Source organism: Balaenoptera borealis (assembly GCF_965194805.1).
Source record: "Balaenoptera borealis genome assembly, chromosome: 7".
NCBI classification, from domain to species: Eukaryota; Metazoa; Chordata; class Mammalia; order Artiodactyla; family Balaenopteridae; genus Balaenoptera; species Balaenoptera borealis.
Genome location: NC_138864.1, coordinates 100,925,306 through 101,069,484, shown reverse-complemented (window position 1 = coordinate 101,069,484; position 144,179 = coordinate 100,925,306). Strand labels below are relative to the sequence as shown.

At 37.4% G+C, this 144,179-nt stretch overlaps 1 long non-coding RNA gene and 1 pseudogene across 2 annotated transcripts; both read left to right on the top strand.

The window, feature by feature from the left end:
• The first annotated feature begins 45,168 nt into the window (after positions 1–45,168).
• LOC309632538 lies at positions 45,169–140,215 on the top strand. Its single transcript, XR_014246963.1, has 2 exons — positions 45,169–50,152; positions 136,390–140,215. It is a non-coding gene; the product is annotated as an uncharacterized lncRNA (long non-coding RNA).
• LOC309632506 (small ribosomal subunit protein eS26 pseudogene) lies at positions 50,144–58,490 on the top strand (annotated as a pseudogene). The gene has a single exon. The product of its transcript is annotated as a small ribosomal subunit protein eS26 pseudogene (transcript).
• Positions 140,216–144,179: the final 3,964 nt, after the last annotated feature.

Here is a 144,179-nt window from a genome sequence, read left to right as displayed (position 1 = left end):
TAGCATAAAGTGATGGTACTGTTGTCTTCTTACTCACAGGGTTGTTAGGAAGCTAAAGTTAAATATGCATGAAAGAATTTGATAAATGAGAAAACACTGTACAAATACAAGGAGTATTCTGGTGGGCTGGTTCCTAGATGTCCTTCGATTCCTTCTGCTCAAAGAGGCAGTTCTACACACAAAAAAAACAATGTCTATGGATCCATTATTCTGTTACTAGGATGTGCAATAAAAACTTAAAGTGAAGCCTGTATAAAAATTTCTGGTTATTATATTTTAGCAGATTTTAGCCATTTCCATTCTAGAAAAAATTTCTCCTTTCAAACAAGGAACTATTTTTGTTGGTGGAGTCATGAGCAATGAGAAAAAGAATGGAATTTGTTAAAAAAGGGGAAAGCTGAGAATGAGGATGTGGACATGGTGATACTATGATTCTGTTCCGTTGCCTCTTTAACTGAGTCCTGTCCCTGGAAGGTGATAGGCTGCCTGGGGTTCACACTTGATGGGAATCATTATGTCAGGGATCACAGTCTCATGCAAGTGTATGTAATTTTCCCCTCCCACTTCTCTCCCAGGGCTTAAATATTAAATTTTGCTGAAACTACTACTGTACTTCAGGACTGGATTAAGCCACTATTTCTTCATTCCTGTTTCCTTGCTGAAAAATCTGGGACACAATTCATGCTTCCATTATTGCCTGATGGAAGAGTTGAAGCTCCCTGGGTCTTCTCTGAAAAATGCTGTGGCTAATGTTCGACAAATGTTTGCCTTGAGTCAAACATAGAACTTATGTAGAATTACATGTGGGCTAGTGGTGAGCATTGCTTTTACGAGATAAGGAATCACTTAATATAATTCTCATTTTACTTTAATGCTTGGGATTATTTTATCCCAGCAATAACACTTGACTCTGAAGGAGCAGTGGTAGAAATGCAAATAAATGGCCCCAAAATGTAATGTTTTGACCTCTAGGAAATTCATGCAATAGTAGGAAATTATATTCAGAATCAAACATTTCCTTAAGCAGCTATATTATTATAATGTTTTAAAAAATTTTAAACTTACTTTTACTTTGAAATGGACTATGCAGCAGTATTCCTTAAATACACATTCAGTGCAGCTTATGATTTAGAAGTTTTTATTTTTAAAAGAGCAAGAATCCATTGAACACATTGGCAATGGAAATCGATGGTAGGTTTCTCATCACAGTAGGTTTCTTAGTTACTTTAATAAATTCAGTGGAAAAAAATCAATAAAATATGACATGATTTTTCTACATTATATGTTATTCCTTCTTTTACTCAGACCCTTGCATTGACTCTTACTATCTTTAGGACATTAAGAAAATTATTAATTTCTCCACATCTTAGTTTCCTTATCTGTTGAATGAGGTGGTTTTGAAGATCAAATAATTTACTGTACATAGTAAATATTTCATAAATGTCAGCCATTATGATTATTGAAGACAAGTAACTTTTACATAAAATCTCATGTCTTGGATAGGATAATTCTGTGTTTTTAAGACATCATAAATGTCAGTGCAAATAATTCTATTTTTATAATCATTATTAGAATGTTTTACTTTTGCCAAATATGATATACTTTTCAATTTGAAACTATATTTCCTATTGTCTTTAGTTGTAAATCACTTGGTGTTAAAAGTAGAAGTAATCAATGTATTTTGAATGCCTTCTATGAATCACGTACTTTCTAAGTCTTTTTGGGAGATTTAAACATAAAAAACACCATCACTTCCCTTAAACCACTTAGAATTTATTGGCAGAGATAGGTATATTAACAAGCAATTTTAGTATAAAGCAGAGTGGGGAAAATGCTTTAAGAGAAACATAGATCAAAATGTTCAAGAAAATAAATGAGATATAGATTATACTGTTAGAATATGTAAAAACGTCAGATATTAGTAGAATTTTGGTTCAGGAAGAACATTTCAGGCAGAGGAAAAGATGAAAGCAAAGTCATTGACACATAAATCTGCATAGCACCTGCAGGAAATAAACATTACGCATTTGACCCTGAATCATGAGGTAGGAATGTGATAAACTTCCAAAGATTGGGACATATCTCGAGACTGGTCGGTCAAGTCCAGATGTGAAAGGATGAGGGCAGGAATAATATGCTCATGGCAGCAGTGGGAATGTAGAGGCGGGGGCAGGTAAGGGGAACTTTGTAGAGGGAGAAGTAGTAGGGCTTCATAACTAATTGGATGTGAAGATAAAAGAGAAGGAGATAAAGATCACCCTGATTTTCTAGCCTTATATGCCTGAAATAACGATGCCGTTACTAAGAAAGGGACAAAGGAGGTTTGGCATATCTGGTGATACCATGTCAGCTTTAGCCATGTTAAGCTTAAAAAATACTCATGGGATTTTTTGGTGAAGACATCTGAGAGTAGAAAACCTGGGTGTGGTGTTCAGGAGAGTGTTCAGTCTTCAGTGATTTGGGGGTAATCAACATAGTAATGATAGTGATGATTTAAGAAAAAATGAATTAAAGTCCATCAATAATTCCAGCAACCTATGCTGTAGATAAACTAATTTTGAAAATTGTCTCCTTCTGTCTCTCATCCCTCTCCCTTCATTCCGTCACGCTAAATTTCTTTGTTCTTTGTGATTCCTTTTGACTTTCATCTTCTAATGTAATAAGAAATGAATTTCTCATTCTTGGACTGTTAGTCCCTGACATTCTGTATGACTCACTAAAATGTTTTGAGCGATTATGAAAATATGGAAATATTTTCCATATTTTTGAATGATGCCTCCAGAAACGTACAATCTACTATCCCAGCCAAATTTAGACTGAGGAGATTTTTCTGTTTCTGGGTAAGGAGAACCTAGCTTTTCTCCTTAGAGATAACAGATATTCAACATTCATTGTGTACTATGTTTCAGGTACTAAGGATTTAAGCTGAATAGCACACAGTCACCTTCTGTAAGCAGCTCACAGTGTAATGGGCTTCCATGACAGAATTTGCTTAAAACTTTTTTCTTCCCCAGAGCCCTCATTTCAGACATTGGTGTTTGCTAATCCATTGTATACAAATGCATTTAATTCCATAATTAAAATTGTTTTTAATTTATCACCTGTGGCTTGTTGCTTGTTTGGTCAGATTATTCTTGAAAAGGATGACCATACTTTATGTTTTAAATGACCCAGCAAGTATAACCTTATACAACTCAAAGATCATGAAAATGACCAACATATAGAAATGTAAAATTCTTTTTTTTTTTTTTAAATTTATTTATTTTTGTTTATTTATGGCTGTGTTGGGTCTTCATTTCTGTGCGAGGGCTTTCTCTAGTTGTGGCAAGTGGGGGCCACTCTTCATCGCGGTGCGTGGGCCTCTCACTATCGCGGCCTCTCTTGTTGCGGAGCACAGACTCCAGACGCGCAGGCTCAGTAACTGTGGCTCACGGGCCCAGTTGCTCCGCGGCATGTGGGATCTTCCCAGACCAAGGCTCGAGCCCGTGTCCCCTGCATTGGCAGGCAGATTCTCAACCACTGCGCCACCAGGGAAGCCCCTGAAATGTAAAATTCTTGAAAATTTTATTCTTATATCTTTTTGTCTTAGCCACAGTATTTCTGGAGTTTCTTCTTTGTACCTGATAGTAAATATTTAGTGGCTTCATGTTTGATAATCTAAACCATCATTTAAAATCATTGTACTGGAATTTGAGAAAGCGAAAGAAAATCCTGGCTTCTCTGCACTTTTGAAATCTTTACCAGAAATACAGTAGGTGTGCAGAAAAACAGCTTTTACTTTATTCAAAAAATCAATGTGAAATATGCAGACTTAGAGCTTTTTGTTTTACTTCTGCTCTTGTGGGTCCTGGAGGCAAAGATACAGTGGTGCTTTTTGTGATAGACAGAAAGTGGTATCTGGGAACACAGATTCCCTCCAGGGTGAAGTGCTCAGGCCCTCACATTTGAACTTGGCCATGTGCACCCTAAGATTCTTTTCTCACTTAGAGTCTCTCCCTTGCAGTTCCCAGTGGTAGGGAGTAGTGAGTCAGGCATTACCCCCTCACCTGATTTTTAAAAGTGTAAGGATTTAAAATATTGCATTTAATTTATAACTGTTATATTAAAAATCTTGGTTTGTTTGCTTTCTTTGATTTCCCTTTTAAATCCTTTGGATTTGAGGATAGCCACAAAGAAAATGAGCAGAATGAAAAATTATGAGAAACTATAATAGTTTGTAACTTTCATTAAAATACATAAAACTTGAGAATTGCAAACTATGCTATGAAATGATACTTGGGAAGAAAATCACTTTTCACATCGGGGTACTAACCCCTGCTGCTAGAACACTTTGTTATTAGTAGTTGGTTTTAGCAAAGTTGCTGTGTTGTTTCTCTACCCATCTTACAAAGACCTCAGCCTTTTTCTGGTCCTCTCCAAGACAACAAGCTTTTGCTTGGCTATAAAATTTGAGAATGGATTTGTGGATGCTGGCTAGATTATAACTGGTTTTTCATTTTTTTCCTAGCTTGCTACATGTTCCTCTCCATTACTAATTGATAAAATATTATTCCCTGTCATTTTGAACTTGAATTCGATTGTACTTTGATGGGATGTATACTAAATAATTTTAATTAGAACATCAAGGTGTTATATTTGAGAGAGAACAGGATTTAAAGCCAGGAGACCTAGTTTCCAGTTCCATCGACTCCATTTGCTGTCTGTTATGACCTTGAACACATATTTTAAACTTTCTGAATATCAATTATCTTTTTAAAAATATGAATTATAATGATTATTTTCCTACTTCCCTCATAGAATTATTGAGTGGATCAAAAGAAAATGTATGTGAATGTGTTAGTAACCATATGGAAATTCTTCTTAATAGTGAATTTAAAAGAATACTTTCGACTATATTCAGTTGGGGATCTGAACTGGAGCTCACATTTAATTGTACATTATTCATAAGAAAAATGGTAAGAAGAAAAGAAATTAACTAGTGTAATGATAAAAGTACAGAGGAAAGTTTTCAGCTCAAAATAGGATTTTTAAGGACTTTACCACATTAATTTCTACTTATTTATGCATAATAAATTTCTAAATCAAAATAATGCTGCATATATTTTCATACATCTGTTTTTAGCATAAGAAACCTAAACAAGAGCAGAAGAAAGCTTAATTTAGGACATTAAAAACCTGGTCCTTTGTTTGCCTGTTTGTGGTTTGTTAATTTTGTTTGTTGGCCATTTGGTTCATTGTTCTCTGACTTACCACCAAAAAGATTCGAGAGAGAAAAAGAAGTTAATTTTTGAAATGTTTCCATTTGGGATGAAAATAACAGTGAATTAAAGATAAATGTAAAAGAATTCTAAAGATCTCCATTTCCTTATCTGTAAAAATGATTAGTCCTTCCAGAAATTCCATTAACTTAGCGTTTCATGACTGTGGTCCCTGGAACACTGATGAAAATGGTTTAGAATATTTGTTTAAATTGTACTTTGCTCAGACTTATTGAATCACAATCTTTGGAGGTGGTGGCAAGAAGAATACCAGCATCCTTCATTAAAGGCAAGCTTTCCTTCTTTTTAAAGGTTGAATAATACCTCATTGTATGTACATACCACATTTTCTTTGTCCATGCATGTCGACGGACACATATAGTGCTGCTGTACTAACATAGTGCCTCTAGTTAACAATATTGTGTTGTGCATTTAAAATTTCTCAGAAGGGTAGATCTCACGTTAAACACTCTTACCACAAAACATAAAAAACAAAAACATACAAGTAAACTTTTTTATTGTAGTATAATTGCTTTACAATGTTGTGTTAGTTTCTGCTGTACGACGAAGTGAATCAGCTATATGTATACATATATCCCCTTCCTCTTGGACCTCCCTCCTCCACCCCACCCCCCAGTCCCACCCATCTAGGTCATCAGAGAGCACCAGAGCTGAGCTCCCTGTGCTATATAGCAGGTTCCCACTAGCTATCTATTTTACACATGGTAGTGTATTTATGTCAAACCTAATCTCCCAATTCATCCCACCCTCCCCTTCCCTCCCTGTGTCCACACGTCCATTCGAAAGGACACAAGTAAACTTTTGAAAGTGATGGATATCTATTAATCAATTGCAGTGATGGTTTCACTGGTGTATGCCTATGTCCCAAACACATCACATTACATATATTAGATATGTATGGGGTTTTGTAGGTCAATTATACCCCAATAAAACTTTAAAAAAAACCAGCATCTGCAATATAAACAAGTATGGTGAATGAGTCTTCAGCACATTAAAATTTTCAGATCACTACATTGGTCTATAAATCTGTGCAAGCAAGTATGTGTGTATGTGCCCCATTTTTATTCCCATGCTCATGCAACCTGGAAGAGTGCTAATGGATGGTTGTGGGCACGACATATTATTAATTTAATGCTTCTAGGACATGAATTATATTTAAGGTTTCATAATTTTAACTGATGAATTTAAAATTAAGTCAGTTAATGCTAACAAAGAAGGTATGTTATGAATTAATCTTTGTTTTAATATGTTAACTATTTGCATTTGAGCACACGATAATTGGGCAAGCTCCACATAGATTGCAACTTTGTGAAATGATCACCACAATCAAGCTAACATACTCATTATCTCACATAGTTACCATTTTCTTTCTTTCTTTCTTTTTTTTCTTTCTTTCTTTCTTTCTTTCTTTCTTTCTTTCTTTCTTTCTTTCTTTCTTTCTTTTTTAACTTAAAGACTTACTTTTTAAAGAGCAGTTTTAGGTTTCACAGCAAAATTTAGAGGAAGGTATAGGGTTTTCCTATATATCCCCTGCTTCCACACATGTGTAACCTCCCCCATTATCAACATTCCCCCACCAGAGTGGTACATTTGTTACAATTGATGAGTCTACATTGACTCATCATAATTACTCAAAGTCTGTAATTTACTTTAGCGTTCACTCTTGGTGTTGTACACGCTATGGGTTTGAACAGATGTATAGTGACATGTATCCATTATTATAGTATCATGCAGAGTATTTTCCCTGCCCTAAAAATCTTCAATGCTCTGCCTACTCATCAACCCCCCCACCCCATCCCCAAACCCCTGGCAACTACTGATCTTTTTACTGTCTTCATAGTTCTTCCTTTTCCAGAATGCCATATAGTTGGAATCATACAGTATGTAGACTTTTCAGATTGGCTTCTTTTACTTACTAACAGGCATTTAAGATTCTTCTATGTCTTTTCCCAAGTTGATAGCTCATGATATATACATTGATACATGCATACATTGTGAAATGATCACGACAATCAAGGTAATTAACATATCCATCACTTCAAATAGTTACTATCCTCCCTCTCTTCTTTCTTCCCTCCCTCCTGCCCTCCCTCCTTTCTTTCTTTCTTTCTTTCTTTCTTTCTTTCTTTCTTTGGTGAGAACAGTTTGGATCTACTTTCTTAACAAATTTCAAGTATACAATACAGTATCATTAACTATGGTCACTGCGTTGCACGTTAGATCTCCAGCATGTATTTATTTGGCATAACTGAAAGATCCAACTTCAGTCTTTTGCATGTGGCTATCTAATTTCCTCAGTACTGTTTATTGAAGGGATTATTCGTTCCCAGTTGAATGATCTTGGCACCCTTCTCAAAATCAATTGACCATAGATGTATGGGTTTGTCATGTGGAGAGGCATGGGCTGACTCTTGTTTCTTGGAGTTAAAGATCATAGAAGAAGGGCATCACATTTGGCTGGCCCAGGCACTGTTGGACACTTTACAGCCAAATGGAGTCCAAGGTGTGGGACTCTTCTACAAAGTCGCAGTGTCCCTCCTCAGTCAATTCCTGAAGCAGGACTGAGGCCACGTGTGAGCCCCATTCTGTACGCCAACTGGCATTTTCTCAAAGCTATCTCAGAAACTGAGATTTGACAGATGGTATTCTTCGAAGCTGCTGGGGTCATCCAACAAAAGGAGAAATGTTGTCAAGTGAAACTGTAGATTTTGCTGGAATTTTTTGATTATTGATTCAATCTTTTTACTTTTTATAGGTCTTTTCAGATTTTCTATTTCTTTTTATGTCAATTTTGGCAATTTGTATGTTTCTAGGAATTTTTCCATTTCATCTAGGTTATCTATTTTTTTAATGAGCAGTTGTTCATACAATTCTCTTACAAACCGTTCTATTTCCGTAGGGCTGTGGTAAAGTCTTCACTTTCACTTCTGATTTCAGTTATTTGCATGCTTGCTTTTTTTCCTAGTCTAGCTAAAGACGTGTCAATTTTGTTGATCTTTTCAGAGAACCAAACTTTGGTTTTGTCAATTTCGTCTATTGATTTTCTTTTTGATATTTCATTTATCTCTGCTCTAATCTGTATTATTTCCTTTCTTCTGCTACTTTTGGGTTTAGTTAACTCTTTCTAGTCCCTTACAGTTTAAAGTTAGGTTGTTGATTTGAGATCTTTCTTCTCTTTTAATTTTCAGGTATTACTTTCATTCTGAGCACTGCTTCCACTGCATCCATAAGTTTCTGTAGGTTGCATTTTCCTTTGTGGAGGAAGGCAGGAAGAAAGAGTATGAATTCATCTTGGAATATGTTGAGTTGAGGTACCTGTGAGACAGGTACTGATTAAAGAAATGTATTTGTATCTGGAATTCAGGAAAAAGGTGGACTTCAAATACAGATTTGGGAATAGTTCACATATAGTTAGAAGTCATATAGGTGGAGAATAATTAAACCTGTGTCAGTGGCGGAGAGGTGGAAAGTATACACAAAAAGGGAAAAGTCTCTCAGGAATGCCAATATTTGAAAATTGGTTAGGAAGATGCCAGCAGAAGAGGCTGAGAAGCAGATGGTAAAGAACTGGGAGTGGGGATGGGAGCAAAAAAATAGTGTTTCACGAAAGAAGTGGAACATTGTAATAAAAGATGCAAAGATGCTGAAATGTTGAGAGATAGGAAGAGTGAAAAGTACCCTCAGGATCTGATGACCTGGGATCAATGGCAGTCTTAGAGGGTACAGTGCAGGGATGTGACCAGATTGGATGGTTAGAGATACGGGGGTAGACACTGGTTTCAGAGGTTTAAAGGACAGAAGAGGCATAAGGTGGCAGCTGAATAGTAACATAAGGTTGAAGGAAAGGTTTTTTTTCATGGAGTGACTTCAAAAAGTTTAAACGTTGATAGGAAGAAGCAATATAAAGGGAGATGAGGAGGTTTAAGGGGAAAAGGGATAATCAATATCCTGTCATTCCTAAAAAACGATAAATTATTTATTGCCTTGAAGGGTGGTTGTTTTTTTTTAAATTTATTTTTATTTGTTTATTTATTTTTTTTGGCTGCGTTGGGTCTTCGTTGCTGTGCGCAGGCTTTCTCTAGTTGTGGTGAGCAGGGGCTACTCTTCATTGTGGTGCATGGGCTTCTCATTGTGGTGGCTTCTCTTGTTGTGGAGCGTGGGCTCTAGGCGCATGGGCTTCAGTAGTTGGGGCACGAGGGCTCAGTAATTGTGGTGCATGGGCTTAGTTGCTCCGTGGCATGTGGGATCTTCCAGGACCAGGGCTTGAACCCGTGTCCCTTGCATTGGCAGGCGGATTCTCAACCACTGCACCACCAGGGAAGTCCCTGGGTGGTTTGTTTTTTTAAGCATACACGTCATTTCTTCAGCTAAGTATTAGTTCTTTGGTGATAGGTCATTCTCCTATTTGAATTTCCATGTTCTCAATCCCCAAATTCACCCCCTGCCACACACACACATACACACACATTACAGACACACACACATTCCCTAGTGGTGATGGTACATAATTGATACTTGATAAATATTTGCTTGTCACTGATAGTTCAAAATATTTAAAGGTTAGTGACCTAGAAAAGGCATTTCTCAGCAACTCTGCCAATAGCTTTCTTCTCTATTGTAACAAAACGATAAACCATGTCCTCATTCTCTCATTAGCATTCAGCAGCAATAGATGAATACTAAATCCTCACTGAATCATTTAGCTTCAAATATTTACCCTTTGATGTACAAGTAAGGCATGGCTGGAAAACACCATGTACTGAATCTGTTCTTAGAAGGTATCCTTTTAGTGTATTTAACACTTTAAATGCCAGAAGAAACCCTGAGAAACAGAACAGAAAGCTTCAAAGAAAGTTTCAAATTCCTGTGATGAATTTACACCTATCCTCCCTAGCCCTCCCCTAGCTCCATCTCCATTTTACACTTGCGATTGAAAACCTAACTGAGGAGTCCTGGGCCACTATATTTGTTCTTCATCCTGGGCTCAGATATTAATGGTCAAGAGGTTTGTATTATATATTTTTTTAACTCCCAACTATATTTTTAAGACCCTACAATTTCCTGGGCACTAGGGATTCACCAAGGAGGCATCGATAGAGGCGTTGAATTGGTAGGAAGAACGTTGAACCAAAACAGATCCAGGTTCAAGTCCTGCCTCTGCCATTTAAAAATTCCCACTTGCACAAGAGACTTAACTGAGCCTCCAGGTCCTTGTTTTTAAAGCAAGGTTGGGTTTACTTACCAAGCTCCTTAACTATTGTCAGGATTAAAGATAAATGGCCTGGCGCCCTGTGAGCCCACAATGAATGGTTGCATTTTACTGGAGTAATGAGCACAGTTTCTTTCGTCTTGTTCCTACCTTCACCTTCAGCAGGAAAATTTTGTGATTTCAGTTCCTTCTCTCTCCTAGATTTCTTGTTTGGGCCAATTTATGCTCAAACCTGTGATGTGTGGAGGGGGAGGTCCTGGACCATTTTTCTTGTTCCTACGTCTGGTGATAAATGGAACACATGATTGAGATTCACTGACTATAATTATGGCAACTGTACTTGGCAGCTGAGCTTCTTCTGCTCTTTTATGTCTTAGAAAGTGACATTTATTAATATTTAACTTTTGTTTATGTGCCTATCTAGTGGTGTGTGCTGTACAGATAATGCAAAAATGTCCACTCTTTGGGCTTCAGGAGCTAAAACGATGGACAGCTCTATTCACGCCCTTGTAGGGTAAAAAGTAGAGAGCAGTTGTGTGCAGGCAGGGGTGCCACTCTCTGACCCAGTGTGCTTTCTATCCCAGGTCTATATATACTCTCAGTCTGTTTCATGTGCGCATTCAAGATTCCAAGAGCTCTGCAGGAGAGCATTTGGTCAGCACACAGTGCAGCGTGATGGCCTGCAGGGTCTCTTCCAGGCTGCAAACATAAGGGGCAGATGTCAGGTTAAGTCTTCTCCCACCTATGACTCCTAAGGGACATAGCTCTACTGGGCTGTGGGTGAGGGATTCTGCCAGGATCCCAGAATCAGGCAGTCTCCACAAAGCAACTGAACAGAAGGTAGAGAAGACAGGAGTCAGAGTTGAGGACTCTGGGGGACTTAGAGACAAGCCTGACTCCTTACAGCCTGGCTGTGGAAACGGGCCAAGAGCTATTGAGAGCTCGTCGCTTAGCAACAGGACACCAGATAATAAAGGGGAGTTGGAGGCTTTTTAGTTTCCCGGACTGCAGGTAATTTTTCTAGGGGGAGTCTGGAAAGCATGTTCTTATATCTTTTTCTTTTCTGGAGTCTAGCATTTGTTTGGCCTGTCCATTAGGCAACAGAATGTAGTTAGTGAGCCCTCCCCGTATGCAGTGAGATCTGGGGGTTCTGTCCCTTCAGCAGTGTGAGCACAGATAGTATATTTAAAATCGAAAGCTAAGGGGTAAGTGGGTGAGTGCCACTTAGCGCAAAGTAGCAGCAGCCGCGGCATATATTTCTGAATAAGAAGGCAGATGGAAAGTAGCAGCTGTGATAAGAGAGTGGTAAATAAAACGTCAGCTGAAGTTCTTAAAAGAAATATCAAAGAGTGATGGCGTCTTCTACTTAGGAAATATTTGTAATTCCTAGGTTTCCTTGTCCTGTAAATAACAAGCTGTCGAAAACCAGGTTATGAGAACTGCAGTGAAAAATAGGAGTTAGCCATGCTCTTCTAGCCTAAGGAGGCAAATAGGTACCAGTCTGTGATCGGCAAGAAAATTGAGAGCAAGCACTTAAACGTTTTTAGCAATTCGACAGAGTAACTGTATGTCTGTTGAATCTAATATTTTAAAAACTCAAGCCTTATATTTTTATGTCTTTTTGCTTTATTTTATAGTAATTCATTTTTATTGTATTAAAAGAATTAGTCCTCTATGGATTAAAAATTAAAATCAAACAAACATGGAAAAAATCTGGCCCTTAGACACAGATAGTTTGAGAAGCACTGCTCTAGACCAGGGGTCAACATGCTTTTTAACTAAAGGTCCGGGTACTAAATATTTTAGGATTTGTGGACTGTACAGTTTCAATTGCCACTAGTATCTCAGCTGATAAAGGGCAAAAGCAGCCATAGACAATACATAAATGAATGGATATGATCACGGTCCCATAAAACTTTATTTATATAGACAAAGAATAGAAGATTTTGATTAAGCACTTATGGGGTAAACCCTGAGATGCTACATTTCTGGCAGTCTCTCAGATGATGCTATGCTTCTGGTTCATGGTCCCATTCTGGGAGGCAAGCCTTGATAAAAGGATTCGGAAGGTGAACGTCAAAAGACACGGGGAAACCCCTCTGCCACTTACGAGTGGAGTAACTGTGCGGGAAGTTATTTATCTTCCAAACCTTAGTTTTCTCATCTGAAAAAGGGAGGTGATAATTTTACCTTATTTAATTTCCATGAAGTTTAAATAAAATTAAGTATGTTAAAAAGTTTTATAAAAATATGCAAAAAATAATGCTAAAAGTTGTAATGTAGATGTACAGTGTTCCATTGCCCTTACTTTTCTTTAAACTACTTTAGTTTAAACTATGTGAAGATATGTATGCAAGTTAACGTTTATCTACATAGAGAAGTTCGTTTTTACTTGAAGTACCTCAATCACAAATACACACTATGACTGTGGGTAGTTAGCAGCTGTAGGACCTTGATTATGAGTCCACATCACAGAGGTGGCTATGAGAGGCATCTCAAAAAATCCTGTGTAAGTATGCATTAGACACTTTGTTAACACTGGTGTTAAAAACCCAGTATTTATTGTGAAAATGAGTGCAGTTCAATAAATGGCTAAAAAGACCGCAGGTATGAACAAAGTACATGTAATGAATCAGCCAGTCCAGCAATCTAGCACCTTAGAGTTGACCTTTAAGCACAGAAGACCTTCCAGTCTTATCCTTTATGCTACAGAACTCAGTTCAGTCCAACAAGAAATTTCAATAAGAATGCAGTCAGAACAGTGTTGGCATTTTTTCACTGAAAGGATTTTCCTTGCCAGGATTTGTCAGAGTCCCTGAAAGGACAAGAACTGGGACTTCACCGTGCCTACACAACAGGATCTATGACACTTTTTTTTTTTATGACACTTTTTGTGTCTACTGGCTAGTAAATATTTGTGTAAGAGGCAAGAGGCAGTATAAGACATACTTTCCATTGCCTAGTAGTGAGGTTGTAGGAGGGGAGACACATAGCTCCATCCACTTCTAATTTCTCAAACCTAGTGGTGTGAATGGCCAGATTGGCTTCAGACAGTTTGCCACATCTGATGTCATCATCGTTTTTACAGCACATGACCCTGCTAAAGATTATTATTTTCCTTTTTCCTCACCTTCTGAAGGAAGGTGCAAGGAAGACATCTTGGATTTACTGAGAGAAGCTGTCCCCACGTGGAGGAGAAGGGCATCTTGAGTCACTGAAGACAGCCGTGTTCAAAAGGTGGCAACTGGTCCTTTTGTCTACAACATGGACTTGTAATGGGACCCTTGGTATGCAGAAACGGTGACAGAAAACAACTTTATCTAGAATGGAATGGGGTATGGTTTTCCAGGCTTTAAAACAGAAAAACTGGCAGATCTGAGAAAGAGAGAACCCTTGGGGAAATAGAAATGAGATTCAGGGTCCGAAAGTGGAAAGCAGCTAAGTTGATTCTGATATAGTGTTCTCAGGGCCAGGAGTCACCTCTGGATATGGCTATAAGAAAACCTTCCTTATATTTGTAGTAGGAAGCAAGTCCAAGCAACCTTAACCTTGGAGACAAGGTGACCTTTAAAGACTAAACGAGGCATATGGTGTGTTTTAAAACTCTTCTGGGCACTTGAAAGCCCTTAGTAGGAATCTCCATTCAGGGAAGGGGAGGTAAGGGTTCTGGGTGGATGCATTGTTGGGTTCAACACCTTTCTTGAGTTAGATGGTAACCTGAGAGTGACTGTGTAGGACCTGAAAATGAGGGCTAAGAGCTGCAAACTTGGGAGCTCAACTGGGGAGTCCTCTAAGCTAACTTGGACTAGGAGAATGAGATCCTCCATCAGAAAGATCTGCAGTGTCCTGGGACAGATCAGCACCACCAGAGCAGCACCAGTTCTCAAGAGTGACACCATGTGGCAGTGAGAAGAAAAGTAGCCTTGACTGAAGTCTCCAGTATTCTCCTGGCTTGGATGTTAAAGTTGGATTGACTCCTTCCTTTCAACTACATCAGCTGCATGACACTTGATAATTCATGGAGAAGACATAGCCATGAAAAGTGAGATGCCTGATAATAAGGGAATGGGATCTTATGTCGTTGACTAGAAAATAAGAGATGTTTTCATACAGGTCTCTCTCATTTGTGAAAGAGTTCATGGATTTGTTGTAGGAATGAAATAAAATGACCAGTGTATAGATTTCTTGAAAAGAACAAAATAAAATAATATTATTAATCATAAAGGTATCATAGGTAGTACATATTACAATTATTATCATAGTCTGGCAATTTGATGTCAGATAAAGTAAATGTCCTAGGCAACTGTTGTCCTTCTTGCTTTACTTTGTGCTTTTTAAATTTTCATATCTAGAGGACCATCATTGGTTGAGTTGTGTCCCCCAAAAGATATGTTCAAGTCCTAACCCCCAGTACTTGCAAATGTGACTTTATTTGGAAAAAGGATTCCAGCAGATGTAATCAAGTTAAGATGAGGTCAAGTTAAGTGGGCCCTAATCCAATATGACTGATGTCCTTATGAGAAAGGAGAGACACAGAGAGAAGCACACACAGGGGAATTCTGTGTGATGCTGGAGGCAAAGATTGGAGTTATGCTGCCATGAGTCAAGGGATGCTGGTGCTCCCAGGAGACAGAAGAAGCAAAAAAGCACCTTCCTTTAGAGGAGTCTGAGGAAGCATGGCCCTGCCAACAATTCCAGAACTGTGAGAGAATACATTTCTGTTACTTTAAACCACCAAGTTTGTGGTGCTTTGTTATAGCAGCCCTAGAAAATTAATACAAAGCCTAATAAATTGAAAAATGGAGAATTTTCTTATCACTTAGAATCGTGTCAAAAAACCCAGACAAGGTACTGATAAGTGTAAAAATATAAAGACCTTCACCTGTAGCTTGAGGTTGACAAATGAGCTTAATCAAGGCTGGAATCTCTTTGTAGAAGGTGCATTTGGCAGCTTACAGGACAGTTGAAGGAGCCCAACAGATGGGACTTTTTTCAGGCCTTTGAGGGGAATGGAAATGGAACATTGTTCAATTTCCACCTTCCTCAAGACTTCTTGCTCTTCCCCTTCTCCTGCCTTTTCCCCATCTTTCCTCTTCTCTTTCTCTTCCCCCTTGACCCAGTAACCTCTGCAAAGGTTTCTCCACTTTAAAATATCTTTAGTAGAGTACTGAAATAAGAAAGCTAGTTTAAAAACCTTGCTAGCTAAAAGGTGACCAACAATTTCCTAGAAAGCTGTCCTGAAACCCTTCTCACCTTGGGAACTGAAGTGTAAGCAAAGAAATTCCCCAAGACCCAAGTGATAACCTAGGACTTCAGCCAATAGGCTAAATCCCCTGTTGTTTCTCAAAGTTAGTTGGCGAATATACTAGACAGTTGGTTTCTTTCCCTGAGGAAGCACCTAGTTCTGAGCCTGGATGCATTTAAAAGGAAGGGAGTAGAATAACAGGTGTTATCAGGGACCAACTTGTTCATCCCGAGAATTGGGACATGTCAAGGAAGGGAACATGGAGTCTTCTGGAAAGAAACATAAACTCCCCACCCCCGCTTCACCCCCATGCACACACCCCTCACAGAGCTGCTCAGGAGTGACAGGGGACTCTCCAAGGGAGAGGAAAACTGATATACAAGCTCTGAGGCTTGAGATGGAAACACCAGCAGCAGGGGAATCTTCTGAGTTAGTTTCCGAGAAACACAAAGCCAGTGAAATTTTGGCATTTTATTTTCTTTCCTTGAGAATAATGACTCCTGAGAAGAGTCTGAGCAATAAAAAAATGAGAGAAGGAAGAACTTACTGATGGCTAACCTGTCATTGGACTCCTGTATCTTAACAACAAAAGAAAGTTATTATAATGCCTGGATTGTCATTAATCCATGTCTGTTCAGTGATTAATTAGAACAGATTCTAGCTCTGTGATGTAAAACCGTAAAGTGGGCATATTCTTATTTGGGGCCTTGGAGTTATGAACTGCCCTAAGCCAATGTGGCCATTCACAACTGTGAGATATCAGAAGAACCTAAGCTTAGAGGTAGAGAAGTCTCTAGGTGTCCTCTTCCACACCTTCACAATCAGGAGCAATGCCAAATCAAAGCAAGTGTCAGAACAAGTCTATCTGCCACAGGGGAAACATTTGTGAGCAAGCCGGCCCCCAAACATGAGCTACACTGTTCTTTCCACTCCAGGGAAGTTCCAGTTCTCTGTCCTTTTATGCACACTCAAGTATTTTTCATGAAACGTTGATTCAATACAGAATGTGATACTATTCTAGAAGCAGTATTCAGCTAGACTTTTAGTCAGAAGTCAGGTCCTGGATACTTGAGTGAGATTTGTAGTATCCTTTAAGTGATGAGATCCAGCACTAAATTGAAATCCTTTATCCCAGGGATTTATATAATCTGCACAAGGGAGGTGCTTGTACAATATTTCTAGACAGTTCTCAGATCTTAGACATCATTTATTTTACCAATTAAAGCTTACTCCTGACATCCTTTATGCAATTAAGAACCCCTTTAGTAAAGACTTGGATATGGAATACTGAAACTTTTAGAAGCTGCCTCTGGAATCTGATCAGAGCTTTTCAGTTATTAACAAACCATCCTTAAAGTAAGTATATCTGATTAGAGTACTAAAAATATTTGCTAACTTATCCTACCTCCCATCCCCAAGGGTTACATAAGTTAACTTACATACATCACATTATTCAAAATACATTTAGAGAATTTAACATCTAGCCTTCTTGTTCCACCAGATGTTCATTTTCCTTTGAGTTATTAAAACCTGCTCTGCAATTTTTATTCACACAAAAGAATAAATAATAATAGCTTTGAATATGTGCATGGGGGAGGAGATAGAAATGGAAACCTTGTGTTTTTTAATTTTTTTTAAGGATATTTATTTATTTATTTATTTACTGCTGCGTTGGGTCTTCGTTGCTGTGTGCGGGGCTCTCTCAGTTGTGTCAAGCGGGGGCTACTCTTCCTTGCAGTGCTTGGCCTTCTCATTGACGTGGCTTCTCTTGTTGCAGACCACGGGCTTTAGGCACGTGGGCTTCAGTAGTTGTGACACGTGGGCTCAGTAGTTGTGGCTCGTGGGCTCTAGAGCACAGGGTCAGTAGTTGTGGTGCACGGGCTTAGCTGCTCCCTGGCATGTGGGATCTTCCCGGACCAGAGCTCAAACCCGTGTCCTCTGCATTGGCAGGTGGATTCTTAACTACTGTGCTGCCAGGGAAGTCCCTGGAAACCTTTTTTATTTTAAAATATTATTTTAAAAATAGAACTGATCCTACAAAATCAGTTCCTTTATGTCACTTAGCACCCTCCCCTGCCACCCTCAGTCAGTTAATCAGCTGTCTGAACCAGGATACTGATAGCCAAAGGGGGAAGAGAAACATATATCATCTTAAGACACCTCTCTTTAAGTTTGGTGCTGATGTTTAATAATTAAGTGATTAATTAATGAGACTGAGTGATGAGACTGAGCCATCACAAGCAGTGACCACTGCTATATCTCACCAGGTAATATTTACCTTGTTGAACTTATTGAAGACCAGAGACTGGTTATTAGCCTAAGAAGTTCAGAATTTGAGTTTGCCAGTGTTTTAGAACTGATTGGATTTGGGGACGCCCACTCATGCTAATTAAGCAACCAAGTGACATATACAGACTGGAAATGTTTAATTCACAATGAAAACAACAACTGCCAAGTGGACCTAATACTAATATTCATTTGACCAATATGTTTTCTCCCTGTGTGCAAGCCACTGGGGAAATCAAATGATCAAGCTTGCAACTGAGCAAGGAATCAAAAGAGAAGGGCTTGGTTATATGATAGGAATATTTTATACCATTGAGCTCTGCCAAGGTTTCCATTATAGGTACAGACCTGCCAAGGGTACTATTTCCTCATGTTGATTCAACAGGTAGCCTTATGCCCCATTCCCAGCTTGGATGGGAAATGAATTTTGTCTCTGAAAATCTCCTTTTTTTATGCTTTCATGGCTAGAACGCTTCCTTCGACAAAACACATCCCCTCTATAAAGATGAAAGCATCTTCAGTCCGGTTAAAATAAAGACTGGTGGTTCTTGGAGCCTAGGGACTTTGCATATCTGTTTTGAGCTATTAGTCAATTTTATGGTTCAACTCACACGGCAACTTTATTTCTAGCAGAATGAATTATTGTAGGCACATCTTGTTCCTCCATTCACCACATATAGCTAACGATTATTCTTCTAATCAACACAAAAGTAAAGCACAGAAGTCTTGTGTTATTAGAAGTGAAATTTTAGGACACTAGCATTTTAGAATAGTGATTTGTATAGGCATTGGTAAATATCTGTTGAGTTAATAAGTTAGTAAATGCCACTCATATTAGCTCTGGAAAGAACTTTAAAAAGTGGTGAAATAAAGGCAGGGGCGTCTTCTGATAACCAAGATAACTTGGCACTGCCATCAAAAGCTTGGAGCCTAGGCGTTCAGTCCACACTTGCTGTTCTGAGTGAGTTTCCTTGCTGTCAGAGGGAAGGAATCACATCCAACAACTGGATATGAATCAGCCAGTAAGTCATGGGGAACCTAAAACCATGTGGAATGTTTCCAACAGCCTCAGTCCTGTTCTGCAGGAAGAAATGCTTTGCCTCACCCCTCTCCCCCTGTACCCCAGCACTGAGATTCCACACGTTTGTTCTCTCTCAACAGGAATAAATAAAACAGCAATCCAGGGTTAATGAGGGGGAGGCATCATGACAAGAGATAAAAGGGGGAGAAAATGTACTGGAAAGAGCTTTGAAAATTAATTAGCAAAGAAAGGTAAATCGTTTTGTTAAATTCCAGAGCTGTAAGTAACCTACTTTTGAAATCATGTGTGCATTCGGAAAACTTCTGTTAAATCACTTTTATTCGACTGTGCTCTGATTATTTGCTTTTCCTTTGAAATATGATCTCCTCTTTAGAGGTTTTAGCCTACTTAAAAACTTTACATTTTCAAGATGCATTATGATACCACGTTCTGCTTTGCTTTACTTTGTTTCAAGAAAGAACCATGGTAAAAAAGGAACAAATCATTTTTTATTGTTTTGTTTCTGTACTCCGTTTTGTTTTTGTATGTGCTTTCTTCTTTATCAAGATCATGCTTGCGCAAGATAAAAGTTTTTCTATTTCTTTTTTTTTTTTTTGGTAATAAAGAGTCAGTTATTTTGAGGCTAGCTGGGGTTACCTGGAGTTATACATTAATAACAAAATTTTAAATATTATAAAAATTAACAGCTCTCTAGAGAAAGTAAAAGGGATAGCTTTCTCAATTTCAAAGTAAGCCAGTGGGATATTTATAAAGGTGTATCTTATCATTGGTCTCTCTAGCTTTAATCGTTTCAGTGCCTACCCAGGTGGTTCCAAATCAAAATCACTTTCCTGCTTGCCTTTCCAGCCTCACCTGTCACCGTTCCTCACCCCTGCTCCCTTTGTGTGCTCAAGCTATACTGAAAACTTGCAACTTCAAGAACGTGCCACCCTTTCTCTCCCCTTCTAGCCCATGTACCTGTTGTTCCTGTCACCTGTGATGCTAATTCCTCATCACACTACCTCCCATGCACCTGGTTAAACACTACTCTCTTTTCAACACTTACCTTACAGGACTCTATCAACCATGGTGCCATCACTTAGGACTGAAATGGCCTGTACATTCTATCCTCCAGAAACATTTGTTGAATGAAATCGTAAAATGAATGAATAAATGAGTACTTCATTAATCCTATTTTTTAATGGATAGGACTAGAAGTTTCTTCTCAGCCCTTCTGCTTCACAAATTTTACTCTTGCTGTCCATGTTGTTGGCACCAGTAATTTCCTTATAAATTTTTAGAATGTTGCTGCTCTGTAAATATCATTTACATAGAGTTATGGTCTTAAATTCAGGGATCCTTAAATTCCTTCTTTGTAAACATGACTTTTAAGCATTCGTTCATTCACTTATTCATCAACTGTTTAATAAAGCTCTTACATAGCCCAGTGATTCAATGGTGATTTTTCAGAGCAATATTTAGGGAATGTCTTGTCCCCACAGTCCCTTTCTTTTCTTTCCTCTTATTTTTTATTTTGAGTTACTCCATACTGGGACTCATCCAGTACATTAAAAAATATCAGAAAGAGAAAAAATTGTATGTATCAATTTCACTACTTATTTTCTCTGGTGACACGTGTTCTAAGGAGAATGCACTATATTGCCTTTGGGAGAGGTGTGGGGGATAGAGAGAATATGAGAAAGAGATTATTTATAGTTGGTATATGGCCACCACCAGAAAATTTAAATAGTATTGAATGAACTCCCCTTTTGGCTAGTTACCCTACATTTTGAAATTTGAATCTTGATCTACAATGTTAAAAAATATTATCAGGTTTGTTTGGCTTTTAAAACAAAAATTCCTGTTGCAAACCATTTTCTTTTGATTATAACTTAAAATAATGCTTTAGATATATATATGTTCATAAAGCATACTTTCATTACATAAAGCATATGTGTGTGTGTGTATATATATATATATATATATATATATATTATATATAGTAATCTGTGCCATCTAAAAACTGATTCAAAAGTGAGAGAGTGCATGGACTTATATATACTACCAAATGTAAAATAGATAGCTAGTGCAAAGCAACCACATGGCACAGGGAGATCAGCTCGATGCTTTGTGTCCACCTAGAGGGGTGGGATAGGTAGGGTGGGAGGGAGATGCAAGAGGGAAGAGCTATGGGGATATATGTATATGTATGGCTGATTCATTTTGTTACACAGCAGAAACTAACACACCATTGTAAAGCAATTATACTCCAATAAAGATGTTAAAAAAAAAAGTGAGTTCCCATATTTCTTCAATTCTGAGGTCCCATTTTGAATAGAGAGGGAAAAATACTACCTTGTTTAATAAATACACTGATTGTAAGACATACTGTGAAAGGAAAATCGAAATGGAGTCAGTATTGGTAGGAGCTAAAATGGATCTAGGAGGCCATTGAGGAAATATGACTTATGCACGTCTCAGCCGGGATGGAACCCACAAAGTTCCAGAATCAGCCTATCTATTTATCAGACCCTTACCTTAAAATAACTCACAACAGCCTATCCCTTAAGGACAAATATTTACTTTCTTGAGTCAGGATCAATCATAATTCTTGCCAGACAATTTTAACAACCTTGTGGCTTTTGCCTTTATAAGGTCCTGGCTCATTCTCTTCCCCAGAACGCTCTTTTGGTTTTATCCAAATCTGTGTCTCCTGAATTACAGTTCCTAAGACTCCAAATAAACTCTTTTCTTATTTGCAGCCTTCTGCATTTTCTTGGTCGACAGTATACCAGTTTTAGAACAGTAAAAGCATAAAAATGAGGATTTTGAAATCAAAGATAGAGTATGTATTTTTTTATTCTGCCAGAAACCAAGCTTGATTATGTAGTCCTTGTTATACAAGTATATTCCACATTTTTCCATTTAAATGTGTAGAATGGACACAGAATTTCAGCTGGTTTCTAAATATGACTAAATGAAAATCTTGATTTCTCTACAATGAAGAAACAGCAGTATTTCAGATGTCTCTTGTCAAAGTTGTAATGGTTTTCTGTCTGCATGTATGTGTACAGGTTGCACTGCCTCTTGGCTAAGCATTTCAGTATTGGTATTTTGCTGTCACTCCATCATTTGACTATGCGATATTTTCTTTTATCTTTAGTTTCATCCAGAGATGTGCCAAAGCCCAAGCATAATTCCAGAATGGAACAAAAGTATTATTGGGGGCTGAGTGTTATTATTTAAAGCATCATGTTGATCTAAAGTATGGCTTATTCTCATTTCTGCCATTCATTTTATGTAATCAACAGTTAATCAAATTAGGGTTTTGTCATTACCATAGTCCAGTGTTTTTCAAAGTGTGGGCTAAGGATCACCTGCACCAGAGGGTCCTGGGTTCTGGCAGACATAGTAATTCCTGGACCCCACCTTTGACCTCCTGTGCTTGAATATCAGAGGCTGGGCTCTGGAATTTGTATTTTTAACAAGTTCTCCAAGAGACTTTTATGCACACTAAAGTTTGAGAATTCTGCATAGTGCAGCATGCACTCAGGAGCTAGACTGTCTGGGTTTGAATCCCTGTTAAAAGCAGAGTGACCTCAGACAAATGATCTACACTGGGCCTCAGCTTACTCCTCTGAAAAATAAGACAATGTTAGTGCCTTCCTCATAACGATCTTTTGAGGATTAAATGAGTGAATATTTGTTCAGCACCTAAAACAGTGTTTAGCATGTAATAAACACCATATAAGTGTCTTCCTAAATCTGTAGAAAGCAGGGAAAAATAACAGATGTTTATTTAACAGATATTTAGCAAACGCCCACTATGCATTGGGCGCTGGTCCCAGTCTGCAAAGTGCTTGCATTCTACTGGAGGGATTTCGTGCCAGCACTCACGCACTCTGCATGTGTATGTGCTAAGACCTTCAATAGAGATCACATGATTAATCCTTATGTTCCTAAGAGGTAGGTAATGTTTTCTCCTCTTATTGCAGATGACTAAACTGAATCACAAAGAGGTTAAGTAATTTGGCAAAGTTTGGATAACTACTAAGTGATGGCGTTGGTAATGAACTTGGGCAGCTGGACTCCAGTACATGTTCTTTTAACTTCGATATCCTGACAGGGATGTACTCTATTAAAAGGAATGCTCAAGTGACCAAGCCTGAGTTGGCTCTTGGATGAATGATGATATATCTGGAGGAGAGAAAAGAACTGGGATACAAAGGTTTCACTTCCCAGTAGGTATGGGTGGGGTTGGCTCTTGCCCCTTCCTTGGGGATTTGGCTCAGATGCTATTGTATTCACAGAAAGTGAAGAGTGTCAAAAATTATATTTTTAATAGACACAAGTTTAATTCAGAGTTCAATCTTGTTTAAACTCTATTCGCTGGATAATCAAACAACCTAATTGTTCCAAATAGCTATGTTAACCTATTTTAGTCTATAATCGGTGTCGCCTGGTGGTCAAGTTGATCAGCAGGCTTTTTGGGGTTGGGCTCTATATTGTTTTCTTTCTATTGAAAGGAGAAAGTTATTTAAGGTGTGGTATCCATGAATAGTACCTTATATTTACATGAAACCTCTCTCTAGGTGTGGAAAGGCTTTCATGCCTACTCCCTTTCAGTTTTTGGATGTGTGGTTAGAGGTCATGATTATGGATCAAGACTGGGGATTATTCAAGTTCTAGTGTGCCATTTGTTTACATGGGCATGAGTTTCATGATTATAGACAAGAAGAGATTTTGTGAAGTAATTCACCCTTTTGTTTCCAAACAGAACCCTTTCCTTCCTAACTACATTGGAAATGATTAGGTAACAAAGGAGGAGTGAATCTTTAGCAAAACTTTTGGAGTATGGAAGTTGGAGAGGAAGGTGCTTAAAAACCAAACTGGGCCAAGTAGACAAGAAGACTAGAATTTCTATTTGCTGTTTGATATAGGGATTAAAGTATACATTCAGCAATTTTCAAATTTCTTTTAGTATGAATTGTACTAAGTTTAAAAATTCATAAAATAAACATGAGTTTTTTGGCCCTACTGCCCACAATCTTTACTGCTCCACTTTATTGCTTCCTCAAGAGTGTTTGTTGCCTTGTGGACATGTAGACAAAGCACCATCAGATTTGCAGATTTTTAAAGGGGTTTCAGAAATCTGGATTTCTGAACTGTGAAATCCTCTGAATTTTAAATTTGCCCATTTTATTTTAAACATTGGGTGGGTGGGACAAAACACATTTGCATGCTAGATACAGCCCACTGATCAACAGTGTATTGCCTCTGCTTTAGTCTTCCTATAATTTATTCAAGAGGAACACTTTTTAAAAAGCAAATATCGTTTTTACTGCTAAATATGTTCTCCCTCTATGCTCTCTATTTTATTTTTCAAATAAATGAAAATTCACTAAACTCGTCAATGACTCTGCAATGCCCACAGTCAAATCAAAATTCCTTTAATGAAATTCGAGATCTATTTCCTGCTCCATGTTCCACTGCTACCTGTGTGTGTGATGGTCTTTTCACCAGGTTGCTCTTTCCCTCTCTGTCCTACTGATGAACTCCTACCCATTATCAACATCAGCTGGAATGTTGCCTGCTGGGCGGAAACGTCTAAGTGAATGATATGGTGGTTATACAATTAACCAGAATGATGTGCAGGAGAAAAAACCTGAATATAAACTATTTTTATAATTTATATCTACTAACCTGGTTTGACTCATTTTCGATATTTTAAAAATCAGTTCAGTAAATACGTACTGAGTCCTTCCTGTATGCCAGTCACTGGAATCATGAGGATTGAAAAAATGGTCTGTCTCTGTATTCACCTTGCTCACAGCCTAGAACTGACATGCCATCAAACAGTTGGAATGCAGCATTAAAAATGCTTTATTGGATTTTGTTAGAAGATGCCAAAGGAGAATAGAAAGAATAAGGGCCCTAGGAGCACTCTCCAGAGGAGATACATGAGATGAAATGGAAGGAAGAGAAGAAACTTTACATGGGGCAGGAAGAGGGAAACCATTTCAGGCAGAAGGGAGAGGAATTTCAGGCAGAGGGATTAATATGTTTATATAAGAAGGCCTGGTAAATTCAGAGAATGGCATGTTGCTTCTTAGAATTATAAATTCCTAACAGTGTTTAGGTGACTACTAGCATTGGGTTATCACTGTTACCCCGTGCTATAGTTTATATGGAACTTGGCTATGAAATCATTTTCCTGAAGCTTCCTGGGATGAGCTATGAGACTTCTAGTGGAAGCCTTTTATGACTCAATAGATAAATAATGCTTTTCAGGTCCCCGGGCCACAACCAAATTAAGGAACCATCTCCACGTACCCAGTCTTACGTTAGAACGAGAATATATCTTTGTTTACAAGTTCTCTCTTGACCAACTCCTTGGCTCAAACTATGAAAATTTCCACACCAGCCTCCCTGAATCCTGCTGGATCAAACTTCAATATTTCCTTCAGAAATTTTAAATAAATTCAATGAAATTTCATTACAGATAATTTGTGGAACTGAGATCCTTGTTTGATGTTTGCTCCTTTTGCAATATTTCAACTTAAAATCATTAAATTAATAATGATCCCTGGTCACTTCATCTCTAAGAATCTCGTTATAATATTATATGGCTTGTGATTAGATATGTGAAATACCCCAGACGTTAAAAACAACCCCTATGAATGAGTTTTTTCACCTTATAAAAAAATAAGCATCTTCCCTCCTGTTCTCCTTAAACAATAGAATGTCTGAGTATATTGCTGTAAAGTACAAAACTTTTGAATAATAAGATTGTGGGATTATATATGATTAAAAAAATGAAAACTAGGACTGGCTTTTAGTAACCAAGATTACAAGCAGCAAAAGCCTTGAATTTGCTTAGTTCTCAAAAGATGTGGTTTTACCAGGAAAGCAAATCTCCTTGGGGCACATTGAGTCAGCACATGAAAAGGCAGTGAGCCATACTGTTGTAATTCATAGTTTCGTCCCCATTAAACTCCCTTTAGAAATTAGGTCAAGCATGAGCATAGGCAGTGTAAGGTATGAGATGTCCTTGAATGATATTTGGGATAATAGTTGATGACGTGTTACCACGTCTACCTTTGCTTCTCTTCACCTTCCTTCTTTTCATATAGTTTTTTCTCCACCGAGGTACCTTAGGCTTTCCAGTAGAGCCAGAGGCATTAATTCACTCTAATGGTCAACTTGAATTAATCCTCCCCTGCTACACAATCTTATAAACCATTGAAGTCAGGGACCATGTTACAGTGCCTGCCTATCTATGTTTCTAGTATCTAGCAGAGGGCCTGCCTTACAATTAATAACTCAACAAATATACGTTAAACATGAGTGAGATAGGTTGTATACCTTAAACTTATGCAATGTTGTATGTTAATTATATCTCAATAGAACTGGAAAAATGTGAATAAAAATGCTTTTATTATACACTTAACAAATATTTGAAATATTGAAATACTGGGCTCTGCTTGTGCTTTTTTTTTTAAGTAATTATAGTTGAAAATTTATACATTTAACTCAGACAGTATCAAAATGTATATATATATATATCTTAAAATGTTCTATAACTGATTTCAAGTTTCTCATGGGCCACAATCTGTAGTAGGGATGAGGTGGGGGAATAGAGACAACTTACTAAATAAAAGAAATGCAGTCTTTTCCAGGATACACCATCCCTTTTTGTGGAAGGTATAAGTACTCTGTATTTCATAGTTCCTTCCATCTCTTCCTTTTCAAGGGGGGGCCTCCGGATAAAGAAGCAAGTTAGGTTTTAAGTGTCTTCTTGAAGTAGAGACAGGACTTCACATTGGTGAGCTTTCAGGTATCACAGGCTCTGATGTTGAAGTCCACGGCAATAAAATATTGGCAAGGCTCCCAGGTTGTTTAGCCATCTCCTCTGCTGCCTCAGCCTTACCTCTGCTTTCACTGCGCCATGGACCACTCTACAGCTTGGATGAAATTCTCATTCAGTGCATTTATTTCAGGCATCTCATCATCTAGCCACCATTTTTATTTTAAGACTGCCTCATTTTGGTTTCCTATGAGAAGTCTTCTAGCCTGAACAAGGAAGTTGGATTGAAACTTTCCTGTAATTGCCCTTTTTTTGGAAATTAATCATCGCTTTTCCATTCACAGTTGAGGATTGAATCTTGGGAGTGCACATGAGGGGAGTAGTTTGGAATTTAGTGTCTGACCTCTTGTCTCACAATCTGTTCACTTTCCCTCTTCTTCCTCTAGGACCAGAAAAACTTTCTTTTCTTTCTCATTATTGTATGTCAGGGACGTCCACCAATGTCGTATCCTGTTTCTTATGGAGGTGGCATCAAGGGAACGTGATCTATAGAAAGGAATATAAGCACATTGATTTAATAGTTTCCAAGTATTATCTTCATTTTATCCAAGAGAAAGCTAAAGCTCAAAGAGGTTAAAGTAACTTGATTGCAAATGAGCAGAGCCTAGATTCAAAGCCCCTCTGTAAACCCTAATGGTGGCATGATGCAATTTGAAGTTTTCTAGTGTTTTAATTCAAAGTTAGCAGCTTCTTATTTCTCTTGGAAAGTTTTATCACCAGATATTGCTTCTTATCAAATTAAAAACATAATTTGTTAGCACTTCTCCAACCTCATATAATGTTCAGCACATGAGACCAGAAGCAATTGCCCTAATTAATTAATTGGACAAAACAGTTTATGTGTGAAAATGAATTAATGATCAGGTGAAATTAAAATCTAAATTAGGGAAGCACATCTTTCACTTTTCATTCATGGTGTGAAGACTTTCTTCAGTTGAGTATTATCCCTGATATAAAAAATAATTGCATAACTATAATTAGCAAAATTCCTTCCATTTGATTCTAAAGAAAAGCAAAGAAACACTTTTCCATTTAAAACCATGGATCCAGAAGAATAATGAACTAGGATCCATATTGTTTAAAAAAACAATGACTTTAGGTTTTTAAAATAGAAAAATATAATATATAAAATTCATTTTTAAAAACAAATTTTAGAACATGACTTTTCAATACATACTATAGATATGCAACAGTTAGATTTTCCCTCCATATATTGCTCCAGCCTGGTGTTACAAATAAGGTTCCCAAGAAAGAATGTCTCTGGCTCTATCACAACCATGTCCAAGGACATACCAATTTTGTCTTTAAATTAATTCTACATATCCAATTTCACATGTCCTCCACCAACCAGTCATCTGGATGACTCCATTGCACTTGCTACTTTCTTGGTGGTAGTCCCTGTCAAGGCTACCCATGTCTACCAAGCTCTGCTCTCCCTGTTGGTCTTTGTAAAGATACCCCTCTGCTGGGAATGCCCATGGATATGTGAGCCAAGACCGACCAGTGCCTGATATTTCAGAGATTTATGCTTGGTCTCATGAAGCTTGCCACGTCTCATGAAGCTTGCCATTTGTCAGACAGCCTATTCAACTGGCATCAATGATGCTGACACCCTGATCTCAAGACACCCTGAGCTTTTATTAAAACCACGCTTTTTAGCTATTACATTTTTAATACAAACTTTTTAATGTAAAGCTTATGAGAGCTTAGCCAAGGGATGGGTTGAAAACAGACAACGTACTAGGCAAAGAACTATCCCTTTCCTACAATACTTAACTCATTGTCCCCTACCCAAATGTACCTCATCTCTTTCTTTTCTGGGTCGAGTACTTTCCTAGCAACTTTTTCATTTCTTTTTGCAAAAATAGCTGGAGTGAGAATATCTTAGGCTTAAATAAGATCTCTGCAGCCTTTCTTCCTGACCTTCTACTTATGTTTACAACTGCTTACTGGGTATTACTTTTAGATGTCTCACATCTTTCTTGTATTCCAACTTTCTGAATTGAATTCATCACCTCCCCTGATCTCCCATCTGGGTTTCCAGTCTCACGAAATAGAACTACCTTTCATCCTGTTACCTGTATCAGAAGCCTGGGCATTTCCTGCATATTCTCCCTCAATCTTACCACCACCATGTCCACTTCTTCACAAATCTTATTCTTCCCCTAAATATCTCTTAAATCCATCCACTTGTTTTCATTTCCAGCATCTTATGTCAGGGCATCACCTCTTGTCTGGGTTCCTGCAATAGCCTCCTAGTGTCCTCCTCACACTTTTTCTTCCCCTCCCCTCCACTGTGCTCTCTACATGTGAGGCCAAAATAATCTATCTGAAAATGCAGCATGATCATCAGTTCCTTGCTTAAAGCCTTTAAATTTCCTCTTATTGTTCTTAGTCCCAACCTGGTCCGACCATAATGACCTCTTTTCCCTCTTGAAACTGCCATGTTCTCTCTCATCTCCAGGCCTTTCCAATACTGCTCCCCCTGCATGGAATGACATTATTAAATATTTGTTGAATGAATGACCAAATGTTTCCCCAAGGCAGAATACATTAAAGATGCATCAATAAGCAGATTCCTTGAATCTATTTATCTTCAACTGAACAATTTTACTACATTTTAAAATGTTTACTGTTTTACAAACTGAAAGTAGCACTTAAATTGACTTTTCAACAGGCATATTGCAGACATGTTTTGAGATTCTAGCAGAATCATTCTACAAATTCTTTTTTTTAATATTTTATTTATTTTTTTATACAGCAGGTTATTAGTTATCCATTTTATATGTATTAGTATATATATGTCAATCCCAATCTCCCAATTCATCCCACCACCACCACCCCTGCCACTTTCCCCCCTTGGTGTCCATACGTTTGTTCTCTACATCTGTGTCTCTATTTCTGCCCAGCAAACTGGTTCATCTGTACCATTTTTCTAGGTTCCACATATATGTGTTAATATACGATATTTGTTTTTCTCTTTCTGACTTACTACACTCTGTATGACAGTCTCTAGATCCATCCATGTCTCTACAAATGACCCAATTTCGTTCCTTTTTATGGCTGAGTAATATTCCATTGTGTATATATATATACATCTTCTTTATCCATTCGTCTGTCGATGGGCATTTAGGTTGCTTCCATGACCTGGCTATTGTAAATAGTGCTGCAATGAACATTGGGGTGCATGTGTCTTTTTGAATTATGGTTTTCTCTGGGTATACGCCCAGTAGTGGGATTGCTGGGTCATATGGTAATTCTATTTTTAGTTTTTTAAGGAACCTCCATACTGTTCTCCATAGTGGCTGTATCAGTTTACATTCCCACCAACAGTGCAGGAGGGTTCCCTTTTCTCCACACCGTCTCCAGCATTTTTTGTTTGTAGATTTTCTGATGATGCCCATTCTAACTGGTGTGAGGGGATACCTCACTGTAGTTTTGATTTGCATTTCTCTAATAATTAGTATTGTTGAGCAGCTTTTCATGTGCTTCTTGGCCATCTGTATGTCTTCTTTGGAGAAATGTCTATTTAGGTCTTCTGCCCATTTTTTGATTGGGTTGTTTGTTTTTTTAATATTGAGCTGCATGAGTTGTTTATATATTTGGGAGATTAATCCTTTGTCCATTGATTCGTTTGCAAATATTTTCTCCCATTCTGAGGGTTGTCTTTTTGTCTTGTTTATAGTTTCCTTTGCTTTGCAAAAGCTTTTAAGTTTCATTAGGTCCCATTTGTTTATTTTTGTTTTTATTTCCATTACTCTAGAGGGTGGGTCAAAAAAGATCTTGCTGTGATTTATGTCAAAGCATGTTCTTCCTATGTTTTCCTCTAAGAGATTTATAGTGTCTGGTCTTACATTTAGGTCTCTAATCCACTTTGAGTTTGTTTTTGTGTATGGTGTTAGGGAGTATTCTAATTTCATTCTTTTACATGTAGCTGTCCAGTTTCCCCAGCACCACTTATTGAAGAGACTATCTTTTCTCCATTGTATATCCTTGCCTCCTTTGTCATAGATTAGTTGACCATAGGTGCATGGGTTTATCTCTGGGCTTTCTGTACTGCTCCATTGGTCTATATTTCTGTGCCAGTACCATACTGTCTTGATTACTATAGCTTTGTAGTATAGCCTGAAGTCAGGGAGTCAGATTCCTCCAGCTCCATTTTTTTTCCCTCAATACTGCTTTGGCTATTCGGGGTCTTTCTGTCTCCATACAAATTTTAAGATTTTTTGTTCTAGTTCTGTAAAAAATGCGATTGGTAATTTGATAGAGATTGCATTGAATCTGTAGATTGCTTTGGGTAGTAGAGTCATTTTCACAGTATTGATTCTTCCAATTCAAGAACATGGTATATCTCTCTATCTGTTTGTATCATCTTTAATTTCTTTCATCAGTGTCTTATAGTTTTCTTCATACAGGTCTTTTTTCTCCCTAGGCAGGATTATTTCTAGGTATTTTATTCTTTTTGTTACAGTGGTAAATGGGAGTGTTTCCTTAATTTCTCTTTCAGATTTTTCATGATTAGTGTATAGGAATGCAAGAGATTTCTGTACATTAATTTTGTATCCTGCAACTCTACCAAATTCATTGATTAGCTCTAGTAGTTTTCTGGTGGCATCTTTAGGATTCTCTATGTATAGTATCATGTCATCTGCAAATAGTGACAGCTTTACTTCTTCTTTTCCAATTTGTATTCCTTTTATTTCTTTTTCTTGTCTGATTGCCATGGCTAGGACTTCCAAAACTATGTTGAATAATAGTGGTGAGAGTGGACATCCTTGTCTTTTTCCTGATCTTACAGGAAATGCTTTCAGTTTTTCACCACTGAGAATGATGTTTGTTGTGGGTTTGTCATATATGACCTTTATTATGTTGAGGTAGGTTCCCTCTATGCCCACTTTCTGGAGAGTTTTTATCATAAATGGGTGTTGAATTTTGTCAAAAGCTTTTTCTGCATCTATTGAGATGATCATATGGTTTTTATTCTTCAGTTTGTTAATATGGTGTATCACATTGATTGATTTGCATATATTGAAGAATCCTTGCATCCCTGGGATAAATCCCACTTGATCATGATGTATGATCCTTTTAATGTTGTTGGATTCTGTTTGCTAGTATTTTGTTGAGGATCTTTGCTTCTATATTCATGAGTGATATTGGTCTGTAATTTTCTTTTTTTGTAGTATCTTTGTCTGGTTTTGGTATCAGGGTGATTGTGGCCTCATAGAATGAGTTTGGGAGTGTTCCTTCCTCTGCAATGTTTTGGAAGAGTTTGAGAAGAATGGGTGATAGCTCTTCTCTAAATATTTGATAGAATTCACCTGTGAAGCTATCTGGTCCTGGATTTTGTTTGTTGGAAGATTTTTAATCACAGTTGCATTTTCAGTGCTTGTGATTGATCTGTTTATATTTTCTATTTCTTCCTGGTTCTGTCTTGGAAGGTTGTGCTTTTCTAAGAATTTGTCCATTTCTTCCAGGTTGTCCATTTTATTGGCATATAGTTGCTTGTAGTAATCTCTCATGATCCTTTGTATTTCTGCAATGTCAGTTGTTACTTCTTCTTTTTCATATTTAATTCTATTGATTTGAGTCTTTTTTTCTTGATGAGTCTGGCTAATGGTTTATCAATTTTGTTTATCTTCTCAAAGAACCAGCTTTCAGTTTTATTGGTCCTTGTTTTGTTTCTATTTGTTTCTATTTCATTTATTTCTGCTCTGATCTTTGTGATTTCTTTCCTTCTACTAACTTTGGGTTTTGTTTGTTCTTCTTTCTCTAGTTCCTTTAGGTGTAAGGTTAGATTGTTTATTTGAGATTTTTCTTGTTTCTTGAGGTAGGCTTGTATTGCTATAAACTTCCCTCTTAGAACTGCTTTTGCTTCATCCCATAGGTTTTGGATCATCGTGTTTTCGTTGTAGTGTGTCTCTGGGTATTTTTTAATTTCCTCTTTAACTTCTTTAGTGATCTCTTGGTTATTTAGTAACGTATTTCTTAGCTTCCATGTGCTTGTGTTTTTTACATTTTTTTCCCTGTAATTGATTTCTAATCTCATAGCATTGTGGTCAGAAAAGAGGCTTGGTATGATTTCAATTTTCTTAAATTTACTGAGGCTTGATTTGTGACCCAAGATGTGATCTATCCTTTATAATGTTCCGTGTGCATTTGAGAAGAAAATGTAATCTGCTGTTTTTGGATGGAATGTCCTATAAATATCAATTAAATCTATCTGGTCTATTGTGTTATTTGAAGCTTGTGTTTCCTTATTAATTTTCTGTTTGGATGATCTGTCCATTGGTGTAAGTGAGGTGTTAAAGTCCCCACTATTATTGTGGTACTGTCGATTTCCTCTTTTATAGCTGTTAGCAGTTGCCTTATGTATTGAGGTGCTCCTATGTTGGGTGCATATATATTTATAATTGTTATATCTTCTTCTTGGATTGATCCCTTGATCATTATGCAGTGTCCTCCCTTGTCTCTTGTAACATTCTTTATTTTAAAGTCTATTTTATCTGATATGAGTATTGCTACTCCAGCTTTCTTTTGATTTCCATTTGCATGGAATATCTTTTTCCATCCCCTCACTTTCAGTCTGTATGTGACCCTAGGTCTGAAGTGGGTCTCTTGTAGACAGCATATATATGGGTCTTGTTTTTGTATCCTTTCAGCGAGCCTGTGTCTTTTGGTTGGCGCATTTAATCCATTCACGTTTAAGGTAATTATTGATATGTGTGTTCCTATTACTATTTTCTTAATTGTTATGGTTTTGTTTTTGTAGGTCCTTTTCTTCTCTTGTGTTTCCCAATTAGAGAAGTTCCTTTAGTATTTGTTGTAGAGCTGGTTTGGTGGTGCTGAATTCTCTTAGCTTTTGCTTATCTGTAAAGCTTTTGATTTCTCCATCGAATCTGAATGAGATTCTTGCAGGGTAGAGTAATCTTGGTTGTAGGTTCTTCCCTTTCATCACTTTAAATGTATCATGCCACTCCCTTCTGGCTTGTAGAGTTTCTGCTGAGAAATCAGCTGTTAACCTTATGGGAGTTCCCTTGTATGTTATTTGTCGTTTTCCCTTGTTGCTTTCAATAAGTTTTCTTTGCCTTTAATTTTTGTTAATTTGATTACTATGTGTCTCGGGGTGTTTCTCCTTGGGTTTATCGTGCCTGGGACTCTCTGCGTTTCCTGGACTTGGGTGGCTATTTCCTTTCCCATGTTAGGGAAGTTTTTGACTATAATCTCTTCAAATATTTTCTCAGGTCCTTTCTCTCTCTCTTCTTCTGGGACCCTATAAAGCGAGTGTTGTTGCATTTAATGTGTCCCAGAGATCTCTTAGGCTGTCTTCATTTCTTTTCAATCTTTTTTCTTTATTCTGTTCTGTGGCAGTGAATTCCACCATTCTGTCTTCCAGGTCACTTATCCGTTCTTCTGCCTCAGTTATTCTGCTATTGATTCCTTCTAGTGTATTTTTCATTTCAGTTACTGTATTGTTCATCTCTGTTTGTTTGTTCTTTAATTCTTCTAGGTGTTTGTTAAACATTTCTTGCATCTTCTCGATCTTTGCCTCCATTCTTTTTCCGAGGTCCTGGAGCATCTTCGCCATCATTATTCTGAATTCTTTTTGTGGAGGGTTGCCTATCTCCACTTCATTTAGTTGTTTTTCTGGGGTTTTATCTTGTTCCTTCATCTGGTACAAAGTCCTCTGCCTTTTCATTCTGTCTATCTTTCTGTGAATGTGGTTTTCCTTTCGCAGGCTGCCAAATTGTAGTTCTTCTTGCTTCTGCTGTCTGTCCTCTGGTGGATGAGGGTGTCCCGTTCAACAAATTCTATTGCTTGGATAACAGTATGGTCCTCCTCTATCTGGGATTATCATCCTCTTTGACTTGGGTGACATCATGAAGATATAGCCAGTGCCTATGGCAGGATGAGAAGTATAGAACAGTGAGGGAATCACTTGACATCTTTCAGCTGTCCAAGTCCTTCAATTCAAACCTGGCATACAATGGAGTGACAGATGTCACTGTCAGATTGCTGTAACATCCCTGATATGACCTACAGCTAGATGCCCCTATTTTGTTTCAAAAAGGCTAAGTTATCTTTACAAGTTTGGACAATGAATAAGAGAAAATAATTTTATGACTCGGCAAGGCCAGTGCATGCAATCCACCTAGAAACAGACCCAGCAACCTCATCATTCATGAGAGCATCTGGCTGCCATCTACAGGATGCTGGGTACATGCCAACTTTGATAATTACATTCAGCTTACCCACCTTTCCTCATTACTTCTGTTGGATGACACACATTCAATTCTGTTCAAAAGGTGCTATGCATGATTGCTAGTAAATTCTACAAGGCAACTGTCTCACTCTAGAAACTGTAGCATTTTATGGGAAAATGAAGTAAAATAATTGCACAATAAATCCAGAACTGTGGCTTAAAAATGGCAAATTGTGAGATAATAAAATTGTTAATTATATTGCTCAGGAAAATTTAAATATGCTAACTGGCATTGCCTTCCTAGTTTATTAAAGAAGAAAATATTTGTTTTTACCTAATCTGACATTTCAATTTGGTTTTATGGTAATTAGATATAAGATCACTGTGATACTAGACACACAGGCACACACACATAGAAGAGGTTTTGTTTGGTGTGAGTTGGATCTCATAAAGTTTATAAGTTAAAAAGCAGACAAGTATTACTTGTACTAGTGTATAACAATAATTATGAAACAGCAGAAGCCCTTTTTGTCTGCATTTCCCTAAGTTTTCTATATTTACAGGTCTTGCATAGTTCTTTTTGGGAGGGGTGCTTTAGTATTTTAATTAAAATGTTGATAAATTTATACATGTTGACATTCAAAGTGTTTCTCTCATACACTGCTTCTAGGAGTACAAATTGGTAGGGAATAAAATGAAAAGATGCCTTTTCTTGCATAGTTTTGTTAAGTCTGACATTTTTTTGGAAATAATTTCTTTGTCCATAGTTCAGATATTTTTAAAAAGTAGTAAAATTTTCCATGCTATTCTGAACATTTTTGAAAGTGGAAGAATATTCTATAGTCAGCTGCTGTTTCAAAAGTATCTACTATTCAAGGAAGGGGAAACTTAGGAAAGTATGCTGAAGATTAATAATAGCCAACACTTCCATACACTTCACCATGTGCAGGGAAATGATCTATGTGATTTGACTATATACAGCAATTCAATCTTCATATTAACTCAGTTAGGTGGGTACTTATAATATTCCTATTTTACAAATGAAGGAGTTGAATCACAAGTAAGTAAGTTTCCCAAGGTTGTGGACTAGTGAATGGGAGAGCCAGGATTCAAACCCAGAGAGTCTGGCTCTAGAGTTCATGCTTTTAACCACCATGCCCGACTGCCTGCCACTGAAAACACCACAAGAAGCAATTCTTCTTTACAAAACGAGTTAAACATCTCCAGTGAGCTGAATTTGATATTAGGACATTGAGAATGTTCCTTGAGAAGCATCATTAACTCCAGAAATGAGATGGGGGTAGAGTTGACCCACTAAAGTCTCTCTCTTCCAATAAACTTTATCTCTAATAAATTAGAGGAGCACTAACGGATCAGTACAACCTGCCCACTTGAACTAATTATAAAATAATATGATTTGCATATATAACCATATAATCCACTTATAGAAAAATCTTGGGTTAGTTGGCAGCTCAGTTGAACAGGCACTCATTTGGAGCTTACTATGAGCAAGGTAATATGCTAAGTGCTAGAAAAAATGGATCAAGTCTAATCCCACTCTTTCAGGGCCTCATAAGCTACTGAAGACACAAGGAATGTACCTGATTATCTCTAATGAAAGTTATTCTGTGATAAGTATTAAAAGAGGAGTAAAATAAACATGCAAAGGGAGAACCAAGAGGAAACTTAGGTGGGAGGTGGTGAGTTGGCCATCAGGGAAGTGGTAGCAGGCAGTAGACTTTTGGGCTAAGGTTATCAGAATGAAACTTACAATATGAAATTATCAAAGTCATGAAGCATAGGGGTGGTGTGAGGGATTGGAGGTGAAATTAGAGAGGTATGATGGTGCTGGATTATGAAAAACATCACGTGTGTGTATTTTACACAGAAAACACATATGTGTATACCCAGTGTATGTGTGTATTATCTCATTATGTGTATTATATATTCACATAGTCTTCATTGAAGATAAATATTTGTGTCTGTGTGTTTAGAATACTGTGCTTAATGTACTTAGGTTCTCACTCCAGAATAGTGTGTTAAAAAGGTTGAAATCCCTGTGCAGACAGGAAATAGCTCTGTGACCTCAGTTTCCTGATCTAGAATATGGAAATAATAATATCTCATTAGGATCCCTGTAAGGCTTAATAAAATAATGCATATAAATGTAGCATCCCTTAGAGGGATCCTAATGAGACAGATACTTTTATTCCACGTTCTAAGTCAGGAAATTGAAGTCACAGAGCTGCAGCATGCATGTAATCCAAGCAGCGCAAAGGGTGGACCGTGCTTGTTTCCCTAGATGCTGAGAACACTGCTGACAAACAGCCTTCAGCGGTCTGTCCCTTCAGGGGTCACCTCAGCTGCAGAGAGCCACCTTTCCCAAGGTCAGAACCCTTCCCAGTGTAGCGCCTATCCAATGACTGTTTGATACAGGGGTACAAAAATCTTACCATGTTGGCCTACCTAGGTATATCCTTTAGCTCCAAAGGCTGCTGTGGAGTCAGCTGAGGTCTACTTTGGGCCTACATCATAGCTTGACTTCTGCCTTGGCCAGTCCTACTTCTTTCTCCTGTCTTGCACAGGTGTTTGTCTCAAGGACACTTTTTTAATAGTCTGCACGTTAAACTCTATCTTAGAGGAAACACAGCTTGGGACATCCCTTGGTGGTGGTGCTTGTGGTGGTGATGGTGGTAGTGGTGGTGACTTCCCAGTGTTTGCGAGGTCAATTTTCTTGTGCAGAAATTGCTTTGGTGGGCAGCAGCATCCGCAGCAGTTCCATGTGGTATTCTGTGGACCAGCACTATTCGTGGCAGTTTTGTCATTAAGCCAATTCTTTGGCATAGTCTTGGCCATTCTGCCTAGAAGCTTAACCTCGTCTTATTCTCTAGCTCTTTCAACAATTCTGTGTGCTATCCAATATCCTTTAAATAACCTTCTGTTTAATCAGCCTAAACCAGCTTCTGTTGTATGGTAATGTATCTTAAACGAGTTAATATTAAACAAATTCCCATACATTAGACCCCTAATACCTGATTGCTACATTCCCCTGGATAGAACAATGATATGCGTATTATGGATGTAAATTAGATAATGCTCCCCTGGAGAGGTATTTTGGGCTACACTGGCATATTGAATATGATTCCCTGTGCTATACAGTAGGTCCTTGTTGTTTATTTTATGTATAGTAATGTGTATCTGTTAATCCCAAACTCTTAATTTATTCCTCCCTCCCTCCTTTCCCCTTTGGTTACCATAAGTTTGTTTTCTATGTCTGTGAGTCTATTTCTGTTTCATAAATAAATTCATTTGCATCATTTTAAAAAAATTAGATTCCACATATGAGTGATATCATATGATATTTGTCTTTCTCTGTCTAACTTACTTCACTTAGTATGATAATCTCCAGGTCCATCCATGTTGCTGCAAATGCCATTATTTCATTCTTTTTTATGGCTCAGTAATATTCCAGTGTTTGTGTGTGCGCGCGCGCGCGCGCGTGTGTGTGTGTGTGTGTGTGTGTGTGTGTATACCACATCTTCCTTAACCATTCATCTGTTGATGGACACTGAGGTTGCTTCCATGTCTTGGCTATTGCAAATAGTGCTGCTGTGAGCACCGGGGTGCATGTATCTTTTCAAATTAGAGTTTTTGTCTTTTCCAGATATATGCCCAAGAGTGGGATTGCTGGATCATATAGTAACTCTATTTTTAGTTTTTTAAGGAACCTCCAGACTGTACTCCATAGTGGCTGCACCAATTTACATTCCCACCAACAGTGTAAGAAGGTTCTCTTTTCTCCAAACCCTCTCCAGCATTTATTATTTAAACAACATAATTTTTATCAACATAGAACCAGTTAAATAAATTTTATTGTATCCATAATGGAAACTCTCATGTATTGACATGGAAAGGTCTTCAAGAAGCACTTAAAGGAGACCAAAAACAAGTCCAAAACATTATGGTATATTACCATGTTGTAGAAGTGTGTATGTTTTCCTTATTAAAAAAAAAAAAAAAAGATAAAGAAGAAACTAGTAAGAGTGGTTACCCATAGGAAAAGATGGCAACAGTGCAAATGGTGGACAGGGAAGAGAAGACGACTTTTCACTGCTTACTTTTTTATACTTTTTTGATGCTTGTTCCATGCTTATTAAACAATAGAAGTATATTAAATAAACAGTTTTTAAAACTGAGGTAAATTTTCACAGTCTGCCTCAGTATTGCAACAGTGGATTTTTAAAGTGAAATTTAGTTTTGTTACACATTCATAAACTGAAGTGGCACAGCAAGCACGCCCTTATAGCTTCATGTTCATTCCTTGGCCCTCTGCAATCGAGGTTCCAGTGAAATTGTTCTATCAAAGCTCACTAACAACCTGGCCTCCTAATTCCCAAATCCAATAATCCTCCTCTCACTTAAATTCCCTGCAGTGGTCAATGCCACTGTCCACCCCCTTCATTATTGAAACACAGCGTCTTTGTTTGCACTTTACCAACCACTAGAGTCTTGGTTCTCAGCGTCCCCCGAATGCTCAGGCTCTCCTTCACGGAATTCTCTCCCCCGTGGGTCCTGGGAACAGTGGGATAAGAAATTTTTTATTAGCTACCTTTCTTAGCTGAATGTTCTACCACCCCTGGCAATGGCCAGAGCCTGTAATGTCAATTGTCTCAAGATTTTAATTATCAAAAGACCTTTTACCAAAAACTAAAGATCATCGCTGAAGAGGCAGAAAATGATTGGTAGTTCTATTGTTTCATTTCCTGATAGTTGCTAGTCTCAGTTTTAAAGGAGACACATATAGTGCTTGGAAAGAGTAGAATTGGAGCTAAGACTTGAGAGGCAACAGGGGTACAGTCTCTGGAACCAGACACCTGGCTTCAAGTTCCAGCTTCATTCCTCACTAGTAGGTGACCTGAAGTGAGTTATTCAAACTATATCTAGCTGAGTTACTCCAACTGTATGTGTTTCATTTACTCTTCCCTAAAAGGGAGGTGTCATAATAGTATCTAATTCATTGGACCCTTGGTCAGTCTTTATGAAGTAATAGATGTAAAATCACTTTGAACTATTCCTGGTATCCACGTTCTTGCATCTATTGCTAACAATGTTCCATGTAGAAGATTCTAGAATATTGAATCCAGAGTCAGAAATCTGAATCCCAGTCCCATTTCTGCTACTAATTGGCTTTGTGTTTTGAATAAATTTTGATTTACTGTTTATAAAATGGGAGTTTGAAATATGGTCTCTAAAATTCTTTGTGGGTCTATCAACACCCAACTGCTTTGAGAAACAATGTCTTAAGCATGTTTACTTTAAAGCCCAATAGCCAAAGGGCTGCTTTGTGTATAAACTGGCAAGCTTTTCTAAAGGTTAGAATTAATAGCTTCACAATATGAGCAACAAACTTGCTTATTCTATGAAGACATGTAGTGTTTTACTTATTTTGGATACAATAGCCACTTCTGTTAGGACAGGAAAAGAATCCTATTCTTAAGAGATAAAATGGTCCTATAGTTGAATATGTACCTAATAAACACAGTCTCTAAGAAATTTCTAATACTGGGGAATAAAATAAAAATTGTATAGCTTAGAAATAGGCCAATCAATAGAAAAGCACTTATATTAGAAATAAGGTATTTATTCTGACATCATAAATTGTAATTTGACAGCTAGACTTTATCTCAACATTATTTTTGAAAAGAAGTTATCCCTTAAATTCCATATTCTTCCAGGTCCCTTGGTTAAAACCTTAGGGCTTTATGTTTAACAATTTATTCTCATTTACTCTTTATGTCCAATAGAGCCCTGAGCCCTGGCCTCTCTTCTGCTTCACACTCCATTGCCACCGGGTCCAAATCCTCTTCGCATCTTGATCTGGCAGCAACAGACTGGCTGAATTCAGCCTTTCTATTTTCAAGCTATCACACAGTCCATGGCCAAGTATCTTCTTTAAAGCACTTTCTGCTAATACTTCTATCTCAAGAAATCACATTGGTTCACCACCACCATGTAGTAAGTTTACATTTCTCTGCCAGACTTAGAAGCTCTTCAGACTTAGGCCTCAGATAACTGCTCTAGCTAGCTTCCTTTCTTATTACTCTCTTCCCCTTTGCCTTCTCCTAGCATAGATTTTAGTTTGCTCACAGTGTCTGTGCATAGCCCTCTCATTCCTGATTTTATGCAGGAACTTGTTTCCTCTTCCTGAATAGCTTTTTCTTATCTTTACCCATCCAACCATCTTCTCCATGCTGATGACATGTTACTCAGAGTTCTGAATGAAGCTTTACGTATTTACTGGTATCTTTCTATGCACTTACTATCAGCAATGCAAAATTTTATGACTCAAATTATTTCAGCTTCATGCATTGTAATAAAATTAAAATGGGCATCATAATGTAGTAGAAAATCCACTGACTTGAATTTAAAAATCAGTTCCGCTTTTGACCAGCTGTTTCCTTTGGCAAGTCATTCTCTGAGTCTCACAAAGTTGTTATAAATATTAAATGAGTATGATGGAAACCTATTTGTAAGCCCTAAATGCGATGCCAGTATTATTGTTGTTGATATGCTATTTCTATGAAGAACAACACATCCTTCACAGTGTTAGATAAGTAAGAGGCCTGTTTTAGAGGTGTTTAACAAATATATGGACTATGCTTAAAGAAACCACTAAGCAAAGTGTACATTAAAAAAAGGAAAATTGGAGTTAAATGTGAAGCCATAGGGACTAATATTGTTCAGTCCTAAATATGGAATTTGGTGGCAACTCTCATGAGAAGGAATTCTCACATAAAAATGATGAGACATCTTTTATTCAAGTGCTTCCCAAAGAAATATTAGTAGCAGCTGACTGCACCCATGGCAAGTTACAAGAGACCTCCCCTAATTGCACTGTATTGTCACTGATGAAAGATCTATTTCTATGAATGGGGAAAACCTAATTAGGCCCTCTTTGCAGAATGATTCCCGATTCTATGTATCTTTCCCTGTGACCATTCTATGTGATATCCACAAGCAACTATTGAAAGCATTGGAGACTTGACCTACTGGGGAAGTTTAATGGGAAATGCTTTAAAATCAGAAAATGTTAAAGAGTTGAGAACATATATTCTGACAAAGATGAAAATTATATGAGAATTATTAACATTGTAAATCACAGTTTGGTTGCTAAACTATTATACAAAAATCCAAGAATATAGGACTGAAAAGTAGAAATCTGTTACCTTCAAAGACTGTTTACTTGTTGAAGTGTCTTTTGTAAGAAATGAATAAACTCTAAGGATTCTTTAATATTTTCTTCTAAATTTTCCACAGCACTATAACATATACTTCTGCTCAACCCAAAAGTTAGAACTGAAAAGTATTAACCAAAGTGATATTCAGGTTTATCTATAGAAAGCTAAGACTTTTGGCAAATATGACAGAAACAGCCAACCGTCCATCAAAATTTGTGCTTCCCAGAGTTTAGGGTTGTCGTGGCAAACAGTTGCCCAGACAATAATTACATTTCCAAGCTCCCCTTGCATCTAAGTAGGACTCTGCGACCAGTTCTTCTCAATGGAACGAGAACTGAGTTGATCAATTTCTGGCCAAGATAGTCATGCAGTGGGTATGTCTTCTCTTCTCCCACCTGCTTAGAGACTAAGGGCATGGTATGACTGCTGGAAGGAATTATCCATGTTCCTGAACCTCGGGATTTAACAAAACCATCGACTTGCCAACTAGGAACACTGAAATTGGCCTGGAATAAATTTGTCTTGTGTTGAATCTATGAAATTTGAGGTTAACAGATTAAACATAACATAGACTAACAAATTAAATATAACCATGAGGTGAATAGCCTAAAGAATAGGTAAACAGTAATATACTGGGAATTGATCTAGCGAGATTTCTGAATATATCTCAACCATTGGTGAAAGGTTAATACATTTACAGAAATTCCCCCAAACATAAATACTCTGAAATTGAAGTATAGACAACAATTCATTGCCATCTTTACTATATCTGTTCCCCTTCCTGAAAACTGTTTCTTATCTTCTCCTCGACCCATCATCCAAATTCTAAGCGCTCTTTCCTCATATCAAGTCTTACCTTGCGGAGTAAGGCCCTGCACATCCATAATATTCCAGACTCTATGTGGTTACTATGCATTTACAAAGTGTTTCATGCCTTTCTCATTATTTCGTGCTCATGCAGGGGAGAGATTTTAGTGAAATTCAGCATTTTCCTAACATGAATTAAGAGAGAATGTGTTACCACTGAAAGGCTATGTACACAAAGGACAGAGAAAAAAGCACAGTGCCTTTTAATTTTTCACGGAATCTCATTATCAGACCATTAGCTTTTAAATAAAGTAAGGGAAAAATCCCTTCTTCTGAGCCATTTGGGAAGATTTACTTGGAACCATTTTTGGTTCATGGCTAATTATTTAGAGAAAATATCTGTTTCCCTTCATTAATGTTGTTTAGAAAGTCACATACCAAAATATGAGAGACAGGGGAGGGGGGGAGAGAGAGAGAGAGAACAGTGAGGCAAGGAGGGAAAAAGGGATGAAGGAAGGAAAGAAAAAGAAAGAGAAGGAAGAGAGAAAGGGAAGGAGGAAGGAAAAGAAGGAAAAAAAGCAATTAGTGATTTAAAAAATCTAAATGGAGAGTTGCTTGATTTTTTCAGCACTATAAATATAGATTACTTAACTGAGTTGTTTAATTCAGTAAAAACTAGCTTAAAGAAATGCTAAGACATGTCTTAAGGGCATTTCTTTTTTCTTTTTTAAACATCTTTATTGAAGTATAATTGCTTTACAATGGTGTGTTAGTTTCTGCTTTATAACAAAGTGAATCAGTTATACATATACATATGTTCCCATATCTCTTCCCTCTTGCATCTCCCTCCCTCCCACCCTCCCTATCCCACCCCTCTAGGTGGTCACAAAGCACCGAGCTGATCTCCCTGTGCTATGCGGCTGCTTCCCACTAGCTATCTATTTTACATTTGGTAGTGTATATATGTCCATGACACTCTCTCAGATGGGAATAAAGACACAGACCTACTAGAGAATGGACTTGAGGATATGGGGAGGGGGAGGGGTGAGATGTGACAGGTTAAGGGCATTTCTTAATCATAACCCTCTGGTATCCTGGCCATTAAAGATAAACCATGATTAGTCCTAGATTTCTTTACTAGGGAGAAAACATCACCGTTCAGCCACATGAAGACATTGGAGAGCAAGGAACTGAGTTTTGCAAAATAAAGGATCCAAACATTTGAGCAGGTGTCAATGCGGTTGAAACTCTGACCAAAACCAATAGTGTTTGGTGTGTATAATGTCCATGGGAGGACTGGGATTGGTGGTGGCTCTGGTTGTTAAAGAGGAAGCAGAGAGTTGGAAACTCAGAAATGTTCTGCTTAAACCTGAGTCCCAGGGAAGGCTAAGAATGAGCTGATGACTCAAAGAATCTTTAGATCAGAAAAGACGCAAGCAGCCTCTGACAAGAAGGAGGGCTGTGCATAGCTAGGTCAGAATTGTACCCTTTAAAATTCTGGCCCTTAGGGAACAGTTCATTGAGTGTTAGAGTGGATCCTGAGGATAAATGCGAAATTTACCAGGAAATAAATTTTTTTAGTGACCACTATTAGTTTCAAAGTTATGGGTTATAATAGATACATATTTTGTATACTTTCTCAACCCAGATAATTCATTTAGTTAACACGAATATTTCATATTGCTTTAATGTAACTCAATATGATTATAATATTACTAGGTATGGCCAAAAATGCTTCATTAACTCAGGTACAGGAAATGGAATCAGAATTTTTAAGTGATTTTGCACAAACTTCTAGGCTCCAAATGTATATTTTCAAAATGTAAAGTGTTGATATTAACAGTATAATGCAGAAATCTTTTCCAAGTTGATATAATGCAATTTACATTTACTCCTGATGTAAAAGGTAAAGCCTTTTGAGAAAAACAGGTTTACCTCACCCAGGAAAAAGTCTCTTACAATACTGGATCTTTAAATAAATCTCATACCCATTTGCCCAAGTCTCCAACTAAAAGTTTCCCAAGTGTGCCAGATAATGGTTACCCTCTTTTAATCAATATTTCTAACCACAATATTTCAGTGCAGTTGAAAACATAAAACAATTCCTTGAAATTAGAAATATGACTAATATTCAAATACAGATTTACTGTGGATTTGAAAAGATTTACATTTGACTATTTTTTCTTTCAATATATAAGAATGATAATAAAGCCTTTATAGGCTTTAAGGTTTACAAAATATATTCTCATATTGTGACCTTCTCTAAGTGACTATGGGAATTGTGTTCCTACTCCATTTGATCTCTACTCAGTCATGCCTCATACTTTGACCAGTGGCCCTTTTCAGAATTAACATTTTAACTCTGAATACCACCCAGGAGATCTGTTCCTCTTCTAATCTTTCTTAGCAGTTTACAAATAATCTACATCATTTACCATTGTCTCTCAGTATGTCCTTGCAGTGTTACTTTTCAAATTTTTGTTATAGCATCTGCTTTGACAGACCGCACAGCCGTTGTTTGGGATCCTAGCATCCATCACTTACTCCTCATATCAACTGGACAATGTATAGGAAGCCTTGCTTTGAAGAATTTAAGCTTGTCGTGGTTCAGTACCCAGTTGGTCATGATAGCCTCTGGCTTCTGAGTTAGCTTTAACTTTGGCTGAGCAACAGTGAAATTACTATGGCAATGTCATATGCAACAGGAGGACATAAATTTGGTGGGAAATTATTCTGCTTAAAATACCAAACATTTCAGAAAATTTTTTAAAGTTGTGCTTGGAAGGATCACTAGGGAAAAAAAAATCTAGATTTAAGACAAATACAGAAAACAGGCTATAAAATATTTAGAGCCAGTGATTAGCTAAGAATTGATCCAAGGTAAATTAACAAAAAATCCTTGAAGGGGGGAGTTATAAATGATGTGTTTGCTCAGGCAGCAAGGGTAACATTTTCACTAAGACTGGATAATCATGTGTTGAACACAAGCATGTGAGTTTATTTTCCTTTGTGATATGGATTGGAGATGTCAAGGCTGTATGAACAACTTAAAAGAATCTGTGTTTCTTAGGTATATAATTAGGACCAGAGAGTGGAAAGTTAATATATTCTAACTAATTAGTCTAAATTGGAGCAGGCAGAAGTGATAAATTAAAACCTGGCCAGGAAGCTCTGCAGCTTCTAAATCAAACTCTAGAAGCATTAAACACACCAGAGGAGCTTGCAAAATGACAGATTCCTAGGCTCCACCCCAGATTCTGATGCAGGTTTGGAGTGGAAACCTAGAATCTGAATATTTGATTTGGAGACAGATGTTCCATGGAACACGCTTTTAAAAAACACTGCTAAATTGTATGACAAATTTACATTTCCTGTTAAAACAAGAAAGGGAACTGGTTTGGAGAGTAAAATGAATGAAAATAATTGTGAAATATAAAATTGCCTTATTTGCCAGAATTGCCAAAGTTCTGCAAGCAAAGCAGCTGTGCCTCAAGAATTTATAAGCAGATATCTGCACATGTTGTATAGTGTATACACTCTGTTTCTTTAATCATTAACTTTTTTTTTTTAATCATTAACTTTTGGTTAGAACCATTGAGACAAGGTTTATATGTACATATATGACATGTACATGCCTATAGCGTTGAGTGTGGACGCTGATGACAGACTTCCTGGGTTCAAGTCCTGGCTCCGTTGCATAAAGGCTGTGGAGACTTAGGCAAGTTCCTTAACTTTATTGTACCTCAGATTTCTTACCTGTAAAATGGGAATGATTATAACATTTACATCATGGAGATTATTAAAGAGTAAATTAGTTAACACATATAAAACACTTGGAAAATTTCCTGGAAGCCTTAAATTATTTCCTTATAATAGTTATCGCCTAATAGAAATCTGCTGAAATAAATTAAATTGATGGACTACGATGACAAACTTCGGATGAATTGAAGGCAGTTATTGCTCAACCTGAAATGTGAACCCATAAGGAGAGTAAAGTAAATAGAATAAACTCAAGATTAGAGTGAAGCCTGCAATCTGATCTTAAGTTTTATCTGTCTCCCAAGTTCTTTATTGGTGCATTTTTTCTTAGAGGTTAGTTTTAAAATTTTTCTTAATTATTTATTTTTAAGGCATGAAAGAATTTACTGGAAATCATTTAGGGATACTAGAACAAACTTCTTTTCTTTGGAATCCATGCTTGTCTTATTCTCTGTTCTTCTCCCCAGTGTTGATTTTTCTGAAGCCATGGCAAGACCAGATATTTTTCAGCTTCTCTCCTGTATCCCAAACACTCAGTATCAATACAATTTTTAAATAATTCTACACATAGTAAAGGAGGAAACTATAAAGTTTGCAAAATAATGTCTTCTTGTTTAATCCCATGGCCCCAAAGTAGGCAATTCGAGAACAAAAAAGCTAAAAAATATCCATCTGTGTCTGAGGAAATTAGCCTGGCAATCATCACCTCAATTTGGTGGTAGAGTATCCAGTTAGGAACGAATACTGAACTCACAAGAGAGATGTTGTTCACAAGGAAATCCACTTCACAGCAGCAAAACTCCAGTTCTGGAGCTGGGATCTGGGACAAAATTCCATATGATGGAGATTCTGGGGCAGAGGAGCCCTTACACCTGATGCCAAAATTCAGAGTGAGGTAGTAGGTTGAAACTAGGAAGAGACACCAGGCTCTCCTTTAACAACATAAAGCAGCAGGGAGACCAATAACAAAGACCTACAGAAATCATCTGTAGATAATGGGATTCCAGATCTAGCAGAGGAACTTAATTGTAAGTCGCATTGTATAGGGCATCGGCAGCTGTTGATAACTTCCTGCCCAAATTTGAGTTGGCTCAGTAACTAGAGCTGGACTGAGCCTTCAGTGGACCTTTAAACAATAGATGAGTCTAACGAATCTTGTTGAGTAAAATAGAATCAAAGATCATTTCTGCAGTGCTGCACTGCTATGCCACTTTGTGCTTCAGGGGATGATAAATGGGTCATACTGAGTAGAACAGCAAATGGACTCTGGAGAGGATATTGCCAGCAAAGAGCAACAGCCATAGAGAAGATGCCTCACAAATGAAAGGACTTCCTGCACCTTGACAACATGTGCTTTACGCTATGTGACTTCAAATGATTTTAAGAACTGCTTTGTTCTGCTCAATAGAATAATGTCTAATTGTTTTAATTAACTAGAAAAATGAATTGCTGAGTGAGGTTAAAAAGAAAAGAAAATGCATTGTAAACATTATTTATGAGGAAAGAGATAAAAATCAGAATGATGGTCAAAAGACTTCTTATTATAAAACTTGTGTTTTATTCAATAGTTGGCCAGTTTCATCTTAATTTTATGTCAATTAAGCATTGATATTTATCCTTTCCCTATGGTATAACAGTTCTGGCATACAAAGAAAATGTACATTATATTAACAATGGAGAATAACTCTCAAATGATACCTTAGATGAAGAACTTTTTCCTTGCTTTCTTGTTTTCTTCCTCAAGCTTTAATATTTGTCTAAAAACTTTTATTTTGCACTAGCTCAGTACCTAGAAAAGATTTTTGACTATAGCAATTCAAGGAGAGCACCAAACTTTATAATATATTACTTCAGGGCTTGTCTCTAGGCAAGAAGCAGGAATGGTTGGTACTAATGGGAGCATAACGGTTCTGAAAGAAAACCAGTTCATGGCATTATGAATCATAGGGCTCTAAAACATTTATAAATGAGTGAAAATGCTTGGGGCTGACATGAATTATGAGTCTCATTATGGCACTATAATATCTCCAGCAATGCTTCAGAGGGCATGACACCTCCCAAGAAAAGTGGTAAGACTTCCATTACATTACTTTTCTACTCGTAATTGGCTATGGTCAAGGTGGGCTATATGATCTGTATCCCTGGAGTACACATGACAACATATCTTTGCATATAAATGTTGGTCAAGATCCTGCAAGACTCCTTTCTTCTAAGTGCCAAGCATTACTCTTGACCTTCAAGAAATATTAACAGGCCCTAGAGTGAGGACAGCATTTCCAATCTTTCCATTTCTTTAAATAGCACTTTGGTAGGCTACAATGCTCCTATTATTTTCCACATGCCGATAGACACTCAGCAATATTGAAAAAAGATATTTCCCAGAAAAAAAAAAAAAAGATCAGTTACTTACAGTAGTTGTGAAAAGAAAAAAATGTGGTGAGCTCCTTATTAGTGCAAATATAAAGGCTCTTAGAATTAGCACATTCTTGATTTTTATCATCTCAATTCAGCCTAGGCTAACATAACTTCACTAATTATGAAGTGGGTGAATTGAGAGAAAAGACTGTCTGAAGTAATTAAAAGACTGCATTATCAATCCTTTCCAAGAAAAATTTGTATTATTTTCAAGTAAATAGGCTTATCAAAGCATGGCTTTAAGCAATGGCATGTGTTTTTGCTTTCAGTTTTTCCATTACATTTTTGTATGCACACAAATACTTCTAAAATAGCTGCAAAAAGTGTGTTAGCTTAAGGAGGCAAACGTTCTGCTTGGAAATTCACTTATGCTGTTCCTGTGTTAAGAATCTCTACACACACACATACTTCTAGTGTGTGTATATTTATCTATCTATCTATCTATCTCCTACCAATTGTGATGATGACCAATTAGAATTATTGTGATTTCAGTGTGTGGCAGGGATACTGCTATATGGTTGCAAAACTTCTTTTTCCTCTTAGGACAAAACGTAGACTTTGAGAGTCCAGCCTCCTTTCAGTGACGTAGGGTCATGTTACCGAGTTCTGGTCTTTAAATGTGAGTGGGGGTGATATTTGCCACTTCTAGCCTGCCCTATAGGAACATCCTGACTGATACTTTTTGCTCCCTTTTTTTGTCTCACCAGCTGAACGGAATATGGTAGAGGACTCCAAGGCCTTAGGAAACTGGGAAGCTACCAGGTCAAAAGGATCCTAGGTGCCTGAATAATGCCACAACCCCTTGCTGACCCACATCTGATATAAGGTAAGTGACAAACATTTATTATGTTAAGTCACTGAGATTTGGGGGTTATTTGCTATACGTAGTTGTTAGCTTACCCTAGTGAATTAATAATGAATATAGTTTTTAATTTAAAATGTGTGAAAATATGAACTCAAAATATTCCTGTTTAAGACACACAGCAAAATTGAAGATGTATTTTCCTCCTTTTGTCATGTGTTACAGGAATGTCTTCTCAGAGATCGGTAGACTTTCATTTATTAGAAAATTGTGCTATTAGAGAGAGATTATTGGACAAAATTAAGCAATTCTTAGAAGAAAGCACGTCCAGGAACGTGGTTTGGCACCTACTCAGGGGCACAAGTCCTATCACTATTTGGATCCCATCCTCCATCACTTTATTTATCCCTGGATCCTTGTTTTCTACAGCTCTCTCAGCCTCTCAGCCCCATTGCTGTTCCTAGGTGTCAGTATTCAATATCTGACCACACACCATCAGAAAATCTCTGTCCTCCACTTTCCTTTCCTTTTCTATTACAACTAGAAAAGGACTTTGGTTAGTTTGTGGAATGACAGCTACAATTAGTATGTGGGCTTTAGCATGCTCATTGGGATTTGCTACACTAATCAGACCAACTTATAGCTTGTAGACTGTGAAAGGCTTTTTTTGTAGTGATTAGTATCTACATGTTTTCTGTGTGACTTATCAGTACAGAAGACCTGAATCACTGTAATAACTACAAAAGACATTACAGAGAAGAGGAAAATAACATTTTTACTTTGAAAACTGCCATAGAATATAAAGCTCATTTTTGTATATTTAAATCCTAAGATATGAATACATAAAGCACATACATACATATACAATTAAGAACTTTATCTAGCTCTCTCGCCTCCTGGCTTCCAAGATGACCAAGAAAAGAAGGAATAATGGTCATGCCAAAAAGGGCCGTGGCCACCTGCAGCCTATTCGCTGCACCAACTGTGCCCGATGCGTGCCCAAGGATAAGGCCATTAAGAAGCTCGTCATTCGGAACATCATAGAGGCCGCAGCCATCAGGGACATTTCTGAAGCGAGCGTTTTCTATGCCTATGTGCTTCCCAATCTGTATGTGAAACTGCATTACTGCATGAGTTATGCCATTCACAGCCAGGTAGTCAGGAATTGTACTCGGGAAGCCTGGAAGGACCGAACACCTCCACCCCGATTTAGACCTTCAGGTGCTGCCCCACGACCTCCACCAAAGCCCATGTAAAGAGCTAAGTCCTTAAAGACTAAAGAAATACTGTCCCCTGGAAAGACAATAAAGTGGAAATTATACTTTAAAAAAAAAAAAAGAAATTCGTCTGTAATATTTCTAATGATTTCATAAAAGTAAAGTAGGGTTATTTTCTTAAATTATGAGTCCTTATGCTTTCCTTCAGGAAGAGCTCTACTTGTTTCCCAGAAAGCTTTACATCTCCCTAAAATTCATATGTTGAAGTCTTAACCCCCCAGAACTTCAGAATGTGACCTTATTTGTAAATAGGGTCATTGCAGATGTAAGTGGTTAAGGTGGGGTCATACTGGAATAGGATGGGTCCCCTATTCCAATATGACTGGTGTCCTGATTAAAAGGGGAAATCTGAAGACAGACACACACACAGGGAGACCAGCCATATGAAGACAGAGATCAGCCAAGGAACAGTTTGCCAGCAAACCACCAGAAGCTAGGACAGAGGCATGGGACAGATTCTCCCTCCCAGCCCTCAGAAGGAACCAACCTCAGAGTGATATCAACGAGATGGTGGAATAGGAGGTCTCCTGCTTATCTCCCCCCAACTCAGCAACAATAAATCGGCAACCATCCATAGGCAAAAGTGCCTTTGTGGGAGCTTTGGGATCCAAGTAGGAGACTGCGAAACCCTTGTAGAGCCCAAGACCAAAGAGGGCTGTTTTGAAAAGGCAGCCCATGCGCAGATAGCACACTTTCCAATTGTGGTCCCAGCTACAGACTTGAAAGTAGCCCTGTCTCCCCGTGGACTCCTCTACAGCCCCGTTTGGCATTGTCCTGCCACAACACCATCTGCCAAAGGACTGCGCAGGAATCACGCCTGCCTATGCCCCAGGTGTCTGGCCAGCCGACCTCAGTCCTGGCTGTGGACCCTGAAGTGGTGTGTGATCCAGCTGCAACCCCTCTCAGGATGGTAGTCCTGACTATCCAGGCAACACCCCCTCCACCGCCCGGGGAGACATGTCTATCTGTGCCCTGAGGCAGGACCTCCAACCTAGGTCCAGCTGCAAACCCTGAGCTAGCCCTGTAATTTGGCTCTAGCCTCTCTCAGCCATGAACCAGGAATACTCCTGCCCTTCCAGGGACCCACCAGGAGACACACCCTTGTAAGCACCTGGAGGTAGGCCTGCTGACCTCGGTCCAACTGCAAATGTTAAAGGGGCCCTGACACCTGCCTCCAGGCCCTCAACAGCCATAGTCCAGGAGCAGTCATGTCTGCCCAGGGACTTCTTCCAGCTTCTGGTGGCTCTTCATATTCCTTGGCTTGTGGCAGCATAATTCCAATCTCTACCTTCATCTTCACATAGTCTTCCTCCCTGTGTCTCAAGTCCCCCGTGTCCTTTTCTCTTTTAAGGATACGAATCACTGGATTTAGGTAGGGCCCATCTTAAATCCTGGATGACCTCATCTTGAGATTCTTAAATAATCACATCTACAAAGATCCTACAAAGGTCACACTCACAGGAAGTGGGGATTAGGACTTTCCATATCTTTTGGGGGGCCATTATTCAACCCCCCAACTACAACATCTTAAAACAGATGATAACTGTTGATAAGGTAAACTGACGATAAGGTAATCAATAAACCTTGGGTATTTAGAGAGTGCTGAAAATATGCAGTGTAACTGCTAAACAAGGACTTTTGAAATAGAAGATAATTTTTGTAATACTGCAAGGGAAATTCTAATAATAGTCTAGAACTAAAAATACTAGTCTATCTCAGCAAAACTTGGGAGTAGAGGAGAATGGGAAAGTTTAGGGAAATGAAAGTGTTTCAAAACTGCTAACTTGTTGGAGGGAGGATGAAAGCAGTGGGAAAGTAGAACAGCTTGATGGGGAAATAGTTGAAGGCTTGTTTTCTAATATCAGAGAACTAAGTGCTATATTATGAGATTCAGAAAAGAAAAGGGAATTTTCTGCCTTTTAACAAGGGAGAAGAAGAAATGAGTGACAACTCCTCCCCACTAAAAAAAGAAAGAAGGAAAGCAACATTGCAAACAGGTAATAGCATAATAAAAATGGAAGAAATAAAGTATATTAAGTGAATCATTAAAAAGACAGTTGTACCAAAATTATGACATAAGTCTAATATAATTACAATTAGGTTTTCAACAGGGATTTAAAAAAATATTGAGTTTCAATCATCTTAGAGTTCATATGGAAGAATAAATATCCCAGAAAATCTAGACAAACGCAGAAATTGAGGAAGGGAGGGAGGAGGGGAAGGAGGAGGGGAGGCATTCAACTACTCAGCTGAGCTGAGTTGACAGGAAAAAGTGAAGACCTTACACTGAAATTAAATAAATGTAAAGCTACTGTTGGAAAAACTATCAGAGAAGCAATATAGAAAATCCAGATATAAATCCCAGAATATACGAGAAGTTAATATGCATGCAACAAAGTTGGTACTTCAACTTACTGGAGGATGAGTTAAAAAGAATATTCTCATGTATTCTAGTGTATAGGTGGCATAAATGTGAACTGTTACAACATCTATGGGTATCAGTCTGGTACTATTTACTAGATAATTCCACATAGCCATTGCACCCTTGGAAATCTACCCCATTAAATAAAAGCCTTGATGTAAGCTCTATGGACTGGATTACATCCCATCCCAGGATTCATATTTTGAATTCCAAACCCCCAACGTGATGGTATTTGGAGACTGGGCCTTTGGGAGGTAGAGTTAAAAGAGGTCATGAGGTTGGTGCTCTCATGATGGGGTTACTGTCCTTATGAGAAGGGATACTAGAGATATCTATGCACGGCGAAGATCAGATCAGGGTGAAGATTCAAGGTCTATAGATGCTTTGACCCAACCTACCTTTCTGTGTTCAGTTCTTTGTTGTTTAATATTTATTGTTGTCTTCTCAACCAGATTATACATTTCATTCATTCATTCCACAAGCCTATCTAGAACATCCACCATGTGCCAAGCACTATACTAGATACTGAATATAAAAGTATATCTTTAAAAAAGTATATCTAAAACATAGTCCCTGACTTTTAGAAAATTTCCGTCTGGAAGAGGGAAAATTCAAATCTATAATTATTTCAAGGTACAGTACTGTGATGTGTGCTGTAATTTTACCATCAGAGTTCATATATCTTTGACAAAAGTATATCATTCTACATATAACCTGATAGGCACATAGTACTTCTTGATAAATAACTTTGTCTGAATACATAAATAATTCTTAAATTGTTACTCTATTGAAAGGTTTAATGAAGATATTTATAGATATGTAAAGGTAGCCTATTACCTAAATACAACCACACACTTCACTTGATTTTACATGGTGGCATAAAAGTCACTGAATTGAGAAAGCAAGGCAATCTTTTTGTAAAATAATTTTTTAATTGACGGGTAGTTTATTTACAATGTTGTGTTAGTTTCAGATGTACAGCAAAGTGAATAAGTTATACATATATATATATATATATATATATATACATATATATATTCTTTTTTCAGATTCTTTTCCATTATACATTACAAGATTTTGAATGTAGTTCCCTGTGCTATATAGTAGGTCCTTGCTGTTTATCTATTTTATATATAATAGTGTGTACCTGTTAATCCCAAACTCCTAATTTATCTCTCCTCCCTGCCCCTTTCACCTTTGGTAACCATAAAATTGTTTTTTATGTCTGTGAGTCTGTTTCTGTTTTGTAAATAAGTTCATTTGTATCATTTTTTTAGATTCCACAAGTAAGTGATATCATATTATATTTGTCTTTCTCTGTCTGGCTTACGTCACTTAGTATGACAATCTTTAAGTTCATCCACGTTGTTGCAAATGGCATTATTTCATTCTTTTTTATGGCTGAGTAATATTCCATTGTATATATACCACATCTTCTTTTCCATTCATCTGTCAACGGACACTTAGGTTGCTTCCATGTTTTGACTATTGTAAGTAGTGCTGCTAGGAACATTGGGGTGCATGTATCTTTTTGAATTCATTTTCATCTTTTCTGGGTATATGCTCAGGAGTGGGATTGCTGGATCATATGATAACTCTATTTTTAGTTTTTTAAGGACCCTCCATACTGTTCTCCACAGTGGCGACACCAGTTTTCATTCCCACCAACAGTGTAGGAGGATTCCCTTTTCTTCACACCCTCTCCAGCATTTATTATTTGTAGACTTTCTGGTGATGGCCATTCTGACCCATGGAAGATGGTACCTCTTTGCCGTTTTGCTTTGCATTTCTCTAATAATTAGCGATGTTGAACATCTTTTCATGTGCCTTTTGGCCATCTGTATGTCTTCTTTGGGAAATGTCTATTTAGGTCTTCTGCCCATTTTTTTGATTGGGTTGTTTGTTTTTTGTTATTGAGTTTTATGAGCTGTTTGTATATTTTTAAAATGAAGCCCTTGCCAGTTTGCGAATATTTTCTCCCAGTCCATAGGTTGTCTTTTCATTTTGTTTATGGTTTCTTTTGCTGTGCAAAAGCTTATAAGGTTGACTAGGTCCCATTTGTTTATTTTTGCTTTTATTTCTTTTGCCTTGCGAGAGTGACTTTAGAAAACAGTGGTATGATTTATGTCAGAGAATGTTTTGCCTATGTTCTCTTCTAGGAGTTTTATGGTGTCATGTTTTATATTTAAGTCTTTAAGCCATTTTGAGTTTATTTTTGTGTATGGTGTGAGGGAGTGTTCTAACTTCATTGATTTACATGTAAGCAAACGCAATGTTAATGACAGAGTAACAAAAGTTATGTGAGTAGCTTTGAAAAATAGTCTTGAATAAAACTGTTATGGGATTAATAGATATTGTAAGAAGGTCTTAACTTTCCCTATTGACTAAACTTTCTGTTGAATTATAGCCATTTTCACAATAGAATAATACTAAAAAGTAGGTAAATAACCTGTTGAATTTTTTTGCCCACTGTATACATACATAGTGGGTGTAACAATAAATATTTTGGTTAAGGATGACAGTGGATTTGGGGCCTACAGATTGCTAGCAGTGATTCAGAACAGATTTGGAATTTGCACAAAGATTCTAAGGTAACACCTTTCAATTTTAAGAATGATGTTGGGCCCTTGAGTGATACACACTTTTAAAAATATTAAAAAAAAAAATTTATTGTCTTTTGAAGATATTTACTATCAGCTCTGTATTGTGGGAGAGGCTGTATTACTCATTTCAGAGCAGCTAAATCATGGATTTAATTTTATTGAAGTCACGGCAAATAATCTGAACATGAAGTGATGTGGACACACCACTCCTTGATTCACATCAGGAATTAGGTCTCATTTCTTCCTTATGTGAAGGTATGTGTGTATACACTCCCCTCTGCTGGAAGCTAGGGATTATAGAGACACAATTCCATCACTGCTTGTGGCAAATGCTAGAGAATGGGAAAAATTAGAATAAGTAAACTTCCAACTACCCTGATTTTACTCATTGTAATCTCTAGTCCATGAAGAATGGGCTTCAGATTATAGAAAAAATGGTTGAGAAGCCAGCAAGAGAAGATGTGTTTTGAACTATAAGTTTTGGATCATATCACATAAATATTCTAATATATTATAATAAACATAAATTTAGTAATTAAGTATTCTCATTTATAATTTTTTTTTCAAGATGAAATAATTTCCTGGAAACCCACAACTCCTGTATAAATTGAAAAAACTATATTCTTGAACAACAAAGTTAAGGTGTATTAACTTTGGCCATGGAGACCTTCATCATGCCCAGATAAAGTACTAAGTGATCTCCAACCACTCCTAGAATATCAACCTTTAAAACAAGTGAGAAAGGAAGAGAAACATGAAATAATTTCCTTATATGCCTCTATCAAAAACTTCTTTAATGTTTCGTATTATTTTGTTTGTTTTGGAGCTCAGGTGCAGAGAGTTGGAGTAATCATACTCCTTATTCCACAGTGCACTATCATCCTTGGTCCTTGCAGAGTCTTTCAAAACTTCTCTCAGTTTAACCACCCACCAGCAGTGCAAGAGTTCCCTTCTACCCACACCCTCACCATCACTTGATGTTATCTACCTCTCTACATTTGTAAAATGGGAGGAGAGCAATTTTTACCTGAAATTAAGATTATCTGCCTTGACCCTGAACAGATTTTATGACACATGGAATTTGAGAGTGATCAATTAATATGAGGAAGTTTTTTTCATATAATATTAAAAAGATTTTCATGTAATATTCTCTCATTATATACAGAGAAGATACATAGAGAAAATAGAATTTGAATATTTCCTAGAAAATATGTTCCAACATATCTAAAATGTCCAGTTTTCAACACAAAATTATGAGACATGCAAAAAATGGGAAAATGTGACCTATATACAGGCAATAGAAACTGCCTTTAAAGGAGCCCAGATAGTGGATTTAGCAAACAGTAACTTCAAATCAACTATTAAAATATATTCAAAGAACCAAAAGAAACCATGCTTAAAGAATTGAGGGAAGACTTCAATGTATCATCAAATAGAGAACATCAATAAAGAGACAGGAATTATTTAAAAGAACTAACTAGAAATTCTGGAGTTGAACAACAACCAAAATGAAAAATTCAGTAAAGGGGCTCAGTAGTAGACTTGAGCTGGCAGAAAAAAGAATCAGTGAACTTAAAGAAACTATATGGGAATTGTGCAATCTAAAGAATAGAGAGAGAGAAGAATGAAGAAAAATAAACAGAACTTCAGGGAAATGGAAGAAAACTTTAAGTGCATAATGGGAGTACCAAGGGAAGAAAAGGACAGAAATATTTTTTTAAAAAATTGAAAACTTCCCAAATTATACGAAATACATTAATCTATACATTCAAAATGTGGAAAAAACTCTAAGTATATTAAATGCACAGAGGTCCACATCAAGACCCATCATAGTCGAAATGTTAGAAGACAAAGACAAAGAACAAATCTTGAAAGCACACACAAGGGAACCAATAAGATTAATGGCTGACTTTCCATCAGAAGCATGAAAGACTGAAGGCAGTGGATAATATACTCAAAGTGCTGAAAGTAAAATAATTGTCAGCTGAGAAACTTATATTCAGCAAAACTATCTTTTATAAAAAAGGCAAATAAATCCATTGCCAGATTAAAATAAAAAACCTAAGAGAATTTGTTAATATTAGATCTGTCTTACAATAAATACTTAAAGAATTTCTTCAGACTTAAAGCAAGTGACACCAGGCAGTAAGTCAAATCCACATTAAAAAAAACAAGAGTGCCAATAGAAAAGTAAGGAAATGAAAAACATCAGTCCTAGCCCTGAGACATGGTAAGCAGGTTCTAAAAAGACATATATTTTTTGATCCAGAAATTCACAACCAGGAATTTATTTTACAGAATTAATGAAGGCTTCAGAACTTTGGCTACAAGAATGTACATCATCATGTTTAAAACAGTGAAAAACTTCCTACCATGAGAAATTGGTTTAATCAAATGTACAACATCTATACAATGGAGTGCTATGTAGCTATGAAAAAGATGATACAGAACTAGAAACAAACAGAATCTTGATAATATTGCCCTTGAGTTTTATTTTTCCTGGTTGAAAACTGTAGTCTTCTTAGTCTGCCTTTGTTGGAGGAAGCTGTTCCATTCTCATAGTCATTTGTGATCCTCTTCATGGTCCTACTAAATCGGTCTCAATTCTGTGAACAAATTAAATGAGTGAATTTTAACCCTATTAATGGAGACAAGTAAACTACTGGTTTGCTGATCTCGACCACGTTTATTAATCTTGATGAAGGATCCACAATCTTTAGAAGACTCAAACAGCTTCTAAAGCATAAAGAAAAATCCCGAACATTGACTTACAGAAGGGTAAAGAAAGTAACCCAGAACAGATAATGTTATGATTATTGAAATTTCAATCCCGATTTTGTTTCCTTTGTCTCTAAATATGTTAAATTATTTGTTAAACCAGAACCTTAAGATACTTTCTAACATTTTAGAACCTGGAATTAAATGAAGTATTTTAATTAATTTTACTTCCGTCTTTTAAATGTTTCTGTAAGATACAGGATGACCAACTTTTAAACCAAAACAAAGAGGAGTGGAAAATTACTTTCTTAAAAAAAAGTGAAATTTCACATTTAAGTAAGACAAATCAATTCAAAAGATTTTACAGAATAGTTAGGTAACAAGATTTAACCTCAAATAAATTTTCCTATGGTTCCTTTTACCCCTCAAAGAAATGACTGGACATCCCACTACCATTAATACCAAAAAAAAAAAAAAAAAAGGGTGTTTATGGGGATAAATGACCTAAGCTCTATTTTAGGGAGGTCCTGATATGATGAGATTGAGTTATGCCAAAAATACTTTTGTAACACAATATATATGACACTAACTCGAAAGATGGAATTGAAACTTAGAAAATGTTGAGAAAGTTGGATTTTAGTGATTATAACCTGCCTGGTTGATTAAGCCAATAAATCTCTCCTCACAGTTGCTTAGACTGAACCTACTTAAAAGTATTTCTGTGATACTTGGCTCAGCATCAAATTACTCTTACCACAAACCTCACTCTTCCTGTTCCATAACTCTTCAATTAGTGGAGCCCCTGGGTAATTGCAATTCCCTTAATGGAAGAATAGTCCCAGTGACTGGTTTTCCTGGCTCTGAATCTCAGTTGCTCAGTGACTTTGGCACATGTTGTCTGATCTTCTATTCTATCCACTGTTTCCATCTCCACTTACATCCTTTCACTTGCTGGTGGCTCAGTGTTGTCTGCATGGGTAAATAGTCTGAATCCTGGACTCAGTTTTGCCCTGTGGATCACTTACATTTTCTTTCATGGATTGTACCTCAGTTTCATTCTTTTTGCTTGTGTCATCACCTGACCCTTATACTTGAATCAAATAAAGCTCTTGGCTTTTGTTCCCATATTTATATTCCAGAGCTATTAACCAAATCTTTAACATCCCCCAGACTGAGTCCCAGGCATAATTCCTTGATTATCAGTTACAAACAATGTCTTGCCCAGAATTTTTTGTATGCTCCATAATGACACTGATGTTGATAAAATACCTCATCTCCATATATACTCGAGTTCCTATTAAGAAGTATTGTAAGTATTGTTACACTTATCATCATCAGAAGAGAATAAAGCATTCAGTTGTATATGGCACTGTTAGATGCTTTAAAAAAGTAAATTTGACAGCACTGGTTCCTATCACTCAAGAAGTTATGATTAAAAAGGAGATATAGGCACACATATTTTAAAATAAGATTCTACATTAGCTTGAGGAGAGTAATTTGTTATCATTATAGTCCAAGGGCTTTAGTAGGACCCACCAGAGATGATGGATGATGATTCAGTATCATCCCATTTCAAGAAATTTATTAAATGTATCTATCAAATGTTTTTATGAGGACAGTGATCCATGGCACAGTGATGAAATGTAAGTTTGCAGTAGATTCCTAAATCTGCCATGCTGCTTATCATTACCCTCACTATGTTTTCTTCCCTCTTTCTCACATTTCTGGAAAGTTTATTTCTTCAATTGGTGGTCACAGAATTTAAAGTACATGATTAAAACCAGTAATCTTAATTATATAAATATGGCCCTTGGGTGCAAAAGAAAAGACTCAGCTCATGTCAGAGATGTTAGAGGACTAATATGGCAAATGTTTACCATTCTCTAGGCAATGTCACTGCTTGGTAAAACAGGACCATAGGGAAGAACATTCTTTTTTTCCCCTTAGGCTTATAAGGTAAACTAAAGTGCCTGGCTGGACCAGAAAAGAATCAAATCAATTATAGAAAGAGTAAGTCATGAGTTCCATTAATCAAGAAGAAATAGATGAGAACTTCTGTTATTGCAGAATAAAGAGGTTTGCCAATCCTCTCCACAAAAAACAAGAATAAAACTGGAAAAAAAACTGACAAAAATAACCAACGTTCTTGAAATCAACCAAAGGCAGATAAATTGAGAAGCATTTATTCCTAAAAAATTTCTAGAGCTACAGGTAAGAATAGTACATGATTTCAAAGAAGCCATTATAAATATGTGCAAAGAATTAAGGGTAATTACATTCAAAAAATGAAAATATGATACCAATGACTAAATACATAGGGAATTTCAATAAAGAAATTTAAATGTATGAAAGTAAACCAAACTGAAATTTAGTTTTAAAAGTATAGTAACTGAAATGAAAGATTCACAAGATGGGCTCAATAGCAGATTTGAGATAAGAGAAGATAAAAATAGATAACTGTAAAGTAGATCAACAGAAACAATCCAATTTAAAGAACAGTGACAAAGGCTGAAGAAAAATGGACAGAGTCTCATAAACCTGTTGAATTCCATGAAGCACATAAAAATATCTGTAAAGGCAGCTTCAGGAGAAGAGGAGAATAAAAGTGGGCAGAATAAATATTTGAAGAAATAATGGCTGAAAACATCCCTAGTTTGATGAAAAGCATTAATTTACACATCCAAGAAGATCATCAAACTTCAATTTAGATAAACACAAAGAGATCCACACCTCATAGTAAAACTACTGAAAGCTAAACACAAAAATAAAAACTTGAAGGCAGCAAGAACAAAATAATACATCATGTACAAGGAAACAACAATATGATTAACAGCTGACTTCTCATCAGAAACAGTAGAAATCAGAAGGCAGTAAACTGACATAGGTGAAGTGTTCAAAGAAGACAAACCTGTCACCCAAGACTTCTATAATCAGCTAAACTTTTCTTCAAAAATGAAGGTGAAATATACACATTCACAGATAAAAACTAAAAGAATTTGTTGCCTGCAGACTTGGCCTACAACAAATACTGAAGGAAATTCTTTAGGTTGAAAGGAAATGACTACAGATATGAACTTGAGTCCACAGTAAGGAATAAGAAATGCTATAAATGGTAAACAGGTAAATATAAAGAATTCTATATGCACATTTTCCTCTTCTCTCTTTTTTAAAACATAAGATTGTTAAATGCAATAATTATAATACTGTGTTACTGGGATGTGTTTGTGTGTGTGTGACAATTATAGCAAAGAATGGAGGAAGAAATGGCATTATATTGGAGCAAATTTTCTATATTTTACAAATGTTTTAAGTCAGCATTAAACTCAAGTAGATTGAGATAAGTTGGAAAAGTATATTGTAATACTAAGAACAAACACAGATGGATAAGCAGACAGACAGAAAGATTTAAAAAAAAACTGTGAAAAAAGGAATTAAAATGGTAAATTAAAACTTTTACACAAAAGAAGAAAGTAAAAGAGGACAAAGAAACAAAAACATGAGACATAAAAAAATAAATAGCAAGATAGTAGATGGAAATCCAAACGTATTAATAATTGGTTTAAATGTGAACTGACTAACCACTTCAACGAAAAAGCAGAGGCTGTCAGACTGCATAAAAAGCAGTATCCAAAGATATGTTGTCTAGAAGAGACACACATTATATTCAAAGACACAAATAAGTTAAAAAGATACACCACACAAACAGTAACCATAAGAGTGGAGTTGAAGTGCCTATATTACCATCAGACAAAATTGAGTTTAAGAAAATAAATATTACTAGAGACAAAGAGGAACATTTCTTAAAAGGGTCAATAACATCTGAAAGATATACAAATTATAAATGTACTTACACTTAACAACAGAGCCCAAAATAGTAAAAAAAAAAAAAAATGGATTTGACAGAACTGAAAGGAGAAACAGAAAATTCAACAATTATAGTTGGATATTTTAATACTCCTCTTTCAGTAATTGATAAAATAACTAAGCAGTAAGTATATAAAAGAACTGAAAAACACTATCACCAAATATAGTCTACATAACTTGTAGAAAACTCAAATCATCAGCATTAAAATACACACTCTTTTCCAGTGCACATGGAACACTCTCCAGGGTAGGCCATATGCTAAGCCATAAAACAACAAATTTACAACAAGTTTAAAATGATTTATAATAAATTTTTAAATGACTGGAATCCTACAAAGTTTGGACTACAGATTTAAATTAGATATCAGTAAGAGAGAGAAATTGGAGAAATTCCCAAATATTTGGAAATTAAACAACATACTTCAAAATAATCCCTTGGTCAAAGAAAAAATCATTAGGGAAATTTAAAAATATGTATCTTAAACTAAATAATAAAAAAGTACAAAACACTAAAGTGTAATACAAAAAATGATTCTTTAAAAAAAAATCAATAAAATTGATAAACCTTTACTTAGACTGATGAAGAAAACCATGAAGACACAAATTGTCAAAATCGAAAATGAAAGAGAGAACATCATTATAGACCCTACAGAAATGTAGAGGAAATATTAAGGAAATATCACAAACTGCATGCCACAAACTGAAAAAATTAGATGAAATGGAAAAATATCTTAGAAAGGCACAAATTACCAAAAGTTTCTCAAAGGTAAATAGGGGGAGAAAAAGCTGAATAAACGTATGTCAAGTAAAGACCTAGAACTGTAATTTAAAATATTCTGATTGAAGAAAAATTGCTCAGGCCCAAAAGACTTTACTTTTGAAGAAGAAATAATATTAATGCTACAAAGACTCTCAGAAACAGAAGAGGAGGGAGCACCTACCATCTCATTTTATAAGGACAGTATTACGCTAATACCAAAGACTCAGAAAGGAAAACTACAGCTCAACATCCCTCGTGGAAAGATGCTAAATTCCTTTTAAAAATATTAGCAAACTGAATCCAGGAACATAAAAAGTATTATATACCATGATCAACTAGTATTTATCCCAGGAATTCAAGGAGGGTTTAATACCCAAAAGTAAATATAATACACAATATTAATAGAATAAAGGACAAAAAACACATGGCCATCCATCATAAAAGATGCAGAAAAAGAATTTGACAAAATCATCAGCCATTAATCATAAAAACTCTAAACAACCTAATAATAGAAGGAAACTTCCTTAATTTGACAAAGGGCAAGTAATCTTGTAAAAATCACCTGTAAAAACCTGTAAAAAAAACCTATAGTTAACATCATACTTTAACTGTGAAAGACTGAATATTTCTCCATAAGATTAGGAATAATACAAGGTTGTGTGCTCTCACCACTCCTAGTCAACGTTGTACATAAGATTCTAATCAATGAAATAAGGCAAGAAAAAAATTCAAACTGTCTATTCACAGATGATGTGATCTTTAAAAAAAAATACCCTAAAGAATCTACAAACAAACAAAAATTATTAGAATCAATAAGTGGTTTATTAAGTTCACAGGATACAAGATTAATATACATAGATTGATGATACATACATACTAATGACAAATAATCCAAAAATAAAATTAAGAAAACATTTCCATTCACAGTAGCATCAAAAGTAATAAAATACTATAAATAAATTTAACAAAAAATCGTAAGACCTCTATATTGAAACTACAAAATATTGTTGAGTGAATTTAAAGAATAACTAAGTAAATGCAGAAATGTACCATATTCATGGATTTCAAGTCTCGATAATGGTAAGATAGCAATTCTTTTCAAAGCGATATGAAGATTCGGTTAAGTCATAATCAAAGTCCCATACAATTTTTTTTGATAAATCAACAAGCTAATATTAAAATTTATATGGAAATTCAAGGGACTTAAAATAGACAAAACAATTTTGAAAAAACTTATGCTACCTAATTTCAAAACTTACTATAAAGCATTGTAACGATTCAATGGGAAAAGGATTATTTTTTCAACAAAAGGTGCTGGAACAATCTGATACCCATTTTGAAAAGTGAATGTAGTACCTTTTCAAGAACCATACAAAAAAAAGCAGAGTTTGACAGTTACAACCCAGAAATTCCACTCCTAGGTATCTACTCAAGAGCAGTGATAACATATGTGTGCACAAAGACTTATGCACAAATGTTCATAGCTGCATTATTCATAATAGCCAAAAACCAGGGGAAAAAATCCAAATGTCCATTAATTTGTGAATAGATGATACAATGCAGTATAACCATTATACAATGAAATATTAACAGTGAAAAGAATAAACTGACCATACAACCACAAGAATAAACCTCAAAAAGCATGTTAAGTGAAAGCAGACAAACACAAAAGTCTGCATGATTTTTCAATACTGCATGATTTTCAATACTGCATGATTCCATTTACATGAAATTTTTAGAAAAGTCAAAACTAAACTCTATAGAAAACCAACCAGTGTTTTCCTGGGAGTGAGAAATGCAATCAGTTGTAAACAAGTACAAAGGGTCTTAAGTGACCATGGAAATGTTCTAAAACTGGATTGTGGTGATTATTGTACAAGTATATAATCTTACTAAAAGTCATCAAGCTGTACATTAATTATAGGTAAATTGTTTTTTATATAAATACCTCAATAAATCTGTTAAAAGTGGGGGAAAAAAAGAAGAAACATAAAAATAGGTTCAGTTCTTTCTCCAAAATTTCCTAAAGAGCTCTTCTATTCCAAAGAGATTGTGTGAGCAAGATCCTAAACCAACTTTCCTCTTTAATACTTGTTGAAATTTAGTACACTTATCTATATATTTACATATTAATTGTCTTTCTCATCTTACTAGAAAATGCTGAATCTCTTGAGAACAAAAATAATAGTTAATATTGAATCCATACCACCACCATCCCCTTTCCAAGAATCCTCCATGTATTTATCTGGGAACCATTTGCTGAATCACTGAGAAATCAATGTTCTCAGCTCAAACACCAGCATCTGCTCTAACTACCTGGGAAAATGTCTTTTCTCATGAGTTTTCTCATGGTTAACCCTTGATGTCATTCTAAGTTTTAGATATGTTCTATTTTTAAGCTTCTGTGAGCACACAAGAAGGAAAGGAACAGGGGGGAAAAGGTCTGTGCATTTTTTTCCCCAGCAATAATTCTGTTCCTTTATTTCTCAAAAAGTACATTACCATTCTTAGAATTTCTTTAACATTTTTCACTTCATATAATTTGGCTTTTTCTCCTCTCTATTGTCCCTTTTCTAGCTTTTCTCTTCTATTAATCACTCCTTTCTTTGAAAGGAAAATTATCATATGATCAGGTGTTCAAGGTCATATTCGGAGAATTACCCCCATCCACTACTTCATCAAATAAATCTCTTCTACCTAGATTCCAAATTGAATTATTTAATCCATTCATTTTTTATTATCCATAAAATAAATAATCATGATCGTCACATCTGAATCAGCTGTGTGGTGAGTCATATCAATTTTTAAATAATCTGAAGTGAATGAATTAGCTAAAATGAAGCTGATGTACTTCAGCAAACATCAGCAGTGCCAAAATCAAGTATCACCACGCAACTTCTTAAAAAATGACGACTGTCCAGTCCAGCAAGTGATATCTGTGGGGATGCTAGACGTTCAGTCTTTTTCATTCAGCATTAGTCAATGTGCTCCAACCTGCTGCCAAGTAGTGCACGGTGTTCAGGAGATGCCAAATCAGAAGAGAAAGTCCCCAAACTTGGAGAAACTCCCATTCAACTAGAAGCAGACATGATAAGAGATAATTTGCTCTACACTATTACTCCGAACTATAATATGATATAAACAAAATGTTGGAATAGTTCAGAAATAATGGACTACTTTCTCAGTTCTTCTACTGCCCATCCTCAATGCTACAAACTTCAACCAAGTTCTTTTCCTGATTCCTTAGAAACTGAAGAGAAGGCAAGGAAAGGATTATCACAAATGTGCCCCAGCAGAATGCTATTTATGGAAGTAGCAGCTAAATATCCTTATTTAGATAAATCATTTTTTTATGATAGCTTAAATAAGATCAATATTTATTTATGTTATTTATGTTCACATAACAGTAGATATATAGATAGATATAGATAACTCAGTACACAGTATATATATATAGTACATAGTACATATATATCCTCAGGTTCTATAATCTGAAAATATTATCCTTATATGCATATCTTCAGATTCTATAATGTGAAAATATCAGAAAGAGAATGACTGGCCCAAACCACTCAGATTAGTGTCAGTTCTTTCATTAAGAGAAATTATTAAGGGACTATTGGATAAAAAAATGATTGAATACAAGCACCTACTTTTATTTCTTCTCCAGTCCTATTAAAACAATAATAAAGAGACCTTAAAAGGTATACACTCACAAGGATGTGAAAAACAGGAGAAAAGAGAACAGCAACAAAATTTTGAAAGACCTAAAGAAGAGAAGTAGATTTAGCTGCCCCCCTTTAAAATGAATTTTAAACTGGCTATAGAGGGAGCCAAGAGCAATCTTTAAATCCTTTAAAGTTTTAGGAATTGGTGACACCACCCTCTGAAAGTGGAAAATGGTTGAAAGTCAATTTGAGTAACAGATAGTTCTCCACATCCATTATCTCTGGCAAAATAAATAAAAAAGAAAATAAATAATTGAATTTTATTCTCAAATATAGGCTCTTTAGACTGCCAAACATGTGAAAGAATAATAGCTACACTTGTAAAGCACTTACTGTGAGCCTGTTATTTTCGAAGCACTTTATTTATTGTAAATTTATTTACTCATTTCATCCTTACCTCAGTCCTATGAGATGGACATCTAATTATCCTCAAATTACTAATGCATACAGCACCAAAAAAAGGAGAAACAAGTAACATACTGGATGCTAAGATATCTGCATCCTCCCCACCCAACCGTCTTTCTTCTCTAAGACGCCATAATACTGCAGCCGAGACTCCACCCTCTAGGAAGGAGATGGAAAGACTCTACTATAGGATCCTGATAGACTCATTAGGAAAGACTTAAGACTTACTGACATCAGTGTTTCCCAACTACATGGCCCAGCCAATCACCTGCAGTAAAACCCACAATCTGCCAACATGAGCTCAGAGTCTCCAATCAACTCCTTAGTACCCCACTGATAAATATAAACAAACATGAGAATTACCAGGCATCTGAGGAAAACAGCTAAAATAAAAGTTTGAGAACAAAACAAACAAAAATTTAAAAAACAACTTAAAAAATCATTTAGGAGAAAAAAAAGATCTTGCAGATATAAGAAGACAAAATAATTCCTGCCACCCATCTATTACCTATCCATCAATAGGTAACAGAAGATGTTTTGATCATGAAACAATAATGCTATTTTTAGAAGTAATTCTCAGATAAATAAAGAGGCATTTAAATGTATATTTTCAGTAACTAAAAACTCAATAGATATGTTGGGATATACAGATTTAGAAAATTTTCTAGAAAATAATGCTAAAAAATAGAAATAGGAAATGCAAGAGAAGAGATAAGAATATCTGAGGGCCAGTTCAGAAAGTCAAACATCCATATAATAGGAGGACCCAAAAGAGAGAACAAGATTGAAAGGAAATAATTATCAATAAAATAATTCAAAAAAATTTCTAGAAATGGTGGGTATGTAACTTTCCAAACTGTTGGATCCCACTGGTAGAGCTATAATAGCTAAAAGCAGACCCACACCAAGGCACATAATTTGGAAATTTCAGAGAACTTCAAAGAGAAGGGCTAAGCTTCTGAAGAGGAAAATAATTACGTTTAAAGGACTGGGAATCAGAATATCATTAAACTGCCCAGCATCAACATCAGAAGCTAGAAAGGCACCAAAGCATGGCCCTCTTTCAGTCAAGTGTGAGGGTAGAATAAAGATGTTTTCAGGAAAGCAATTTTCAAAAAATTTACTTCCTGTGCATTCTTTCTCAGGAAGCTACTGAAAGATACACTCCCCTAAAATGAGAGAGTAAATGGATACAGAGGAAGGAATGCAATGCAGAAAACAAGAGAGCCAACCCATGAGAGGTGAAAGGGGTCCAGGGCTAGAAATGTGCATGGAACACAGGGGCAACCAGTCTTGTTTGGAGGAGCATGTCAGAAGATGCCTCACGTGATTTCTTCAGGAAGATAAAATCGATTGAGTACTTGATACATGTAGAGCAGAGTAAGACACTTGCCAATGAGATTGGGGTGGAATTAATGAGAAGTACATAAAAAAACAAGCCAAAAAATAGCAGCAGCAAAAAACAGCAACAAAACAATAAATATCAGGAAATAAAAGTTGTGTAGGAAAGAAAAAATAGCATAATTTACTACATTGCTTTATCATAAATTGTATTAGCATACTTACGCTAATATAAACACAGAATGTTTACCTATTCAAAATTAAAATGAAATTATATTGAGGAATAGGAGTAAAAAGGGTACTATTAGGAGGTTAGGGTAAAAAAAGCAAAGAGAGTTAAAATCTTTTTTTTTTTTCTCAAAACAGAAGTCAATAAGTGCAGCCTAAAACTGAAACACCATGAAATGACAAATCAAGTATGTTATTTAGAGATATGGAGATAAATACCAAAATAATTACTAAATTTGGTGAAAGGGAGACATCTATGTGTTTGGGGTGGGGGATTTTTTTTTTTTTACTTGTGAAATTTGTAAGTTATTTGACCCTTAAGCTATATGTATGTATAATTGTGACAAAAATCATAATTTAACAAAGAACAGAAAAGAAGCTCTGCAATATCCATGCTGCTCATTTGCTTGATTCTTGACATAATCTGTTCTTTCTTATAAGAGAAAACTGTTAATTTTCCTTCCTCATTCTTAACTACTTCAAAGGAGTGATTGAATTTTAAGAACATAAAGCATGATGCTCGCTATAGCAGGGATTTAAAATTCATTTCTAAATAGTTTTATATACATATATATATGTATATATATATATGTTTATGGGAAAATTTCAGGTGACAGATGTTAATAATCCAACAAGCTACAGGAGAAAAGAGTACCAAGGCTTTGATGCCCCAAGAGTTGCGGAAGGTCACAAACCAACTATGTAAATATCTAGTGGTAATAATACTTTAATAACAGAACTTTACTTTTTTTAATCTTTTATTCTTGGAGTTGGGGGAGGAGGGAAACATATGGTAGGAGAAGATAATGAGAGAAGGAATAAGAGTGCTGACTTAAAAATCCACTAGGAACCCAAAGAAGTCCCATAATAACTTCACTATTTACCATCACTGATTATTTCTTATGAAACATGTGTGCTACAAATAAAAAGTTTTATTTGAATTCAGAATCATTTGTTTAGCCTGAAATCAATCAAGCTGCAAAAATTCCTCATCTATGGCAGCCACAAGTATATGCCACAAAACAGTCCCTTTATGCCAAGGGATGGTAATAAGTTTAGACAAAAGAAAGTCAAAGGTGACTTCCAGAATTTTTACAGCAAATTCACTGAGTGCTATGGTCTAAGTGTTTGTGTTCCCTCCCTCCACAAATTCACATGTTGAAATCCTAACATCCAAAATAATGGTGTTAGGAGGTGGGGCCTTTGGGAAGTGATTAGATCATGGGGTGGAGCCCTCATGAATGGGATTAGTGCCCTTACAGAAGAGATACCACAGAGCCCCTACCCCCTTCCACCATGTGAGGGTACAATGAGAAGGTGGCTACCTAGAAGAGGGCCTTCACCCGACCATGCTGGCACCTTGATCTTGGACTTCCAGCCTCTAGAACTGTGAGAAATAAATTTCTGTTGTTTATAAGCCATCTGGTCCATGATATTTTGTACAGCAACCTGAACAGACTAAGTCACTGGGATTCTGCGTCAGTGGGGATCTTGTTCAGTGCACTGAAAAATAATTAAGGGCAGGTGGGACTCTGGCCTTATATAAAAAGTCAGTATGGGTATCAAGAATATTAAGAACTTGATCACAACACATTGATATATGTACTAAAAAAGAAAAGGTCACTGTTCTCTCTCATTTATAATCTGAAACACAGATACATGAGTGAGAGAGTAAACACTGAATGACGCATTATTGATAGTGTCATATTTATCTGACACTATTTATCTGACACTATTGTATGTGATCAGAATATGACATTTTAGGGGATAAAAAAAGCACTGAAAACATTGCTATACATACCTTTTGACCCAACAAGTTCCCTGCTAGGAATCTTTCTCCCAAAATTCCACATATGTACAAAAATATATGCATAAGAATGTACACTGCAGAATTATATATGAGAAAAAGAGAAAACATCTAAAATGTTCATTAATTTTAGAATTTCCAAGTGATACATCTGAATTATAGAATATTAAAAATCCATTTGACTGTATATATACAGTCATACACAGCCTTGATTGTATATATGGTAATATATCCTAGATAGTTTTAGATCAAAAAATTTTTTAAATATTTTACTGTGATCTCATTTATATTTTTAAAATATCTGCATGTGTGTACAATATGAATTTCAATGCCTAGAATAGGCCCTAGAAGAATACACACTGCTTGTTGGTAGTGATTACCTGATTACCTCTGGGAAGGTTATATGGAAAGGATGAGGGTTTAGAGAAGCCATATGTAATAGTGGGATTAAGGGTATGGACTTTGGTGCCAGACCTCTTAAAGTCTGAATCCTGGCCACTTACTGTATGTCCTCTCTAGATCCTTCAGTTTCCTAATTTTTAAAGTGTATGGGTACATGTGAATATTGCTTAGAACAGACATGGCACGTGATCAATTAGCAAGCATGAAGCAAACGTTCATCGGTATTATTAAGGGAGAATTCTAGTTTTCATTCTGTAACTGCTGTTTTATTTAACTCTTGTACAATAGATCAGTGTAATATTTTATAATCTAAAATAAAGAGCAAATCGAGAAATTCTGGTGTAATTGTTCTAATAATGATGAAATTGTACAAAAATATCTGGGCATTGAGTTCCAAGACCTTCTGCCCATTCACTGCTAAATGAACTAAAGTACTCAAAGTAAATAATTACCCCTCTACTATCTCAAGGGCAGGAAATTATTGCTCTTCCCCCTTAATGAGTCCCACAGTGCTGTGTACACAGTGGGTGTGCACTAAATATTTCCTGATAATGATAATGGTGAGGATGCTGACAGCTGTGACATACTATAAAGCTTAATTTAAAAGCCATCAGGAAAATGTAACACAGAATATGGCCCTTCTGAATTTTGTCTGCATGGGAAACAGATTCTGTTAGATTACTAATAAAGTAATTCAGGGCACATTGTACTATTGATTGCTTTGGAACCATCTGAGTTTTTGCTCATTAGTATGATCTAATTATTATTTCAGATGATTCAGAGGGCATGACAAGGTCCATTTCTATTATTTCAGTATTAAAAGCTGGTCTCCTGTAAGCATTTTCTAAATTAAATGCACAAAAGATGTTATCAACTAAATTATATTTAATCCCTGAAGCAAGACTTTGCAGCAGTGTGACTATTTTCTATTTCCTTAAATTGCAACGCTACTCTGTTTCTGCAGTGACATACTCCTTTTCTGTGTGTTTAAGCAGTCCATGCATGGAGAGAATGACTTTATTGGAAACATGATGGTGCCTCTCTATTCTAGCTCCATCTAAGTTTGGGGGGATGGGGCTCCAACTGTTTGTTTATAGGTTACACTCTCTCTCTTCTGCAATCACTGAAGCATCAGCCAGGTAGTATATCAACGACAAATTATCCCTCCTATCGGCAAAATCTGAAATTAATCTTTAATGATGAATGTCTATCTCCTTGATGCCAGTGTGGTGGTGACTGCAGTGCTGGGAGGAGACACCACAATTAATTTATAATAGAGAGAAGATACACTGCAGGGAACCAGAGCCAGGACTATGGAGTGTTGGTGGCCTTTCTCAATGGGAGAGTCTCCCTCCATAACTGTATCCATCAGCATCTAGTCAGGGAAGAAAAACTACACTAATTATCTGAACAGGGAAATTTTAACATAAAGAATTGTGAACTATTAACAGGATATGAACTACTTAGAGGGGCAGGGAAAACTCTAAAGATTACGGGAATAGCAGACCTAAGGAGTAGCTGCCACTCTAAGGTAGAGACAGAACAGTCAGGAAGGAACAAGCTGAGAAGGGGATTCTGCCCACGGCTGAGACTGAGACCTCATTGGAGAGGGTGTACCTGTGGCTCAGTAGATGGCGGAAAAGTCTACTGAGGTGTCCCAGGTTGGACCTGGATGCTGGGGTGCTGATGAGACACACTAATAAGCTGCTGCTGGAGCATTAATAAGACTCACTGGAAAGTCACCTTAGGTGCCAGCAAAGACTGAAAACTTGCTGAGATGATGGTGGAATTTGCAAAGAAGTCTACTCTCTGGGGTGCCCATGAAGATTTCCAATGGGAAAGCCAAGCACTGGGGTGCCTTCCCGACTCACTGGCCACTGGCCCAGGCGGTGACAAGATTCATTGAGAGATGAGTGCCACTTGCAGTTGTACACTGAATGATGCAAAAGGATGAATCACACCATATCTGGGACAAGAAGCTCCCTTCCTCCTACTGTATCCCCCCAGTGCTCTCTATTTACAACACTAATAGTGTGCTGGCTGGCAGAGAAATATTTGCAAGGTTGAGCTTCTTTATCACAAAGCAGGGCAAAGAAGAGTGGATCTGGAACTCAGAGGCAAAAAATTGATAGCTGGTACAATAGCCAAGCCTGAGATACTGGAATTATATTTTATTAAAGGACCTCCTAGAAGTGACTCTCCTAATTTCTTGACCATTTATTCATTAATTTATTAACCCAATCAAGAAATATTTATTGATTACATACCATATAACAGGTACTATACTATGGACCAAGATTAGAGTCACAAATGAAAAATATAATTCCTGGACTTGATCTCTGGTGGCTGGTCTTCTCCCTGGGGTTCTTAATTCCACCCCCAGTTTGCTCAATATTCTGTTACTCTCTTGATCAGTCCCCTCCCCCTGGCTTTCGCCTCCTTTGTTCCCAGCATGCTCCTCAGCCCTAGATGGCTACACTCAAATAAAACAAATAACACAGTGTTTAGTCAAATATGTTTACATAAAAATCTAGAAAGATGGTGACATCCTAAATTAGAACACTGGCAGTTGGAGAGTAGGAATCAAGCAAAGTAGGGAAGATGCTTAGGAGGTAGAATAAGCAGTTCCCGGAGAGCTCTCTTTGATGGAGAGCATAAGCAGAAAGAATGACAATCAGGTTTTTTTATGTTGTTAGAAAACTTTCACCAAGAAAGGGTCTACAGGAAGGAGAGGTGGCTGGGGCGGGGGGACTGAGTAGGAAATAATTAGGTCAGTTTACACATCTGGAGTCTCGGGTGCATAAGGGGAAAGATCCAGCAGGAAGGTGATGTTTGCCTAGAACAGAAGAGCAAGTCCAGGAGTCATGATCATAGAGGAGTTTTCCCAGTTCTTGAATGAATGACTGAATGAGGAAAGTAGCACAGAGCAAATATGATGAGATCTGGGGCAGAGGGAAAGCAAAGTTTCCATATATAATCCACACACATTCTCCACTGTGGGTCTACTTTTGACCTTCATTCTAGGCTAATGAAGAAGATGAAGTTATCTTCACATCATTTCCTTAGCCTATAACAAGAAAAGGTGAGAAAATGTGGCTTCTCAGACAAATTCTCCTTTGGAAGCAAGATGGCTGCCACAGTTCCAAGTATCATGTACAGATATAGCCACATCCAGTGTGTGTGCAAGACTCTCCTCCAAGAGGTGAATGCCGTAAACCAGCCTAATGCACCTGCTGCATTGGAGAGAATAAAGAACACTACAAACATTGGACAGAATAAAGAACACTACAAACAATCCAAAAGGAAAGTAGTGATCTAAGTGAGACCTAGAGAGGGAGATCGCAGAACAAGCCTTCCATGCAGGTGCAAGGACTATTGGGCACTTAGTTTCTTTTCCACTGAAAACTCCACCCCCAACATTCTGCCCTGAGGTTTATCCCTGATTTCCATTTTACAGCTTGAGCAATGCAGGAGTCCTTTTTTTCTCCTTGCAAGGAATCAGTTGTCAGAATGGCAAAGGAAGGAAGAAGAAAGAAAAACAGAGGTGGATGGAAAGAGGAAGATAGCCTACTCTTCGCCAGGCCAGAGCTTCGAGACTCAGAAATCTCATTAAAAATACATATTCGGAGGACTGACCCTCACAATTTTTCATGCTGCTGCAAATGGCTCAAGGACCATCAACTAGAAAACTGGGCCCCTAGTGGTTACAGTGTGCTGCTGATTCTTGTATTATAGATGTGCAGTAAGAGTTTAGGATGGTGTGAACTAGGATGATTTGGGTTTAAGAAAGAAGCAGAACTTCAGCTTGGATTTAAAGAGTGGGAGAGAGCAAGGCAGACACTTCTTATTTATATAGGAATGAACATGAAGTGCCTGTGCAACAGAACATTTCACCTGTGGGACCCTGCTCCTAGCCCCACAGCCTCTCAGAGCAGAATAAGATGGTGAGAACAGGAACTAATGTGGATGCAGTCAGCTTGAAAAGAATGGGATAATTCAAAGATACACATTTAAAGTAGCAATTTAAGATCTTACTGAGAAATCACATTCATGGGAGGAGGAGAGAGAAGAACCAAACAAGAGCATAGGAAAATGATGCTATTACTGACAAAAAAAAAAAATGAAGGGGGAATAGGTAGATTAAGTCAGAGACACGAGGCAAGAGAAGTAGGCGGGAACCTGGTCCTATAGAACCTACAGGTTATCTTAACAATTTTAGACTTCAATTTAAGAGTAAAGGTAAACCCTGAAGAGTCTGAAACAAGAGAGTGATATGTACAGATTTGTGTTACAGGTAACACATCTTGCTCCACAAAGAATGAATTAGAGGCCAACAGACTGAGTGCAGGGAGAATTTTGAGGAGGTGTTTGTAGTAATCCATCCAAAAGACTGTGGTCCTCTGAATATGGACAGTGGAAGTGGGGCTGGATCTATGTGAACAGATTTAAGAAATAGTTAGGAAGTAAATTTAAATAAGATTTGGTGATAGGACAGAGTAAGAGAAGAGGAAGTGTAAAGGGTCAAAGATCATGACCAGACTTTTGGCTTGGCCTTCTGTGAAGTACAGAACTTGAGAGAAAGAGAGATTACATGAATAGGGGTAGTGGTGAAGGATAAGTTCATTCTTGGATGTGTTACATTTGAGGTGACACTGAAGCATCATCCAACTGGGGAAGGATGGATGTGTCTGAAATTCAGCCTGACGTGGAAGCTCTAGACCCTAGAATTTAAGGAAAGCCAGGCCTGTTGGAGGTCTGATGGGATGGCCCCATAGGGATACCTGAGACTTTCTAGACAGTAAGCCTTCGGTAAAAAGAGTTACACAGTTTGGTTTGAGAACTGATCCAAAAAAGAGAGATGAATTTTGAACGCATGGTTTATAAATCAAATTATCCTCTGGTTCATCCCCTCAGGAACCCACACTGCATTCTTGGGTTAAAGACCTTAAAAAAACGGAATGAGTAAAATCTAAATCTGCTTCTTCTCCATAACCTCAGTGGACACTGAAAGTAGAAGGCTTTAGTAGCAGTAGGTCTCCAGGGGCAGGAGTGACATTCTTTGTGATGAAAGTACATCAGGCACAATGACGGTGCCTTCAGGATCCTCTGCACTAGTGCCCTGCAGAGGAGTTACCAGGGAAATTGGTGGGGTCTTTCATGGGCATTGGTGGATAGTGGCCATGGTGATGATTATCACACAAAGGAGCTTAGAAATACATACCTCAAGTGCCAATTTTTGTAAATTCAAGAGGATCTTACTGGAAAGAAACTTACAAACAGCCAACTAGCAGAACTCACATGGACCCCTCAGCCATCAGTGTCCCATATAGAGGTGTGCTTAGGCCAGGCATAATTGGATGAATACCATGAAAAAGCCTCCTTGAGGGGCCCACCCCAGTAATGCACTATCTATTTATGGGAGCAGGACATATCTAGACCAGTATGTTACAACAGAAGCTCTCTGACTCAAGAAAAGAGTTTGTTAGAAAAAGAAAGTCTCCAGAATTCCCTGCTAGTTGGTATCAGCCTGTTTATCAGTTGAGCTAACTCATACCTGCTGAGCCAGTTTTTTTCTGTGCTTTTAGAAAAAAGGAGAAAATGAGCCTCCAGGGCCTTCCAGATTCATCTCTCTTTAATGATAAAAGATGCACTTGCAAAAAATATAAAGATACTTTAGCTTAAAGGAAAGAAAATAATTGATGCCACATTCAACCTAGTTGTAAGAGGACAGGAGCAATCCCTTAGGAGAGGGCACACTTCAAAAATTTCCATTTAAGAAGGGCTTAGATGTATTGTCAATGCTTTAGAAACTCCTAGAAATATCTGGGAAAAATATGGGGTACTTTTTCTGGTGATCAAAAAAAAGAGCATGTAGGAGAGGAGCCAGAGAAATATTCTTTTGGGTCTCAGAAACATGTAGTCTGGGACAAGTGGATTATCCACTTGTCCCAACAAAATGGATTACAGACAGATACACACATATATGGAGGAAAGAATTATCATATAGTCCCTCTACCAACATGTCAGTAAATTTAAATCTGACACCATTTTGCTTAAAGTAGGCAATAGAGGGCTTCCCTGGTGGCGCAGTGGTTAAGAATCTGCCTGCCAATGCAGGGGACACGGGTTCGAGCCCTGGTCTGGGAAGATCCCACATGCCGCGGAGCAACTAAGCCCAGGTGCCACAACTACTGAGCCTGCACGTCTGGAGCCTGTGCTCCGCAACAGGAGAGGCCGCGACAGTGAGAAGCCCGCGCACCGCGATGAAGAGTGGTCCCCGCTTGCCACAACTAGAGAAAGCCCTCGCACAGAAACGAAGACCCAACATAGCCAAAAATAAATTAATTAATTAATTAAAAAAAAAAAAAGTAGGCAATAGATACCTTGACCATCAAAAGGGCTCTGTATTTTAGTTTTATTTTAAGAGAGAAAATTCAGATACCATGGAAACATTTTTACTGACCTAGTTTTGTTTCTGCATTGAGCTGGAGATGAGGAGTAAATGTGGAAAACAGAAATCAAGAAGAAGAAACATTTCTGTTTCTTTCCATTTATTTTTTTTTATTACTCCATCTCAAGCTCCTTATCAACACATTCCCTACTTTCCTTAAAGTGCTAAATTATCTCCAGGGATTAGCCACATACATCCTTTTCCTTACAATCAGTAGAAACAAGCCCCCATTTGTTTGTGTGCATGTGTGTGTGCAGTGCACGTGTATGTACTCTTAAATCCTCGATTCTTTACCGATATCGTAACACACCATCAACTGGAGCCCCCATTTCATTCTTTCCTCTTTCTTTTATTAATAAATCACACACACCCTTATTCAGGTTTGAGCAGGCACCCAGCTAGACTGCATTTCCCTGGCCTCACTTGCATTTACCAGTAGCATTGTTACCAAATTCCCACCCAGGGAATGAGAGCAGCAGCAGGAATCCGTGTGGTTCCCTGGTACCCCTTCCTCTCTTTTCTCCTTCTCCTGCTTACTGGCATGTAGGGGCAACTGGAGCAGCCACTTTCTAGAGATGGAAGCCACATGTGGAGGAGGACAAAGATGAACATCTCATCTGTCGCTTGGGGGACCTCATGGAGCAGAGGTGTTACATTAAACAGAATCAAACATTTACTTTATTTAAGCTCCTTCATTTTTAGGCCTCAGTTATAGCAACTTAGCTTGTACCCTGATTACAAATATCAAACGACAGAGAATTGCCAGCCTATTTTGTAGCACTGTATTAGGAGAGGTACGCATTGCTGAAGACTTTGGCATGTATGTTTCATCTAATTCAGTCTTACTCCTACATCTATTTATGTCCACTTTACTGTGCAAAATTTCAGCTGTTTCTCAGATATCTAGTTTTTTGTTAACACTTAAATCTGGCTGATATTTATTTTTAGCTCACCAGGTGTTAATATTTTATCTGATAGTTTTCAAGTCACTTCACTTATAGAAATGAGTTCTGAAGGCACCAAATATTACTCATTGATTGCATTCAAGAGGCCAGAATGATTGCATTAAGTTAAATCTCTGTCTTTCTAGCTGATAGCCAATGATTCCCATTATGACAAAGCTGTGTTGACTATCATCAAAAGAAATGTCACAGTACACAGACTTCTGGTTTTATTGGCTAATTTGGTGGAAATAAAACTAATGTGGTTTTTGCAATGAAACTAAGACTCTAAGGAATGTTCTATAAAATCTTCCCTCTGCAAAAGCATGATTAATTAGTGTGCTCTATTTAACCATCTCCCTTTTTATTTTATTTTACTAAGGGTGTTTTTCCTCCCCTGGCATATGGTTAGAAAAGTATTATATTTCATGCAGATTTGGACAGTATTTGCCACCTTTAAAGTTTGAAGAGTTACAGGTCATACTCCTTTGCATTGGAAAACCCCACTAGCTGCTTATCTAGTGAGATTTAAGGGCACCAAAACTCTCACTGCCTTAAGATATCTCCTTCTTGTTGTAGTAAGCCAACTCATTATGAATGTCTCACATTTTTGTTAGAGTATTACCTGTGGAAATCCCTGTTCAAAATGTGATTGTACCATTTTAAATGGATAGTATATAGCATGTTCATGTGTTGGCAAAGATGGAATTTTTAGATTATCTAATGTCATATAGCCAGATGGCATGAGGTTTTGGATCATAAGAGAGATACATTTTTATATTAGGGAGAAATAACAACATGGCTAAAAGAGCCTATAAATAATGCTCTAGTGAGCATTGAGTCATTCAGGAAGAACTGAGACACATTGGATAGTGAGGACATCTTCTTACTGGCAGAATTTGAATGGGGTCTAGGGAATATAGTAGTAATGTATTTCTGCATACAAATGTTTCATTTATTTTGATGGCTGTGTAACATACATATAGGAGAATAAAGGAAATAGACACTAAGCTATTCAGGGACGGTAGGGCATCAGGTGCCAACTCAAATGGGTCAGGAGAAAAAATAAAAGCTCTCTGCAAATGGCATTTTTTTTTCTTTTTTATGGCTGAGTAATATTCCATTGTATATATGTACCACATCTTCTTTATCCATTCTTCTGTTGATGGACATTTAGTTGCTTCCATGGATGGACCTAGAGATTTGCATACTGAGTGAAGTAAGTCAGACACAGAAAAACAAATATCATATGATATTGCTTATATGTGGAATCTAAAAAAAAGGGTACAAATGAACTTATTTACAAAAGAGAAGTAGAGTTGCAGAGGTAGAAAACATACTTATGGTTACCAGGGGATAAGGGCAGGGAGGGATAAATTGGGAGATTGGGACTGACATATACACACTACTATATATAAAATAGATAACTAATAAGAACCTGCTGTATAGCAAAGGGAACTTTATTCAGTACTCTGTAATGGCCTATATGGGAAAGAATCTAAAAAAGAAAAAAAAGAGTGAATATATGTATATGTATAATTGATTCACTCTGCTGTACACCTGAAACTAACACAGCATTGCAAATCAACTATACTCTAGTAAAAATTTAAAAAAAAAAGGAAGAAATGCAAAGAAAAAAAAAGCTCTCTGTACTAGACTTGCAACTATTCTGTACATTTGTGATTGGTTCAAAATAAGTTTTTTTTAAAAAATATTCAAAAATCAACATTGAAAGAAAATATGTTAAAGAAATGCTCAATCTCATCAGTGTTACATCAACTCACTTGTACTTCTCAAATAATAACTTACTACTTTCTTTATGTGATTCAATCTGTGTGTGTTCAACTCTGAGTATTACAACAGAGATTAAGAGTACAGAATCTACAGCTAGATTATCTGAGTTTGAATCCAGTTCTGTCATTTACTATCTGTGAGATATGGGCAAATTACCTTACCTCTCTGTTCTTCAGTGTCCTTATTTATAAAAAGTAAGGATAAAATGAGTTAACATATATAAAGTATTAAAGTATTGACTGATACATATTTATGGATAAATAAATGTTATAGAGTCAACTTTGTTATATAAAGGATTTTGAGTTGTTCTAAGTATACTCACAATATATTACTAATAATACAGCAATAGTAATGACAATAATACTAATATATTCTAAATCCATGACTAACAATATATTTTTCACAATAAATCACAATTTTCATTTTACCTATATTAAATATTTAGCTATTTTTCATAAGACTGGTAACTCTGTTTTCTCTTTCAGGGCTTTCAAGGTGATATACGAGGGATATAGAAATAGCAACATTTTTAGGGAAGATTTTGAAAACTGCTTGAAACTGGGAGTTAAGGGCCGTGTGCTTTAGATAATAACACACTTGGGACAGTACTTCATAAGGTTATATGAGCCAGCTCAGGCTATAAAAGCAATACTAGCAGTGGCCTGGCATCACGCTATGTTCTGGGAAAGCTGTGTTAATGAAATACAGTCTCAGTTTCTTGGGCTGGTGATTTTTTGGTTCATTATCAAAGAAATATAGACAGTTTCCTGCCCAAAACCCTTATGCCAAGAATTCGATGACCTCCACAAACAAGCTCAGCAAATTCCCATGATGTCAATCCCCTGGGCAGTTTTCCGAGATAGCAGTTCATGGCTGGGCCTTCTTAGAAATATTTCCACAAAGTGGGGAAAAGGTGGGCGGTGGGGAGCAACTCTGCCCCCTCTGTTCACAAAATAAGTAAATAAATCACACTGAGTCTGTCTAGCACTGCCATAGACTTTTCTCTCATTAAAGAATCCCTAGATAATATTTTTTTCAGTAGAAATAGATTTCTGTTTTCTTTCTAGATCAGGCTATTCTGACTCAGTTATTCAGATTCTAAAGCAGGAGTTTAGTGAGTCAGGTGAGGGGTCCAGAGTATCATCTCCTGTGAAGGCATGCCTTGTTAGACTGTGGATTAAGCTCAGAAAGAAGTGGTAGGTTCATTTGTTTTGTTTCTTAGATTCCACATATAAGTGAAAACATACCATATTTGTCTTTCTCTGTCTGACTTACTTCACTTAGCATAATCCTCTCTAGGTCAAACCATGTTGGCACAAATGGCAAGATTTCATTCTGTTTTGTGGCTAATATTCCATTATATACACCACATCTTCTTTAAATCCAGTCATCTATCGGTGGACACTTAGGTTGCTTCCATGTCTTGCTATTATAAATAATGCTGCAATGAACATTGGGGTACATATTTATTTTATTACTGTTTTTGTTTTCTGCAGATAAATACCCAGAAGTGGAATTGCTGGATGGTATAGTAGTTCTATTTTTAATTTTCTCAGGAACCTCCATACTGTTTTCCATAGTGGCTGTACCAATTTACATTCCATCAACAAACAGTGCATGAGGGTTCCCTTTTCTCCACATGCTGGCCAACACTTGTTATTTCTTATCTTTTTGATGACAGCCATTCTGACAGGTGTGAGATGATATCTTGTTGTGGTTTTTTTTTTTTTTTTAAATATTGCCTGGTGAGGCCAGGTATCTGTGTTTGTTTGTTTGTTTGTTTTCTGTAATCTTTTATTTATTTTTTATATTTATTTTTGGCTGTGTTGGGTCTTCGTTTCTGTGCGAGGGCTTTCTCTAGTTGCGGCAAGCGGGGGCCACTCTTCATCGCGGTGCGCGGGCCTCTTCACTATCACGGCCTCTCTTGTTGCGGAGCACAGGCTCCAGACGCGCAGGCTCAGTAGTTGTGGCTCACGGGCCTAGTTGCTCCGCGGCATGTGGGATCTTCCCAGACCAGGACTCGAACCCATGTCCCCTGCATTAGCAGGCAGATTCTCAACAACTGCGCCACCAGGGAAGCCCTCTTGTTGTGGTTTTGACTTGCATTTCTAAGATGACTAGTGATGTTGAGCAACTTTTCCTGTGCCCAAAACGAACAAACAAATATAACAAGACAGAAAAATACTCACAGATACAGAGAACAAACTAGTGGCTGCCAGAGAAGAGGGGGTTGGTGGACGGGCGAAATAGGTGAAGAGGATTAAGAGGTACAAACTACCAGTTATAAAGTAAATAAGTCATAGGGATATAATGTATGGCACAGGGAACATAGTTAACTACATTGTAATAACTTTGTACAGTGCATAATGTATAAAAATATCAAGTCACTGTGTTGTGTACACCTGCACCTGAAAACTAATATCATATTGTAAGTCAACTATACTTCAATTAAAATAAAAATAGAAAAGAAGCGGTGGGTGAGAGGTAGAACACTAGTGCTGCAGGACTTCATTCTCCACTAAGACTCTGGTTCATTGTACACACAGCAAATGAGTTTATCCAGTATTGCCTGTTCTCTTTCCTAGACTGTTAAACTTGAAATTAGCGGAAGATAAACTCACAAGATTGCATAGGAACCCAAACTTGGTTTCATGTGGAGAGGGGAGAGGATGTGGGATTTAGTGGATAGCGAGAGTTTTCTTCTCACAGTAGATTATTGCTATTTCAACGTCTCTCTGCACTTGCCTCTATTAAGCAGAACTGTTGAAGTGGTATCTGCCACTTAGACCATAAGAGTTAAGGTTAATGTTTATTTTTTAGTACTTTAAAGGTTAATAATATTCTATATCTAGAGCACTTTGCACACAGTGACTGACACACTGTAGATGTTCAATTACATACTTACAATTTTTTATTTCATTCATTAATTCTGTTCAGGCAGGCAACTGGTCATCAGCCCCCTAAAATTATTTTTCTTTCTTGCCCTCTGGGATTATTAGCGCTCTTCTGATATCCCTAGAAATTTTACCCTTCTATTCATCAAAACCTGCTTGAAACCATACCTGCCCTCAAAGCAGAATAACCAAAGTCAGAGAGGCACTGAGTCAAACATTGGCAGCGTCCATCGTATGTGGTCATAGCCAAAGGATCCCAAGCATCTTGGTGTCATTCCCAAGATCATCTGTACTGTGGAGCTACATGTATTAGACTACCTGCCTCTGATTCTGTTGAATATTCTATTCACCTAGCAAGCTTCCTTTGCTTTGATTCTATATTCACTAAGCAAGCTTTACGTTTTTATTTCACTTCCCATATAATTCTTCCAACAAGAAAAGAATGTTCACCACATACAATTCAATTTTTATCCCTATATTAGTTATTTCTCCCCCCAAATTAACAAATTAATATTCAGGTTTTATACACTGGTTTTGAAGCTTCATTTGGGTCTGTCCATGAGATGTGGCAGGAGTGCTAAAAAAAAAGTTCTTTCTGAGGCCGCAAAGCTGAGAAACAGATCTAGACTTCAGAAATGAATAGTAGCCACCAACTGAGGTCTTCTGAGAGACATAGGGTGGCCTTTCCCCAGATGAGTACATACTCTGCAGCCCATGTGCTTTCCATACACTTGATGCATGTTACAGTAATTCTGTAGAAGACATTAATGATACTGAACTCTTTCCATTTGGCTTCTGGACCCAGACACAGATTCGATTACTGGCTTGTCGAAAGTAATCTATCCGACATCAAATGGACATTGAAGTGGCCATTTCTACAGTCACCATACAAGACCACTGCACAGATCATCCAAATATTGCAGCCATACTCATTGTCCATACACAATACTGTGCAATCACTCTGGGTGCGAGGAGGACCTTCACAGTGTGGATGACACTGACAGTATGTGGTCTTAACAGTGCTCCTGTCTAGCTGCCTACACTTGAAAGTTGAGCAGTACACTGCACGGCCGACTCTTTCATTTTACTCATTTTAACCATCAATGAGATCGGCTGCCCAGTAGAAGAGCGTATGAGCTTTGTCAGATGATCAGGATGCCCTGATGGGACTAGAATTGGTTAAATTCCTTATTATTCTTCTGCTTTGTTTTAGTCTTAGTTTTAACAACAACCACCAAACTTACTCTTATTTATGCTTTACCAATTTTATTATTTATCCTCATGATAAGTAGGTGAGACAAGTAAGGTAGATACTATTATTCTCATTAGATCGATGAGGGAAGAAGCTTAGAAAGGATAAATAATTATACCAAGCTCAACACAGTCAATAGATGTTAGAGTTGGAACTTGAAACCAGATCCAATGATCTATGAAAATACTAGTCATGGGGCTTCCCTGGTGGCACAGTGGTTAAGAATCCGCCTGCCAATGCAGGAGACACAGGTTCGAGCCCTGGCCCGGGAAGATCCCACATGCCGTGGAGCAATTAAGCCCACGTGCCACAACTACTGAGCCTGCACTCTAGGGCCCACGAGCCACAACTACTGAGCCCGCGTGCCACAACTACTGAAGCCCATGTGCCTAGAGCCCGTGCTCCACAACAAGAGAAGCCACTGCAATGAGAAGCCCGCGCACTGCAAGGAAGAGTAGCCCCCACTCGCCGCAACTAGAGAAAGCCCGCATGCAGCAACGAAGACCCAACACAGCCAAAAATAAATAAATAAATTAAAAAAAAAAAAAAAGAAAATACTAGTCATGTATTAGTTTAATAGACTTTAGAATAGTGGTTCTTGCATTTTAGTGTACTTAAGAATAAGTTGGGACCCTGACTACATATCGAACTAATTCAAGCTGCTAGTTAGTTCCTCCTTCCCAAAACAACTGTGGTGAAACAATAGTCAGAAACAAAGCAGGAAAAAAAAAAAAAAAGAGGGAAACGTGGACCTGAAAATCTAACCAAAATCTGTCACAAACTTTTGGGGAAACCACGGTGCTTGGGTTGGTTAGTGATATAGACATAATAATGGTAAGATTGGTTAGATAAGAGCTATTAAATTACCTGAATTCAGAGAAAAGAATTTTTAAAAGAAAATACGAAATGAAAGCTAAAAGATACAAAGAACAGGAACAGAAGTATCAAAATTGGATATTAGACATTACTAGAAAAAAAGGAAAAGAATAAGGCAAGAAGAAAATATTTGAACAAACAAGATAAAGTTTGTCCAATTAAAGTAAGATAGAAGATGGAAAATCTAGATTGAAAATCCTTAAAGAGAAACGGAGAAAAAAGGAAAGTTTCACACCCAGACATATTATTATGAATTTCAAAACATGAAAGAAAATACAAAAGTTTATGAGAAAAAGGACCAAAAAATTTTAGAAGGCTATTTGCTGGGTTAAAGAATAGATGCATTTGCGATATTAATTGGTATTGCTGGGGTTACTCTCTATAGGAATTGCACCAGTTTATAGTCACACCAGCAAAGTATGAGAGATGACTGCAGCTCAGCCAACATGGTGCCTTATCAGACCTGGAATTTTTGACATTTTGACAATGGTGTCACCCAATGGTGACAGTATCACCATTAGTGGTGATAATAAACCACTCACTGAAGGTACAGCTCTGTTCTCAAAAACCATTAATACCTAAAAAGTAAAGTTGTGATCACTTTGAGTACTTAAAACGTCACAAAAGCATAAAGTCAGAAGTTGTGGAACTAAGTAGAAGTATGTGAATAAGGCTCCCTCCCACCCACTGCGAGAATTCCCCTCACCTCCATTGGAGTCACTGCCCTTTTCAGATCCTAGGCCACTTAGCACAGTTGATAGTGCAACTCAGGCCACGCACAGGGAGAACAGAGGCTGGCGGTTCTAAAAAGAGAGTTTCTTCTTTTATTGCCCGTATTAATCTGTTCTCTACACTCAAAATTATCTCCCCTACATCTATTCCATCAATCAAAGATTCACCAATTCATTTAGCATAGCAAGCTCCTTTCCCTCTCTCCCCCTTTCCTCCCCGCTCATTCTATTGGGTCTTTAGACAACATTTAGTTCACTGGTTCTCAACCCCCGCTGTACAATAAAGTCACCTAAGGAGGTTTATAAAACTCCCCCTGCCTGTGCCTCAAGCCAAGCCCATTAAATCAGAATCTCTGGAGGTGAGGGGTCCAACGTGTTATCAAGTCTCCTCAGGTGATTCTAGAATACAGCTGACAGTTCAGTTCCCCCTCATCTAGTTAATCAATTAACACTTCATGAAGAGCAAGCTTAAGGCTGCAGCAAGAATTTTGATAAACCTTGAGAAGTGCTTTTGGAGATGGCACATTCCGGAGGATACCATTTCTGGACAGGGCGTGGCAGTAAAGAATTTGTTTTCCCAAAGAGCAGCACGAAAAACTTGGGAAATTTTGACATTTTGCTTTATTATTCCAGAATGCCCTGAAAATTTACTCTCTTCCTTTCTTATCACTCTAAAGGAAAGATTAAAAGTTACAAATGATCTCCCTTTCTTCCTGTCGCTTATTACTCCACACTTCACCCTCCCCCCCACCCCGCCTAAAATATACACATCTTTTTGTTTCTCATATAGCCTACTTTCCAGACGTTAAGTATCAGATATTCAGCAACACAGAAATTGAGTAGAATTCTTTTCTCAAAGAATTATGATTATCAAATGCATTTGATGCATAATGCATTTGATGCAAATGTATAATGCATTTGATGCAAATGCATAATGATTATCAAATGCATTTTTCTAATATTTGAAGATGTTTGTCATGTTGAAGCAATTTCCCTCTCACTTCCTGCGTGTTTAAATGTGAATGAATAGGCTAATGTGTAACTAGGATTCTATCTCTGCCGACTGGCTGCTGGTATTTATAGCTAACCTTTTAGACAATAACGGCTATTCCAAACCTAACAATCCCATTCTGTTTACCACAGTCTTTTCCATATCCGATGCATATGGCCTGAAAATAGAATTTCCTTGATTCTAATCATTGCCCCCATTTTCTCCATTTTCCATTTTGCCGTTAAGTCTTCCTTTTCTCCGTTCTCCCACAAGGTAATTTTGCTCATATTCCTACTCAGCAATTCCAAATAATGAAAGCATGTCTTTTTGAAATAAATTTTATCTACACAGATTGAAAATATGATTGTGTTAATGACAGCACTACTTTGGTTATTGCAGAAAAGGGAAATAGGTGCTCCCTATATTTTTGGCCATATGTACACTGAACCCATTCATTCTTCTTCAATTCTATATTTTCATTTTGTGCCACAATAATAATAGATCCCTACTTAATGTGCAGGTAGCACATTTTTGTTTTGGGGGATCTGAGTATAATAATTTAAGATAAGAGACTTACCTAAAACCCAGGCTGTATTGACACTAAAAGATTATACATTTAAATAGTTATGATATAAAATAACCTGATTCTTATTCCATAAAAGGTTCATATTTTTAAAAATACAGACAACTGAACTAGAAAATGATATTAAAATAGAGCTTATCAAATTTACCACTTTTTGAAACTTCATTTCACTTATATAAAACGTGATTGTAAACTCAACCTGATTAAAAGCTTAAAGAAGTTGAACTAGTGCTAATGAAACAATAAAATATTTCTTTTACCATTAAAGACAACTTGAGAATTTGGGGGAATTTTGATTTGCTGCTAACTAGCTATAAAGCAAGCAAAGTTATACAAATCCAGATGAATGAGAGTTTTAAAAGTGTCCTCAATATGGAAATAATTTGCTAGTATTTTCTCAAACTTATCAGAAAGTTGTTCTACATTTATGTCCAATATTTAATTTATTTAAAAATAAAGACTTCCTGCTCACCACACCCTTTCTCTTATAATAGCAATATGTGGCAAAAAATGTAAATTAGTTATTATGAATCACTTTTCTTGGGTTTTTTCAGTCCATTTGAATGTCTTTCACCTCCTTGTTTTATATCCCATTTTCCATGTCACTTTCCAAATGAGAAATGTCAGTCTGTTTTAGCTTTAACAGTGTGCGGCTCTTAGATAGCACTGAGAGTTAATTGGAATTTTCTGTCTGGTTACATTCTGAAAATTAAAGAGTCAGTTTATCAATAAGCCTGTGTTATCATTTCCATTTCTGCTGTTCCTCAAATTCAGTATGGGAGTCTGACTTTTATCTTTCATGGTAGTGATTGCCAAGGACAAAATTCTTAGCTATGGTGATTTTCTGGGACATCATTTTCTTTTTTTAATAAGAAAAATATGGCATCCTTAACTAGTTTATATTGTTTTATGGCACTTTAAAAAATAAATATTATGTGACTACACAAATTAAATGGAAAAGTTTTCATAATTAAAGAATTAAATTACTGATTACAAATGTGGTTTTCATCTTTGGTGTAATGTCTATGTTTAGGACTGAGATAAAGAATCAACTGAATTAACCAGAATGGAATTTAACAGGAATGTATGTCACATTTTCTGCTTATATTTTTACAAATATTTAACAAGAACCGCCCAGTACAACTTGTGAAAGAAAAAGCTTAGAAGTTGTGTTGGATAGTAAACTTCATGCAAGTCAACAGTAGCTTTGAAAAACTGAATTTGTTATTTTGCTACATTATAATAGAATAGTGTGTTGAATAATCTACTCTTCTCTTTACTGGTTAGGTTACACCTGATGTATTCCGTTTAAGCTAGTCATCACAATTTATGTTTTTTAAAAAAGATACAGGCCAGGATCCTGTACAGTATTTCATGGAACATATTTTATTAGTAGTTATTGAAGAAAAAAAAGGGTTCTATGGTCAACCACCGAATTAAACAGATTTCTTTACTACAAGACTTCCCAATGCTTTTAATAGGCAAAGCACAGTTTAACTCTATGAGAGGATACAGTGTGTACATTTTTTTCAAAGTAATTGACAGTAGAATTCTTTTTTCATATAAAATCTATTACCATATTGAAAAATAACTTGAGGGATAACTGGGTTCTACAGAATACAGTTGAGAAAATGCTGGTATGTTCAATTGGAACTTGATCAAAGCAGAATAACCAGCCAAACATTTCTCCACTCCTGGCCTGACCTCCTCATCACACAGGTCTCTCTCTTCTGATCTCTTCTCTGTGAACTAGATGTTGTCTTGGAGTTTGGCTTATACTCAGATTAAAGGAAAAATATATTTCTTGACTTTTGAAATATCTGAAGCAGACAGAAGAACAGATTTGCTTGCTACAGATTTAAAAGTTTTATGATTAAAGTTCAAAGCTGGGATATTAGAATGTGTGCAAACTGTTGATGGTGACATATTTACAATTCAATGCTTTCCTTTAATGTGGAAAACTTCTATTGGAATAACCGTATAGAGATGGAGTTTGTTACTGACAATCTCATAGCTTCAGATCTATAAGAATTTAGTCAAATTTTCTTTGGGAGTATATAGCACAGCAGAATACCATCATTTGCAATGTACAAAATGAGTCTAGCACATGCCAGATAATCTTTCAGTGAGTAAAATACTTGTAGGAAACACAAAAATTATGAAAGTAGATTCCGGAGCTACAGAGCACCTGAAAAGCCAGCCAGCGCAATCATTTATCTGATACTTGAATTCCTTCTACCCAGTTAAATGGTTTGGTAGCTAAGGAGATGACGAAATACCCCACAGCAATAGTGTCCAAGCAGAGTTAACTGAATCAAGTGACCTTCACATTCCTCTCTTTACTAAAATATCGTAACTCTGATGTGAAGGATTAGAATTAATCCAAAATAGGAAATATTACACAATTTTACATATTGCATTTAAATAATCTTATGCTGATCTGTGGAAGGCAATTGCTGGCATTATTGCATCAATTGTTTTAGAAAGAAGCTATTTATTAAACTGTTGTTCCATTCACACTGCTTACACACACCAGAGGCGGGAAATGGTTCAGAGAGGAAATGGAGAAGAGTTCATGCTTGACAAATGTCCTGAAAAATCAACAGGGGGTATATTTTAGCTTTTATTGTTTCTGATCAGTATCTGATCTGCTGAGGGCATCTGTAATGTTGAGAGATTCCTGCCTGAAGTTGACGCCGTCTTCAGCTTAGCCAGTTGACAGATCTTGTATTACTCCTTCCCTCCCATTTATCATTTCTCAGATACTCTCAGTACTTTTGGAGAGTGCTTAGAATTTCCAGTTACACAGAAAAATGTAAACAATAGAACCTCCAGTAAGTTTGGGGAATCTAAAGCAGAGAGGATGTGTGCCTTGTGCGACAGGATGTTAAAATGCTTTCAGTGTTAGAGTCTTTTCTTTATTTGTTAGCATTATTGTTTTAGAATTGTTGTGCTCTTTGAATTCAACCAGTCTAAATTTCTTTTTTTTTTTTTTAGATAGTAGTCATCTTTTTCTTTTTAAATTTTATTTATTTATTTATTTATTTTTGGCTGTGTTGGGTCTTCGTTTCCGTGCGAGGGCTTTCTCCATTTGTGGCAAGCGGAGGCCACTCTTCATCGTGGTGCGCGGGCCTCTCACTATCGCGGCCTCTCTTGTTGCAGAGCACAGGCTCCAGACGCGCAGGCTCAGTAGTTGTGGCTCACGGGCCCAGTTGCTCCGCAGCATGTGGGGTCTTCCCAGACCAGGGCTCGAACCTGTGTCCCCTGCATTGGCAGGCGGATTCTCAACCACTGCACCACCAAGGAAGCCCCAGTCTAAATTTCATATTCAGTCAAGACCCATACCAAGGCTTGTTAATGTCTTTGCAGCTCCCATAAAAATTATTTCTTTTTTATTCTTTTTGGCACCTACAAAATGTAGCCTGTTTTCAGATCAAATCTGTATTATTCCAGTAGCTTTTGAAATGGTCTCTGGCTCCACCACAATTTATTATGCACACCTCAGATGACTTTTGTTCAAGACATGCAGTTTTAGAGTTGGACGGCCCCTTTGGGATTCTTACCCATCCAGTAGCACAGGGACATTCCAAAACTCACTGTTATTGACTCCCATTACCAATATGGTACTCAATGTCCTTTCCAGCCTCAGATCCCACTATTCTCCTACACCACCCTAATCCATTTTGTGCCCATCATACCTCAGAACTGACTTTTCAATTCTTACCCCTACTTTGCCCCTTATATTCTTTCTTCTCAACTTATTCTCCTGAGATTGTTTAATTGACATTTTATAATTATAAGAGGATGGGAGATTTGCACTCAGTCATGAGAAATAATACACAGGGGTCCCTTGGCAACATTTTTCAAAATTATAGTACAATATCACAACCAGGACACTGACATTTGATACAATCCACCAATCTTATTCAGATTTCCCAAGTTTTACCTGTTCTCCATTTTATGTATGTGTGTGTGTGTGTGTGTATGACACAATTTTATCACCTGTGTAGGTTTGTGTATCCACTGACATGGTCAAGATACTGAATGGTTCCAGCACCACAAGGATCCCTCGTGTTGCCCTTTTATAATCACAGTCACCTCTTTCCTCCCCAGTCCCCCAGACCTAACCTCTGGAAACCACTAATCTGTCTTCCATTTCTAAAATATTGTCATTTCAAAATGTTCTATAAATGGAATCATATAGTATGGAATCTTTTAGGATTGGATCTTATCACTCAATTCCCTGGAGATTCATCCAGGTTAAGCTTTTGGTATGTCAATCATACCAATAGTTTTTTTTAATTGCCATTTAGTTAATGTTTGTTGACTAGATAAATATATAATTTAATGATTGAATAGGGATAATTCCCTAATGCCCTGCTTTTTTTCTGAAAATATTTGGTTTAGACACTTTTTGACATCAGTTTTCTAGAATATTGCATGCTTCCTGGTTTCATGAGAATTGAACATACTTAAAGAATATACTTTCTTTTATCACAATGATACCTCAATACTTAAACATGTCAGGATAAAAACAAACACTTCTGTGGGAAGAAGAATTACTTTGCAGCTCCCACACAAAATCTTGGATGAAACCCAGCTGGCTGATATGTAACAGAGATAGCACAAGCAGGAAACTGGGAAGATCTCAGATAAGGAATCCCAGAGCTCATCCTTTTTAGCCAGGGTTCTCAACTCTAGCTATACAGAAGAGTTATCTGGTGAATTGTTCAAAAACATTGATGCTGGGGCCCCACAGAGATCAATAGAATCATAATTTGGGGGGGGGCAGGTTCATTCAATTCAGAACTGATATTTGCCAAAGTGATTGTTTCCACTTGGCATCCAGCATTCATTTTGATTGAACAATGCCAGTTCTTATCAGTTTTTAAGTATTTTGAATACCACCTCTAATTATATCACACATTACATGATATCCTGGAATTTAACAGATTATTTGACCATGATTCTGAAATTTACATTAGAAAATTAAAATAGAATTCTAATGTCTTTGGTTGACAACAGAACAGGTAACATAAATTGTAAAGTCCCCTCTATAATCCTTATAAACAACTCACTCCATAAGTCTGCTTCCAAATCACCAGTAATAGTTACATATGTAGACAAAGCCCCAATATTTCTTTCTAATCTTTTCTTGTATTTGTTTGTAAACAAACATTTATGGACAACTTGTTTGTGCCTCATCTCTGCAATACATCCTTTAGTCTAGTGTAATGAAATCCTTTTAAGAAGTTTTGACAGACATTGCTGATTTCCTTCCAATATCCTCTGCCACTCTTCTTACTAATAGAACTTTATTTTGGAGTGGCAGTGTGTCAACTAAAATCTCAGTTTCTTAGCCTAGGTGTCCTTGAAGCTATGAATAGCCATGTAACATAGTTATGGTTAATGATGTGGAAATATGGTACCAGGTGGGAGGTCTAGAAAACTCTTCTCACCTAATAAAATATTGACTAGACTAATATTGTGTGCACATTTTTGTCTGTCATTTTTCCCCATTATTGTTGCCCTCAATGCAGATGACATGAATGGAGGTGTGACAGCCATTTTGTGACCATGGGTTATACACTATGGACAATGGAACAGGAAGCTGGATGAAGCCTGGTTTCTTAAGCACCTCCACTGGATTTAATCTGAATGCCCCTGTCTTTTGGCTATTGAGTGAAATAAACCACTTATTTGTTTAGGATTCTGTTACATGGGACAAATTCAATTATGTATTACAAAGGAGTTGAAATCACCTAGGACAGGTAGCTTCTGTGTAAAATTATGTAAGTTACTTGCCCAGTTTCCATACATGTAGTTCCTTAACCATCTAACATAACATGTTCTACTTTCTTTTTTTTTTCTTTCATAATCTTACCAAAAAAAAGTTTTATTAATGGCAATACTTTATTCAACAATATGATTTCCAATGGAAAACAAAATTCCCCAGATAAGTTAAAACATTGAATCAAAGGATGGTGACCATTTATAGGATCATCAAATGGAGAGAGTACTAGCTAGCTACAGTTAGGCATCCCAAGGAGAGAAACTTGCCACAAAAACCTTAAGTTACAAAAAAAAAAAAAAAAAAAAAAGCAAGCAAGAAAGAAATAGCAAGCTTTTGTCAGAAATTCAATAATTAAGCCATTATATAGTACTTTACAATTTAACAGACGTTCGATTTGGTTTTGGGGGGGATGGTTTGCAAGCAGTATATATATATATTTTTTTAACATCTTTATTGGAGTATAATTGCTTTACAATGGTGTGTTAGTTTCTGCTTTATAACAAAGTGAATCAGTTATACATATACATATGTTCCCATACCTCTTCCCTCTTGTGTCTCCCTCCCTCCCACCCTCCCACACTCCCTACCCCTCTAGGTGGTCACAAAGCATCGAGCTGATCTCCCTGTGCTATGTGGCTGCTTCCCACTAGCTATCTATTTTACGTTTGGTAATGTATATATATGTCCATGCCACTCTCTCACTTTGTCACAGCTTACCCTTCCCCCTCCCCATATCCTCAAGTCCATTCTCCAGTAGGTCTGTGTCTTTATTCCCGTCTTGCCACTAGGTTCTTCATGACCTTTTTTTTTTTTTCCTTAGATTCCATATATATGTGTTAGCATACGGTATTTCTTTTTCTCTTTCTGACTTACTTCACTCTGTATGGCAGACTCTAGGTCCATCCACCTCACTACAAATAACTCAATTTCATTGCTTTTTATGGCTGAGTAATATTCCATTGTATATATGTGCCACATCTTCTTTATCCATTCATCTGTCGATGGACACTTAGGTTGCTTCCATGTCCTGGCTATTGTAAATAGAGCTGCAATGAACATTGTGGTACATGACTCTTTTTGAATTATGGTTTTCTCAGGGTATATGCCCAGTAGTGGGATTGCTGGGTCATATGGTAATTCTATTTTCAGTTTTTTAAGGAACCTCCATACTGTTCTCCATAGTGGCTTTATCAATTTACATTCCCACCGACAGTGTAAGAGGGTTCCCTTTTCTCCACACCCTCTCCAGCATTTATTGTTTCTAGATTTTTTGATGATGGCCATTCTGACCAGTGTGAGATGATATCTCATTGTAGTTTTGATTTGCATTTCTCTAATGATAAATGATGTTGAGCATTCTTTCATAACATGTTCTACTTTCTCAATGATTATCTTCCCTTATCTCAGTCTTTTATCACATCATTGCCCAACTGTTGTTCATATTTCCACCTTACTCCTATTGCTTGATATGTGATCTATTTTTCCCTAGTTATCCTTTCATCTTTCCTCTTTGATTATAGACATTTGTTCATAGGTTTTAGGATAAAGTTCTGTACCAACCAAATACTTATATGCTTCCCCAGCAGACTGCACTCTGCCCTTTTGTAACCAGTATTGAGATACTACCCTCTGGCTAAAATGAATTATTTCTTATTCCACAAACACATCACATTCTCCCACACCCACCTCTCCCTAACAAGTTATCCCTTCTGCATGGACTGAATACTCACTTCTCGTATCTGTTTAGCTAATTCCTAGTCCTACTTTTAATTCGCAAACCAGCTGTCTCCCCCACTGATAAGTGTTTTTTCCTTTGTGCTCTCACGGAGTTTCATATATATTTTTAATTTGGATTGCAATTACTTGTTTACGTGACTACCTACTAAGCCATGAATACCTTGAGGACAACAACAGAGTCTTATTAATATTGATGTTCTACCCTCCCCACACAGAACCTACTAAGCACTCAATAATATTTATTAAGTGAGTGTTGACTCTTAGTTATCCACATCTAAAAGAAACCAAAATGCAGATTAAACTTTCATAAAGTAATGTCATTCTGAACCCTAAAAGCCAGGAAGTAATTCTATTTGTCTCCATGGAGTTTTCAGTCTAGTTCCAAACCTCATAAGTAATAGTTAACATTAAACTTTTCCTGAGGCTGGTATTTATCCAGCTTTGACATTTTGTGCATACATTTAAGCCAGGATGCACATACAACTGTGAACATATACAAATACGTAACACAATCCCTTTTGGTTTCGGGAGAGAAAAGGGTTTTCCTGATGTATACCCACAGTCACTAATGTTCTCAGGCACTACCCTAAGTATCTTAATTTGGGCTCCCGCAAAAGCAGACCCTGAAACAAGGATTTATGTGCGTATAGTTTAATTTGGAGGTGACCCAGGAAACACTGGAGGGGAGTGAGCAGTGAGACAGGGAAAGGAAGCAGTCTGGTAAAGGTTGCATTGTCCGGCCAGTTACCTGTGGGCATCTGAGGCTCGGTCCTGCCGAGCAGTCTTGGAAGACAGTGTGACACCTGACCCAGAATTGCACACTCGGTTGGGGGAAGCTGGAAGACTGAATCTCCAGCTCCATCATCACCCAAGGGCCGCTCCCAGAAATGTTGCTCTTCTGGCATTTTCAGCCTGCTCACACCTGGTCTGAGAGAAAGCCCTCAGGTAGAAGTTGTAGGTGTTTGCAGAAGGAAGCCTTGGGCATGAACTGTCAAAGTGAGAGCCAAGGGATGCGGGTGACAGCATCTGCCTTGTTAAGTAATCTAGAATATAAATAAGATTGCACGTTCTCTAATCACATTCCAAATGTTCCAAACCATCAAAAGATATTTTTTACCTGTTGTTATTTGTATGTTCTAGAACAACGTTTAAGTAAGGATGTTAAGTATTAGAGTAGGATATTTAAGTAAAGGATTGATAGAAGGACTGTACAGAGAAGACTACTTAACTAAAAAGACTGTCCTTGAAAAAAGAGTTGAGGAAGTCTAGAATGAATAGAAGTCAGTGTAGAGCTGTCATCAAATTTCTGAATGACTGCCACTGTACAGACATATCTTTGTGGACTCAAAATAGAAAACAAAGACTTAATGTAAATGTAACTAGAGTTTAGATACGCCAGTTTGGTACACAGTGACTCTTACCCCATCCTTCCCATCCCCCATTACCAGATATATCCAATAATGTACACAAGCCCTTAATGACCAGATTGGGGCAAGTCCTTTCCTGTTGATTCTAATGCTTGTAAGAAACAAGTTCTGGAATAAACACCTCCCAGATCCAGTACAAACATTCCCAGCTCCCACCTACCTAACCATGTACAGAGGCCAGCTCTTTTCATTTTGATAAATCTTTTTCAGGAAGATTATTGCCATTTTCTATCCCCAGGGCTTGATCTGACCCATTTGAATCCACATCAAAAAAAATTCCCCTAATTTTGAAACTCAAGAAGAAGGTGTTGAGTATCTTATATCCCTTTCCTTCCAGAAAACCCGTAAACTAACTCTGTAGCAAGCCCTCCTCAGAAAGTCCACATCAAGGAAAAAAAGAGTTTCTACTAAATCACAAAGGGTGAAATAAGCGTGGTGATGGATTTCCTGTTACCCTCTTTCTCCTGGCATATTTCTTGAAATGGTTATTGCCATCATGATTACTTGCCTTTCCAATTATGCCTCTAACAAAAAGAAATGACCGCTTGTGTTTCTATCACTGGAGGGTTTCAAACTGAGACTAGATTAACACTTGTCAGGAATGTTCTAGAAGTGATTTATACATCAGAGAGGTTGAATCAAATGACCAATAATCTGTTCTTCCAATTTGGAGATTGTATCTTTCTATGAGAATTTTCCAACTTGTTAAAAACGTATTTTCTTTGGAGGAGTTGTCTGTGCATTAAATTTTGCAGGAAATACTTCCATTAGGCCAAAATAGTACTTTCTCATCACAACATTTTTGTACAACTAAGCTAGCCAAGGGGAAGTGGTGCCTCATTATCTGAACTCATTATCTTAGTACCGGAGTCAGCATTAGCCTCGGAAATACTTGTGTGATTCTGCTGGGGGTTGGCAGATGGACTGATAGACAAATGCCCAGCTGCTTGTGGCAAACCTGATAGAGGAAGCCTGGCTCCCACATTCACACAGCCGGCTCCTGACAGCGGGGACCACGGAGCAGTGGACATGGCATCTGCCTTTTCTAACTGCCACGCACTACAAATGAGAAAGTGGAATGGAATGTTAATGTCTTAGCTAAAAACCCCGGTGAAATATGTCAAATGCATAAAGTTAATTATATCACACACCCATTAAAATCAAAGAAGGAGACACGGAGAGAGAAGGAGACAGAGACCAAAAGTCAGTCGTTTTGGAGACAATGGGCAATGGTGGTTTTATGGAATTGAATCCATTTTGTTTCAAGTCTAAGTGTTCATAAACTCAGTCTTCATGTCGTTAATGCCAAGCCTATTCCTGGATCTTCAGAGATAAATTCAAATTATTCAGAGCTTAGGCATGTTGTCCGAAGTTTGTTAGAAAAGCTATCATTTGTGTCTAAGTAATACCAAAGACTCTTAATGCTAGCCCCTATTCATGATTCCCAAAGTACATGAATTTTAGTAACTGGTATAAATATTATTGTCAGAATTTTTAGTAAATGGTGCAAATATTGCTTTGTCCAGATGGAGTATAGCAATCTACAATGATTTTTCCCTCGTGTACATCTCATTTAAAATTTACACGGCACCTATTCCTTTTACCGTTAAAATAATTCAGTGTTACAGGCTTGAACATGGGCTGCATGTTCCATTTCCCTAATTGACACAACATTGAAAGTTAGAAATAGTTAAAACATAGAAGAGTATTTTGAAAAGCCCAATACTCCAAAAAAAGATGCCATAAATTGATCTGCAATTCAATTCATTTGTGGAAAGATATTGCCTAACTTAGGAACTGCTCAGAAAACACTCTACATGTAAAAAATATGATTGAAGTTTGTTTTGAAACGTTTTTATAAAAGCTTAAATTGAGCTCATGGATATTTAAGTGAATTCCTAGGCAATACAATTAAAGTAGTGGCTACCCAGGAGAATGACAAAATTAGAAAAGCAAAATCATACAGAAAAAAATCATACAGAAAAATTGAACCCCTAAAGGTGTGTTGCTTAAAAGGGAAATTAAAAGCCCTCTCAACAGAAGGAAGGCCTACTTTGCAAACCCCTTCAGAGCTTTCTGCTCTGTGCAGATTAAGCTTTAATTCATGGACTCAGGTAGACAAAATGACATTACCACTGAGACTGGATTCAAAGTTAAGTGCTCAATAAATGCCTTATGTCGTGGGTGGCTAAGGGCTTCTTTGTCAAGGCCCCACCTCCCCTCTTACGTTGAGAACACCCACCTGTTTTTACCCTCCGCCCCTCCACCCTACTCTAGCCATGTATTTATGCCAGGGCTGCCACTACCATTATATTATTATCTTGTTGCACCAGTCACATGGGCACAAAACTCAAACTACATCAATTAGAATCCTTCCCTGATGTTTTTAAAATTGGAACAAGGAAAAGAGATTTTTCTTTTCTCGTGGTGGGAAATTTGGGATGATGTGAGTTCTAAATCTGTGGGCCTTCATGTGTAAAGAAAGCTGCTGAGGAAATGAACACAAAACACAGAGAATAGAGAGAGAAAGAGAGATAGTCCATGTGATATTCAGTCCTGGATTCCTATTTTCCCAAAAGTCCTGTCTTCAATGCTACTTGACTTCCTGATAAAAATTCCCCCTTTTGGGCCAAACTAGTTTAAGTTAGTTTGCTGTTATTTGCAATCAAAAAGTTCTGAGCAGTATTCTCTGTGTATGATGATTGCCTGATTGAGTGGAGCAGGCCACAGTTTGGTCAGAGAAAATAAATATGAATCCAAAAATATGTGTTGTAGTCACCTTTCATGTACTTTATCGTTTGTGACCCACACAGTTACTCCAGCCACTACTGCAATAATCACATATTAACATTATTATCCCAGGAACCATCTTCCCATCTACATCCCCATTTTCTACAAAGAATAGCTCAAACCAAGCTCGCACAGTGATTTCCCTGTCCTGGCTTCTGTACATGGTATATAACAATAGAAAGTAGAGAACTACCAAAAAAACCCCTGTCTCTGTTGTATAGTTTTGTTGCAAGTCAGATCATTCTGCTAATCAGCTCTTAAAATTATCTAAAATAGCATGATCACTAATGTTGCAAAAGAGGTGGTTTGATGCAACACTCAGGATTGTCTGGCAGTGACCCTGAGACACTCTTCAGGCTCCATGGGCGATCTGAGACTTTGGGCTGTCAGCGGTATGGATTGAACCCAAACTCCCTGTAAGCCCCTAGCTCTTCTAGCACCAGGCACCTAGCTCTCCCAGAGAGTGCTTATAAACAACCAGCACCTAGACCCTGTTCGCCTAGCACCCAAGTGGACTACAGGCGGCAGGTCTGCTGTCACACTTGATACAGGGGCGCAGCATCCCTCCCCCGCCACCTACGGCACTCCAGAGAGCTCTTTGACCTCGTGAGGCTCTCTCTGGGGATAATGACAGTTAGATTGTTGCATGTCCTCTCTTTTTGATGACCTTTATTTGTATGTTTTGAAAATCTGCTCCTCAAGAGACAGTATGTGATACGGTGGAATTCACCTCAAGCCTTGTTGCACTACAAGTGGCAACCAAGAAACGACCCACCTGGCTCTACGAGTCACGTGGTGAAGTGGCATCCCCTTGACAGACATCAGGCTTGGTTCTTTTTAACCACTATCCTCTCCGAATTGCATGCCGAGAACGAGTGTTAGTCCAGCTGCTTTTTATGCCTGAACGTGAACAGAGAAAACTCAAGGACGATGTCGGAGCTCAACTATGTAAATACGGTCTGAACTAAAGGGATGTGCTCACATCTGCCATCTCTTGGCTAAACTGAGTATCTGCTCTGATGAATTCAATTCAGCAAACGTATATCCCCTGTTTTGCAGTGCAGCATACTGTCCTAGGCGCTTCAGGGGATTAGAAAATGAGCCACATTCTCTCTCTGTAAACAGACCTTTACGTGATCACAGATATTATATTCTTGCAGCAGCTTGCTTGTTTTATGGCTTGAACTTTTTTCACATCAGGAAGACTAACGCCTGGACTTTTCCAGACAGATAAACAGCTCTGTGCTTGGGGTAAAAATACAACCCTACCAGTTCAGTAGTTGCCTAACGCTCCACAGAGAAGAACCGAGTGGGCTTTGCTTGGTGCTAATGGCAAGTTTGGATCTTTGGGACTGAAAGTAAAAGAGACACTGTACTGTGCTCAGAGGTGCTGCCCGAGGAAGGGCCTGCAGTTGAATGTAAGCCAGCCTGCAGAGAGCGCCCAAAGTCCAGGTGCCGCTCAGTCACACAGTCTTCAAAACCAAAGGTTTTGGAACCAGAAATTGATGACAAAGCAGAAGGGTCAGCAGGACTGACCGTCAGCGGGGCTTGTAGTGAGGAGATAGGATGTAGAGAGAGGAGGAGCAGAGACCGGGGGTCAAGAACAACCACTGCAGACAGAGGACAGAGTGGCTTTTGTTTCCCAGAGGACTTGGGGGTACATGAGTGAGACTGGTTTAAAAGTTCAAGGCCAGGGCAGATAGCAGTAAATGAAAAAAATTATTCTTCTTGCATTTATATTGTACCTGAATTATTAAACTTTCTTGAGGCTAATTCCAATACTGCTGAAAACATAGAGAAGTGCTTTTTGTTTCCTCACCTTAAAGAGTGCAGGAACTACAGCTCAAACCTTTTTTTTTTTTTTCATCTTTCAGGCAGCATAAATGAAAGCTGTAAAGCAAATAACTTTGCTGAACAGCAAGATAAAAGTTATTTCTGAAATGTAATGTAGAAGCTGAGGTATAACGTTTCAAATTTCGAAATAATAAAGCAATTTTCTGATAAAAGTTTTACAGAGCATTTTCTAGTAAAGTGACCTTCTGTGTCTCTGGTCAAAGCCCGTTTACTCATTTTCTCGCCCATTCTGTGAAATGCTTTGAACTAATGTCAGCTTATTAGCTTCCACTTAGGGCAAAATTTTTCAACCGCTGTTTGAAAATATGTTTCACGTATTTTATCTGACATTTATTCTTTTTCTAGGTGTCAATTGTCTAATCTTCTATTAACATTAAAACTAAAGTTTACAAGTTTAAAAAAAAATGCAGTAGCTAAAATTAATGCAAATAAAAGCTAAAGAAAAAAATCCCCAATTATCAAAGAAAGAATTACAGTGACACTCATTTTAACAAGCTGCCATTTGCAGATGTATCCAATAAATATATATGGGTACTTACTCTGTGCCAGGTACTGTTCAAAACCCAGGAGATCAGCAGGGGACAAAACATGGAGCCAGATGGAGTAAAGGAGGTGGGAGGTTAACAATACATACATTATGATAATAAATGGTATATAATAATATAAAGTATAGATCTAATAACGCAAATATATAATAATGGTAAATGCAATGAAGGAAAAATAAAGCTAAAGGGGATGGCAAGTGATGGAAATGTCATTTTAGATACGGGTTTTCTGGAAAGCAAATCTGGAACCAGTATTGTCTAACTGTTAAGGGCTAGTGATCTAAAGGCAAACAGACTTGGATTTTTAAACCCAACTTGACAATTCATTAGCATTATGTTGCTAGGCAGGTTATTGTGTCTCCCTAAACTTCAGTGCCATAATTTGTAAAGTGGGGATAATAAGAGAACCTTCTTCCAACGGCTGGTGTGATTGCTTAGCCCAGTGCCTGGCACACACAATGCTTCATGAATGTTCATTATTATTATCTGAGATGTGAAGCTGTGATTTGTTTAAAAAAAAAAAAAAAAGCATTCTTGCTGTACCTCACTGCTAAAATAAGGAAGCTTCTTCAGCTATCATGGCATCATGATCACATCTATGGTTCTAACAAACAGAATTACAAGCAAGCTGCCTGGATCTCATCTTACGTTCCTCTGTATTTCTCCAGTGGTCAGTGGACTCACATTGTTTCTTATTAACTTAGTTTCCTTGGGGTGCTCCTAAGTCAGTTTTACTAACTGTCTCTACTTTAGCAAAACGAAGTGTATAATTGTTTAACTGCCAGAGGTTATAATTGCCTTTCTGTTTTCCTATATTGCTTCCAATATGTGAACATTTTTTTCTAATTACCAACTTTCTAATCTATCTTCCAACTGGGTAATGCTATATGCTACAACCAGTGGGGGTAATTATAATAAGACATGAAAAGAAACAAACTGGCCTTCATGTAAAAGAGCTCCACATATAAAAAGAATGCCCAGATTGGATTCATAGCAGCAGTGCCATGGGTAATAGATGTGTCCGTTCTGAATTGATGAAGCTTTTATTTTTTAAATACTTTCAAAGATAAGAACATCTGATAAAGATGGCAGATGATGGCAGACGCAGCCCCTGCCTGTACTCTGCCTGACTTCACTGGCATCTCAGCACCACATCACCAGGACTGTTATTCAGCTTGACTGCATACCCCTCAAATCCCTTCCCACACAACCTGGTCATTCAGATTACCTGGGGTTTTGGGGGGGCGGGAGGAATCGTCCAGAAAACTACGTTATCAGAGTAGTTTATGAGAGAGATGAAGTGACCTGGGCCATGACTGGTGACAGAACCAGAACTAAAAAGCAGGTTCTCAGAGTCCTAGATCTCTATATCCATTCATTTTACACTCAGCTTCCCTGCTCTGAGTGAATATGACAAACTCATCCCGCAAGATAAACAAGCAGGAATATATTAACAGAGGCAGGATGGATTTTTGCATACAGTGTGGGTTTTTCTACAAACCATCCATAAACGCCATTAACACAGGCTGTATATAGCTGTAATATTATTTAAATTTATTCTACTTTCACAAAAAAATGTGTGAGAATACAAAATAGTAGTCTTAATGTTTTGATCAGTTTAACAGATAATGGGATCATGTGTATTGAGCAATAGCACCAAGACTACAACAAATCCTGTGAAAACCAAAGTTCTAGCAAAGAAACTGGAATGTGTCACTACGCTTTTGGTAATTGTACTGAACCAAAATAAATCATTATGGGGTGAGGTTTTATATAGAATCCATCTGGTGCTTAAATCCGCAATGGCCTTTTCTTTTATATTTACTTACATGTGTGCATAAATTGCTACATCTCTATTAGGAGAACCCATTATGAATTCCTGATGATCATTTCATAGGGTAAACGTACACAGGAGGCATCAATTATCACAAATAAAAGCAAACCAAGAATCCAAACTCCACATGCCTACACACACATACAGTTATTGATGAAATCATTAGATTAAATATTGCTTGAAAAATATTGTCATTTTCTTCATTTTGAAATAATGATTTTTCATTTTTCATTTCATTGTCTTCATAATGAAATAATAATTCAAGAGTATACTTAAATAAGTATTGCCCTTATACCCAAGCAAGTGGAGCTCTGCCCTGAGTCCTGTGCTTTCATTAGTCCTGCATAACACAAATACAAACAAAAAAACTAAATATCTTAAAGAACCCTTGAGTACCACTGTCACTCAGAATCGTCAGTACTACTCAGCACAGCCTCCCCTCCAAACACCTGTTCTAATAATCAGCACCATTCAGGCCTCTGAGGCACAGTTATCCGCATCTCTTGCTTTATATTCTAGAAACAAAAGGCAGCTGCAGGTGCGGACTGTGAAGGTTGTGGGCTGTGCCCCTGCAGATGCTGGTGATGAACATTATTTCAAAGAGGAGCACAGAACTGTTCAGGTAAGAGAAAAGACAAATCAATCTACTGCTTAGATCCTTCCTCTCAAACCGTGAATGCAATACAGTGTTAAGGAACAACAAGCAGAGCATCCCCTTCTAGGAATATATTGTAAAGCGAAAATTCAGAATCTGATTTTTTTTCTTTAAATCTTAAAAAAAAAAACTTAAAAAAAAATTTTCATTTTATATTTTGGAGTATAGTTGATTAACAATGATGTGTTAGTTACAGGTGTATAGCTAAGTGATTCAGTTATACCCATACAAGTATCCATTTTTTTTCAAATTCTTTTCCCATTTAAGTTATTACAGAATATTCAGCCTAGTTCCCTGTGCTAAACAATAGGTCCTTGTTGGTTATGTATTTTAAATATAGTGTACATGTCAATCCCAAACTCCCAGTCTATCCCTCTCCCTCCACCCTTTCCCCCTGGTAACCATAAGTTCGTTCTTTATGTCTGTGAATGTTTCTGTTTTGTAAATAAATTCATCTGTATCATTTTTTTGGATTCCACATATAAGCAATATATTGATATATTTAAAAATAGGTACAAAATTTTTTTATCAGTATTTTTATATATTTAAAAAGGAACAATGTAGATTCTCAACAATAAAAGTATGATTAAAGACAAGTGTACACCAATATGATGAAATACTGTGACCAAATTTTTTAAATTACGTTTTTAAGGAATATTTATTGACTTAGGATAATATTCGGGGGAAAAAAGGAGAATACAAAAACCACGTGTTTCATGTGATCTCAAATTTTAAGAAGTATATATTGTCAAAAGAAAATTCAGAGAGCTTTACTTGATATGAATATCTTAATGAGCAAGGAAAAGACTGCAATCAGGGTGACTTCAAACCCAAAGTGATATGAAGTTCAGAAGCATGACATTTCAGGAAGGCTTATAAAGTGAAAATGAGGAAGTTGTTTAACCTTCACAATTATTGGTTATTACAGTGGAGGTTTCCAGATGGAAGGGATTGGTTAAAAGTGACTCCCATACCATTTTTGGAAAATGAGTTTAGTTTTATTTATAGACATCAGAGGCATTTATAAGAAATAACCTAAGTTAAGAGTTGCTTAAGTGATTTTGTCCACTTGGGGGATCTTTAAGCCTGGTCTCCATTTTATTTTATTTTATCAATGTGAAAGAAAATACATCAAATATGCTCAGAGTAGGTATATGAGTTTGAAGAGTGAGGGTCAATCAACAGGACTCAGTTAATAACTACTTAAAACAGAAGAATATTTATTATTAACACAAAGTCTGGAGGTAGGCTCTAATAGTATTCATTCAACTACTCAACTCTATCATAAATGATCGAAGTTTTTTTTAAGTCATCTATTATGTTGCTCTTAGCATATTACTTTTAGCCTTCAAATTCTTGTCTCGTGGTTGCAAAATAGCTGCTGCAGCACCAAGCTTTATATACTCACAGGACTGCATTCACACAAGGAAGTAAAATGGATGTTAGCAAAAGAAGATTTTCCCTAAAATGCAATTCTCTTTTCAGGGAGTAAAATGTTACCTGACCCCTACAAAGATTTCCCCTGCATCTCATAGGCCAGAACTGGGTCATGCTTAAACATGGAAAGAATAATGGTATTATTATGCTAATTTTATACTAATCATGAGTCATCTCCTGAGGCTGGGCATTTTGTCACTTATAATATGGTTTATTTTAGATGATAAAAAATAGAAATGACCATTGAATAGGTAATCAACAGTATCTCCCAATAAGAATTATCACTGAAAAGCAGACTTACAGTTGATTTTTACTTATTGTCTTTTTATATATATTTTGAAATGTTATACAATAAGCATGTATTATTTTATAATAAAAAGGTTTTTTTCTTAAAGAAAATGCCTCAAAATATTATAAAGCTCCTAAATAATTTTTCAACCTGATGACAAATACATGAATTAACTGGCCCAAGAGCCCTCTCTCATGAGTCACAAAAACATAATCCAATAAATTTGCAAAAACCTATTATGGCTGCGCTGCTATTTATGACCTCAAATCAAATTGACCTGCTGAATATGATTTAGGTTATAGCTAGGGGAAATGTTTGTCTTGCTAAATTTAAGGAACAATGAAAAGGACAGGATAAATCTGAATCTAAACCTAGTCAGGCACAAGCAGTATTTATATCAACAGAAACCCCTAGTTCATGTAGATTACTTCTCACCCGGCCGCTTATTCCCTCCTTCTTTGGTGGCTGATATCTCTGGATTCCAGATTTCCCAGGCAATGTAGCCAATTTTTAAGTCTAATAAATATTTTAAAATATAGCCTTAAGGAAAAATAGAAAGAGAAAATCCCAGGACAGAATTTCACAGCAGTTTTAAAGCAGGACTTTGAATCTAGCTCCATGATCTTTGCTGCCTTTGAAATCATGAATTTGTTATTACCAAGAGAAGGGAGAAGCTACAGAGGCAATTAAGAGCTCATTTTGAAAAGATCCATTAAAGTTTCTCATTACAATGTCAAATAAAATCAGAGGTATGGTGGTATTTATATTTTTAAATTTAGATAACACAGCATACATAAATATTGGCATGCATGTTCTGCCAGGGTTAATATTTCCCTGCTCCTGAAATTCATCTGCATATTACTGCTGAATGTGAATTCTTAGTTGTAAATGTGATTAAAAACCAATGTAAGGCAGTCTAAATTTTAGAAAGACTACTTTCTAAATTTTACTTTTTACTATTTTACAGTGGACTGTTCTTTCAGAAAGATTTTAAAAATGGAAAAGCTTTGTATTAGCAAATAGGGTTCAATCCACTATTAAGAAAGCAAATGATTTAAATGTATATTATTAATTTAAAAATATACAGAGTACTACTCACTAAATTGTTTACAGTGGTTACCTCTGAGAAGGGGTGTAGAGTAATGAGCAACTACCTTTTTACTCTATATTCCGTATTATTTGAGCTTTCACAATAGTATACGTTCATGTATACTATTGAAATTGAAAGTAAATAACATTTTTAAAAATTTATTTTATTAAAGTTTAGTTGATTTACAATGTTGTGTTAGTTTCTGGTGTAACAGCAAAGTGATTCAGTTATACACATATATACATTCTTTTTCATATTCTCTTCCATTATGGTTTATCACAGGATATTGAATATAGTTCCCTGTGCTATACAGTAGGACCTTGTGGTTTATCCGTTGTATGTTATACTAGTTTGCATCTGCTAATCCCAAACTCCCAATCCATCCCTTCCCCACCCTGCCTTGGCGACCACATGTCTGTTCTCTATGTCTGCGAGTTTGTTTCTGTTTTATAGATAAGTTCATTTGTGTCATATTTTAGATTCCACATATAAGTGATATCATAGTATTTGTCTTTCTCTTTCTGATTTACTTCACTTAGTATGATAATCTCTAGGTCCATCCATGTTGCTGCAAATGGTATTATTTCACTTTTTTTTTATGGCTGAGTAGTATTCCATTGTATATATGTACCACATCTTCTTTATCCATTCATCTATTGATGAACATTTAGGTTGTTTCCATGTCTTGGCTATTGTAAATAGTGCTGCAATGAGTATTGGGGTGCATGCATCTTTTCAAATTATAGTTTTGTTTAGATATATGCCTAGGAGTGGGATTGCTGGATCATATAGTAGCTCTATTTTTAGTTTTTTGAGGAAATTCCATACTGTTTTCCATAGTAGCTGAAACAATTTACATTCTCACCAACAGTGTAAGAGGGTTCCCTTTTCTCCGCAGCCTCTCCAGGATTTGGAAAGTGCATAACATTTTTAAAAGAGAGTGTTAAATGTAGCTGTATTTCACTTTCTACAGTTACATAGCATATATTTCATGCCAGACTTTTCAAGTTGTGGTACTAGCAGTGTGTCAGAAAACTCTCTAGGCAAAAAACAAACTTGGTGGATTTACTCTCTAGTTAATCATTTAAAGCCTTATTTTTATGTTAAAGTAAATAGGATGCAAAATTTCCTTAAATTATTAATGTAAATCATGAGGCCTCAATCAATGTCATATTTGCTGTGAGCCACTTAGGGCTCTAGTTTGTAGGGAAACTTGAGAAGTACCAAGGCTTGTCTCTGTTTTACGAGCTGAAAGTGAACTTTGGAGAAGCTTGATGACTTGTCTAAGTCATAGCTACTCATTTCCATTGTTAAAGAAAAATTATTCTGCCATGTGTTAAAAACAGTAAGGAAGGGCTTCCCTTGTGGTGCAGTGGTTAAGAATCCACCTGCCAATGCAGGGGACACGGGTTCGAGCCCTGCTCCAGGAAGATCCCACATGCCATGGAGCAACTAAGCCCAAGCACCACAGCTACTGAGCCTGCGCTCTAGAGCCCACAAGCCACAACTGCTGAAGCCCTTGCACCTAGAGCCCGTGCTCTGCAACAAGAGAAGCCACTGCAATGAGAAGCCCACACACCGCAATGAAGAGTAGCCCCCACTCGCTGCAACTAGAGAGAAGCCCGTGCAGCAACGAAGACCCAGTGCAGCCAAAAATAAATAAAGTAATTAAAAAAAAAAAAAAAGCAGTAAGGAAGACCTTATGCAAGACTAGTGCAATAGGGAGAGAGAGTGATTCCCAACTCTGAATACAGCACAGACAAGGATTTATAGCCAAAGTGAGAAGGTCAGTAGATTGAAAATTACTCAGAGAAGATTTCAAGGGTAGGGGAACTCTCGCTAAACTGGCTTAGCAGGATTTTAGCTAAAGGCAGGCCAAGGTGGAGGCCTAGTAGAGAAGAGTGCTCAGAGGAGCCTGACTAAAGTTTAGTCAAGGAGGGAGCCTTTATCACTGTGGGCTCTATTTTCTATTTTGTTTGGCTCTTTTCTTCCAACCAATAGCATCTGTCACCAAGAGTTTGTTCTGGCTAATTGGCAAAACCAGTCTTTGGTGGGGAGAGTGAAAATGGTAAGGTATGGCAGAGTTTTGAATAGTTTCATGGACTTTGGAAGATTTTCTAACAATTAAAACAAAGAAATAAAATATATTCTCTGATTTTTTAAGTATTTGTAGGAAAACGGAAGCATGCTGCCCACGAAATGGTTAAAAAGACTTTTTTAAAAAAAGATTGTCCTTACATGTCTGTAAGGAAATTATATGAGTTTTGACCTCAATCCATCCACTTCCTACCCAAACAGAAAGCATGAAATGATACATCTGCTAAAAATGGTAGAGCTTTGCTTTAATTCCTCCTCTCTCAATTTTACAAATTCCAAGAGGCCAAAGAAAACATATTATTTTGAAAGCGTAGTTCATTTCTCAAAGATGTTATTATTTCCCTCATCACACAGTATGAGGTTTCAGGCGGTAGCCCATGTAATTTTTACAGCTAAACACATGGTCCAAGGACAAAACAGTCATGGTCCGTGAAAAGCAGAGAGACTCAACAGCATGGCAGCCACTGGTTCACTTAAGTGGGCTGATCCTGATTTTCTTATATATCTGGGAAAATGTATGAAAGAGTCTTCTTCATGATTTAAATATCCTGGGGCACTATTCTTCACAGAAACAAAGAGAAAAAAATAAGTTAATGTAAGGTTTATTATCTTTAAAAAGATTTAGTGTTAAAATTCTGATTGCCAATTTGCACCATATTTATGTTTAGTTATGGAAAGTTTCAATTCTCTCTTTATGCACCTTGGCTTCTGGCCATAGGCGGAAGAGATGCTGGGATTTGAGTTTTGGCCAAGAAAAGCTAAAGAGGCTAGGAGGAACTTACAGATGGAGATAATTAGCATATTAAAAATAGGCCAGCCAGATTTTCTTTTTAATCAGGAAGTAGAGGGTAAATGCTCTGTCTGGCAAGACTATAGAAGCTGTGTGGACAGAGGATGTGTGATTCAAACTCTGGTATGAGAATGGTATTTTACTTGAACCAGGCTTCAAAAGACTGGAGCAGGAGTTCCTTTTACTGGAAACCATGGAGTTGGTGAGCTTTGTAGGGGCCTCCCTTGAAATTCTGCTCCAAGGCCACTGTTTTGAATTTTGTTTGAAAGTCTTAGAATAGGAGACCCTTGGTTTGAGAAGGCACAGGATAAACATCGTGAACTCTATTGCTTTCTAATGCCTGGTAGCGGAAGTGGCATTTCTGATACCACCTCGCATTGAAAGGGGATTATAGAGGAAGGCGGTAAGTGGGAACCACAGCCCTAGAACAAGACTGCTCAGGCTTCCAGGGTCTGTTTTGCCAATCCTAAAGCAAAGGCTTGAGGCTGATCTGGATTCAGACTCTATCAATGGGGTATGCTTAATTGCCAGATAATTCACTGCAGTTTCCTGAAGTTCTGATTCACAGAGTCAGCCCTTCAGATCCTATGTTCCACCCATTCTCTGAAGTTTACTGTTATTCAGAACAGAACAAGGGGTGTCTTTCTTGGAGCTGGGCTTCTCAATGGGTGGTACGGGCACTAATGACTAAATACAGAATTATGCGTGTGGGCCAGGGGGTTTTATAACAATTACTAAAAATGAACAGTTCCTCAATTCTAATGGCTATCTGGAAGTATAGTTAGCTGTCTCCAGCTGAGTCTATTTACCATGGATTTTACAAATACAACATCTTAACAATTACTCTTGTAAAGCTTCTTCTTTTTTTTTTTTTTTTTTCCTACAGGTAGTTAAATACTACAAAAAAAAAAAAAGAAAAAGAAAGAGTGAGAGAGATTTTGGAAATTCCATGAAAAGCTAAAAATTATAGAAGGGAAAATTATTAGTCTGAGATAATTTCATTGATGACTTACTTAGAGGAAGGAGTTAGACCAAAAGACTCTTGTCTTTATTTCAGTGGCCATAATTCTATAATTAAATAAGCAGCCACTCATTGTCAGATTGTTTCTTGGGTTTGCTTCATTAGTGAGCAGGATCAGGGTGGGGGAAAGAGGAAGCAGTGGGCTGCTTATTTTTAATATGTTTTATCTGACTTTATGTATGTGTTTTTAAATTTTCATAAAATTGAAAACTTTAAAAAATGGGAAATAACAACTCAAAAATATAAATACAATTTTTATTTTGGTCTAGTTTCCTAAATGTGATGTATAATTCTCCTTAGTCCACTTCTCATGTTAAAGACATAGTTCAGGGAGTTATATGAAAATGAGATAGGGGCCTGTGGTGGATCAAATATTTGTGTTCCCCCAAAATTCATATGTAGAAACCCTAACCCCCGCTGTGATAGTATTTGGAGATGGAGCCTTTGGGAGGTCATTAGGGCTGGATGAGGTCATGAGGGTAGGGTCCTCATAATGGGATCAATGTCCTTACACAAAAGGACACCAGAGAACTTACTCTCTCTCATCACCATGTGAGGACAAAGCAGGAAGGCAGTCATCTATAAGCCAGGAAGAGAGGTCTCACAAGAACCCAACCATGCTGGCACCCATGTGATCCTGGACTTCCAGCCTCCAGATTGTGAGAAAATAAATTTCTGTTGTTTAAGGTACCCAATCTCTGATATTTTGTTATAGCAGCCCATGTTGACTAAGACGGGCCCACAGAGCTCTTGGCATGATTCATTTGACCATGAAATATGTCATAATATTAGCCATCCCAAAATGTATTTCTTTCAGAACTATATACATTTTAGCAAAGGAAAATACCAAAGAACATTAGAAAAGCATTATTATCTCAATACCTATTGGATAGCTTACTTCTTAAATAGCATTTAAAATGACTGTCACAGTTTTGTTTTGTTTTTAATTACCACAAGGAATATGGCACTCTGCTGTGTTCTTGGCTACATTACAGTGTTTGGTTACAAGTGCCCCTTAGCAGTGGTCAGAATAGCTTTGGCCAGTAATGGGGTACACATTCTTGCTTCATTTGGTGATCTTATGACAAAAAGATAGCAGTATTTTCAAACGTAAACTAGTCTGCCCGTTAATTGTCTTATAGTATCAAGGTTTATAAGAAACAATTTACACAGGAGAAAACACTGGCTTGGTTTTGTAAATACTGAAAACTGAAACTTGGAACTTGGTTTTGCTTGTATTTAAAGCGCTTTTAACTCTTCATTTTTCATTTGAATACTGAAGGTTGACCTGATGTAGAGTGTGTGGAAATTAATATTATAAACTTAAAATTCATTTAACCTTGGTTAATATTTTAAGAAGCACAGATCACAAATCGCAAAGATAATTAATGAGAAAACTTGAAAGGAAATATGAGAATTCAAAGCACTGGCCATGACACTGGAGTCAGGATAAAGGAATGGATAATATTAAATTATAAGTTACCATAAAGTTATAAACAACACAAAGAGCACCAGTAGGTGGATGCAAGGGTCAGTTTCAATAAAATGTATTTAACCTATGCATTTTGTCATCCCGAAATGACTCTCTCTCCAGCTTGCTTACTAAGAAGGATGCAGGGGAACCCCTCCTCCTTGCGGGTGTCTATGTAGGGGAGGCTCGAACCTCAGCTTACGTGAGCGGGTCTGCGCAGAACATCTCGTGATCCTCCTGTGACACGAGAGGATGGGAATCTGTGAGGAGTGTCTCCGAGGCCACCTCCCACTCACCTCCCCAGATCCCCTGCTAGACTGTCCGGACAGAGGGAAATTTTCTCTAGACTCTCCTTTTCAGGGTTTGAACAAATGAAATGATTTTGCCACAAATCCAGTTCTTAAAACACCATAGAAATTCTCATTCTTTCACATGCCTGCTTGACTACACAGACTTTGAATTGGACGTATTTTGGATAGTAGAAGGAAACAATTGATGGCCCAAGAATCTCATCTTTACAGGTTGATGCATTTTCTTGCTGTGGATAGTGTGGCAGATGAAAAATAGTTACAAAAACTGCAAGTTGGTGAACCCAAGTCTATTTGATTCTTTTTTAAAAATTTATTTTATTGAAGTATAGTTGATTTACAATGTTGTGTTTATTTTGCTGTACAGCAAAGTGATTCAGTTATACATATATATCATATATATAATATATTCTTTTTCATATTCTTTTCCATTATGGTTTATCACGGGATACTGAATATAGTTCCCTGCGCTATACAGTAGGACCCTGTTGTTTATCCATTCAATATATAATAGTTTGCATCTGCTGATCCCAAACTCCCAATCCATCCCTCCTCCATCCCCCCTCCCCCTTGACAACCACAGGTCTATTCTCTATATCTGTGAGTTTGTTCTGTTTCATAGATAAGTTCATTTGTGCCATCTTTTAGATTCCACATATAAGTGATATCATATGGTATTTGTCTTTCTCTTTCTGACTTACTTCACTTAGAATGATAATCTCTAGGTCCATCCATGCTGCTGAAAATGACATTATTTCATTCTTTTTTATGGCTGAGTAATATTCCATTGTATACATGTACTACATCTTCTTTATCCATTCATCTGTTGATGGACATTTAGATTGTTTCCATGTCTTGGCTATTGTAAATAGTGCTGCTATGAACATAGGGGTGCATCTTTCTTTTCATATTATAGTTTTGTCTGGTTATATGCCAAGGAGTGGAATTGCTGGATCATATGGCAACTTTATTTTTAGTTTTTTGAGGAATCTCCATACTGTTTTCCACAGTGGCTGCACCAATTTACATTCCCACCAACAGTGTAAGAGGGTTCCCTTTTCTCCATACCCTCTCCACCATTTGTTATTTGTAGACTTTTTAATGATGGCCATTCTGACTGGTGTGAGGTGGTACCTCATTGTAATTTTGATTTGCACTTCTCTAATAATTAGTGATGATGAGCATCTTTTCATGTGCCTATTGGCCATCTGTATGTCTTCTTTGGAGAAATGTCTATTTAGGTCTTCTGCCCATTTTTTGATTGGGTTGTTTGTTTTTTGTTATTAAGTTGTATGAGCTGTTTGTATATTTAGCCTTTATTAGTCACATCATTTGCAAATATTTTCTCCCAGTCAGTAGGTTGTCTTCTCATTTTGTCTATGGTTTCCTTTGCTATGCAAAAGCTTATAAGTTTGATTAGGTCCAGTTCGTTTATATTTACTTTTATTTCTATTGCTTTTGGAGAGTGACCTAAGAAAACATTGGTACGATTTATGTCAGAGAATGTTTTGCCTATGTTCTCTTCTAGGATTTTTATGGTGTCATGTCTTATATTAAGTCTTTAAGCCATTTTGAGTTTATTATTGTGTATGGTGTGAGGGTGTGTTCTAACTTCATTGATTTGCATGCAGCTATCCAACTTTCCCAATACCCCTTGCTGAACAGACTGTCTTTTTCCCATTGTATATCCTTGCCTCCTTTGTTGAAGATTAATTGACTGTAGGTGTGTGGGTTTATTTCTGGGCTCTCTATTTTGTTCTATTGGTGCATATCTCTGTTTTTGTGCCAATACCATGTTGTTTTGATTTCTGTAGCTTTGTACTATTGTCTGAAGTCTGGGAGGGTTATGCCCCCTGCTTTGTTCTTTTCCCTCAAGATTACTTTGTCAATTCTGGGCCTTTATGGTTCCATATAAATTTTAGAATTATTTGTTCTAGTTCTGTGAAAAATGTCATGGGTAATTTGATAGGGATCACATTAACTCTGTAGATTGCTTTGGGTAGTATGGCATTTTTACTATATTACTTCTTCCAGTCCAAGGCATGGGATATCTTTCCATTTCTTTGAATCATCTTCAATTTCCTTTATTAATGTTTTATAGTTCTCAGCATATAAATCTTTCACCTCCTTGCTCTGGTTTATTCCTAAGTATTTTGTTTGTCTTGATGCAATTTTAAAAGGGATTTTTTTACATTCCTTTTCTGATATCTCATTGTTAGTGTAAAGAAAGAAAAGAGAAGTAAGTAAAGACCTGGGAATACAAGAGATAGATAAATTTGGGATTAATGAGCCAGGATTACAATAATAATAATAGTTAATACTTAGCAAATGCTTATCTAACACTAGCATTTGCTAAAAATGTTATGCCTATTATCTCATTTAATAGAGAGGTAAAGTAATCATCTCAAGCCTGCACAAATATGTATTACACTTGGAGACAGATGTTGAGGCTCGATTCTCTGCCTCTACGGCCAGTGGCCTGCTGTTTTTAACTATGCACATGTTCATAATCTGGAGCCTTAAAATCTGCCAAACTGATGGCCTGATTTAAATTGTTCAAGGGATCCACAGTGATTGCTGTTAAGTGCAATTAACCAAGGAGAATTTGTTTTCACAAGTAACCAATTAACTCAAATGAATCATGAGGTGACTTGTCACTGGCAGAGTGCAGAGACCCCGGCTCCCGGATGCGCACAGGGGCTGGAGGGCCATATCCTTGGGCTCTTCCCTCTTAAGGGTCTGTACTTTTTGAAGGGGAAGGAAATGCTGGGATGAGGACTACTGCCATCATAGGGGCAGTAAGCAAGCCCATCAGCTGCGAAGAGCAGATCTAATGGTGAGGGCAGTGGCCCAAGATAATGAAAGAAACCCTGAGAGAATAAAAGCAGCAGGAAAGAAATGATCTGGAAGCTGTGACAGGAAAGTGCTAGTGCCCTTGCAAGAAAGAAATCCATCAGCATGAAGTAAAAACTGAAGAACCTCTGGGAAAGAGAGAGAATACTGGAGAAGTCAAGGGTCTCTTCTATTTTCTTCCCCCCATGTCTCCAGGTAACTGTTACGAGCACACTGTATGGGAGGAGATGGTGGAGCACTGGCCTTCTACCTTTAGTAGAGCTAGTTCACCCTCGGCCCCTGGATGAAAATGAAAACGTTTGGTCACTACAGTTACTGTTAGTTACTAATTAGTCCTACTTCAGTTAAAATGTTCGGTTTCATATAGCAATTGAAATTCCGAAAGTGGTTAAAAATTGATGCCTCTCCCCACCCCTGGGGTCTGGTCAGATTCTTCTCTCTTCTTACCCAAAGTTTCTATTCTTCCTCCCACTTCACTGGTCCAAGGGTGACCCCTGACCCTTGCAGGGATGGAGCTGGAGAGAAGAGAAGAGTTAAGGGGAACAAGAGTTCTCTGGACCTGGGTGCTCTATGCTACCTGGTTACTTAATGCTCTTCTTAGCCCTTAGCAATCTAGTAATACCTCCCTCCAGCTTCTCTCTGCAACCCTTTTGGAAAGGATCTAGGATGCCTCCAAGGCCAAGTTTTCTCACTGATAGTCCACATCACACCCACAGGAAACACTCACCACTTGTCAGCCCCAGCAAACTCCAGGAGTGCCAGTGGGTCCTTCAGCTTGGCTGTCACAGATACCTGGCCAATCTATCACCCCGGAGATTTCTCAGGGGAGAGTCAGGTACAAGTCCACTGTGTCCCTCAATTTTGGGGACACATAGCAGACTCTCCTGGTGGTTTAGTTAAAGATCTGGCTTAAGGAAAGGGGCAGGCATCCCTCAGAACTTGCCCTTGCAGAGGGCTTGGACTGTCAGTACAGCTCTCTAAAGACATCCTCCTAAGAAGCTGTATTTCAATCTCCTTCTCTACCCTTTTATTTTCCTGATAAGGATGAGGAGTGTTAAGGATTATCTACTAGTTCTCAGTCTCTTTAGCCCCAATCCAGCACTTCATTTAGAATAGGTATCTGTTGTTTTGCAATCAAAACTTCCATTCCACCATCCTGTTACAAAGTATTGCCTATGTTGTATATTTGGTATTTTCCATTTTTACATATAACCCAAGTTTTCCAGGCCTCACCAGATTGGGAGTATAAAATAATTTGCAGGCTATTTTTATGCCCAAATTATGATGGTAAAAGTTCCAACTGGTTTGATGACTGGTAATTTGTGCATCTCCAAGTGTTCCCAAGTTATTTTGGGGAGTTCACTGAAAGGATGCCACTCACATACCCACAAGTCTGTCTGTAACTGCGTGGTGTCTGCTTTTTCCTTCCTTTCCTACCCTGACTTATAATTTTCCACATTCTCTGTCTGCAGGTTTGAGGAGTGTCAAATCATTGCTGGTTTCCAAAGGGAGGTGGGGGCAATGGCCTTCTCTCCAATTGCGTGCCACATTGGGTCCACAGGACTCTAAAATGTCTCTTCTTTCCCAGAAATTAACTTTTGGCCATCTCATACATCCCATCAATCCTCTAAATCACTCCTAAAAAAATAGTGCCATTATTTTTGTGAATGCCACTTTTCTGACCTTGAGCGTATAACCCAGTCTAAGGTTATAAAATAATAACTCCCATCCTTAGCTTCCCACCAGCCACAGGCACCAACACTCCCAAATTCTTTCCTCTCTTCTCTCCTGCCCAACTAAAATAGAAGCCTCCATGCTTACTAGTGCATGGAAGGGAAGGGGAGGTGGAAGACTCACCAGTAACTTACGGGCCCATGTCTGCTGGCTAAGGATGTCCAATATTAGTTTTCTCATACTTTCAAATTCAAGAACCACTCAGAAAAAAGTAAAGCAGATGACAACGTATATAGTCTGCTACTAATGGAGGGGAACATATAAATATGTACAAGTATAAATACAAAGAATATCTCCAGAAGGACCCACAAGAAGGTAATTAACAGTGGTTGCCTCCACAGTAGGAACTTGGTTACTGCGGATCAGAAGAGAAGACTTACTTCTCACCCTATTTCATTTTGTACCTTTTGAATATTTTACATGCATATGTCTTCCTTATTCAAAATGAAGTTTTCAAACTGTGCCCCTTTCTGAAACTGGGTGGTCTTTTGTGACTGCTGTGTCTAATCAAGTATGACAGAAATGGTACTCTGTGACTTCTGAAACTGTCATAAAAGATGAAACAGCTAAAAAAACATGAAGTTTTCAAGAATACTTATAAAAATATTTTCCTTCAATTTCAAATAATTTTTAAAATTATAGCCTGAATATTTTTAATAGCTCTGTTGAAAAAAGATTTGCAATGAAAAAAAAATTAAAATTCTTCCTTTTTCTGTGTGTGATCACATTTTTCAAAGCAAAAACAGTCTTTTCTAAAAAGCACTGCTCTACAGTTTTCCCTTTTCCAGTGTTCTAACAAAATATAAACTCTTTTGCTTTAAGTCTCCATGTCACTGAGGAATTTAGGCAGTTACAAATTGCAAACAGTGGCTGACTCATTTACTTGTTCTTGGTATTCTGTGTAATATGGATTCAACATCCCCTGCTGAATCCTGCTAATGTCCTTTCAAATGAACAAATATCAAAAGTTTCAAAACAAGCAGAGACTTCAGTATTATTATCCCATACATTTTTAATTGAGCAATTCTAAATTTATGTATAGTATATCTAGAATGGGCTTATACTTCCAATGAATAAATGTATCACTTGTGATTTTTCTCTCGGCCTCTGTCTACAAAATAGTACAAAAAGGGTTTTATCAGGAAAAATGGAGACCATGATTTGTTGTCTTTATGATACTCAAATGTTTTTCCTGACAACAAAATGTAACCTAGTTTTCCCAGACCCATACCAATTGGAAGGGAGAGGGGGAGATAAGGACAGTGAATAGGGGAACGAGATACACAATCAAAGTGTGTGGATGATAATAAGAGTAACAAAAGCATCTTAATTCCAATAAGGTCCTGAGGGTTAACAGGTTTTCTTTGAGACCACTTCTTTCCCACTGACTCTTTCTCCTCAACTTGGGAATATGTTCAAGTCTCTTCCATCTTAAACTCTCTCTGTTCTCACACACACACACACACACACACACACACCCATACAACACTCCCAGAGAGACACACAGGCCCAGATATACACACAGATACATACAGACATAGCCATGCATATGGATAGACAGACAAAGGTTCACACACATTGTCACACACACACGCACACAGAAGCACACCGCCCAGAGTTACCATCTCACACACACATACACCATTTCTAGGTGCTCTGTTCCCCGGTTCGTGCCTCTTACTCTTTTGGTGTGAAAGTCAAGCCTTTTAAGAAAGGATCTACACTTGCTACTCCCATTTCTCATCTCCCTGTCCTTCCTTCTCCCTCTGCAATCTGCTCCCGGCTCCCCCATGTCATTAAATCACTCTCTCTTAGGTCACCGTTGATTTCCCAATGGCCAAACCCCATGAACACATTTCAGTCCTTAGCTTCTGCGACCTCTCCTAGCATCTGACGCTGTTTAATAATCCCTTGTTGAAACACACTTGTCAGTTGAGTTTCATGGAGCTACTTCATCCTAGTTTTTCTCTTATCTTTCTGACTACTCCTCATTTATTCAACAATTCTATTATTTTTAAATTATTATTTGTTTCTTGTATATTATATATCAGGAAACACAGCTTCTTCTTTCACAGAGCTTACTCACAAGTGGGGAAGAAAGGCAATAAAATCAACAATTATTATAAAAAATCATAAATGCCATGACTGGAGAGCAGGACGGGGAGAGCTGGCCGGGGCATCTAGACCTCCTACACTGTTGAAAACAATGGCTTCCCAGAGAAGTGATATGTAAGCGTGAGTAGGGGTCACCCACAGTAAGTGTGTTCCAGACAGAGGGAACAGAGTAGGCAGAGGTCTGAAGGTAAGAGAGAACCATCATTCATTTGAGGGACTAAAACAATTTCACTATAGCTGGAACACAGATATTAACTATTGTTACTGAGGCTACTTGGTGCCCAGCTCTAGATTAAATGCTTTTACGTAGTACATCTCATTTAATCCAAATGTTGCCATGCAATAGTTATTGATTTTTTTGTTTCGTCTTTTGTTTTTCTCTTTTTTTAAAATTTTTATTGAAATATACTTGATTTACAATGTTGTGTTAGTTTCAGATGTACAGCAAAGTGATCCAGTTATACATATATATAGATACGTATATTCTTTTTTTTACATTCTCTTCCATTATAGGTTATTACAAGATATTGAATATAGTTTCTGGTGCTATACAATAGGTCCTTGTTGTTTGTCTGTTTTATATATAGTAGTGGGTATATTTTATAAACTCCTAATTTATCCCTCCCCAACCTTTCCCCTTTAGAAACCATAAGTTTGTTTTCTATGTCCGTGGGTCTATTTCTGTTTTGTAAATAAGTTCATTTGTATCCTATTTTTAGATTCCACATCTAAGCAATATCACATGATATTTGTCTTTGTCTGTCTGGCTTACTTCACTTAGTATGATAATCTCTAGGTCCATCCATGATGCTGCAAATGGCATCATTTCATTCTTTTTTATGGCTGAGGAATATTCCATTGTGTATATATACCATATCTTCTTTATCCATTCATTTGTCAATGGACGCTGAGGTTGCTTCCATGTCCTGGCTATTGTAAATAGTGCTGCTATGAACATTAGGATACATGTATCTTTTTGAATTATGGTTTTCTCCAGAGGTATGCCCAGGAGTGGGATTGCTGAATCATACGGTAGCTCTATTTTTAGTTTTTTAAGGACCGCCACACTCCATAGTGGCTGTACCAATTTACATTCCCACCAACAGTGTAAGAGAGTTCCCTTTTCTCCACACCCTCTCCAGCATTTATTGTTTGTAGATTTTTCTTTTTTTCAATTTCTTTTCATACTTCCTTGACTTTTTTTTTTTTAACATCTTTACTGGAGTATAATTGCTTTACAATGGTGTGTTAGTTTCTGCTTTATAACAAAGTGAATCAGTTATACATATACATATATCCCCATATCTCTTCCCTCTTGCGTCTCCCTCCCTCCCACCCTCCCTATCCCACCCTTCTAGCTGGTCACAAAGCACCGAGCTGATCTCCCTATGCTATGCGACTGCTTCCCACTAGCTAGCTATTTTACATTTGGTAGTGTATATATGTCCATGCCACTCTCTCACTTTGTCCCAGCTTACCCTTCCCCCTCCCCATGTCTTCAAGTCCATTCTCTAGTAGGTCTGCGCCTTTATTCCCGTCTTGCCCCTAGGTTCTTCACGACCATTTTTTTTTTAGATTCCATATGTATGTGTTAGCATACGGTGTTTGTTTTTCTCTTTCTGACTTACTTCACTCTGTATGACAGACTCTAGGTCCATCCACCTCACTACAAATAACTCAATTTCGTTTCTTTTTATGGTTGAGTAATATTCCGTTGTATATATGTGCCACATCTTCTTTATCCATTCATCTGTCGATGGACACTTAAGTTGCTTCCATGTCCTGGCTATTGTAAATAGAGCTGCAGTGAACACTGTGGTACATGACTCTTTTTGAATTATGGTTTTCTCAGGGTATATGCCCAGTAGTGGGATTGCTGGGTCGTATGGTAGTTCTATCTTTAGTTTTTTAAGGCACCTCCATACTGTTCTCCACAGTAGCTGTATCAATTTACATTCCCACCAACAGTGCAAGAGGGTTCCCTTTTCTCCACACCCTCTCCATCATTTATTGTTTGTAGATTTTTTGATGATGGCCATTCTGACTGGTGTGAGGTGATGCCTCATTGTAGTTTTGATCTGTATTTCTCTAATAATTAGCAATGTTGAACACCTTTTTATGTATCTTTTGGCATCTGTATGTCTTCTTTGGAGAAATGTCTATTTAGATCTTCTGCCCACTTTTTGACTGGGTTTTTTGTTTTTTTGATATTGAGCTGTATCAGCTGTTTGTATATTTTGGAGATTAACCCCTTGTCAGTCTCATTGTTTGCAAATATTTTCTCCCATTCTGCAGGGTGTCTTTTTGTTTTGTTTATGGTTTCCTTTGTTATGCAAAAGATTTTAAGTTTAATTAGGTCCCATTTGTTTATTTTTGTTTTTATTTCCATTATTCTAGGAGATAGATCCAAAAAAATATTGCTGCGATTTATGTCAAAGAGTGTTCTGCCTATGTTTTCCTCTAGGAGTTTTATAGTATCTGTTTTTACATTTAGGTCTTTAATCCATTTTGAGTTTATTTTTGTGTATGGTATTACAAAATGCTCTAATTTCATTCTTTTACATGTGGCTGTCATCAATATACATTTCTTAAATAGAATAAGAACTTAACTGTAATTTTACACGAAAATATACTCCTGCATAGTAAAGGACTGTGTGTGCTTGTGAGAAGTTGGACTGTGGGAGGGTTGTACAGTGAGAATGCTGGATAATTATTGTTATCCCTATTTTTACAGAAAATAATAATTATAGCTAATATATAAGTGCTTATAGTCTATTGATTATTGTTATAAGTGCTTGATAATGTCTTAATCCACTGAATCTTCATTGCAACTCTATATTACATATGTGAATATGTATAATATTATATATTACTTATACAACATATAATATATACATATCTTATAATATATTATAGATATTATAGATACTATTACTATCCCAATTTTACCAGATCATGAAGCTTGCCAAAGGCAGAGCCAAAGGCCAGCCCAGGCAATCTGTACTTTTGCAGGAGTTAGGGGATAAGTAAAAGACAAGGATGAGATTGGAGAAGTGTGTTAGTGATGGAACTCCAAGATCAGGAGGCAGGGAGGAAGAACAAGAAGAATGGGCCAAGAGAACGCTGGAGGGGATGGACGTACAGAGGAACTATCATCTTGGGGAAAGATCAACAAGGGGTGCGAGGGACATTGGCTTCACTAAATCCGTAGTTTCCCCTCTAAGCTAAGTCTTTATACTCATCACTTTATATTTCACTGGTGGCTAAAGCTGATTGAAAAACAGCAACCCCAATTTCTTGAACAATTCTGTATAAGGTATGAATAAGCAAATAAGATGTCTTCACTCCTAAGAAATAGAATCCTTGACAGACCCACTAACATGATTGAATTTCTCATTGGGAAAACAATCTTTTCTCTACAACCTAACTTTCAAAGTAAAAACAGTACAATTATAAATGAGCACCTAATACATACCAGAACAAAATCACATGCCTTATATGCATTATCTTATTTAACCTTCAGTATAAGGTATGTATGATTATCTTCCTTCTTCAGAGAGGGAAACTAAGGTCTAGAGGTATTAAATAACTTATAGCCTATTACAGGGGTCCCCAGTCCCTGGTCTGTGGCCTATTAGGAACCGGGCCACACAGCAGGAGGTGAGCGGTGGGCAAGCGAGCAAAGCTTCATCTGTATTTACAGCTGCTCCCCATCGCTCGCGTTACCATCTGAGCTCCACCTCCTGTCAGATCAGATCAATGGCAACATTAGATTCTCATAGGAGCACAAACCCTACCTGTGAACTGTGCACGCAAGGGATCTGGGTTGCGCGCTCCTTACAAGAATCTAAAGCCTGATGATCTGAGATGGAGCTAAGGCGGTCCCATCACTTCCAGATGGGCCCATCTAGTTGCAGGAAAACAAGCTCAGGGCTCCCACTGATTCTGCATTATGGTGAGTTGTATAATTATTTCATTATATATTACAATGTAATAATAATAGACATAAAGTGCACAGTAAATGTAATGCACTTGAATCATCCCGAAACCACCACCCCCCAACGCTGGTCCATGGAAAAATTGTCTTACATGAAACCGGTCCCCGGCGCCAAAAAGGTTGGGGACCGCTGTCCTATCAGATACGTTCAGGAGGCAGAATTAAACCCTGAATGTCTGAGTCCAAAGTCCATGCTTGTTCTACTCCACTATACTCCCTCTAGGAAGAGTGAATGAATCCCGGGTAACCTAGGCTGACCTGCTGAATTATCTAACTCACTCTGTTTTAGAGAGGTGGGGTCACTGTCTTCCTGCCCATATTACATAGTACCTTACCACACACTCGCCTGCTGTAGCGTGACAGACAAGACCCTTGCTACTTTATAAACCAGCCCCAAGGTGCCTTCCCCATTCATCTCTCACCACTTCTGTTTTTTTCTTTGTCCCCTTCACCTTTACCTCATTCCTACCACTGTATTCCCAAAGAACATTTAATGTCATGGTCATGAAAATTTCTCGTGATAATGTCTTATTTTTCTTAAAGTCAAATAATATGCATATGATTCCAATCAGGGAGACCACATATATGTGCATAACAAAGATGAAAAGGATAGACATAAAATATTATCAATAGTGATTTCAGGAAGGTTATATTATAGGTGGTTTTTATTTTCTTGTTTATGATTTCTGGGTTTTCCCAGTGATCATCAATAAAAAATGTATTTTAATAATAAAAATTGAACAAAATGTTTGCTATAGCTGTGACACCAATGTACCTTTCTTTCATAGCAGTTATCTAATTCTCTGCAATTTGCTATAAAATAGACAATAAAGGAGGTAGTTGCACTCATAGCCATAATGTTAAGGTTGGGTGCATTACTAGTATTATGTATATTACTATTTAAGGTGAAAAATGAAAAGTGGATCCCTTTTCATATAGGAGTAGCAGCTCCTCTGGCAGGCAACATATGCAGCCATGGCCTGAGCTGAAATCAGTCATTTCTTTCTACTTTCTAAGTTCTGCAGAGGTGAAAGCACAGTATGTATCTTAATGCTCTGTCTCCCAACAGGAGCTCTGGTAAGTCTATCTCAGCTGGAAGCAGCTCTTTGCACATGTCTCAGAATCATAATGAAAATAGTCTCTTTTCTGAAAAATAAATGCCTCAAATGTAGAGGTCATAAGTACAAAAGGGGAAAAAATGTTGTCATTAATCATCTTGACCCCAACCGATTGAATCCCTCTTACACTCATAATATCTTTTCTTCCTTCTTTCAGCCTAATGCCATCTGGTTCAAAGATTTGGGGCTATTAGCTCCATTAAAAGTAATCTTAGGAAATTGTAATTTACATGCATCAAGGATTTTAACACCAGTGAGCTCTGTAAAATATCTTGCAAGAACCCAAATTTCCAAAATACATTAAAAGACCAATGGTTTTGCTTTTCTTTTTGAATTTAGTTTTAACTATAGTTTCTCTCTCTCTCTCTCTCTCCCTATCTCTCCCTCAGATTGTCCTGAGCCTATACTTCAGGGGGCTGTTCATACATACCACTATCTCATCTGCTTTTACTACCCTCTCCCTAGTTTCCCATGAATTCTTTAAAAAAAAGAATCTCAGATTCAGAGAATTTTAGAAGGGACCTTAGGAGTCTCCATTCCGACAGCATCTTTTTTGTAGATGAGGACATTGTAGCCCACAGAGGTTAAGCGCTCAGCTCAGAATTACAGAGATAATTTGCAGGAGAGGAGGGTCTCCTGATTCCAAATTGGGTATTCCTTTCATCATACCACACACTGTCTCCCATGAATCAGTAAATTCTTTCTAAGGCAAGGACTTCCCAAACAATGTGACAGCGTCAGAACAAACTTTGCTCTCATGAAAGCCAAAGCCCTTTTGCCAAGACTCTCCAGGGTTCTCCTTAAAACTCAAGGCCTCTGTGACATTAATAACGATTTGTTTAAGGGCTACTGACTGCCTAGTTATTATGCATCATCTCCAACCTTCAAAACAACCTTCAAAGTATCTATCAAAATTCCCCATTTTGCTGATGAGGGAACTGAATCACTGAGAGATTTAAGCAATTTGCCTAAGACCCTATAGCTGAACATAGCAGATCCAGGATTTGGACCCACATCTTAAATGCTTTTTGCATGTGCTGGGTTGCTTCTCCTTCCACGATACCAGATCTTAACTCCAAGGACAAAGTGATTTATCTATGCCGCTTTTTAAAAGGCAGAACAAATATTTGTGGTTTGTAATAAAACATATCCATAGTATACTGCTCTTGCTTTTATTCATTCATTCGTTCATTTGTTCAGTAGACAGACATTGGAAACACAGGCCTTAATACAACACTCCAGAAAGAATTGTAAAGTAAACTTACCATGGTATTCAATAGCGCAATCAGATACTCACAGACTTTGATCACTTAATGCGCTTAATAGGTTGTTCTGGGGTGTACACTTAAGAAGAAAAAGTACTTAGAAAGGAATCTGAAGGTAGCAAAATAATTAGATGGTTGGAAAGCAAAGAACTACACAATGAAGGGATTTATTTTGCCAGCTCAACAGAAAGCAACACAATAATCATTTTCTAGTGTATGAAAGGTTGGATCCTGACCATGATGGCAGACCATTCTCCATTTCCAAATAAAATGAGACAAAAAGAAATATAACAAAACATGGAGGGTTTGGCTAAATGTATTCAATAGTCTGCTGGGCATGATTTTAAAATTTGGCTTAATTTATGGAAAACAGATCATAGAATCTCAAGAATGGTGGACTCTCTAACCACACAAGACTTTATAAATTGGTGGTTTACACATGATAAAGCTATGATTTTCTTTAAGTAAGGTCCATGTGAAGAGAAGAATGGGAAAAAATTGACATTAAAGTACCTGACATCTCCAAAATTCTATAGAATGAAGCATTTTAATATGCATTTAATATCCCCACCTAAAATTACTGTATTTATTCCTACAGAAGGGCTAACCAATATTTCCATGACCACTAATATCTTGGTGGCCACAGCCCTGGCTCTCTTCTTTCTCTCTCATCTGCGTGCAATTGGAGCAGGTGTTATGTGAAGAGTCCCCTCCTCCAATCTTCCCTGAGGCAGGAACCCTAAAGCTTTGTAAATATAAATCATGGGGCCCAGATAAAACTAAGGAGGGGAAGTGGGGAGGAAAAAAGAAAGGTCAGTAGTACATTTAGAAGGGGATTCCAGGGATGACACTTGAGCAGGCTTTACATCTCTTTTTTATTATTTTTTATTGACATACAGTTGATATATAATATGTTACAGGTGTATAATATAGTGATACAATTTTTAAAGGTTACACTCCATTTGTAGTTACTATAAAATATTGGTTTTATTCCGCGTATTTTACAATATATCCTTACAAGGATATGCTACAGCTTATTTTATACGTAATAGTTTGTAGGCTTTATATCTTTTAAACTCTTGTGCAAAGTCAGTTGCTCTGCTGATTAGTACCTATTCATAGTGGTGTGAAGACAAATGAGTGTATTATATACTATATATAATGCTTACAATAATGTCTGGCATAGACTAAGCTGAATATTAACTATCATGACTATTATAATTATGACAGTCCTAATACTTGTCTTAGGTTGGATTTCCTAGAAGCAGCCCCTGAGATAAGGATTCCTGAACAAATGATTTATTGAGGATGTACTCCCCAGAGAAACCAGTTAGGGAGGGAGAGAAGCAGGGCAAGGCAGCCAAAGAAGCCCAGCTGTAGTAGACTTCAGGCAAAGTCCCAGTTCCTCCCTGATCCTGTGAGGAGCTCTGGAGCATAAATGGTACCTCAGCATTTGTCCTGCCTTGAGGCAAGGGAGTTGGGCTTTCATGCTCCCACACCATAGTCATCAGCTACTGGCTGCACTGGACACGTTTAGCTGTCTGTGCAAAGTAGCCCAGGGACAGTCTCTGAAGGAGGTCACAGGGGCAAGCAGTTAGAAGCACAGCACACAGAAACGAGGGACTGACACCCAGAACAAGAAAAAGGAGCTCAGGGGATCTAGAGGAACACTGACAGTCTTCTCTCCAGTACTCCGGAGCTGTTGTACAGTCTCACCAGCATCCAGTGAGCCATTTTTACTACTTGATTTACATTCAGTCTTTCAGGTAGTGTCCATGCAATACATGTGTGCTCACTCAGGCAACCTTGCTTCCCTAGCTCTGCTCCCTGACACCAGAAAACTTATGGACTATTTCTACCAAAAGCATTGTTATTATGTTACGTGTAACTTTAAATAACAGTTGCTGCTCCTACAACTCAATAGCAATGAAACAAATAACCTGATTAAAAAATGGGCAAAAGACTTGAATAGACATTTCTCTAAAGAAGAGATACAAATGGCCAATAGGTATATGAAAAGGTGCTCGACATCACTAATCATCAGGGAAACGCAAATCAATACCACATTGAGATACTACTTCACACCTGTTAGAATGGCTATCATCAAAAAACACAAAAGATAACAAGTGTTGGCAAGGTTGTGGAGAAAAAAGAACCCTTGTACACTCTGATGGGAATATAAATTGGTGCAGGCATTATGGCAAACAGTATGGAGGTTCCTCAGAAACTTAAAAACAGAACAACCATAAGATCCAGCAATCCCACTTCTGGGTATATTGCCAAAGGAATTGAAATCAGGATCAGGAAGAGATATCTGCACTCCCAGGTTCTTTGCAGCATTACTCACAATAACCAAGACATGGAAGCAACCTAAACGTCTATCAACAGATGAATGGATAAAGATGTGGTATAGGCATACAATGGGGTATAATTTATCCTTTAAAAAGAAGGAAATCCTGCCATTTGCAACAACATGAATAAACCTAGAGGGCATTACGCTAAGTGACATAAGCCAGACAAAGAAAGACAAATTCTTTACATACCACTTACATGAGGAATCTAAACTGGCCAAACTCGTCAAGGCAGAGAGTGGAATGGTGGTTGCCAGAAACAAGGGGAAGGAGGAAACAGGAAGGTATTAGTCAAAGGGTACAAGTTTTGGTCATGCAAGATGAATAAGTCCTAGTCCACTGTATAGCATAGAGCCTACGGTTAACAATATTGAATTGTATACTTAGAAATTTGCTAAGAAGGTAGATCTTATGTTAAGTTTTCATATCACTGAAAAATGATAATAGTAAAGAGGAGGGGGGGAGGAAACGTTTGGAGGTGATAGAGTTGTTAATGGCATTGATTGTGTTGATGGTTTCAAAGATATATACTTATCTCCAAACTCATCAAGTTGCGTTGTACATGTGCAGCATGTCACTCATACCTTAATAAAGTGGTTAAGAGAAATAACAGTTAGTCCTTTGGATAATCTCAGTTGTTGGAATCTCAGGGCAAGAAGAGAATTAGAGAAGGAAAGGTAGGACACCTAACTGAGATATAGCTGTGACACGAGGCAGTGACAAATCTCCTCCGTGGACAATGCCATGTACTCATGCCTTTCTGAGAGATATAGAAGGGGAGGGGACCCTGAGTCTTGAAGAACATTCTTACCACCTCTCTACTCTATTTCAGTGTCCTTTCTGACATGAAAGTTTGCACAAAGGAAGGACTTGGAGCCCAGGTGTCTCAGATATTAAAGATGTAGAAAACCACACATTAGAAGCGGGGTAATAGGACGGCCACAGAGCCATCTATTGCTAATCCTTCCCTACACACGAAAGAAGAGTAATGACTGATTAAACTACAACAAAGCTAATTTTTCAGGTTCCAGATTCTATACACCTTCCAGCTCTCAATCTACCACTCATTTATTTCACTGGTTTTACTTCTGATAAAATCGTTTCTCTTCAATAATTATATTCTGAAGAATGTTTGACTTTTCAAAATCAATTCTTAAGTTAACTATCCCCAGAGCACCTGAAAAATTGCCTATCTGATGAAAAAAACACTTTCATTTTTATGCTTCAAAAACTCAAAATTGGCCACAGTGAAATTTTATCAAACGTTTTAAAAGAGGGGAAAAAAATCAGTTCTGGATTGAAAGTAAGAATAAGAAACTTAGAGCCCGTGGGGGACAAGAAACTTAGAATGAAGGTGCTTTCTCAACCAGAGCACTCCTGTTAAGACATGATAATAAAATGTTCACAGTTATGGAGATGAAATCCTAACTGGCACAATCTGAACAGAAGGAAAAAACCTTTATATTTCTGGAAGCATATCTGTTTGTCCAGGTATTTAGGTCTTTCTTTAGACAAACACGTGTCACTTTTTATTGCTCATCAAATATTGAATTGGTTGGATTAAACCTTTGAGTTTGATCTTGTTTTACAAAACATGAGACCATTTTCCTAGACTTGAGTGAGCCCATGGATGAATAGCATGTATAAATTGTTATTACACTCATCTTTCAATGGAGCTGAGCTAACTGACATGCACTATCTAATCCATTTCCCCATTGTGCTTAAATTTTAAAAAGAAACACATTGAAAAGATTTAAAACCATCTGCAAGCTTAATTAGCATGAACTCTAAGGGATTGTCTCAATTCTATTGTCATACCAGAATGCTATTACAGTAAGTATTGCTTGAAATTAGTGAGCCATAGCTAGGGCTAAAGAGCAATTTTTGGTATTTGGAAATTCTCCTTGCTCTAGTAGAATTTGACTTACAATAAAATTACAATTTGGTGTAAAGTTTGCTGTTTTCCCTAGCCAAGAAACCATTTATTAAACAGCTACTATATTAAACTTACAGTGGCAGGTTAATATATCATAATTAGAGTACATTCAATTTTTTAAGGAATAATAGCATTTGGCTGTTTTCACTTATTTAAAAGAATCTTTCTGAAATGGGGAGGGAAAACTTAGGCTGTAGTTGAAAAGCTAAAACAAATGTATAATATATGATGCAGTTGGAAATATATAGGCCAATATTTCATAGCTGTATGTGATAAATGACTAGATGGCCAGATAATTTTTTTTTAAGTTCAGAGGAAGAGATAGCATCATATTTAGTGGGCACAGTATCATCTTTCCTCTAGGAAATCCTTACCTAAAGAGATGGAATTGACTGGGACTTTAAAATGAATGACCAGAATGGTGGAGAGACTCCTCAGACTCCAGATAAATTTAGGCAATTTAACTCCAGATAAATTTAGGCAATCCTGAAGCAGAGAAAAAGTGTGTTTTGTTTCCCAGGGTAAGAGTGAAAGCATGGTGTCAGAATAACATTCTCTAGGGATGATGAGTGTGGTACCCAAGGAAAGGCTCACAGAGTCTGCATAACCTAGGGTTGAGTAGGGAGGACAAAGATTTCTTGGCTCCTAAAAAAGCACAGAAGATGCAAAAGGCAAATCACAGACTCAAAGGCATCTAACTGGGGGATGAAGATAATGCAGAGTTATTCACATAGACATATGAGAGAAGCTTCATAGGGATTGCAGTTGTCTCAACATGTCAGGTATAAAGGCCAATGCCCAAAGACCAGGATCAATTACAACTCAGTGGTGGCCATCACATGCCACAGGATGGTTGAAGATCTGAGGTTCCCTCACCTGGATGACACTTAAGCCTCCCATTACCCAGATCATTAGAAGGGTTAAGGGGAGAAAGAGAGGCAGAAATCAAGTTATTTCCTTGCACAGTGAGTTTTGTAGCTATAAATCCATGTTGGCTGGGCACAATTAAAACAATGATCTATTCAGTCATTCAACAGCATTCATTGGGCTAGAATTTTGGAACACTAATATCGTCGGATGATAGCCACTATGTAAGTTCCAAGAAGCATAAAGATTAATGAGAGAATGACCAACCCTGTCCTCAAGCTGGTTACAGCTAATAAAATAGAAAAGCATATAAAGAAATAATTGTGTTATAGAGTAATATGTGTTTTAATGGTATGTAAACATAGCTTCTCAGAGGGTGTATATAGGAGAGTCTCACTGTGGAAGACATGTGGAGTTGTTTTCTTCAGGAGTTGAACAAGAGATGAAACATTTACCAGACAGAGGAAACAACAAAGAGTAAACGCATACATACATATCAAAACATAGAGAGTTAGAAAAACAATGTACAACTGATCCTTTTTTTTTTTTAATTTTTTTTATTTATATATTTTTGGGTGTGTTGGGTCTTCGTTGCTGCATGCAGGCTTTCTCTAGTTTTAGCGAGCGGGGGCTACTCTTTGTTGTGGTGCGCAGGCCTCTCACTGCAGTGGCTTCTCTTGTTTCAGAGCACGGGCTCTAGGCTCATGGGCTTCAGTAGTTGTGGCACGTGGGCTCAGTAGTGGTGGCTCGCGGGCCCTAGAGCGCAGGCTCAGCAGTTGTGGCGCAGGGACCCAGTTGCTCCGCGGCATGTGGGATCTTCCTGGACCAGGGATCAAACCCGTGTCCCCAGCATTGGCAGGTGGATTCTTAACCACTGTGCCACCAGGGAAGCTCACAATTGACCCTTGAACAACACATGTTTGAACTGCACAGGTCCCCTTACATGTGAATTTTTTTCAATGAATATATTGGAAAAAGTTTTTGGAGATCTGAGACAATTTGAAAAAACTCACAGATGAATCTTGTAGCCTGGAAATATCAAAAAAAGTAAGAAAAAATATGTCATGAATACAATAAATATCTGTAGATACTGGTCTATTTTTACATAGGCCTAAGTGAGTGATAGTTCATATAAAGTTAATAATGTGTTAGTTTTCTTACTGTTTTGTAATGTTACTTTCAAAGAATTACAATACCACACAGTATGCCTCACTCATATTTGGAGAAACTGTGTATCAGCCTATCATCACAGGTAACTGGTTTTTCAAAAAAATGTAACAATGCTGCCAATACTGTATTATCAATATGACTGCAATACTGTATGCCATGAAAATTTTATAAAAATTCATTTGTTAGTGTGTAGGCCGGGCTACCCTGAGGCAATCGTATCGATTATCCTAGGCCACCATAAAGCAAGCACACTGCTGCTTCTTCATGATCAATGCATGAATTGTTATACCTGCAAAGAAATATGAATTTCTTTTTCACATTTTTCATTTTTGATGTCTAGTGTTAGTAATACGTATAACATCTACAGCGTTTTGTATCATATATGACAATATTGGCGTAGGTACTGACAGACAATTCATCTTGTAAACAGATGACATAAATGTACAGTATTGATAAATACAGTTCAGTATCGTAAATGTATTTTCTCTTCCTTATGACTTTCTTAATATTTTCGTCTCTCTCGCTTACTTTATCATAAGAATACAGTGTATAATACATATACATACAAAATATGTGTTAATAGACTGTTCATATTATCAGTAAGGCTTCCAGTCAACAGGAGGCTATTAGTAGTTAAGTTTTGGGGGAGTCAGAAGTTATATGTGGATTTTCCACTGCTCACAGCTCCACACACCTAACCCGTACATTGGTCAAGGGTCAACTGTAAATGGTTTAGAATGGATGGGGAGTAGACTCCAGTTGTGGAAAATAATATTGGAAACGTAGGCACAGACCAAGATTATAGAATTTCTTGCATATGTAAAGAGTTCATCCTTTGTTTTTTGTTTGTGTTTGGTTTTATTTTTTAATTAGGGAAATCCTAAAGAATTTTTAAGCAATTGCCAATTATCAAGTTTATGTCAGAGTATCTATTATTTTTAATTACTGATGGTCTTTTTTTTAAATTTTATTTATTTATTTTTTTGGCTGTGTTGGGTCCTCGTTGCTGCATGGGGCTTTCTCTAGTTGTGGCGAGCGGGGGCTACTCTTCATTGCGGTGCGCGGGCTTCTCATTGCGGTGGCTTCTCTTGTTGCAGAGCACCGGCTCTAGGAGTGCGGGCTCAGTAGTTGTGGCACACGGGCTTAGTTGCTCCGCAGCATGTGGGATCTTCCTGGACCAGGGCTCGAACCCATGTTCCCTGCATTGGCAGGTGGATTCTTAACCACTGCACCACAAGGGAAGCCCTGATGGTCTTTTTAATTACCTCCTAATCACCCTTCTGGTGAGGCAGGGACTCCCACCCAAGGGTGATGGGTGGTTGAATGTAAGACACCCAGCACTGGACAGATGAGGTCAACAGCAGTTTATTTGTCATGTATACTCGTAGCCTGGGGGAGCAGAACATCACAGGCCATGCAGGGCCAGGGTTGCGTTCAGGAAGAGAGTGAACCAGCCGGGGCTGCAGGAGGCAGGCTCTGTGGCATCAAGACAGTGAGGTGCCCCTTGGTTCTGATGGGAAGATGTGATTGGCTTGTTTGAGTACTTCTGTGGGCTGGCAGGGAACTGAAATCCCTTCTCAGAGACAAGTAGGAAGGGCACCTGGTCCTCTTGATAAGGAGGGTGGTTTGATTAGGGGACGTTATTCACAGGAGTGGAGTAGGGAGGGAAACTTGCAGTTAGGCCATTTGAAGATGGAATGTTCTAAAATTGTAGCATATTATTTAGAAAGAAACGTAGTACATAGTATGTACTCAATAAATGTTCCCTTCCCTTGCCATCTTTTTCTCCTGATCTCACCCATGGAGTAGTTTTTCTCTCTTGTTTGAAACTGTGTAACACTCAGCAACTCCCTTTTTTTTTTTTTTCTTAAATTTATCCAACTATGTTTGTCATATGATTGTGCCCAAGTTATTTACATCTCTAGAAGAAGTAGCTAGAATTGCATATATCTCAGGATTCCCTACACTGCTGGGAAAGTGCCATGTACATAGTAGCTACTCAATACATTTATCATATTGAACTCCAAAGCAGTCAAGTAATACGACCAAAACAAGAAGTAGCAGAGCCAAATCTCTTGACACCAATCACATCATTTTTTTTTTTTTTTTAAATTAATTAATGGCTGTGTTGGGTCTTCGTTTCTGTGCGAGGGCTTTCTCTAGTTGTGGCAAGCGGGGGCCACTCTTCATCGCGGTGCGCGGGCCTCTCACTGTCGCGGCCTCTCTTGTTGCGGAGCACAGGCTCCAGACGCGCAGGCTCAGTAATTGTGGCTCACGGGCCCAGTTGCTCCGCGGCATGTGGGATCTTCCCAGACCAGGGCTTGAACCCGTGTCCCCTGCACTGGCAGGCAGATTCTCAACCACTGCGCCACCAGGGAAGCCCCACATCATTTTTCAACTCTGCCAATAGTAGGGACTGCTTGTATTGGAGATTTGAATACTTGCTATAGAATAAAGGAGGTTATTTTCTTTGGGAGGTCACATTGTCTCTAGCAGAATATTCCAAAAATAAGTATTAATCACTTGAACATGCTTCTCTAGTAGGATATAAGAGAAAGGAAACATGGACAAAATTAAATACTGAATTATGATAGAATATTTTATTGTATCCTGAAATTTTTTTTTTTTTTTAAGAAAAGGGTGGAATTTAATCTTTACTTACAGGACACTGCAAGATATGCAATTCCACATAGAAATAAGAAACTCATTGGGAGGAGAAGCTTCATACAGTATGTACAGTTTGGAACTGTTCAAGTGTAGTTTCTTTGTAAAAAGTGCTACAATAACAAACCACATGTAAAGAGAGTTCTTAGTAGAGAAACAGTAAGACAAATATTTTATTTTATCCTGAAAATATTATAATTTGATTAGTTCTTGTATAGCCTCAAATCATTAACCTTCCCTCTCCATTGTAAAAAAGTATTGCTGTATGCTACCTCTTCTCTCTTAGTTCGATACTCCTTAGTATATCTCCAAAGTTGTCCAGTGTCAGACTGATGCAATGGGAAACACATGGGGCCATCCCCAGAACCTGATTTCGTTGGTCTCTGGTGGAGTCCAGGTGCACATCTACATCTCTAAGATAGACTTCACGAGATTCAGAGTCATATATCCAAATGCCTCCTGGAGATTTCCACCTCCTGTCCCACAGGCACCTACAATACATACAAGACATTTCAACCTCATGTTTCTTCTCCTACACCTGCCCCTTCTCTATATTCCCAATCAAGGAAATCACCATCACATCATCCAACCACCCAACCCCCAAGCTACCCAAGCAGAAAACTTTGGAGACATCCTTGGTTTCTCCCTTTTCCTCATCCCACTCCCACCAGAGTCAATCAGCACCAAGTCTCATGCATTTTCACTCAACAAATCTCAAATTTCCCCAAGTTCTCTGTATCCACTGCTAATGGCTTAGTTTACGTTCATCATCCCTTGTATCACTGAAAAATTCTTCTATTCAGTTTATATCTTTGAAATGATCCTCCATTGAGCTACTAGAGAGTTCAGGGGAGAAAATTTTTCTGAAAATTCATATCTGAGTGTGTTACTTATTTTGAAAGACTCTCAATGACGGCTCTTTGCCTAAAGAACCAATTATGAGGCCCTCCATATTCACATTTCCCCTCTAATCCTTTCATTCAGGTTCCCCATCCCATGTTTCTATACACATCCTGAGCTCCAGTCATGAAGAAGTATCTGGAGAGCCTGGAAATCCCTCTGCAGTTCCATATTTTTCATGTTGCTTCCTCTGGTAAGTATGTCTTCCGCCAGACACCATATGAATGGAAAAAAATCTCATGCTCAGAAATCACACAGCTGCCAAAGTTCAAATCTTATATCTGCTTCTTACTAGTTGTGTATTACTTAACTTCTCTAATCCCCCTTTTACCCTCTTAATATGGGGTAATAAAAGTACCCACAAGAAACATTAACTATAAAAGGAGTAGATAAGTTTTTCCAAGATTGAACAGAACATGGTTTCCCTAAGGTTGTGCTAGGCACAGTTTTTATTTAAAAATTCCTCCGATAAATACACAAGTATCAAATTAAAAACAACAACAACAACACCCTGCTTAGCCTTGGGAAAACATACTTAAGTTTTTTTTGTTTTTGGCTGCGTTGGGTCTTTACTGCTGTGCATGGGCTTTCTCTAGTTGCAGCGAGCGGGGACTACTCTTCATTGTGGTGCGCGGGCTTCTCATTGAGGTGGCTTCTCTTGTTGTGGAGCACAGTCTCTAGGTGTGTGGGCTTCAGTAGTTGCAGCACGCAGTCTCAGTAGTTGCAGCACATGGGCCCTAGAGCATGCAGGCTTCAGTAGTTGCGGCATGTGGGCTCATTAGTTGTGGTGTGCAGGCTCAGTAATTGTGGCTCGCGGGCTCTAGAGCGCAGGCTCAGTAGTTGTGGTGCACGGGCTTAGTTGCTCCGCGGCATGTGGGATCTTCCCAGACCAGGGCTTGAACCCGTGTCCCCTGCATTGGCAGGCAGATTCTTAACCACTGCGCCACCAGGGAAGTCCTTAAGTATTTTTTTTATTGAAGTATAGTGGATTTGCAATATTGTGTTAGTTTCAGGTGTACAGCAAAGTGATTCGGATATATATGTGTATATATATACATATATATATATATATGTATATATATATGTGTATATATATACATATATATATATGTATATATATATATGTGTATATATATATATATATATATACGTATATATATATATATATACGTATATATATATCCTTTTTTCAGGCTCTTTTCCATTATAGGTTATTACCAGTTATTGAATATAGTTCCTTACGCTATACAGTAAATCCTTGTTGTTTATCTACTTTATGTATAGTAGTGGGTATCTGTTAATCTCAAACTCCTAATTTATCCCTCCCCCCTTTCCCTTTTGGTAACTGTAAGTTTGTTTTCTATGTCTGTGAGTCTGTTTCTGTTTTGTAAATAAGTTCATTTGTATTATTTTTTAGATTCCACATATAAGTGAGATCATATAATATTTGTCTTTCTCTGTCTGACTTACTTCACTTAGTTTGATAATCTCTAGGTCCATCCATGTTGCTGCAAATGGCAATATTTCATTCTTTTTTATGGCTGAGTAACATTTCATTGTGATATATATATATATATATCTCATCTTCTTTATCCATTCATCTGTTGGTGGACACTGACATTGCTTCCATGTCTTGGCTATTGTAAATAGTGCTGCTATGAACATTGGAGTGCATGTATCTTTTCAAAATAGAATTTTCGTCTCTAATTCAAAACTCTAATTCAAAAAGATGCATGCTTAAGTATTTTTATATCTGAAGAAGGTGGAAGCTGAGAAAAAGCAGAAGAGGCTGTAGACAACAAACATAATGATGATACATGGGCAAGACTTGAACCACAGACACATGCTGACTGTAGGCTGACCACTCTGGTCAGGCTCTCTATCCTAACACACCACTACTACAGATATCCTGACAGCATCTGCCGCTGCCTGCTGCCATCCCCATTCAAACATCTTGGCAGTTTCTGCTCTGCTTGATGGAGTGAAGTTGAAGAGGGGGGTGCAGGTGGGCAGTGTTGAGGTTACTTGGCATCTTCAGAAAGCCATCCACTAGGATAAGTAGGTTTCCCCAAGGTTCAGCTGAGCTGTTTTACTAAAGTACCTGCACCGCATGGACCCCCAGTCAAGGCATACAATGTACTGATTAATGGTGTTGCTTTGTAGTCATGGGTCTGAAGCAAGTTTTTACCAACTTATCAACATTGCTTTTTGGTAAAAAAGCAAAATTAATGGTTTATTTGTGCCTCTTCTTGTTGAGACCCCAAGAAGGCTCTGTCATTGGTTACATAGAAAAAAGATGCCTATGGAATCAGCATAATATAAGAAGCCCAGCCTAGACTCTGGTCTGCTGGTTCCAAGATATTAAATGCAAATATTGGTCATTCCTAATCGGAGAGGAAAAGTGCAGCTTGGTACAGCCCTGCAGGAGGAGGGCAAATGGGACTTGCTCCCAGCTTCTCCAGACACCTTGAAAGCTTTATTTAGTAAGAGAAGATTATACAGTGCTGTTTCAAAGTTTGATCAGTGGGTTCATTAATTAATGCATATGAAAGAAATTAAGGTGTTGTCACACTTTCTAATTTTGTTTAAATTAAAATATACTATCCAAAATGTTATGAATGATTTTAGTACTGAAAATTAACAAACATTATTACAATACTAGAATGAGAGTTACTGGATAATTTTTAATCCAAACTGGGATGCTGACTAAAAGGAGACAGAGAAATAATAAATAATAAATAAATTTGCAGTATTTATTTACTGACTGATCACTCATTATATTGGTGGACATAAGTGATGATTCTATTCACAAACCATTTTCAGGGACTTCTGCTTCCAGCCTCAACAAGTAATGGCAACTAAATTTACTCTCTCACCTTAGGCAATTTTAAAATGATCAAAATATATGAAACAAAAGATTTCAGACTCTGGACAACAGGCAGTTAGGAGAGGGATCCCTGAGAGAAGGGGAACAAATGAGGTAAGCCCATGATTACCCCAGCTAATTACCCACAAGGAGTTTCCAGGGAAAGGGAATACAAACCAGAGGCTGGCAGATTGCTTAGCTGAAAAGACAGGCCTGAGAATCGGGGGAGGAAATGGAATTTGCAGCACCCCATTTATCAAATAATTCGATTAAACATTTCCGATTGTTTTAACCAAAATGCAAAAAAAAAAAAAATTGAAAACTTATTTTTTCAAGTTCAATACCATTATAAAATACTAAAGGAGACTTATTAGGTCAAGTATCAAAGGTCAACATTTAAAAAATCTAGCTGATGATGGGCAGCAAAGAAGAAAGCATGTACTGCTATGCTATGGTAGCATTTTTTCTTTTATTCAGTATTAACTTAGTTGTAAAAAGTCTGCGCTTCAGTTCCTCAATTGTGTGTATATAAAAATATGGGTAAAGTTCAGCAACTATAGGTTTTGATTGATACAATATAGATGCTTATTTAGACACAACTATGAGTTGAGTGTGCATGGCAATTAATTCCAAGTAGTTCTGCTCCATAAATTTCTTAATTTAATGATAGCATTGTTTTTCCTATAACCCTGTCCTCCACAAATATTCTCTTTATATTATCATGTCAAAACATTTAATTTATTCTTAAATGTTGAACTTTTGATTTAATTTTTGGTATCATTCATGATAGATATTTCACTTTCAACTAAATGAAATTCTGAAAGCATTACATTGGTTCTGTGAGTTTAATTTAAAAATTGAACCATTAGTATTAATTTACCTAACTTTCTGTTTGAAGCAGCTGATGTCACTGATACAAAACAGGCTTTGTTTAAGTGTTTGAAAAGTTCTGATGGGACCAACACATTAATTGCTATTGCTTCACTTTTTCTACATGCTTTTTTTAAAAAAATGGAAATCAGAAATGAGTGAAATTAATTCAAAGACTCATTTGATCTTAATGAAAAGTTGTTCCTAGTCTTCCTAAAATAACTACCCACTTCACATTTCTGAAGCAAATGTTAATGCATCTTAAGCATATTTTTCAGTGATATCACTATAGCTTCCATGTTGGGATGGTAAACATCTTCAATTTTTTTTTAGCTCATTGCTATCAAAAGGGTTCATTGCAAAATAAAAGAGACTAACCCAAAATGTAATATTATATTTATTATATTATACATATAATATTACAAATTATGATATTATAAATAAATACTATTATATCCTACATAATAAATGACTAAACCACTGTAGCAAGAGCGTTCAGACCACTCGTACACACTCTGCAGAACAACTGCTCACTCCATTTCTCCAGCTTACTTTATGCTGACAATGTAAGAAGCACATTCAGTCATTATCTCTCATAATACCTACAACAAACCCATTAGAGGTTATCTAAAGGGCACATCTAGTTCATTGTAGAATTGAGATTTTTATTCAGCTCTAACGCCAAAGCTTGTGTTCTTAGCGGTAATTATGTTTCGTTCAAGTGTTATATGTTCTATACATACTATAAAGACTTACCTGAAATTCTCCTGTTCTGATTATATACTGCTGCCTAACAAACCACCACAAACTTAGTGGCATGAAACAACTACAATTTTCTGTTCATGGATTTTATGAGTCAGAACTTTCTTTTTTTTAATATACCTTATTTTTCTTAACAAATTTTATTTTATTGTGGTAAGAACATTTAATGGGAGCTCTACCCTTTTAACAAAATTTTAAGTGTGAGATACATTATTGTTGACTACAGATGCAATGTTGTACAGCAGGTCTCTGAAGCTTATTTATCTTGCTTTACCGAAACTTTGTATCTGTTGATTAATAACTCCCAAATTTCTCCTCCCCCCAGTCCTTCACAACCATGATTCCACTCTTTGATTCTATGAATTTGACTATATTAGATGCCTCATTTAAGTGGAATCATGTTTGTCCTTCGGTGCCTGGGGTATTTCCCTTAGCATAAGGTCCCCAAGGTTCATCTATGTTGACATATATTACAGAGTATTTTGACAGGGCACAGTGCTGATGGCTTGTATCTATTCCATGAAGACTGAGGCCTCCACTAAGAGAGACACAAGTGGTTCAGTCTGGACCATCTGAAGCCTTCTTCACTCACACATCTGGTAGTTGGGCTGGATGAGCCTGAGGCTGGGTTCGGTGGGAACCAGAAAGACTGCACATGGCCTCTCCAAGTGGTTTAGGCTTCTCCCTGCATGATGGCAGTTAGATTCTGAGAGGAAGTGTAACAAAAAGGAGTGTCTGGAAAGATGACAAAAGAAATAGGAGGTGGCTTTCTGGCTTTTTAAGACCAGCCTCAGAAGTCACATAGCTTCACGTCCACCATACTCTGTTGGTCAAAACAGGCACAGACCTGCCCAGGTTCAAGGGGAGAGAGCACGGACCCCATCTCTCAAAGGGAGGAATATCAAAGAATTTAAGGTCATATTTTAAATGACTAAATTCTCCTTTTCTCTCCCTCTATCTCTGTCTCTCTCTCTCACACGCACACACACACACACACACACACACACACACACACACACACAAATAGATTTGATTACTCCTTTGTGTTCCCATAGTCCTTCGTACAGACAACTGTCTGATCACCTCTGACCTGTTATAACACTTATTTGTTTACATACAGACTTTCTCTACTGGACTATAAGTTTCTTAAGGAGCAGGTCTCTTTTATCCCCAGAACTGAGCGTAATGCACGGCACATAGTAGCTGCTGAATCAACGTGTGTTGAATGATTGGTTGATGGATCGGTTAAAAAAAAACAACAACAACAAAAAACACTTACATCCTCCAGTTACCAATATACGTTTTGTGCATTAAAATATCAGTTGCCTCGATTCTTCCTCCATTCCAAAAGGATGCCATGAAATCTCTCAGTGAAGAGCATATGAACAAATAATCTGCCTTCTTGACTGAAGGTGGAAATCATGTGTCAGGCTAGGCATAGTCTTCCAAGAGAAGGTGCTGGCATCTCCTATCTCCTTTCCTTCCTTCCAGGTAAAGAACAACTCAGGCTCCCTCATCTTTCTCCATATACCCTTTGGTTTTGTGACTCAGATGCATGACAGGGACTTAACAAGATTCCCTCATGCCCAGGTGACCTAGATATTTGACCCTGGAAAATGGAGCTCTTCACTCGGCCACACTTGGTCCAGTGGCTCCCCTGGGAAAGTATTTAGCAAATCTTCCTGGCTTCTTGTCCTCCTCTTAGCTCTGAGCACCACCTAGAGATCTGAACTCTGTTCAAAATGTCCTGCTCTCCACTGAATTTTAAGAGTTGATGATTCTATAAACCATATACAGAGAAAAATACAAGACATATTATTGAAATGACAGTCTTTATTTCATATTTTCCATCTTGACATTTTTTTTCTGATTTATGAGATGTATTTGTTTTCCAATACTTTAGTACTTCAGATTTTCTGTCCCACATTGAAAAAAAAGCAGTGTCAAAAATACAGTGGGATGTTTTCTTAGATGAAAATTATACACGTTTCCTGCCATTCAGTTCATCAAGTTGAATTTTCTGGATCAACAGAATATACCTAAATTTAATTTTATTGTTGTTTGGTTGAGTATCTTGTAATACTTTTAACATATAAAATAGATTATTCAGCAAGATTCCTGCTGCCAGAGAAAACATTACTAAGAACTTCCTCTAGATAAGACTGGCTGGAGGGTGACACCTGAGAGCTACCTTCCTTAGCCCTGGAACACCCTCAAGCCTCACTGATTCACTTCTTTCCATAAAGCCTCCCCATGCTGAGGGAAGATGTGTCTAGCAATGTTGTCCCATGGTTAGATGTAAAATTTGCCAAAGTAAAATACTCGACCTTCAACTGAAGTTTGATAGAACCATCTCTTTTCACTCTGACCTCCTCTCTACCATATTCCCTTCCTGCTCAAGATGCTGAAGTGGCTGTGGCATTTTTTAGGTTCAGATAAGCAGAGGTTGAGTTGGAAAGAGGCCATGGAAAATGAGTTTTGGGATATTTTAGTAGAACAAGTTATAAATGACAGATTCCCAATTTTCTCATATCAGGGGTAACTTCTTTACACATCTCTAAATTTATTCATTAAATAAATGAGAAAATTTTAGATTAATAAAAAATAAAACAAAGGCCATAAAGATGAGTAGTGAAATCAAAAGGAATTAATCTGTCATTGGAAAGTGAATTGTAACCAAAAATAAATTATACCAAAAGCAATAATTCATTAAGAAAAAGAGATACATTTACAAGAAAAGTAATGAATACACTCTTGGATTATTTGGTAATCCAAATAATGAAGAGGAGCAAATCATAAGAACATGTTGGAAAAATATTTCAAATTCTTCCTCACCCGACATGAAATATTGCTGTCAATGAATGCACATACATGTAAAATCACTTGGAGGGTTTGTTAAAACACGGATTGCTAGGTTCCACCCCCGAGTCTGAATCAGTAGCTCTGGGTAGGGAGGAAGGTGTAGAGAATTAGCATTTCTAATTAGCTCCTGGGTGATGCTGATGCTGCTGATTCAGGGGCCACACTTAGAGAACCATTGAGTTTTTTACATCATTTTCTTACACATCTTCTTCCTTTCTTCCTTTTGCCTTTGTTTTAATAAACTTACTAGACTGTCCCATAATTTAAAAAGTAATTGATTATAGAGGAGGAGCTTCAAGAGTGAGAGTAAGACGTGGAGATCACCTTCCTCCCCACACATACATCAGAAATACATCTACACGGGGAACTGCTCCTATAGAACACCCACTGAACGCTGGCAGAAGACGTCAGACCTCCCAAAAGGCAAGAAACTCCCCACGTACCTGGGTAGGGCAAAAGAAAAAAGAAATAACAGAGACAAAAGAATAGGGACGGGACCTGCACCAGTGGGAGG